This window comes from Paramormyrops kingsleyae, chromosome 17, assembly GCF_048594095.1.
Source record: "Paramormyrops kingsleyae isolate MSU_618 chromosome 17, PKINGS_0.4, whole genome shotgun sequence".
NCBI classification, from domain to species: domain Eukaryota; kingdom Metazoa; phylum Chordata; class Actinopteri; order Osteoglossiformes; family Mormyridae; genus Paramormyrops; species Paramormyrops kingsleyae.
In genome coordinates this window covers 22,009,984-22,154,162 of record NC_132813.1, presented here as the reverse complement: position 1 = coordinate 22,154,162, position 144,179 = coordinate 22,009,984, and the positions used below count along the sequence as shown (strand labels likewise).

At 42.7% G+C, this 144,179-nt stretch overlaps 4 protein-coding genes, 6 long non-coding RNA genes and 1 pseudogene across 18 annotated transcripts; 6 read left to right on the top strand and 5 right to left on the bottom strand.

Annotated features, from left to right (window-relative positions):
* Positions 1–1,901: 1,901 nt before the first annotated feature.
* LOC140579078 (uncharacterized) lies at positions 1,902–3,328 on the bottom strand. The gene is made up of 2 exons (XR_011983298.1): positions 2,865–3,328; positions 1,902–2,283 (listed from the first exon to the last, which is right to left on the bottom strand). It is a non-coding gene; the product is annotated as an uncharacterized lncRNA (long non-coding RNA).
* A 2,726-nt stretch (positions 3,329–6,054) lies between these two features.
* Positions 6,055–9,033, top strand: LOC140579092 (uncharacterized). The gene is made up of 2 exons (XR_011983303.1): positions 6,055–6,854; positions 8,535–9,033. It is a non-coding gene; the product is annotated as an uncharacterized lncRNA (long non-coding RNA).
* Positions 9,034–16,758: 7,725 nt separating this feature from the next.
* Positions 16,759–19,116, top strand: LOC140579156 (uncharacterized). Its single transcript, XR_011983327.1, has 2 exons — positions 16,759–16,936; positions 18,618–19,116. It is a non-coding gene; the product is annotated as an uncharacterized lncRNA (long non-coding RNA).
* A 2,940-nt stretch (positions 19,117–22,056) lies between these two features.
* Positions 22,057–23,845, bottom strand: LOC140579130 (uncharacterized). Its single transcript, XR_011983323.1, has 2 exons — positions 23,026–23,845; positions 22,057–22,443 (listed from the first exon to the last, which is right to left on the bottom strand). It is a non-coding gene; the product is annotated as an uncharacterized lncRNA (long non-coding RNA).
* A 3,504-nt stretch (positions 23,846–27,349) lies between these two features.
* Positions 27,350–29,034, top strand: LOC140579249 (uncharacterized). The gene is made up of 2 exons (XR_011983353.1): positions 27,350–27,895; positions 28,541–29,034. It is a non-coding gene; the product is annotated as an uncharacterized lncRNA (long non-coding RNA).
* Positions 29,035–31,816: 2,782 nt separating this feature from the next.
* Positions 31,817–35,238, bottom strand: LOC111851321 (transforming growth factor beta regulator 1-like). Its single transcript, XM_072701634.1, has 7 exons — positions 35,232–35,238; positions 35,001–35,140; positions 34,604–34,750; positions 34,302–34,399; positions 34,032–34,142; positions 33,796–33,944; positions 31,817–32,492 (listed from the first exon to the last, which is right to left on the bottom strand). Exons 1-7 carry the CDS (start codon positions 35,236–35,238, stop codon positions 32,401–32,403), a joined length of 744 nt encoding a protein of 247 aa, XP_072557735.1. The 3' UTR covers positions 31,817–32,400.
* Positions 35,239–61,332: 26,094 nt separating this feature from the next.
* LOC140579230 (uncharacterized) lies at positions 61,333–64,636 on the top strand (annotated as a pseudogene).
* A 2,894-nt stretch (positions 64,637–67,530) lies between these two features.
* Positions 67,531–68,755, top strand: LOC111851259 (olfactory receptor 2AT4-like). Its single transcript, XM_072701633.1, is given in 2 exon segments — positions 67,531–67,555; positions 67,947–68,755. A coding segment is annotated over 1 exon segment (789 nt). The 5' UTR covers positions 67,531–67,555; positions 67,947–67,966.
* Positions 68,756–71,852: 3,097 nt separating this feature from the next.
* LOC111851277 (ubiquitin-like protein 3) lies at positions 71,853–111,634 on the bottom strand. Of its 3 annotated transcripts, XM_023826032.2 has the most exons (6): positions 111,535–111,634; positions 111,055–111,259; positions 84,504–84,612; positions 79,699–79,785; positions 73,679–73,756; positions 71,853–73,339 (listed from the first exon to the last, which is right to left on the bottom strand). In XM_023826032.2, exons 2-6 carry the CDS (start codon positions 111,202–111,204, stop codon positions 73,287–73,289), a joined length of 477 nt encoding a protein of 158 aa, XP_023681800.1. In that variant the 5' UTR covers positions 111,205–111,259; positions 111,535–111,634; the 3' UTR covers positions 71,853–73,286. The 3 variants fall into 3 exon arrangements, with proteins under 3 accessions (XP_023681800.1, XP_023681799.1, XP_023681802.1); XM_023826031.2 differs by having other exon boundaries at positions 111,055–111,632; XM_023826034.2 differs by lacking the exon at positions 111,055–111,259 and having other exon boundaries at positions 111,535–111,632.
* LOC140579268 (uncharacterized) lies at positions 103,409–108,929 on the top strand. Its single transcript, XR_011983361.1, has 2 exons — positions 103,409–103,510; positions 108,440–108,929. It is a non-coding gene; the product is annotated as an uncharacterized lncRNA (long non-coding RNA).
* A 6,930-nt stretch (positions 111,635–118,564) lies between the features above and the next one.
* Positions 118,565–141,612, bottom strand: LOC111851363 (protocadherin Fat 4). Of its 7 annotated transcripts, none has more exons than XM_023826214.2 (17): positions 140,703–140,933; positions 139,929–140,208; positions 139,420–139,663; positions 138,494–138,826; positions 136,734–137,644; positions 136,451–136,625; positions 130,489–130,669; positions 130,044–130,291; positions 125,396–129,739; positions 125,061–125,162; positions 124,459–124,778; positions 123,881–123,966; positions 122,755–122,934; positions 122,483–122,610; positions 122,057–122,283; positions 121,467–121,707; positions 118,565–120,290 (listed from the first exon to the last, which is right to left on the bottom strand). In XM_023826214.2, the coding sequence occupies exons 2-17, from the start codon at positions 139,938–139,940 to the stop codon at positions 118,846–118,848; spliced, it is 9,177 nt and encodes a 3,058-aa protein (XP_023681982.2). In that variant the 5' UTR covers positions 139,941–140,208; positions 140,703–140,933; the 3' UTR covers positions 118,565–118,845. The 7 variants fall into 7 exon arrangements, with proteins under 7 accessions (XP_023681982.2, XP_072557439.1, XP_023681985.2 ...); XM_072701338.1 differs by lacking the exon at positions 139,929–140,208 and having other exon boundaries at positions 125,396–127,888; positions 127,994–129,739; positions 140,854–140,928; XM_023826217.2 differs by lacking the exons at positions 139,929–140,208; positions 140,703–140,933 and adding an exon at positions 141,376–141,612.
* Positions 141,613–144,179: the final 2,567 nt, after the last annotated feature.

The following is a 144,179-nucleotide window of genomic DNA, read 5'->3' as shown; positions in this document are numbered from 1 at the left end:
ATACAAATACAACACACATAATGTTTACTTGAAATTACTGAAAAGTAAGTGATAGCAGAATCAGAGGGTCAATAACTTTTAATGTGGATTGTGCTCGGGATAGAAGCTGCACAAAGTGTAGATTTTCATTTTACAAAATATGCAAATTAATTGCAATAATATTAGATGACATTAATTGCAAGACAAATACTTTGAGAAGAAATGATTTGCCATTATTATTCTTCCATTATCATTGCTTCTTTCATTAAATTATTCTTGATGCCCCCAGTTGGTAGCCCGTGTATGTAAATATGTGGTTAGGATGACATGATCGCATTCATGCTGGGAACAGTCATCCCATCTTAGCAGAGTCGCTGCTGAAGCTGTGTGAGAGCTTATTCTCCAGGTCTGACTAGTTTTCGTGTGGCACCCCACACTTCTGTCACAGTAGATAGTCCTGCCTGCCCTGCAGCTTAATCAATGAAGCGGCTCTTTCCTTACATCTAATTAATGTAGCAGCTGTTTACTTGCATCTATCACTGAAGCAGCTGCTTCCTTCCATTTGATCTACTATAGTAATTTATATATAGTGTTTCCTTTGCTTTTGTCAGTCTCTGCCATAATTCCCAAGTTTATTTTGCAGTTTTTCCTGATATCTCTGCCACAGCTTCAGCTGCATTTTTTGCAGCCTCTCCTACACTGTCTGCTCTGGCTGCAACTTTGGCTCCTTCAACCCCCATCCTACAGCTCCTGCTGCAGCCAAACCCCCCGCAGCTACACCCACTATTCCTACTACTGCTCCTACACCTAATGCCCCAACGGCCCCAGCTTCTGCAGCTGCTGCTCCCGCTGCCCCTAATGCCCCAGCTCACTCTCTCTCTTGCTCGTCTCCTGATCTCTGACTCTTCTGCTTTCTCTCCTCTCTCTTCCATCTCTTCTTTTTCACCTCCATTTCTATAGCGTCTGCTATTACCTGGAGTGATTTATTTGTGCAATGACAGGGAATCCTTATTCCCTGGCCTGCTATGTAGCTCAGTGGGTTGCATGAGCAGCTTGAAAGTTGACACCCTTCCAGTCATGGAACAAGGCTGGCCTTTGGTCTGTCTCACCTGTTTGTTTTATGGTTTTATTTTATCCTTAGCTTTTGGTGTGTGACAAACTTGGTGTGGTTTAATGTACCAAAATAGCGACATTAAGCTTTTTCACATTAAGCGTTTTAGAATGTCCCCAAATAAGATGACGGAACAAAAAGTGGAAACGCTGCTGCTGCCTTGAAAAATTAAAAAATTACGGTACGTAAGATGTGCAGAAGGCACGTGCATGTGAACAGGAACCTTCATTCCCAATAACGTGTGAAACGGCACCCCTGAAGTCACGCATTACGACGGTCACAAAATATGGCGCGACACCAGCAAGGAGCTACCCAGCTCCGCCTGAACCCTTCGGGAAATGCCAGACGGCGTTTTGGCCAGAGCGCACCGCGTGCATTCTTTGTTGCTCTCGCGATTTTCGTTCTGCTTCATATAAGTATCTGCTGCTCAACGGTCGCTCATCTTCTCGGCACGAGCGGGGCGACGCTGCTATGTCCCCTGCTGGCCGAGACAAGCCAAGAAATATGAGCGCAGGACCAGTGTCACCGTCGGAGCGGTATCACCACGATCCCGCGTAAAATGTCAGCGCAGATAATGCGAGAATCCTCATCACTACAGCTTAATATACGTAAATATACGTGGGGTCCTTATTCAGACCGTGCATGGGATATACACGTATGCTATTGTAACCACCCTGCCGACCTGCTTATGATTTCAGAAAACCAAACGTAAGCTTAGATCAGTTAATTGGGTGGTGGACCAGTGTCTAGGTTCAAGGAGGTAAATGCTGGGCTGTGTAGTAGTCAGAAAGGGAAGACACAGAACCAGGGATGAGTGTAAACTGAACACCTTGTATTTAGAATAAAAAAAAACACAAAAAATCAGATTTACTACAATTTTAAACTTAGATTCACAATTCCAGCTCACATTCTGTAAAGTAAATTTGTCATTCCAAGTTCAGTCAGAGTCTTTTGTCCTTTCAGTTCAACGTCTTTTCAGTCGGTGGGTGCACCCAGGTAAATCAATACCGATGAAAATGGTTCAAATCCTACCACACCGGTGAACTTGAGCAAGGAAGAAGGAACGGAGGAGTTCCCTTTTTGAAGAATCCACAATCAGGTTTCCCAGTGGCGTGCCATCTCCCTTGTCAGGGAGAAAATCCAGTTCTTGTTTCCAGAGTCCAAAGAACTTCCGGGGATGTCAATAACCTAGCCTGCATAACAATATATAAAACCCTTACTGTATCAGGCTTAACATTTTAATCATTTATGGCCATATTTCACATTAAATCTAGTTTTCAAAACAAAAATTCCTATCTGATAGTCATTTGATAAAGGATCTTTTCCACACATCACTTCATGGAGTGTATTTTTCTTTAATCCATGGTCCATGAGTTACTTGTTTTTAGCTTTTCTCTTTTTTAACCATTAATTATGATTATAACTGATGAATTATCACATTCAAGGTCTATTATATTTCACGCATTTTAAACTTTTTTTTCCAATCTCGATGAACACCATTTTGTCCAAGTTAACAGGAATTTTAATGATGTTAAACGTACACAAAACTTTACCAATTAACCTCAAAATAAACAATACAGTCACATTACACATTCATTTCCTTCAGACTAACACTAAAGTATGTGCCGTTTTAATGAAAAAAAAAACTTTTACCTTACTACAATAGCCACCGCATCCTACACGCAGCATTAGCAGCACACAGGCGCACACACATGCTAAATGGCGGCGCGACAGAGGCAACTGCTGTTAGCGATATTAGCATAGCGTGACTCACCAAGACGGTCCACAGGGCTCTCAAGTGTCACGCATTGAGAGTGACAGTCACTCTTTTCAGTCTTTTGTCACGCACTCCCGCCACACATTGTATTTCTCACGCGGAAAAATAATTCGTAGGCTAATATGCCGCAGAGCCCAATTTTTCCCCAGACCGGGGCACAGTAACGCCTCACTATAAAACAAGCGTGTCTCCGCTGGAGTCTAATGGTGCGTTCGTTTTTCTCTCGGAACTCGGAAATTCTGAGTTGAGTGACATTATGCTGCGCTCGATTATTTCTCTCCAAGTCCGGAACTCGGATGAAAACGTCACGAAACGTCAAGAAAAACGTAGCTTCTCGTCGGAAACACGCCTCTTTTATGAAGTCGGACAAGATTTGCCCCAAGAGCCTGTCACTTATCAGCCATTCAAAAAAAAGAAACGGCCTACACAATAGCCAATCAATGAAAAGGCATCCTGTGGAATGTCACTCTTGCCTGTCTTCAAAACTTGACAGCCCTGCGGTCCATATCCACAAAACCTACATCCACAGGCTTTGGTCGTCTCGGGCACTCTTGTATGCCTTATAAACACTTTTTTCTTTTTTGTTTATGGTTAGCACCAACTTTTGTGCTATCATCCACAAAAGTTTGTCTCGATCTCTGTCAGTTAATTGGATTTTTCCGGTCGCTCCAGTGTGCGCGTATGGATACGGTACTCCAATTTGCTACCCGAATGAGGGCGGGACTTGCCCCTCCCCGCCTATAGTAGGGCACTACTGAGTAATTTGGCCAATTACCATAAAATGATTTGGCAGGCAACTAAATCAACCAAAAAAAAATAATTCAAATAACCATAGTTTGGTTCATTAGATATAACTTATAAATACATTTTGAATGAAAATAATAAATAAATAAATAAATAAATAATTATTATAATATAAAAATAACTATTTCTACTGGGTTACACTATACTTACATACTCGGTTTCCTGGCATATACTTAAATCACGTATTTAAAAATAAGTTGCTCACATTGTTATGGAAACTTTCCCTTTCACAAAACGAATATCAAATTCTCTATTCCAGTTTAAACGGGTGTCAGCTGAGGCCCCGCACTGTTTCAAAGTAAGACATTTTTGTTGATCGTTTAATGATTAACAGTATTATAGTGCTTTTGAATAACAGTGATTGTAAAGACATCTGCTGTCAGGAAGGGTCTCAAGGCACTGGGTCCAGTGTATAACCACCCTTTTTATTCCAAATGTAACTTTTTTCTGGAGGTGTGCTGTATTTGGTGCCAGTTAATCATTGTCAAGAAGATACACACACTGGCCACACAGTTGCAGCACATTTGTCTGCTGTACCCTCATGCAAATCCATCCATCCATCCAAATCTCCCATTCCATCACATTCCAAAGGTGCTCTATTGAAATCTAGTGACTGTGGAGGCCATTTGAGTACAGTGAACTTATTTTCATGTTCAAGAGACCAGTCTGAGATGATATAAGCTCTGTCCCATGGCATGTTACCCTGCTGCAGTAGCTATTAGAAGCTGGGTACACTGTGGTCATAAAGGGATGGACATGGTCAGCAACAATACTCAGGTAGGCTGTGGCATTTAAACATTGCTCAGTTGGCACTAAGGGCCCCAAAGTGTGCGAATAAAATACTCTCCACACCATTATACCACAACCAGTCTGAATTGTTGATACAAGGCAAGATGGATCAATGGTTTTATTTTGCTTACACCAAATTCTGACCCTACCATCTGGATGTTGCAGCAGTGAACTGAGACTCGTCTGACCAGGCAACCTCTTTCCAGTCTTCCATTGTGTAATTTCGGTGAGCCCGTGCCAGCTGTAGCCTCAGTTTCCTGTTTGTAGCTGACAGGAGTGGCACCTGGTGTGGTCTTCCGCTGCTGTAGCCCATCAGCTTCAGAGTTGGATGTGTTGTGCATTCACAGATGCTCTTCTGCATACCTTGGTGGTAACGAGTTGTTGAGTTACTCTTGCCTTTCTATCACCTAGAGTCAGTCTGTCCCTGACCTCTGTCATCAACAAGGCATTTTTTCCCAGAGAACCACAGCTCACTGGATGTTTTTTCTTTTTCGGCCCATTCTCTGTAAACCCTAAAGATGGTGAAAATACCAGTCGATCAGCATTTTCTGAAATACTCATACCAGTCCACCTAACACCAAGAACAATGTCACCTTCAAAGTCACTTAAATCCTCATTCTGGTGTTTGATACGAGCATGACTTTGATCTGCATGATTTTATACATTGTGCTGCTGACATACAGACAGGTGAACAGGTATACCTAATAGAGTGGCCAGTGAGTGTATTTCTAGTCTATCTGATCATGTACTATGTAGTTGGTGGTGCAATCTGCCTCACTGCTTAATGATCAGTCCAGTAACAGCACTTAGATCAACAGAGGAAGGTGCAATACCTAAGAGGGCTGGGCTGGGTTGTAACACACACAGTGTTACAACCATCCCCTTACATACAAATAAGGACACTTTCTTGATTTTAATAATTTTACAGAATGTCTAGACAGTGGAAAAGAAAGACTGAAAGGTGTGCCTGCCAGTGTTTTAAAAAAAGCATCTGATGTGGTCATAAGGAAGGGCAAGTCAGTCAGGTCAGTTGTGAAGACACATGAGATCTGCCATGTAACACTGAGCAGATACTGCAAATCACTGCAGAAGCTGAGAGACCAGGGGTCCAGTGATCTTCCCAGTGTAGGTTACCACAGCAGCGACAAAGTTTTCTCTGAGGTGCAGGAGAAGGTGCTGGCAGAATATTTGACTCAGGCGGCAGACCTGTATTATAGACTGACAGTATCTGGGCACACCAAGCCTGTACTCCAGGGTTACCAAGATTCATTTGTCAGCATTGTGACCGATTAAGAACACGCACACACACATTATTTTTATTTGACTTGGATGTTTTTCTGCTCAGATGCATTGTAGTACAGTATAGATTAAGCATACATACCATTAAGAAAGTTTGTTCTAGCACACTAGTGGATATATGAGTTATGGGCAGTCTTCAAAAACTTCTTTTTGAACCATATAGCACAGTGTGGCCAGTGTTTTTGCTTCTTTTGTCTAACTGTTAATATATATTACTTAATATAAAAAATGTAATTCTCTAGCTCAACAATTCAGTGAGTTATAGGTGGTAAAGCAAAAAGTGTTACAACCATACCCGGTCTCCCCTGCGCATTCCCCGTACACGCGCGGCAATTCCTTGTTATAGCAGAGCAAATGCCTATTTATTTTATGTGCGTCCACGCTGTTATGACGAAAAATTACCCTGCATTTTAACATTTATGTAGCTAATTTGTAGCTAAAATGCACAGTGATTTCTTGTCATAACAGCGCGAATGCACATAAAATAAGTACTACAAGACATTGCAGCGCGTATAGCTTTAGACAGCGAATGATCGAGTTGGCGTGAGATTTTGAATTCGAGACAAGTCTACACACGTATATTTACATGTATATAACAGTTTTATTACCTTGCAAACCCTGCAGACTATTTACAAACTGCCCCAACGCTTTTCATGTAGCCAATTTTAGGTTTAAAATGGATTAATAGATATTCGCCGTAAGATTTCTTGCTGTGAGCGTTTCAGTTTGAAAGCGTGAGTGTCACGCCAGATGCGTCAGAGTTGGCAACCCTGCTTACGGCCGAATCGGACCTACGACCGGTCAGTCGGAGCCGATCGCAGCCGAAAGTCGCCGACGACTTGCATAGGATCGTATTGTCAGTTATGGTACGAATGGGCATCCGTGACAACAGCTTGATTACTTTTGAATCACATGTGCTTCTTTTCTCAAACTTCTTTCCAGCGCTTTAACGAGTGGCTGTGTTTTGAAGTCTTCTAAAAAATGGAGAAAAACGAAATTAAAGTCAAGATTAAAATTAAAATTAATATCAAAATAAAAATAAGCAAGGAAACGGAAAGGATAGATAAGATGCGGAGGAAGTGTTACATGCCGAAGGTAAAGCCCTCGATTAAATGACTATTAGAACACTTGAATTAGAGTATAACATATGTTTTATGCGGAGAAAGGCATCCCTGCCGTAGAATACTGTACATGCCGGTGTTCTGACGAGTTGAGCTTTTAGGGGGTTAGGGTTTTAGGGGTTTTTGGGGGGTTAGTGTAAGGGTTAGGGCTATCGATTAGCAAAAAGTGTTACAACCATACCCGGTCTCCCCTGCGCATTCCCCGTACACGCGCGGCAATTCCTTGTTATAGCAGCGCAAATGCCTATTTATTTTATGTGCGTCCACGCTGTTATGACGAAAAATTACCCTGCATTTAAACATTTATGTGGCTAATTTGTAGCTAAAATGCACACTGATTTCTTGTCATAACAGCGCGAATGCACATAAAATAAGTACTACAAGACATTGCAGCGCGTATAGCTTTAGACAGCGAATGATCGAGTTGGCGTGAGATTTTGAATTCGAGACAAGTCTACACACGTATATTTACATGTATATAACAGTTTTATTACCTTGCAAACCCTGCAGACTATTTACAAACTGCCCAAACGCTTTTCATGTAGCCAATTTTAGGTTTAAAATGGATTAATAGATATTCGCCGTAAGATTTCTTGCTGTGAGCGTTTCAGTTTGAAAGCGTGAGTGTCACGCCAGATGCGTCAGAGTTGGCAACCCTGCTTACGGCCGAATCGGACCTACGACCGGTCAGTCGGAGCCGATCGCAGCCGAAAGTCGCCGACGACTTGCATAGGATCGTATTGTCAGTTATGGTACGAATGGGCATCCGTGACAACAGCTTGATTACTTTTGAATCACATGTGCTTCTTTTCTCAAACTTCTTTCCAGCGCTTTAACGAGTGACTGTGTTTTTAAGTCTTCTATAAAATGGAGAGAAACGAAATTAAAGTAATCAAGATCAAAATTTTAATTATTATCAAAATAAAAATAACAAGTAAGGAAACGGAAAGGATAGATAAGACGCGGAGGAAGTGTTATATGCCGAAGGTAAAGCCCTAGATTAAGAGACTATTAGAACACTTGAATTAGAGTATAACATGAATTATGCCGAAAAAGGCATCCCTGCCGCAGAATGCATGCCGGTGTTCTGACGAGTTGAGCTTTTAGGGGTTTTTTGGGGGTTAGGGTTAGGGTTTTAGGGTTTTTTTTTTGGGGTTAGGGTTTTAGGAGTGTTTTTGGGGTTAGGGTTTTACGGGTTTATTGGGGATTAGGGTAAGGAATAGGTGTATCGATTAGCACTACGGTAGCCTAACTCGACAAAGTAGCTCAACTCGTTTCAGATCAGTGACCAATCAGTCATTTAGAGACAGGCATGCATTCTTCGACAGGGATGCCTTTTTCGGCATAACACTCTCTCTGCCAGTTAGCTGACCAGACCCTATGTGTGGCTCTCGTGGAAGATGGGGAAGTGCCCTTTTTAATTTGCTTTGTGTATGTATGTGTGTGTTTGTTTTAGGATGGGTAGTTGGGCTCGTGCAATATGGCGAGCTAAGGGAGGGTGCTGGATGGAATCGTATATGCTGCCGCTTAGGAGGGGGGGTTTCGCATACACCACAGTGTGAATTAGGACTATTGCTGGCTTGCTTGTGGATATCCCTTTAATACCCACAGAGGTTCAATACAATATCAATAAACACTCCCTGTCTTTAAACAGAATACTGCTGGACTAATGGGCTATGGCCGGGGACGGCGAAGCATGGACTTCGATGGCTCCAGTGACCGGCGACCTGAGAGGGGCCAGGGGCAGCCTCAGCAATCCGCCAGGAGTAATGGATTAATAATGGGCTATGGACGGGGACGGCGTATTAATAATGATGTCGTTTAGGTGTTGGTAGGTAAGTTAGATAAGCTAAGGTAGGTAAGTTAGATAAGCTAAGGTTGGGAAGTTAGATAAGTTGACTCTCCCTGCCGGCCCCTGGAGGATGGGCTCCCCCTTTGAGTCTGGTCCCTCCCAAGGTTTCTTCCTAATAGGGAGTTTTTCCTTGCCACTGTCGCCTATGGCTTACTCACTGGGGGCTTTGGGTGGGGATGCTGTAAAACGTTTTGAGACGGTGTACTGTGATATCGTGCTATACCATAATAAATGTGTTTGTAGATATGCTACGATAAGATATGTTTGGATATGAGCTTTACAATAAAACATATATTCAGTATTTGTGTCTTTGTCGTCTATTTTGTGCTGTGTCTGTCTTGGTTTGAAAATCTTGCATCGTTAATTTATGTTTGGCACTCTCTCCTAAATGTCAATAAGCAGAGATAAAGGAATGGGAGGAAGGAACGGTTAAGTAAAAAAACAACCCAAAAAAAAGTATCAAAATAAGTGTTTATTTATTTTAATTTCAGCTTTACTACCACCTATGAGTTAATAGCTGCCAGTGTTTGTGTTAAAAGTGTGTAAATAAGTTTAACTCCGGTATATTACTGGAAAACGTGCCGGCTTCTGCCTGCTGTCATTCGGCTAACGTATAGGCGACTCTTCTGGTAAGTAACAGGTAAAGTTGTCATTTAAAGTAATGCTAACGTGTATTGCCAGTTAGTAATTGTTTTACTGTGTCACGTTACGTCCTTTATAGTTGTAGTACAGTGCATTCTGAATCCATGCTAACTAGCTAGCTAGCTAATGTGAACATGAAGCAGTACTGCCTTCCAGCTTGGGGATTCCCACCCCGGTCCGCGGCCAGTTTTCCGCTGGGGCTTTTGCGGAGGGGTTGGTTGCAAATGCAAACGATTCCTTCATGTTCGTGCGTTGTGTTCAGAAGTGAAAATAAAAGATAACTATCAAATTCAATGTTCATGTCCTATTATATAAGATAAGACTGTAAAATAATTTGCCATGCATATGGATGCCATGCAGTCAGAGCATGATCAAGACAGGGTGTGAGTGGAAAAAACACAAATGTAACAGTATTTGAGGGAAGAGTGGGAAAGAGGGATATGTATGGAGAAGGAGGTTCCTCGTAGCTCCGAGATGTGATAAATCTGGAATATAGCTATATAACATAGTTTTTGATAACCCCAGCATTTGTTTTTTAGGCAAGAATGGCAAGCAGATCAGAACTGGCCAGATTTGATGCTGCAGCTTTTATTGAAAGACAAAACAAAATTGAAAAGTGCCTAAGTTTGAATGACTGTGTTTATATCAGTTATTTCATACCGAGCTCAAAGATTGATTTCATCGTACAAATACAACACACATAATGTTTACTTGAAATTACTGAAAAGTAAGTGATAGCAGAATCAGAGGGTCAATAACTTTTAATATGGATTGTGCTCGGGATAGAAGCTGCACAAAGCGTAGATTTTCATTTTACAAAATATGCAAATTAATTGCAATAATATTAGATGACATTAATTGCAAGACAAATACTTTGAGAAGAAATGATTTGCCATTATTATTCTTCCATTATCATTGCTTCTTTCATTAAATTATTCTTGATGCCCCCAGTTGGTAGCCCGTGTATGTAAATATGTGGTTAGGATGACATGATCGCATTCATGCTGGGAACAGTCATCCCATCTTAGCAGAGTCGCTGCTGAAGCTGTGTGAGAGCTTATTCTCCAGGTCTGACTAGTTTTCGTGTGGCACCCCACACTTCTGTCACAGTAGATAGTCCTGCCTGCCCTGCAGCTTAATCAATGAAGCGGCTCTTTCCTTACATCTAATTAATGTAGCAGCTGTTTACTTGCATCTATCACTGAAGCAGCTGCTTCCTTCCATTTGATCTACTATAGTAATTTATATATAGTGTTTCCTTTGCTTTTGTCAGTCTCTGCCATAATTCCCAAGTTTATTTTGCAGTTTTTCCTGATATCTCTGCCACAGCTTCAGCTGCATTTTTTGCAGCCTCTCCTACACTGTCTGCTCTGGCTGCAACTTTGGCTCCTTCAACCCCCATCCTACAGCTCCTGCTGCAGCCAAACCCCCCGCAGCTACACCCACTATTCCTACTACTGCTCCTACACCTAATGCCCCAACGGCCCCAGCTTCTGCAGCTGCTGCTCCCGCTGCCCCTAATGCCCCAGCTCACTCTCTCTCTTGCTCGTCTCCTGATCTCTGACTCTTCTGCTTTCTCTCCTCTCTCTTCCATCTCTTCTTTTTCACCTCCATTTCTATAGCGTCTGCTATTACCTGGAGTGATTTATTTGTGCAATGACAGGGAATCCTTATTCCCTGGCCTGCTATGTAGCTCAGTGGGTTGCATGAGCAGCTTGAAAGTTGACACCCTTCCAGTCATGGAACAAGGCTGGCCTTTGGTCTGTCTCACCTGTTTGTTTTATGGTTTTATTTTATCCTTAGCTTTTGGTGTGTGACAAACTTGGTGTGGTTTAATGTACCAAAATAGCGACATTAAGCTTTTTCACATTAAGCGTTTTAGAATGTCCCCAAATAAGATGACGGAACAAAAAGTGGAAACGCTGCTGCTGCCTTGAAAAATTAAAAAATTACGGTACGTAAGATGTGCAGAAGGCACGTGCATGTGAACAGGAACCTTCATTCCCAATAACGTGTGAAACGGCACCCCTGAAGTCACGCATTACGACGGTCACAAAATATGGCGCGACACCAGCTCCGCCTGAACCCTTCGGGAAATGCCAGACGGCGTTTTGGCCAGAGCGCACCGCGTGCATTCTTTGTTGCTCTCGCGATTTTCATTCTGCTTCATATAAGTATCTGCTGCTCAACGGTCGCCCATCTTCTCGGCACGAGCGGGGCGACGCTGCTATGTCCCCTGCTGGCCGAGACAAGCCAAGAAATATGAGCGCAGGACCAGTGTCACCGTCGGAGCGGTATCACCACGATCCCGCGTAAAATGTCAGCGCAGATAACGTGAGAATCTGCATCACTACAGCTTAATATACACGTAAATATACGTGGGGTCCTTATTAAGACCGTGCATGGGATATACACGTATGCTATTGTAACCACCCTGCCGACCTGCTTATGATTTCAGAAAACCAAACGTAAGCTTAGATCAGTTAATTGGGTGGTGGACCAGTGTCTAGGTTCAAGGAGGTAAATGCTGGGCTGTGTAGTAGTCAGAAAGGGAAGACACAGAACCAGGGATGAGTGTAAACTGAACACCTTGTATTTAGATTAAAAAAAAACACAAAAAATCAGATTTACTACAATTTTAAACTTAGATTCACAATTCCAGCTCACATTCTGTAAAGTAAATTTGTCATTCCAAGTTCAGTCAGAGTCTTTTGTCCTTTCAGTTCAACGTCTTTTCAGTCGGTGGGTGCACCCAGGTAAATCAATACCGATGAAAATGGTTCAAATCCTACCACACCGGTGAACTTGAGCAAGGAAGAAGGAATGGGAGGAGTTCCCTTTTTGAAGAATCCACAATCAGGTTTCCCAGTGGCGTGCCATCTCCCTTGTCAGGGAGAAAATCCAGTTCTTGTTTCCAGAGTCCAAAGAACTTCCGGGGATATCAATAACCTAGCCTGCATAACAATATATAAAACCCTTACTGTATCAGGCTTAACATTTTAATCATTTATGGCCATATTTCACATTAAATCTAGTTTTCAAAACAAAAATTCCTATCTGATAGTCATTTGATAAAGGATCTTTTCCACACATCACTTCATGGAGTGTATTTTTCTTTAATCCATGGTCCATGAGTTACTTGTTTTTAGCTTTTCTCTTTTTTAACCATTAATTATGATTATAACTGATGAATTATCACATTCAAGGTCTATTATATTTCACGCATTTTAAACTTTTTTTTCCAATCTCGATGAACACCATTTTGTCCAAGTTAACAGGAATTTTAATGATGTTAAACGTACACAAAACTTTACCAATTAACCTCAAAATAAACAATACAGTCACATTACACATTAATTTCCTTCAGACTAACACTAAAGTATGTGCCGTTTTAATGAAAAAAAAAAACCCTTTTACCTTACTACAATAGCCACCGCATCCTACACGCAGCATTAGCAGCACACAGGCGCACACACATGCTAAATGGCGGCGCGACAGAGGCAACTGCTGTTAGCGATATTAGCATAGCGTGACTCACCAAGACGGTCCACAGGGCTCTCAAGTGTCACGCATTGAGAGTGACAGTCACTCTTTTCAGTCTTTTGTCACGCACTCCCGCCACACATTGTATTTCTCACGCGGAAAAATAATTCGTAGGCTAATATGCCGCAGAGCCCAATTTTTCCCCAGACCGCGGCACAGTAGCGCCTCACTATAAAACAAGCGTGTCTCCGCTGGAGTCTAATGGTGCGTTCGTTTTTCTCTCGGAACTCGGAAATTCTGAGTTGAGTGACATTATGCTGCGCTCGATTATTTCTCTCCAAGTCGGAACTCGGATGAAAACGTCGCTTCCCGTCGGAAACACGCCTCTTTTATGATGTCGGACAAGATTTGCCCCAAGAGCCTGTCACTTACCAGCCAATCAAAAAAAAAGAAAGGGCCTACACAATAGCCAATCAGAAAATAGTACTACTGTATCTGGGTAAAATACAACACAACAACCAATGAAAAGGCATCCTGTGGAATGTCACTCTTGCCTGTCTTCAAAACTTGACAGCCCTGCGGTCCATATCCACAAAACCTACATCCAGAGGCTTTGGTCGTCTCGGGCACTCTTGTATGCCTTATAAACACTTTTTTCTTTTTTGTTCATGGTTAGCACCAACTTTTGTGCTATCATCCACAAAAGTTTGTCTCGATCTCTGTCAGTTAATTGCATTTTTCCGGTCGCTCCAGTGTGCGCGTATGGATACGGTACTCCAATTTGCTACCCGAATGAGGGCGGGACTTGCCCCTCCCCGCCTATAGTAGGGCACTACTGAGTAATTTGGCCAATTACCATAAAATGATTTGGCAGGCAACTAAATCAACCAAAAAAAAATAATTCAAATAACCATAGTTTGGTTCATTAGATATAACTTATAAATACATTTTGAATGAAAATAATAAATAAATAAATAAATAAATAATTATAATAATATAAAAATAACTATTTCTACTGGGTTACACTATACTTACATACTCGGTTTCCTGGCATATACTTAAATCACGTATTTAAAAATAAGTTGCTCACATTGTTATGGAAACTTTCCCTTTCACAAAACGAATATCAAATTCTCTATTCCAGTTTAAACGGGTGTCAGCTGAGGCCCCGCACTGTTTCAAAGTAAGACATTTTTGTTGATCGTTTAATGATTAACAGTATTATAGTGCTTTTGAATAACAGTGATTGTAATGACATCTGCTGTCAGGAAGGGTCTCAAGGCACTGGGTCCAGTGTATAACCACCCTTTTTATTCCAAATGTAACTTTTTTCTGGAGGTGTGCTGTATTTGGTGCCAGTTAATCATTGTCAAGAAGATACACACACTGGCCACACAGTTGCAGCACATTTGTCTGCTGTACCCTCATGCAAATCCATCCATCCATCCAAATCTCCCATTCCATCACATTCCAAAAGTGCTCTATTGAAATCTAGTGACTGTGGAGGCCATTTGAGTACAGTGAACTTATTTTCATGTTCAAGAGACCAGTCTGAGATGATATAAGCTCTGTCCCATGGCATGTTACCCTGCTGCAGTAGCTATTAGAAGCTGGGTACACTGTGGTCATAAAGGGATGGACATGGTCAGCAACAATACTCAGGTAGGCTGTGGCATTTAAACATTGCTCAGTTGGCACTAAGGGCCCCAAAGTGTGCGAATAAAATACTCTCCACACCATTATACCACAACCAGTCTGAATTGTTGATACAAGGCAAGATGGATCAATGGTTTTATTTTGCTTACACCAAATTCTGACCCTACCATCTGGATGTTGCAGCAGTGAACTGAGACTCGTCTGACCAGGCAACCTCTTTCCAGTCTTCCATTGTGTAATTTCGGTGAGCCCGTGCCCGCTGTAGCCTCAGTTTCCTGTTTGTAGCTGACAGGAGTGGCACCTGGTGTGGTCTTCCGCTGCTGTAGCCCATCAGCTTCAGAGTTGGATGTGTTGTGCATTCACAGATGCTCTTCTGCATACCTTGGTGGTAACGAGTTGTTGAGTTACTCTTGCCTTTCTATCACCTAGAGTCAGTCTGTCCCTGACCTCTGCCATCAACAAGGCATTTTTTCCCAGAGAACCACAGCTCACTGGATGTTTTTTCTTTTTCGGCCCATTCTCTGTAAACAATAAAGATGGTGAAAATACCAGTCGATCAGCATTTTCTGAAATACTCATACCAGTCCACCTAACACCAAGAACAATGTCACCTTCAAAGTCACTTAAATCCTCATTCTGGTGTTTGATACGAGCATGACTTTGATCTGCATGATTTTATACATTGTGCTGCTGACATACAGACAGGTGAACAGGTATACCTAATAGAGTGGCCAGTGAGTGTATTTCTAGTCTATCTGTTCATTTACTCTGTAGTTGGTGGTGCAATCTGCCTCACTGCTTAATGATCAGTCCAGTAACAGCACTTAGATCAACAGAGGAAGGTGCAATACCTAAGAGGGCTGGGCTGGGTTGTAACACACACAGTGTTACAACCATCCCCTTACATACAAATAAGGACACTTTCTTGATTTTAATAATTTTACAGAATGTCTAGACAGTGGAAAAGAAAGACTGAAAGGTGTGCCTGCCAGTGTTTTAAAAAAAGCATCTGATGTGGTCATAAGGAAGGGCAAGTCAGTCAGGTCAGTTGTGAAGACACATGAGATCTGCCATGTAACACTGAGCAGATACTGCAAATCACTGCAGAAGCTGAGAGACCAGGGGTCCAGTGATCTTCCCAGTGTAGGTTACCACAGCAGCGACAAAGTTTTCTCTGAGGTGCAGGAGAAGGTGCTGGCAGAATATTTGACTCAGGCGGCAGACCTGTATTATAGACTGACAGTATCTGGGCACACCAAGCCTGTACTCCAGGGTTACCAAGATTCATTTGTCAGCATTGTGACAGATTAAGAACACGCACACACACATTATTTTTATTTGACTTGGATGTTTTTCTGCTCAGATGCATTGTAGTACAGTATAGATTAAGCATACATACCATTAAGAAAGTTTGTTCTAGCACACTAGTGGATATATGAGTTATGGGCAGTCTTCAAAAACTTCTTTTTGAACCATATAGCACAGTGTGGCCAGTGTTTTTGCTTCTTTTGTCTAACTGTTAATATATATTACTTAATATAAAAAATGTAATTCTCTAGCTCAACAATTCAGTGAGTTATAGGTGGTAAGGCAAAAAGTGTTACAACCATACCCGGTCTCCCCTACGCATTCCCCGTACACGCGCGGCAATTCCTTGTTATAGCAGAGCAAATGCCTATTTATTTTATGTGCGTCCACGCTGTTATGACGAAAAATTACCCTGCATTTTAACATTTATGTAGCTAATTTGTAGCTAAAATGCACAGTGATTTCTTGTCATAACAGCGCGAATGCACATAAAATAAGTACTACAAGACATTGCAGCGCGTATAGCTTTAGACAGCGAATGATCGAGTTGGCGTTGGCGTGAGATTTTGAATTCGAGACAAGTCTACACACGTATATTTACATGTATATAACAGTTTTATTACCTTGCAAACCCTGCAGACTATTTACAAACTGCCCCAACGCTTTTCATGTAGGCAATTTTAGGTTTAAAATGGATTAATAGATATTCGCCGTAAGATTTCTTGCTGTGAGCGTTTCAGCTTGAAAGCTTGAGTGTCACGCCAGATGCGTCAGAGATGGCAACCCTGCTTACGGCCGAATCGGACCTGCGACCGGTCAGTCGAGCCGATCGCAACCGAAAGTCACCGACGACCTGCATAGGATCGTATTGTCTGTTATGGTACGAATGGGCATCCGTGACAACAGCTTGATTACTTTTGAATCACATGTGCTTCTTTTCTCAAACTTCTTTCCAGCGCTTTAACGAGTGGCTGTGTTTTGAAGTCTTCTAAAAAATGGAGAAAAACGAAATTAAAGTCAAGATTAAAATTAAAATTAATATCAAAATAAAAATAAAAATAAGCAAGGAAACGGAAAGAATAGATAAGATGCGGAGGAAGTGTTACATGCCGAAGGTAAAGCCCTCGATTAAATGACTATTAGAACACTTGAATTAGAGTATAACATGTTTTATGCGGAGAAAGGCATCCCTGCCGTAGAATACATGCCGGTGTTCTGACGAGTTGAGCTTTTAGGGGGTTAGGGTTTTAGGCGTTTTTGGGGGGTTAGTGTAAGGGTTAGGGCTATCGATTAGCAAAAAGTGTTACAACCATACCCGGTCTCCCCTGCGCATTCCCCGTACACGCGCGGCAATTCCTTGTTATAGCAGCGCAAATGCCTATTTATTTTATGTGCGTCCACGCTGTTATGACGAAAAATTACCCTGCATTTAGACATTTATGTGGCTAATTTGTAGCTAAAATGCACACTGATTTCTTGTCATAACAGCGCGAATGCACATAAAATAAGTACTACAAGACATTGCAGCGCGTATAGCTTTAGACAGCGAATGATCGAGTTGGCGTGAGATTTTGAATTCGAGACATGTCTACACACGTATATTTACATGTATATAACAGTTTTATTACCTTGCAAACCCTGCAGACTATTTACAAACTGCCCCAACGCTTTTCATGTAGCCAATTTTAGGTTTAAAATGGATTAATAGATATTCGCCGTAAGATTTCTTGCTGTGAGCGTTTCAGTTTGAAAGCGTGAGTGTCACGCCAGATGCGTCAGAGTTGGCAACCCTGCTTACGGCCGAATCGGACCTACGACCGGTCAGTCGGAGCCGATCGCAGCCGAAAGTCGCCGACGACTTGCATAGGATCGTATTGTCAGTTATGGTGCGAATGGGCATCCGTGACAACAGCTTGATTACTTTTGAATCACATGTGCTTCTTTTCTCAAACTTCTTTCCAGCGCTTTAACGAGTGACTGTGTTTTTAAGTCTTCTATAAAATGGAGAGAAACGAAATTAAAGTAATCAAGATCAAAATTTTAATTATTATCAAAATAAAAATAACAAGTAAGGAAACGGAAAGGATAGATAAGACGCGGAGGAAGTGTTATATGCCGAAGGTAAAGCCCTAGATTAAGAGACTATTAGAACACTTGAATTAGAGTATAACATGAATTATGCCGAAAAAGGCATCCCTGCCGCAGAATGCATGCCGGTGTTCTGACGAGTTGAGCTTTTAGGGGTTTTTTGGGGGTTAGGGTTAGGGTTTTAGGGGGGGTTTTTTGGGGTTAGGGTTTTAGGAGTGTTTTTGGGGTTAGGGTTTTACGGGTTTAATGGGGATTAGGGTAAGGAATAGGCCTATCGATTAGCACTACGGTAGCCTAACTCGACAAAGTAGCTCAACTCGTTTCAGATCAGTGACCAATCAGTCATTTAGAGACAGGCATGCATTCTTCGACAGGGATGCCTTTTTCGGCATAACACTCTCTCTGCCAGTTAGCTGACCAGACCCTATGTGTGGCTCTCGTGGAAGATGGGGAAGTGCCCTTTTTAATTTGCTTTGTGTATGTATGTGTGTGTTTGTTTTAGGATGGGTAGTTGGGCTCGTGCAATATGGCGAGCTAAGGGAGGGTGCTGGATGGAATCGTATATGCTGCCGCTTAGGAGGGGGGGGGGGGTGGTTTCGCATACACCACAGTGTGAATTAGGACTATTGCTGGCTTGCTTGTGGATATCCCTTTAATACCCACAGAGGATCAATACAATATCAATAAACACTCCCTGCCTTTAAACAGAATACTGCTGGACTAATGGGCTATGGCCGGGGACGGCGAAGCATGGACTTCGATGGCTCCAGTGACCGGCGACCTGAGAGGGGCCAGGGGCAGCCTCAGCAATCCGCCAGGAGTAATGGATTAATAATGGGCTATGGACGGGGACGGCGTATTAATAATGATGTCGTTTAGGTGTTGGTAGGTAAGTTAGATAAGCTAAGGTAGGTAAGTTAGATAAGCTAAGGTTGGGAAGTTAGATAAGTTGACTCTCCCTGCCGGCCCCTGGAGGATGGGCTCCCCCTTTGAGTCTGGTTCCTCCCAAGGTTTCTTCCTAATAGGGAGTTTTTCCTTGCCACTGTCGCCTATGGCTTACTCACTGGGGGCTTTGGGTGGGGATGCTGTAAAACGTTTTGAGACGGTGTACTGTGATATCGTGCTATACCATAATAAATGTGTTTGTAGATATGCTACGATAAGATATGTTTGGATATGAGCTTTACAATAAAACATATATTCAATATTTGTGTCTTTGTCGTCTATTTTGTGCTGTGTCTGTCTTGGTTTGAAAATCTTGCATCGTTAATTTATGTTTGGCACTCTCTCCTAAATGTCAATAAGCAGAGATAAAGGAATGGGAGGAAGGAACGGTTAAGTAAAAAAACAACCCAAAAAAAAGTATCAAAATAAGTGTTTATTTATTTTAATTTCAGCTTTACTACCACCTATGAGTTAATAGCTGCCAGTGTTTGTGTTAAAAGTGTGTAAATAAGTTTAACTCCGGTATATTACTGGAAAACGTGCCGGCTTCTGCCTGCTGTCATTCGGCTAACGTATAGGCGACTCTTCTGGTAAGTAACAGGTAAAGTTGTCATTTAAAGTAATGCTAACGTGCATTGCCAGTTAGTAATTGTTTTACTGTGTCACGTTACGTCCTTTATAGTTGTAGTACAGTGCATTCTGAATCCATGCTAACTAGCTAGCTAGCTAATGTGAACATGAAGCAGTACTGCCTTCCAGCTTGGGGATTCCCACCCCGGTCCGCGGCCAGTTTTCCGCTGGGGCTTTTGCGGAGGGGTTGGTTGCAAATGCAAACGATTCCTTCATGTTCGTGCGTTGTGTTCAGAAGTGAAAATAAAAGATAACTATCAAATTCAATGTTCATGTCCTATTATATAAGATAAGACTGTAAAATAATTTGCCATGCATATGGATGCCATGCAGTCAGAGCATGATCAAGACAGGGTGTGAGTGGAAAAAACACAAATGTAACAGTATTTGAGGGAAGAGTGGGATATGTATGGAGAAGGAGGTTCCTCGGAGCTCCGAGATGTGATAAATCTGGAATATAGCTATATAACATAGTTTTTGATAACCCCAGCATTTGTTTTTTAGGCAAGAATGGCAAGCAGATCAGAACTGGCCAGATTTGATGCTGCAGCTTTTATTGAAAGACAAAACAAAATTGAAAAGTGCCTAAGTTTGAATGACTGTGTTTATATCAGTTATTTCATACCGAGCTCAAAGATTGATTTCATCGTACAAATACAACACACATAATGTTTACTTGAAATTACTGAAAAGTAAGTGATAGCAGAATCAGAGGGTCAATAACTTTTAATATGGATTGTGCTCGGGATAGAAGCTGCACAAAGCGTAGATTTTCATTTTACAAAATATGCAAATTAATTGCAATAATATTAGATGACATTAATTGCAAGACAAATACTTTGAGAAGAAATGATTTGCCATTATTATTCTTCCATTATCATTGCTTCTTTCATTAAATTATTCTTGATGCCCCCAGTTGGTAGCCCGTGTATGTAAATATGTGGGTAGGATGACGGTTAAAACCCCCCGATTCGTGTGCAGCATTTGATCACAGCTGATCGCATTCATGCTGGGAAGAGTCATCCCATCTTAGCAGAGTCGCTGCTGAAGCTGTGTGAGAGCTTATTCTCCAGGTCTGACTAGTTTTCGTGTGGCACCCACACTTCTGTCACAGTAGATAGTCCTGCCTGCCCTGCAGCTTAATCAATGAAGCGGCTCTTTCCTTACATCTAATTAATGTAGCAGCTGTTTACTTGCATCTATCACTGAAGCAGCTGCTTCCTTCCATTTGACCTACTATAGTAATTTATATATAGTGTTTCCTTTGCTTTTGTCAGTCTCTGCCATAATTCCCAAGTTTATTTTGCAGTTTTTCCTGATATCTCTGCCACAGCTTCAGCTGCATTTTTTGCAGCCTCTCCTACACTGTCTGCAACTTTGGCTCCTTCAACCCCCATCCTACAGCTCCTGCTGCAGCCAAACCCCCCGCAGCTACACCCACTATTCCTACTACTGCTCCTACACCTAATGCCCCAACGGCCCCAGCTTCTGCAGCTGCTGCTCCCGCTGCCCCTAATGCCCCAGCTCACTCTCTCTCTTGCTCGTCTCCTGATCTCTGACTCTTCTGCTTTCTCTCCTCTCTCTTCCATCTCTTCTTTTTCACCTCCATTTCTATAGCGTCTGCTATTACCTGGAGTGATTTATTTGTGCAATGACAGGGAATCCTTATTCCCTGGCCTGCTATGTAGCTCAGTGGGTTGCATGAGCAGCTTGAAAGTTGACACCCTTCCAGTCATGGAACAAGGCTGGCCTTTGGTCTGTCTCACCTGTTTGTTTTATGGTTTTATTTTATCCTTAGCTTTTGGTGTGTGACAAACTTGGTGTGGTTTAATGTACCAAAATAGCGACATTAAGCTTTTTCACATTAAGCGTTTTAGAATGTCCCCAAATAAGATGACGGAACAAAAAGTGGAAACGCGCTGCTGCCTTGAAAAATTAAAAAATTACGGTACGTAAGATGTGCAGAAGGCACGTGCATGTGAACAGGAACCTTCATTCCCAATAACGTGTGAAACGGCACCCCTGAAGTCACGCATTACGACGGTCACAAAATATGGCGCGACACCAGCAAGGAGTTACCCAGCTCCGCCTGAACCCTTCGGGAAATGCCAGACGGCATTTTGGCCAGAGCGCACCGCGTGCATTCTTTGTTGCTCTCGCGATTTTCGTTCTGCTTCATATAAGTATCTGCTGCTCAACGGTCGCCCATCTTCTCGGCACCAGCGGGGCGACGCTGCTATGTCCCCTGCTGGCCGAGACAAGCCAAGAAATATGAGCGCAGGACCAGTGTCACCGTCGGAGCGGTATCACCACGATCCCGCGTAAAATGTCAGCGCAGATAATGCGAGAATCCTCATCACTACAGCTTAATATACGTAAATATACGTGGGGTCCTTATTCAGACCGTGCATGGGATATACACGTATGCTATTGTAACCACCCTGCCGAACTGCTTATGATTTCAGAAAACCCAACGTAAGCTTAGATCAGTTAATTGGGTGGTGGACCAGTATCTAGGTTCAAGGAGGTAAATGCTGGGCTGTGTAGTAGTCAGAAAGGGAAGACACAGAACCAGGGATGAGTGTAAACTGAACACCTTGTATTTAGAATAAAAAAAACACAAAAAATCAGATTTACTACAATTTTAAACTTAGATTCACAATTCCAGCTCACATTCTGTAAAGTAAATTTGTCATTCCAAGTTCAGTCAGAGTCTTTTGTCCTTTCAGTTCAACGTCTTTTCAGTCGGTGGGTGCACCCAGGTAAATCAATACCGATGAAAATGGTTCAAATCCTACCACACCGGTGAACTTGAGCAAGGAAGAAGGAACGGAGGAGTTCCCTTTTTGAAGAATCCACAATCAGGTTTCCCAGTGGCGTGCCATCTCCCTTGTCAGGGAGAAAATCCAGTTCTTGTTTCCAGAGTCCAAAGAACTTCCGGGGATGTCAATAACCTAGCCTGCATAACAATATATAAAACCCTTACTGTATCAGGCTTAACATTTTAATCATTTATGGCCATATTTCACATTAAATCTAGTTTTCAAAACAAAAATTCCTATCTGATAGTCATTTGATAAAGGATCTTTTCCACACATCACTTCATGGAGTGTATTTTTCTTTAATCCATGGTCCATGAGTTACTTGTTTTTAGCTTTTCTCTTTTTTAACCATTAATTATGATTATAACTGATGAATTATCACATTCAAGGTCTATTATATTTCACGCATTTTAAACTTTTTTTCCAATCTCGATGAACACCATTTTGTCCAAGTTAACAGGAATTTTAATGATGTTAAACGTACACAAAACTTTACCAATTAACCTCAAAATAAACAATACAGTCACATTACACATTCATTTCCTTCAGACTAACACTAAAGTATGTGCCGTTTTAATGAAAAAAAAAAACCTTTTACCTTACTACAATAGCCACCGCATCCTACACGCAGCATTAGCAGCACACAGGCGCACACACATGCTAAATGGCGGCGCGACAGAGGCAACTGCAGTTAGCGATATTAGCATAGCGTGACTCACCAAGACGGTCCACAGGGCTCTCAAGTGTCACGCATTGAGAGTGACAGTCACTCTTTTCAGTCTTTTGTCACGCACTCCCGCCACACATTGTATTTCTCACGCGGAAAAATAATTCGTAGGCTAATATGCCGCAGAGCCCAATTTTTCCCCAGACCGCGGCACAGTAGCGCCTCACTATAAAACAAGCGTGTCTCCGCTGGAGTCTAATGGTGCGTTCGTTTTTCTCTCGGAACTCGGAAATTCTGAGTTGAGTGACATTATGGTGCGTTCGATTATTTCTCTCCAAGTCGGAACTCGGATGAAAACGTCACGAAACGTCAAGAAAAACGTCGCTTCCCATCGGAAACACGCCTCTTTTATGAAGTCGGACAAGATTTGCCCCAAGAGCCTGTCACTTACCAGCCAATCAAAAAAAAGAAAGGGCCTACACAATAGCCAATCAGAAAATAGTACTACTGTATCTGGGTAAAATACAACACAACAACCAATGAAAAGGCATCCTGTGGAATGTCACTCTTGCCTGTCTTCAAAACTTGACAGCCCTGCGGTCCATATCCACAAAACCTACATCCACAGGCTTTGGTCGTCTCGGGCACTCTTGTATGCCTTATAAACACTTTTTTCTTTTTTGTTTATGGTTAGCACCAACTTTTGTGCTATCATCCACAAAAGTTTGTCTCGATCTCTGTCAGTTAATTGGATTTTTCCGGTCGCTCCAGTGTGCGCGTATGGATACGGTACTCCAATTTGCTACCCGAATGAGGGCGGGACTTGCCCCTCCCCGCCTATAGTAGGGCACTACTGAGTAATTTGGCCAATTACCATAAAATGATTTGGCAGGCAACTAAATCAACCAAAAAAAAATAATTCAAATAACCATAGTTTGGTTCATTGTAAATAGTCTGTTCAGATATAACTTATAAATACATTTTGAATGAAAATAATAAATAAATAAATAAATAAATAAGTATAATAATATAAAAATAACTATTTCTACTGGGTTACACTATACTTACATACTCGGTTTCCTGGCATATACTTAAATCACGTATTTAAAAATAAGTTGCTCACATTGTTATGGAAACTTTCCCTTTCACAAAACGAATATCAAATTCTCTATTCCAGTTTAAACGGGTGTTAGCTGAGGCCCCGCACTGTTTCAAAGTAAGACATTTTTGTTGATCATTTAATGATTAACAGTATTATAGTGCTTTTGAATAACAGTGATTGTAATGACATCTGCTGTCAGGAAGGGTCTCAAGGCACTAAGTCCAGTGTATAACCACCCTTTTTATTCCAAATGTAACTTTTTTCTGGAGGTGTGCTGTATTTGGTGCCAGTTAATCATTGTCAAGAAGATACACACACCGGCCACACAGTTGCAGCACATTTGTCTGCTGTACCCTCATGCAAATCCATCCATCCATCCATCCATCCAAATCTCCCATTCCATCACATTCCATAGGTGCTCTATTGAAATCTAGTGACTGTGGAGGCCATTTGAGTACAGTGAACTTATTTTCATGTTCAAGAAACCAGTCTGAGATGATATAAGCTCTGTCCCATGGCATGTTACCCTGCTGCAGTAGCTATTAGAAGCTGGGTACACTGTGGTCATAAAGGGATGGACATGGTCAGCAACAATACTCAGGTAGGCTGTGGCATTTAAACATTGCTCAGTTGACACTAAGGGCCCCAAAGTGTGCGAATAAAATACTCTCCACACCATTATACCACAACCAGTCTGAATTGTTGATACAAGGCAAGATGGATCAATGGTTTTATTTTGCTTACACCAAATTCTGACCCTACCATCTGGATGTTGCAGCAGTGAACTGAGACTCATCTGACCAGGCAACCTCTTTCCAGTCTTCCATTGTGTAATTTCGGTGAGCCCGTGCCCGCTGTAGCCTCAGTTTCCTGTTTGTAGCTGACAGGAGTGGCACCTGGTGTGGTCTTCCGCTGCTGTAGCCCATCAGCTTCAGAGTTGGATGTGTTGTGCATTCACAGATGCTCTTCTGCATACCTTGGTGGTAACGAGTTGTTGAGTTACTCTTGCCTTTCTATCACCTAGAGTCAGTCTGTCCCTGACCTCTGCCATCAACAAGGCATTTTTTCCCAGAGAACCACAGCTCACTGGATGTTTTTTCTTTTTCGGCCCATTCTCTGTAAACCCTAAAGATGGTGAAAATACCAGTCGATCAGCATTTTCTGAAATACTCATACCAGTCCACCTAACACCAAGAACAATGTCACCTTCAAAGTCACTTAAATCCTCATTCTGGTGTTTGATATGAGCATGACTTTGATCTGCATGATTTTATACATTGTGCTGCTGACATACAGACAGGTGAACAGGTATACCTAATAGAGTGGCCAGTGAGTGTCTATCTGTTCATTTACTCTGTAGTTGGTGGTGCAATCTGCCTCACTGCTTAATGATCAGTCCAGTAACAGCACTTAGATCAACAGAGGAAGGTGCAATACCTAAGAGGGCTGGGCTGGGTTGTAACACACACAGTGTTACAACCATCCCCTTACATACAAATAAGGACACTTTCTTGATTTTAATAATTTTACAGAATGTCTAGACAGTGGAAAAGAAAGACTGAAAGAGGTGTGCCTGCCAGTGTTTTTAAAAAAGCATCTGATGTGGTCATAAGGAAGGGCAAGTCAGTCAGGTCAGTTGTGAAGACACATGAGATCTGCCATGTAACACTGAGCAGATACTGCAAATCACTGCAGAAGCTGAGAGACCAGGGGTCCAGTGATCTTCCCAGTGTAGGTTACCACAGCAGCGACAAAGTTTTCTCTGAGGTGCAGGAGAAGGTGCTGGCAGAATATTTGACTCAGGCGGCAGACCTGTATTATAGACTGACAGTATCTGGGCACACCAAGCCTGTACTCCAGGGTTACCAAGATTCATTTGTCAGCATTGTGACCGATTAAGAACACGCACACACACATTATTTTTATTTGACTTGGATGTTTTTCTGCTCAGATGCATTGTAGTACAGTATAGATTAAGCATACATACCATTAAGAAAGTTTGTTCTAGCACACTAGTGGATATATGAGTTATGGGCAGTCTTCAAAAACTTCTTTTTGAACCATATAGCACAGTGTGGCCAGTGTTTTTGCTTCTTTTGTCTAACTGTTAATATATATTACTTAATATAAAAAATTTAATTCTCTAGCTCAACAATTCAGTGAGTTATAGGCAGGGTTCGAAATTAAGACCCGCCAACCCGCCAAATGCGGGTTAAAAATCATTTTGGCGGGTATTGATAAAAACTTACCAGCCAGTTTGGCCGGTGATGCATGAAACAATCATGCAAATCATGTCAGAGACGCTCTGGGTCGTTTGTCCCCTCCGTCCTACATTTCACATGAACACTACACTACGGGTGACGTTTTAGATACCTTTGGCAGCAGCACGCAGATACTGTACGCTTCGGTTTGCGGGTCCAATCAACGACGAGAGCGCGAAAATACAAACAAGAAATAGGAAATATCGGATGAGCAAAGAGGACTGAGCTGGACAGCGAAATAAGCTAAAATCAAAATGCTGCGGTGGTTAGGACAGACGTCAGGATCAGGAAGAGGTGAGAAGAGGAAGGAGGCAGAAGATGAAAATGTTGACAGAGCGTGCGAAACAAAGAGAAGGAAGTTTAATTGTAAATGGCAGACAGGTCGTCATTGGCTAGTGTTTGATAGTAAAAATGCGGTCATGTTTTGTCAGATTTGCCGTGAGTACACGAAAGAAAAAAATAAAACTAACAGTTTCGTGGTGGGGATGTATAGTTAAGTTTATAACTGAATAGTTTGTTGTGTGTATTGCACTTTTTGTGCGTTTTTCATGCACTGTTAATAAAATGATCAAATTTTCATTCAGTGGCATTCATAATCTCTTATTTTCACCACGTAAAAATTTGTCTAATGGAAATTCTGATTGGCTGGTAACTTCAGAAAGTTACCAGCCACTTTAGCTGGTGATCAAAAAAGTTAATTTCGAACCCTGGTTATAGGTGGTAAAGCAAAAAGTGTTACAACCATACCCGGTCTCCCCTACGCATTCCCCGTACACGCGCGGCAATTCCTTGTTATAGCAGAGCAAATGCCTATTTATTTTATGTGCGTCCACGCTGTCATGACGAAAAATTACCCTGCATTTTAACATTTATGTAGCTAATTTGTAGCTAAAATGCACAGTGATTTCTTGTCATAACAGCGCGAATGCACATAAAATAAGTACTACAAGACATTGCAGCGCGTATAGCTTTAGACAGCGAATGATCGAGTTGGCGTTGGCGTGAGATTTTGAATTCGAGACAAGTCTACACACGTATATTTACATGTATATAACAGTTTTATTACCTTGCAAACCCTGCAGACTATTTACAAACTGCCCCAACGCTTTTCATGTAGGCAATTTTAGGTTTAAAATGGATTAATAGATATTCGCCGTAAGATTTCTTGCTGTGAGCGTTTCAGTTTGAAAGCGTGAGTGTCACGCCAGATGCGTCAGAGTTGGCAACCCTGCTTACGGCCGAATCGGACCTACGACCGGTCAGTCGGAGCCGATCGCAGCCGAAAGTCGCCGACGACTTGCATAGGATCGTATTGTCAGTTATGGTGCGAATGGGCATCCGTGACAACAGCTTGATTACTTTTGAATCACATGTGCTTCTTTTCTCAAACTTCTTTCCAGCGCTTTAACGAGTGACTGTGTTTTTAAGTCTTCTATAAAATGGAGAGAAACGAAATTAAAGTAATCAAGATCAAAATTTTAATTATTATCAAAATAAAAATAACAAGTAAGGAAACGGAAAGGATAGATAAGACGCGGAGGAAGTGTTATATGCCGAAGGTAAAGCCCTAGATTAAGAGACTATTAGAACACTTGAATTAGAGTATAACATGAATTATGCCGAAAAAGGCATCCCTGCCGCAGAATGCATGCCGGTGTTCTGACGAGTTGAGCTTTTAGGGGTTTTTTGGGGGTTAGGGTTAGGGTTTTAGGAGTGTTTTTGGGGTTAGGGTTTTACGGGTTTATTGGGGATTAGGGTAAGGAATAGGCCTATCGATTAGCACTACGGTAGCCTAACTCGACAAAGTAGCTCAACTTGTTTCAGATCAGTGACCAATCGGTCATTTAGAGACAGGCATGCATTCTTCGACAGGGATGCCTTTTTCGGCATAACACTCTCTCTGCCAGTTAGCTGACCAGACCCTATGGGTGGCTCTCGTGGAAGATGGGGAAGTGCCCTTTTTAATTTGCTTTGTGTATGTATGTGTGTGTTTGTTTTAGGATGGGTAGTTGGGCTCGTGCAATATGGCGAGCTAAGGGAGGGTGCTGGATGGAATCGTATATGCTGCCGCTTAGGAGGGGGGGGGGTGGTTTCGCATACACCACAGTGTGAATTAGGACTATTGCTGGCTTGCTTGTGGATATCCCTTTAATACCCACAGAGGATCAATACAATATCAATAAACACTCCCTGCCTTTAAACAGAATACTGCTGGACTAATGGGCTATGGCCGGGGACGGCGAAGCATGGACTTCGATGGCTCCAGTGACCGGCGACCTGAGAGGGGCCAGGGGCAGCCTCAGCAATCCGCCAGGAGTAGTGGATTAATAATGGGCTATGGACGGGGACGGCGTATTAATAATGATGTCGTTTAGGTGTTGGTAGGTAAGTTAGATAAGCTAAGGTAGGTAAGTTAGATAAGCTAAGGTAGGTAAGTTAGATAAGTTGACTCTCCCTTCCGGCCCTTGGAGGATGGGCTCCCCCTTTGAGTCTGGTCCCTCCCAAGGTTTCTTCCTAATAGGGAGTTTTTCCTTGCCGCTGTCGCCTATGGCTTACTCACTGGGGGCTTTGGGTGGGGATGCTGTAAAACGTTTTGAGACGGTGTACTGTGATATCGTGCTATACAATAATAAATGTGTTTGTAGATATGCTACGATAAGATATGCTTGGATATGAACAATAAAACATATGTTCAATATTTGTGTCTTTGTCGTCTCTTTTGTGCTGTGTCTGTCTTGGTTTGAAAATCTTGCATCGCTAATTTATGTTTGGCACTCTCTCCTAAATGTCAATAAGCAGAGACAAAGGAATTGGAGGAAGGAACGGTTAAGTAAAAAAACAACCCAAAAAAAAGTATCAAAATAAGTGTTTATTTATTTTAATTTCAGCTTTACTACCACCTATGAGTTAATAGCTGCCAGTGTTTGTGTTAAAAGTGTGTAAATAAGTTTAACTCCGGTATATTACTGAAAAACGCGCCGGTTTCTGCCTGCTGTCATTCGGCTAACGTATAGGCGACTCTTCTGGTAAGTAACAGGTAAAGTTGTCATTTAAAGTAATGCTAACGTGCATTGCCAGTTAGTAATTGTTTTACTGTGTCACGTTACGTACTTTATAGTTGTAGTACAGTGCATTCTGAATCCATGCTAGCTAGCTAATGTGAACATGAAGCAGTACTGCCTTCCAGCTTGGGGATTCCCACCCCGGTCCGCGGCCAGTTTTCCGCTGGGGCTTTTGCGGAAGGGTTGGTTGCAAATGCAAACGATTCCTTCATGTTCGTGCGTTGTGTTCAGAAGTGAAAATAAAAGATAACTATCAAATTCAATGTTTATGTCCTATTATTCAAGATAAGACTAAAATAATTTGTCATGAATATGTGTGTGTGTTATGTATTTTATGTATATGAAATGTAGCTAGGATATCTTTAATATTCATAAAACATTCTGTTTGAAGCTAATAAGAAGAAGGCAGACAAAACATTTTGAAATTCTGGGTAATGAGAATATTAGTATGATTTTTAAATTCTTTATAGAACTGTAATTTTATTGCGTAGCCTATACATTACTTGCAACAGCATAAAATGTGTCTTTAATTGCCTGCAATCGCCTACAGTATACAAAAAAGTCCCGCTTGCAAAATCTCATGGCAATGCACATTGTCTGTGTGGCTGTGAGAGCCCGTCTTCGCCTACTTGGACGTCTACTATACGGAGCTAATAAATTTAAGATGGAATATTCCATCTCGGCTGAAGTAGTATCTTTTGAAAAGAATATCATCCGGCAACAATAAAGGATCTTGCCGATCGCGCAAAACCCTCTCAATGTGAAATTCCCTTCTTATTATTTGTGCACCGACTGCAATTGGTCGCTCATTCATGAATGGCGAGGCCTTGACTGATTGGATTTCCATGCTTGGACACTGATTACGTGTGCGAGCTAATCCTTGTTTACAAAGAACAAAGCCTGAAATATTACAGGTGTGATCCCTGCAGGTCACTCACTAAGATTATCATGACTGAGGCATGTGGACATGGGGACTGACAGTCTGTGCAACAGCCTGAAATAGGTAAATGAATCAAGCTTGTCCTGACCCCACAAAACAGGCCACACTGGTACATCAAACAGCAAATTAAAGCTTAGTATTTGTATTTGTGCTTTACAATGAGAACAGACACATGGTTTTACCTTAGAAAGAAATGTCAACCTATTTAAGAAATCATTGCAGTTTCGCGATTTGGCGTAGCTGTAGGAAGCACGTGTTCGATACTGCATTTACATGTGATTTAAATGAGAGGCTTTGTATCTAAGATGACACCTAGGTTATGGACTGAGCTGCTGAGGGAAAAGTTAATTGGAGCTGGATTCCTGGTTCAGTCCCATGGAGGGGTGACATCGCAAATGGGACCTATGAACTATCATCTAGGTGAAGCCTTCATGGCCGCCCAACACAGCCCAGCGTGGATAACGGACTCATTGATGGACTTTGTCTTCATTCTTAATCACAGCTTGTACTTACCTTTTCAGTAATGTTAGGATGCCCAGGGGGGTTGGGCAGCCAGTTGACCTTGGATCTCCTTACTTGGGAGTTTTTGGTTCCTCTCCTCCATTGTCATCTGGCTTTCTTTATTTAATTTCTTTCCTTCCTTTTTCCCATTCTGTATTTCTCTCTCTAATGATGTTGTAATGTATCACAAGACATCCATGTAAAGTGCTATATAAAGATACATTGAATTGAGAGCATTTTTAAAGTTCAAGAAAGACTGTCAGTCTGGAAAGCCTCGCCGTTCCGGTGGTGTCTGGTGAACTTTTGCTGGCCCTTGAAAATCCAGGGCAGTGGGTGTAAATCTCATGCCAGGCCAGACCCATATCTGCAGCAGATCTCCAAAGTGACAGCCTAAAAACCTTAAAGTTTTGGAGGTCTGCAAAGAGGAGTGGATGAAAATTCCTGCTGACCTGCATGCAAACCTGGTGACCAACTACAACGTCTGACAGCTGTGCTTACAAACACTGGTTATTTCACCAACTACTAAAGCATGTGTTCCAAGAGATCAAATACTTTTTCCCCTAGATAAATGACAGATTGATTTGTACTAGTTACATAATGATGTTTTTCTTGTTTTGTTGAAAATCTGTCTTCTGATGTTAAATCTACCATTGAATTATAGACTTCTCATTTCTTTATAAATAGGTCAACTTAATTAGTTGACCCCCTGTTGAATTCTTATATTTCCCTCACTGTACATGCTAAAGGGCTCTTCTCAGGGCCTTGCTGTCTGGGTGGTTTTCATTCCAATTCCATTCTCCTTCTGTGAGTGGAAAAAAAATACAGTTCATATGAAAAGGAGAGTGCTGGAATTTCATCTTGTATAAGTTATGATTCGCCATAATGTTTGGTAAACTGTGTGTCAGCAACAAATAAGGACACCGCCCTAATTTCTGCTAAACAGCACTTTATTTTATACATGGAAAAGCATAGGGATTAAGTGGTTTCAGAAAATGGATGGATGGAAAAGCAGAAAGTACAGGTTTTGGAGCAATATACATCATTGAGAATAGCACTGCTACTTTGTCTGATAGGATGGGGGGAATAGTGACAGCTGCCTCTCACTGGTAGGTAGCGAATACCACAGTGGTTTCAGAATTATTTGGGTATTACTTTTATTATAAATGAAAATATTGAAACATAATTCAATAATATCCCTGTTCCTTCCACCGTTTTATATTTCTGTCCATGATACAATCTATAAACAAAACCACTTCATTAACACTATGGTCCTACCTAACAGAAGAGCAGTGTCATCTTATTGCTTTACATTATTTACATAAGCAAAGCAGTAAGCTGTTCTGGATACAGAGGGAAACCACTGCTCACTGTCCACACGAAGCGCTAATAAGTGCGATGATTCTTGGTTCATGAATATTTGGTCCATCCAGGATAAAGGTACATAGAGATGCCAAGTTTCACATCACATCCTCAGGAAGCAATAGGTGGGTTGAATTGCAGTCTCTGTAAAGCTTCTTCTGTAGACGACCAAGAAAGAGTTAACTGGTGCCCGCTGCAGGACTCAGAGACTGCTGAAGTGGGATGCTGAGGTCTGTAGGGTGGCAGAGCCAAGGAGACGGGCGTGTGATGGGAGTGTAGCCTGTATCGGTCGGCCTAGAACAACGAACAGAACGCACCACAATCACGGCCTATGAACGTTAGCAGGGTCCGGATGCAGAGGCTCACTGTACAGCAAAGGCACAGTCAGTGACTGGATTCTGGAGACACTGAAGCCATCCCCATCGCTCCTCTTCCCTGCCAGTGTGAGGCTGCCTGTGGATTGGTCATATACTCCAACCACAGTCTCGCCGTCACCCAAAATTATGCATCCCCATTCCACAAATAACAGGCTCTCGGGTAGGAGTACACTGAACAAAAAAAAATAAACAAACATCCAGGATCTTTTTGTAACTCAAATTTGGCATTGATTCTGCTGCTCAAGTCATTTTGATATTTCACACAAGTGCATTGTATGAAATATCAAAATGACTTGAGCAGCAGAATCACTAGACAGATGTTCCTTATTATGGTACCAATGAAATGTCAGTCTGATATGTGCACCATCACAATGCCAGGTGCAGGGAGGCGCTATAGAGCTGTCGCCAGAATCATGGACGTCCATTTTGGTACCCTAAGCTACATTCAATGCGGTTTGAGTCCAACCAGCACTGTAATCACAGACCACATGGCCTGCATACTCTGGATCGACACATATGACCATCTTTTGCAGCTCTCACTAATATCAGGTAACTTCATACAGCAGTTGAAAAGTGCAGCAACAATCAACAGCCCCATCAACTCAGGTGCTGTGTCACAGACACGCCTCATATGATTGTGGGAATTCTTTCCCACGACTCACCTTCTTTTTTAGGACATGTGACCAAGAGCCTAATCAATCCATTTCAGCCATCAGATTTTCTTAATGTCTTTTTAAAATCTGCATTTATATTTTTGTTTAGTATGCATAAGCTAAGTGGCCAGTGAGGTGTGGCTGTGGTTAGACTGCATCACTTGGGGACAAATTATGCATGAATTAGCATTTTAGACAAGCACTTGTGCAATGAAAAAGAATTCTGATTCTAACCACAGGTTGCTGATGAAACACCTGCTTTAAAGGGCTTCACTTCATTAGGCTCTGTCATCGATACCTCACTTTCAATAACATCTTCCTTTGAGAATCTCTTTATGCTTATTTTTACAAATCCAAGCTGAGAAATTCCCAAATTATCCAGAAAAAGATGTCTATTGAAAGGCCTTCAAGTGATACCAAATGATGTGGTCACCAGGAAGAAAAAAAAAAGTTTATGTATTGAATGAATGCATGACTGTATTCATTCATTTAGTTATTTATTCTGGTTCTTTTACAGTAACATCAAAATCAAAATGTAGCTTGTCCCTGAAGGCTGATGCTACATACCTCCCACACTGTGCTCTGTTGCCGTGCTGTTTTCATGACCTAGCTGCCTCTGGAAGGCCTCAAAGTTGATGGATGCATCATCCTCAGATGGGCTGTGCGACAGCTGTCCACTGCCATGTCGGCAGACTTCAAAACGTACCCACTGGTAGCTAAAGAGAGGGGAGGGCACACCACAGGGGTGGGTCGCAGGCACACAGAGCTACGGCAAAAGGCTGGCAAACAGGCACCGCACTTACTGCCCGCATTTGCGTGCTCCTGGGCAGCTCTGGATCAGGTTCTGGATGGTGGGGTGGGAATATCCAAAGAATTCAGCCCCCGACGGCTGGATGGGGGACAGAGGTTTGCCACTGAGGGAGAGATGGGGGTGCAAACAACATTTAAAGAACCCTCAGTTAGATATGAGTTGAGAAAAATCAAGGAACTTCATTGTCACAGGACTAAAGTTACTATTTCTCACTCATTCCTAAAACAATACGGTCTGGCCTACACACATCCAGCAACGGTACCTTATGGCTGTGTTTGCCTTCAGAAGGTTGGCGTGGCAAGTTTGGGCAGAGGAGGCGACGATGGAATTCTGGGGGTCCTCCTCAAGAACGATCTCAAACTGGAACGGAGAGTTTTAGTCACATCTCCATGCATGTACGGATATATTAAAGGTTTTCCAGTCATTCCAAAAAACAAATCAAAACTGCAGACCAGCTTCTGAAAGTTCTAGGGACTTCAAGTGAGGAGATTTTCTGCTTTCAAATTAGTCTGCAGCAATTACATGATCTGAGCTCAGCATGTGAATGTGAGAGCCTGGGGTTACCTGGGGTCCTGCCCCCCCGTCCTTGATCTGACAAGTGTACAGGCACTGCTGCTCTGGGCTCTTCATGCTGGCAAACACACGTGTGCTGCAGAAGCCCACTGGGTAGATGGCGCTCTCGTCATGGAAGTGAGGCCTGTCGGTGATGATCTGGAACATGGACCCAGACCCAACAGCAACATCATGCTTTTGTCTCCCAGTTACAATCGAAATCAAAGACTTAAACACAGTACAGTTATGCTTTACAATGGAATATCCATAACCCAAATTTCCTTCTCAAAGTCTTTTAATAATGTGAAAATTACAGCACCTTCAAAAACCCTCAGAAGCACAATAAGCCTGGTTTCTGTAGCCGAATGCTAAGAGCAGCAGATGCGGGTCGAGCCCCTGCGACACTGACCTCCCACAGACTGTAAACTGTCAGCCCTCCCAGCACAATGGGGAAGACTGGGCGCCCACAGGAGTCCAGGGGGATGGGTTGGACCAGCCAACGGACCCCTCCTTCCAGAACTTTCTTTTTCTTCGACACCTTTTTCAGGACTGAGGAAGCACACACAGTCTCACTATTTGAAGGCTGTATGGAGCAGTAATTCAGCTGCCATGCTTCATGTCCACATCTGTGCACAGATACTATTCATTTTCATATGCAGATATTTCTCAGATACTTTCGTATGATTTTCACTGGTCTTAATCAGGCATAATCACAAAGAGACCACACAGTTAATAAAGACGGCATGCTGGACATAGCGGTAATACTGTTCAAGTTCAGCAACACTGAGTAACCTGAGCAACGAATATAGAATGGAATAGAAGAGGACAGGCATACTTCATTAATCCCCATGTGGAAACACTCTTTTCGCCTACCCCATCTTGCTCTCCATGAGACTCAGTCAGGTGAGAGCAAGCTTGGGGGGCAGGGCCCCAGGAGCCGGGGGTTAAGGGCCTTGCTCTAGGGCCTACAGACATGCGACTATTCTGCCGGGGCTGGGGATTCAACAAGAGACATTCCCATTATTCCCAAAACAGCCCCTTAACCAAGAGAGTGGGCATGAGAAACAAAAAAATCTGATTACTTGGTGGACACTTGAATATTCGTAGTTTGAGACCAAAACGGGAAGAGTTGGAAGATCTGCTGTATAATTCCAATATTGACTTCCTAGGACTGACAGAGACATGGTTAACGCATTCTTCCCCGGAAGTGATAGTTAACATGCCTGGTTATAATGTTTTTAGGAAGGATAGAGAGAGTGGGAGGGGTGGGGGTGTACTAATCTATGTAAAAAATTCTCTTAGGTGTACAATGTTAAAATGTCCAAGTGAAATAGCCATGGAGTGTATAGTAGGGGTGGCACGGTTCACAAAACCCACGGTTCGGTTTGTATCACGGTTTTAGGGTCACGGTTTTCGGGTTCTGTACGGTTCTTGTTATTTTTTCTTTTAATCTTTAACACTCCAGAAATGTAGGCTACTTCAGCATATGATATACACTCACCTAAAGGATTATTAGGAACACCATACTAATACTACCATTTGAATGTCTCAACAGAAATCGAGACTCATCAGACCAGGCAACATTTTTTCAATCTTCAACTGTCCAATTTTGGTGAGCTCGTGCAAATTGTAGCCTCTTTTTCCTATTTGTAGTGGAGATGAGTGGTACCCGGTGGGGTCTTCTGCTGTTGTAGCCCATCCGCCTCAAGGTTGTGCGTGTTGTGGCTTCACAAATGCTTTGCTGCATACCTCGGTTGTAACGAGTGGTTATTTCAGTCAAAGTTGCTCTTCTATCAGCTTGAATCAGTCAGCCCATTCTCCTCTGACCTCTAGCATCAACAAGGCATTTTCGCCCACAGGACTGCCGCATACTGGATGTTTTTCCCTTTGCACACCATTCTTTGTAAACCCTAGAAATGGTTGTGCGTGACAATCCCAGTAACTGAGCAGATTGTGAAATACTCAGACCGGCCCGTCTGGCACCAATAACCATGCCACGCTCAAAATTGCTTAAATCACCTTTCTTTCCCATTCTGACATTCAGTTTGGAGTTCAGGAGATTGTCTTGACCAGGACCACACCCCTAAATGCATTGAAGCAACTGCCATGTGATTGGTTGATTACATAATTGCATTAATGAGAAATTGAACAGGTGTTCCTAATAATCCTTTAGGTGAGTGTATATATATATATATATATATATATATATATATATATATATATATATACGTGAAAAAAATTGGTATTAATTATATTGAATGTTCTTGAGTAATCGATAAAATCAGTTTCTGTGTATGTACAAGACATCAATCTGTAATAGTGCAAAATATGTCTAGTATGATCATCTGGCAATAGCCTGTAGGTCTGTGTGGTCAGACACTGTGCAATAAACAATTTTTAGGAACATGGCAAATGTTCACATTGCAGCATGCAAGCAGGCTCACTGTTACAACGCTGACCGGGGAAGCAGAGGCGAGGAGACCTAGGATCGGGGGAATGCGGGGTTTAATGAGCAAAAGGAACACAGACGAGCGGTAAAGCAGAATTACAATATAATGACCGGACTGAAGAAAGAAACGGAAACGCGGACTAAATACAATGGAGTAATGACAAATTTGACAACAATCAGGAACAGCTGGTAAACACGGGGAATCCACACAGGGTTAATGAGGGGGCGTGGCACACGGAAAGAGCGGACGATCGAGGCATGACACTCACTGGAGTGCTTTGTCACAGATAACTTAATTTTCTTTAACAAAGTGCCTAACCGCACATTAAATAAAGTCACACAACAAAGGCGCACAACAGTGTTCAGATGTTGTGCTATCGGTTGGCTGAAATTTAAACGTTTTCTTCAGAGACAGGGTGGTAACGCCGAAAACACGAGCTAAACGCAGCAAACGAAAGACTACCGGAAATTACTTAGCTGGCTGAACTTTTACCGGAACTACGTCACACCGCTCTGTGCATATAGCCTATTCTTTCACGCGAAAGGAAAACACACTGACGTCACATACGGGGCACGAGGCTACATTGCGCATGTCATGAACCGTCAAACCATGCGATGCATGCATGCTCCGAACCGAGACAAGCGAACCGAACGGTTCGTTTTTTTTTTCATGAACCGTGCCATCCCTAAAATTGAGTTGTTTGGAAAAAACACACAACACTATGTGTGGAGAAAAAAGGCACAGCACACCAACATCAAAACCTCATCCCCACTGTAAAACATGGCAGAGGGAGCATCATGGTTTGGGGCTGCTTTGCTGCCTCAGGACCTGGACGGATTGTTGTCATTGATGGAAAAATGAATTCCAGAGTTTATCAAGACATTTTGCAGGAAAACGTAAGACCATCAGTCCGCCAACTGAAGCTCCGCAGAGGATGGGTGATGCAACAGGACAATGACCCAAAGCATACAAGTAATTCAACAAAAGAATGGCTTCAACAGAACAAAATGCACCTTCTGGAGTGGCCCAGTCAGAGTCCTGACCTCAACCCGATTGAAATGCTGTGGCATGACCTTAAGAGAGCGATTCACACCAGACATCCCAAGAATATTGCTACACTGAAACAGTTTTGTGAAGAGGAGTGGTCCAAAATTACTCCAGATCGTTGTGCAGGTCTGATCTGCAACTACAGGAAACGTTTGCTTGAGGTTATTGCTGCCAAAGGACGGTCAACAAGTTATTAAGTCCAAAGGTTCACATACTTTTTCCACCCTGCACTGTGATTGTTTATATGTTATGTTCAATAAAAACATGACAACATATAATGTTTGTGTAGTATTATTTTAAGCAGACTGTGTTTTTCTATTGTTGTGACTTAGATGAAGATCAGAGCACATTTTATGACCAATTCATGCAAAACTCCACGTAATCCCAAAGGGTTCACATACTTTTTCTTGCAACTGTAATGCTATATGTCAAAGGCAAGACACCTACAGTATGCCAACAAATATTCCTGGAAATTTCTTATTGCAGTACTCAGCCCCATGCACTGCCTCAGCCAGGTCAGCACCATAAAGTGCCACCATAAAGACACATTTCACCAGTCCCATTGCTTCACTGGCCATATCACCAAGCAAGTTTGCTCTGTGGCACCATCACAATTGGAAATGCATGAACGGTATCCTTAAACTGTAACTCCAGCTGACACACACCAAGACTGTCAATTCTTTGCCCATTGTATGTTGCTAGATTTATTTTCAGATTTTTCTATAATTAGGGCATCCATTTCAGCTTCTTAAAATCATCCATTGTAATTCAATTAGCTTTAGCACCAGTGTCTAATTTCAACTGCAACTCAGTATTGTCACGTCCCTCCGTCCAGCCCTCTCATGTGCCACGGCCACCTCGTTACCTGCACGTGTATTCCCAACGTACCAGCTGTTCTGCGTGCATTCTGATATCATGTCCTGTCCGAAGATTGCTATTCACATTCTAAATAGCCGAATTTCTGCAAATTCAAATCGCATTCGCATGGTAATTTGATGAATTACCATGACATGGCGACCATCCGGCCATGTGCTGACTGAAGCTGTGCTGCAGTCACAAAAAGAAATTGTGAATGCTGTAAGATGTTGCCAATGAATTAAAACATCTAAATGATACGCTGTGTGATACGGAAGTTGTAACGCTGTTCCATTTGGTGGAAAATTTGGTGGCTCAGGGTCAGGTTCATCGTGCCTAAGCTCTTCAGATACCGGCAAGCCACGATTTTGTGCCAGATTATGCAACACGCTACATGCATGTACAATGCGACACACTTTTTGCGGACTGCATGTATAGCAGCACCCCAGCAGTCTTGTCCAGGCAGCACCAACAGCCTTAAAGCTGCCTTACAGTGCGCTGTACCACCGCCCGAGCCAGAGAATGGGAGGCAGAATATAACGCCGCTCCTGTTCATTCTTTGGGTTTGCGAGCGGTGTGAGAAGCCACGACTTCAGTGGGTACCCACTGTCCCCTAAGTTGTCAAATGGTTAAATCAAACAAAGCTTACGGTATTGGGCCAAATTATAAAATGGGAAAAATCTTCTTACCGAGCAGCCAGCCATCACGTACCACCCCATTTTCAAGTTTGTTTCCAACACTACTGTTTCTGAAAATGGCCATCTAGTCACAACATTAATGCAGGGGCGTCATAAGCACTTTGAATGGGGGGGACACACTGGCATAAAACTAACGAATAATCATGAAATGTGAGGGGGACACGTCCCTCTCAGATTTAATGCCGGCGACGCCCATGCAGTAATGAGATGTTGAAATCGCACATATTTTGTACATTAATAGAGTGAAAGTGCTTTCTATTTACATAAGCATAAGCAAATTCATTCTCTGAAGGTGCCTTTATAGCAATGTGCGCGCAGTCGATGGCTCCGATTACATTGGGAAAACCGGACATCGCTGCAAATTGCGCTTTAATCTTTGCCTGTTCAACCACAGTGTAAGGAAATTTTATATATCTGGGTGACAAGCGGATTATGCCGTCCCATACAGCCGGCATGGCGCGACTCAGTGTTGACTGAGAAATACCCGATCGGTCCGCAAGTTCTCGCTGAAAAGCACCTGTGTCTAAGAACCCGCGAGTGAACAGAACTTGTAAAGGAACAGGTAGCCTATAGCGCAATTCCTCATCATCTGCCTTTGTAATGCTGGCCCCAGTTCAGCACACAGCTCCTATAGGATTTCTCTTGGAGATCTGAATCAACTTAGAAGCCAGTCATCATCATAGGCTAAGAAATCACTATGATCAATGAATACACGCTCTCTTCTAATTCTTCCATAAGCTATGTCTTCCAATAACGCAAGAGCTGCCATGGTAGTTGTAATAGTTCGGTCATTTTCTGCACTGTTTTATTGTTACAAATTGATTAAAAATCAGGTGCCGTACATTTGTAAACAATATACAATTAATGTCGGTGTATTGGATAAAGTCAGCATCATGATTGTGAGTTTAAAAAAGGAAACCATATGCAGTAGCAATGTCTTGCCACTAAGTGCCGTCCGTTTACAAAACTGAGCAGAAACGTGCGTACGCCATGTCTGGAGCTGCCGTGAGAATGTGCGTAGCGGTACGCCAAGTTTCGTTTTTATACATCTCGATGTCACGCCTACAGGGGCGGGACCGCACACGAACCCTCCCTCGACAAGCAATCAACCACCTTTTTAAACGGCACACTCCGCTGCTTCATTGCGAAGTATTGAGCTGATGACGAGACGCCTTGCTAAGCAACTTACCTGTCTTCCGTCTGCCCCAGATCTCCGACCTTACCTGTCTCCTCCGTGTGCGATTCTCTCCTTTTTTCCTTCATTCCCCAGACCCGCTCCCGACCGTGAATCTCCTGCCCCGCTGAGCCCGGCGTCTCCTGTTCCCCTGCCTTGGTGTGTCTTGTTCCCGTGTCTCCGTGTCGGAAGGATTCCCCCGGCTACGACCTACTCTTCCGGACTACGACCACGACTTCAGCCCGTCCCTCTTGTGCCGTCGCTCCGGCTCCTATCCAGAAGCCCTCGATCCACGCCCGAGCCCACCACCACCTACAGTGGCGTGATCGCGGAGCATTCGCTCCGTAGCGAGCCCCGGCTCATTCTGTCCTGTCTGGTCCGGGTGGACCTCTCAGTAAAACCTATTGATCCCCGCAATACTGGGTCTCTGTCCTCCTTGCCTCCCTCTAGTGACAGAATACTTCGCCTCGCGATGGATCCAGCGGGGACCATGGAGGGTCGCCTGTCCGCCCTAGAACAACTCGTTGCCTCCAGTGCTGCACGAGTGCCCCTGCCCGACTCTCCCCCACGTCATACCGTACCGGTACCGGTAGCCCTGCCAGAACGGTATGATGGAAACCCGGATAGATGCAGGGGGTTTTTGATGCAGTGTGGGATATACGTGGAGGAACACCCAGACATGTTCCGCTCCCCTGGGGCAGAGGTGCGCTTTATGATTTCCCTCCTGACTGGGCGCGCACAGGAGTGGGCTACTGCCCTATGGGCTGATAACAGCTCTCTCCTAGACTCGGGGCGAGAGTTTCACCGAGCACTTATGGAGATTTTCGACCACCCTGCGGTGGGACGAAGACCTGGCTTCAGGCTCTTAGAGTGTCGCCAGGGTAATCGTACGGCAGCCGACTTCTCTTTGGAGTTTCGGACCATCGCCGCGAATCTCCGGTGGCCCGATGACTGCCTACAGGCAATCTTTTTACGGGCTCTCAACCAGGACCTGCAGGACGAGCTCTCGCACAGGGGGGAGGCACCGTCTTTCGATGATCTAGTCCGGCAGGCTGTTCGGCTCGACAGCACCATGAGAGATAGGCGTCGTCGACGAACGCCTACGGCTCATCCTGTTGAGACCCCGCGCGGAACCCCTCACCTGGCGATCGAAGCCCCGGAACCGATGCAGGTCGGCCGGTCCCCTTTGACGCCCATGGAACGACGCAGACGCCTCCAAGGAGGACTCTGCCTCTACTGTGGAGAGACCGGTCACTCCATCGCTGCCTGTCCTATCCGGCCCCTCCGAGAGGACACCTCCGTCCCGGTAGGTGTATCTTCCCTGTCACCTGCGTTACTATCTCAATTCACGGTGCCGGTGGTTTTGGAACTGGGAACCCGACGTCTCCATGTGAGAGCTTTGATCGATAGCGGGGCGGCTGGTAACTTCATCGACGCGGGGTTAGCGAACCGGCTGGGTGTAAAACTTCAGGAACTCGCTTCTCCCATTTCCGTGCACGGCATCACCGGCGAGCGGATGAGGGAGGGAACGATCCATCACCGGACTCGCCCATTCGAGTTGCAGATCGGAGTCCTTCATAAGGAGGACCTCGAAGTTTATGTCTTGCCTAGAACTAGGGATTCGCTCATACTCGGGTTGCCCTGGCTCCGAAAACATAACCCGCATCTGAACTGGCGTACCGGGGAAATTATCGCGTGGTCTGCACGGTGTCTACACGAGTGTCTATCTCTCCCCTGTAAAGCAACGGGGATCGAAAGTCCAGAACCGGAGAACCTGGAGTCTATTCCGGAGGTATATCAAGGGTTCCGCGACGTATTTAGCAAGGAGAAAGCCTTCGGTCTTCCCCCGCACCGTGACTGTGATTGCTCTATTAACCTGTTGGACGGAGCAACCCTTCCCCATGGCAGGTTGTATCCAGTGTCCCTACAAGAGGAGGACGCACTGGAGACCTACATCCAGGATGGATTAGCACAAGGAATCATCCAGCCCTCCACCTCACCGATGACCGCGGGTTTCTTCTTTATAAAGAAGAAGGATGGGGGTTTACGACCAGTGGTGGATTACCGCGCCCTGAACGCTGTCACCATCAAACGGAGAGAACCTCTCCCTCTGATCCCATCCGCCTTGGAACATCTTCGAGAGGCGGTGATCTTTACGAAGTTAGATCTGCGCAGCGCTTATAATCTGGTTAGGATAAAAGCAGGGGACGAATGGAAAACGTCCTTCATCACCAGTAGGGGACAGTTCGAGTACCGCGTGATGCCTTACGGTTTGGCCAATAGCCCGTCCATATTCCAGTCTTTCATGAACCAGGTTTTTCGGGATATGTTGTATCGGTTCGTGATAGTCTATATCGATGACATCCTAATTTACTCCCCGTCCAAACAAGGCCATGTACAACACGTTCGACAGGTATTGCAGCGACTACGAGAGCATCAACTATATGTTAAAGGCGAGAAATGCGAATTCCATCAGTCCTCTGTGAGGTTCCTCGGGTATGTCATTAAACCCGGGGAGGTGTCGATGGAGACGCAGAAGATCGCGGCTATTACGGAATGGCCGAAACCTAAGTCCCTTAAAGACCTACAACGGTTCCTGGGGTTTGCGAATTTCTATCGGCGATTTATCCGTAATTTCAGTAAGGTGGCGGCTCCTCTCACCTCTCTTACTCGGGGAAAACCTGTCAAGCTCCTCTGGAATTCCGACGCCGAAGCCGCCTTCTCTCGGTTAAAACAGGCATTCTGCACGGCGCCGGTGTTGAGACACCCACGACCGGAACTCCCGTTTGAGGTGGAAGTGGACGCTTCAGAGGCGGGAGTGGGGGCCGTGTTGATACAAAGGGATTCGGACACAGGCAGACGACATCCTTGCGCGTATTTTTCGCGTAAGTTGACACCTGCCGAACGCAACTACGATGTGGGCGACCGGGAACTCCTCGCCATCAAATTGGCCCTAGAAGAGTGGCGCCACTGGCTTGAGGGAGCCCGGCACCCCTTCCTAGTACTAACCGATCACCGAAATTTGGAGTATCTCCAATCAGCCAAGCGACTTACCTCCCGTCAAGCTCGTTGGGCGCAGTGGTTCGCTCGGTTCGATTTTCGGGTGAGTTATCTCCCTGGGGAAAGGAATGTGAAAGCTGACGTCTTGTCACGGCAATATGACCCTCCGGAACGAGAGAGGACGGACCACCCGGTGCTGAATCCATCTTGCTTCGTCTCGGCGATTACCTGGGGGTTAGAAGAAACTATTAAACGGACCAATGAGAGTCGGGCCCCTCCGGTAAGCTGCCCTCCTACCCGGTGGTACGTATCACCAGCCCATCGTAAGGAGCTCCTTCAATGGATACATTCTCAACCAGGGACAGGACACCCCGGGGTGGCCACCACCCAACGCCTGGTGGCCCGTCGGTATTGGTGGCCCGGTTGGCGACAGCAGGTGCAATCCTTCGTTGACAGTTGTCCTGATTGCGCCAGATACAAACCCTCTTCCTTGAAACCGGCAGGACTCCTCCAGCCGTTACCAGTCCCCGCCAGACCTTGGTCCCATATCGCAATGGACTTCATTACGGACCTGCCTCGATCCTCCGGTAAGACCGTAATTCTCACCATCGTCGACCGATTTTCGAAGATGTGCCGATTGGTCGCCCTTTCTAAGCTCCCCTCTGCCGTCGATCTCGCTGAGACGTTAATACATGAGCTCTTTCGTTTCACAGGCATCCCAGAAGACCTTGTGTCCGACCGGGGACCTCAATTCGCGTCGAGGGTTTTCCGAGAATTCTGTAGGAAATTGAAGATCTCGCTAAGCCTGACCTCAGCGTATCATCCTCAGGCGAACGGACTCGCGGAGCGCATTAACCAAGAAGTATCCAAGGCCCTCCGTCTGGTGTGCACCACTGACCCGGCTGGCTGGTCCTCTCACTTGGTGTGGGTGGAATATTCTATCAACTCCAGGGTGAGTCCGGTAACTAGACTGACACCTTTTCAGTGCGTGTTGGGCTTCCAGCCCCCCTTGTTCCCTTGGGATTCCACTTCGGGAGCTGTGCCTCAAGTGGACACCTGGTACCGCAACTGCCGACGAGCCTGGCGTCAGATCCAGACCGCCCTTCGGACCCAATCCGATAGGCACCGAGTGCAGGCCGATCGTCACCGCCGACCCGGCTTTCCTTACCGGGTTGGACAGCAAGTCTGGCTATCCACCAAGAATCTTAGAATCCCAGGGTGTCGGAAGCTCACCGCTAGATACATCGGACCATTCCGGATCCTGAAACGCGTTGGTCCTGTAACTGTGCAGCTACAACTGCCTCGCGTATACCGTATCTGCCCCACCTTTCATGTGTCTCTCCTTAAACCCGTTAAGTTTAGCGCCTTGCGCCCAGCCTCCGAAGTAGCCGGAGAAGCGCTGCCGGAGATGGTAGACGGGGACCCATCAGCCAGGGTTCTGACCCTCTTGGATTCACGGCGGCGGCAAGGGACGTTGCAATACCTCGTCGACTGGGAAGGGGAAGGTCCGGAGGAGCGGAGCTGGGTTCCCGCGTCCGCTGTGCCCGACCAGGCTGCGAAGGCGGCTTTCCACCTGGCTAACCCTAGTAAACCGGCTCCCCGACCCAGGGGGCGCCCTCGCAAACACCGTCGGCCTCCCGGAGGTGGCCGTCCGGGGGGGGGTACTGTCACGCCTACAGGGGCGGGACCGCACACGAACCCTCCCTCGACAAGCAATCAACCACCTTTTTAAACGGCACACTCCGCTGCTTCATTGCGAAGTATTGAGCTGATGACGAGACGCCTTGCTAAGCAACTTACCTGTCTTCCGTCTGCCCCAGATCTCCGACCTTACCTGTCTCCTCCGTGTGCGATTCTCTCCTTTTTTCCTTCATTCCCCAGACCCGCTCCCGACCGTGAATCTCCTGCCTCGCTGAGCCCGGCGTCTCCTGTTCCCCTGCCTTGGTGTGTCTTGTTCCCGTGTCTCCGTGTCGGAAGGATTCCCCCGGCTACGACCTACTCTTCCGGACTACGACCACGACTTCAGCCCGTCCCTCTTGTGCCGTCGCTCCGGCTCCTATCCAGAAGCCCTCGAACCACGCCCGAGCCCACCACCACCTACAGTGGCGTGATCGCGGAGCATTCGCTCCGTAGCGAGCCCCGGCTCATTCTGTCCTGTCTGGTCCGGGTGGACCTCTCAGTAAAACCTATTGATCCCCGCAATACTGGGTCTCTGTCCTCCTTGCCTCCCTCTAGTGACACTCGACATGACGTGGAAACAGACGTACGCAACATTTTCGTGCGTATGCACCATTTATACATGAGGCCCCTAGTGATTACAGGCACACAGTCTTAGCCCACTGAGCCATATGCTGCCCCCAAAACATAAATGATAAATTAGTTTGTAATGGTCACATAATCATTTTTTCTTGCTTTTTTGTTGATAATCTATGTTTTGCTGTAAAAAAAAAACCTACAAGTGAAATTATAGACTTCTCCTTTCTTTATTAATAGGTCAATCTAAGAATTCAGCAGGGGGGTCAAATAATTATTTCCCACACTGTAGTTATAAGTTTTATTACAGTACAGTACAGTTAAGTTATATTAATTCAACTTTAAAAGGGAGGCACGGAAGTCCAGGATACAGGGAAAACTAAGGGTTTAATGAGGGTAGGACACAGTCAGGAGCACAAATAGACAATCAGCGACCTAAAAACGTCAATGACAGGACTGGGGAAACATACTCGAACACGGACTGAAATACACAGGACTGATTGGAAATAATAGGAAACAGCTGGTGACATCGGGATTTCACACGAGGTTAACTAGAGGGCATGGTACACAGGAGGATCGGACGAGCAGGGCGTGACAGAACCCCCAATCCCCCCCCCCCAAAAGACGCGCACTCCGGGCGCGCCTAAGGGGAGCGAAGGGACCAAACCGGGGACACAAGACCTGGAAAAACATTAACGGGGCACAGGGAACAGGACCGACACAGAACAAGCACAAGGACAACAAGCTGGACAACCACTGACAAAACAAAGGGAATGCAGACAGGCACAGGAGCACCAAGAAAGGGGAGACAGGAGGAACACCAACGGGAGGAACGAAGGGACCCAGAGTAAACAAAGGAAAAACAGAGGGAAGAGGAGCAGACACTGGGGGCACAAAACCAGGCAGCAGGAAGGCAAAGGGCGGGGGGATACGGGGAGTCAGAGGGAACTTCAGCAGGCGAGAGGCGGAAGCCGCAGAGGCAGTAGGCATCCGTGAGGCCGGAGCAGGAGGGACCCTCGGCAAGAGCGAGGAGGTAGCAGGACGGAATGTCGGAGGGGGTGAGGAGGAAGATGGAGGGGAGTAGGGAGCAGAAGCCGCCGCAGGCAAAGGCACCGCCACAGCTGGTGAAGGTGTAGGCGACCGATGAGTCAGAGCGGGGAGACCCGCAACCGACCAACGAGGCGGAGGAGGCAGGACCATAGTCGGCCCACGAGGCGCTGCAGGAAGGACCGAAGGCGACTGCCGAGCCGAAGCCAGAGGGGCCGCAGGCGACTGCTGAGCCGAAGTCAGAGGACCCGCAGGCAATTGCTGAGCTGGAGCCAGGGAGCCGAAGGCGTGCCAGGGCAGGTGGGACACGACCCCGGCGTAGGTGTCCTCTCCCTTTCCAGGAGACAGAAAGGCAGGGACCCAGCTGGGATCTGCCATGTTGTGGTGTTGGCTGGGGTGACCCGCTGGAGGAGCATACTGGGGTGACCCACCAGAGGAGCACACTGGGGCCATCAGGTTAATCCCCGAGGGATCCCACTCTAGCTCCTCCTCCACCAAAGGGAGAGGAGCTGTGGTCTGACAGTCGGGGATTCCTCAGGGACAGGGACTGGGGCCATGTGAGTCGGGAACACAGGAACAGGGTCCGGTGGATCGGGGACAGGGTTCAAGGGAGCTGAGGTTACAGGAGTCACAGGGGCCGGAGCAGGAATCTTGGGCGCAGCAGGAACCTCGGGCGCAGCAGAAACCTCAGGGGGCAGAGCTGGGGTTTGTGCCTTGGCAGCGGGCGTGGCCCATTTGGGGATCTTGGGGACCCGCGGGATAGCATCCCCTACAGACCTGGCCCCTTTAAGAGCCAGACGCATACCCAAAAAGGGGTGAGCTGCCGGTGCTGGCAGTGTAACGGCGGCGTCAGACGCATGCTCGTGCGTCAACCTATCAGTGGTGGCTGCAAGCAGATGAGCGTCGGGTGGCTGCAGGGAAGCGGCGGCAGTGTCAGGCGTGAACACCGCCAGGCTCAGAATCGGGAGGGGCTCCTCCCACCCCGCAGCAGGGCAGGCAGCGGAGATGGAGACGGCCCCTAAGAAGACCTCCGGCATCTCCTTACGTCTCCGGCTTTTCTGCTTTTTCCTCTTCCCTTCAGCTTCTTGCGACGGAGACGGGGGCACCTCAGGAGGCTCCAACAGTGGACCAGAGGGTATCTCGCTGTCCAGGGCTACCCGCCGCATCATCACCTCCGCTACCCCATTCCTGAGCTGTTGTAAGTTTAGCCGAACCTCTTCAGCGAGAAACGGGTCCTTCAATGGGGAACTCCTCCCCAGGATATCCCCTGTGTGAGCAGCCAAGGCGCGAGCTGCGGGGTCCTCCCGGACCACGGGCTGTTGCAGCCAATAAATCGCCTTGTGTACGAGACCATGGTATTCAGCCTTGGTCAGCGGTGGCATCTTCTTGCAGAGTCCTGTGATTCTGTTGTGACCGCTGGGAGTACGGCAGGAAGGGAGGCACAGGAGTCCAGGATACAGGGAAAACTCTGGGTTTTAATGAGGGTAGAACACAAGTAGACATTACAGATCTAATGACATCAATGACAAGACTGGGGAAACATACTCGAACGCGGAATGAAATACACAGGAATGATCAGAAATAACAGGAAACAGCTGGTGACATCGGGATTTCATACGAGGTTAACTAGGGGGCGTGGCAAACAGGAGGATTGGACGAGCAGGGCGTGACAGGACGGCTATCCATGTGAGTTTTATAAAAAATTCTGGCATAACCTAGGCCCATTGATATTGGATATGGTATTGGATATTGGAAGGTTCTGGTCACCTTCCCCAAATTCTCATGCAAGCTTCTATCTCCCTTCTCTTGAAAAAAGTTAAGATTCCTCTGCCTGCATTTCCTATCACCCCATAAGTTTGTTGAACAATTTCAAATTATCAAAACTGTTGCTACTATGACTAGAATCCATTCTCCCATCATTTATCTCCATGGACCAAACTGGGTTTATTCGAAACAAGCACTCTTTCTCTAATCTCAAATAATGTTCGCGCTTCCAACACTAATAAGGGGGTTTAATATCTTTAGATGCTGAAAAAGCCCTTTGATAGAGTAGAATGGAGTTACCTTTTCTATACCTGGTTGGGTGCTCCCTGTGGAAGTCTGCCACCAACTCAGGGTCCAGGACATCTGGCACCAGAATCCAGGCACGTATCCCTCCCAGTCCACCAGGTACTGGAGCCAGCTCTGTTGGCATTGTGAGTCCAGGAGAGTTTGCACAGCATAGGTGTCCCCACCATCTATGGGCAGGGGGCCCGCAGGTGGCACATGATCCCTGGCGGATGGGCGAGATTGTAACTGGCCAGCTTGAGGAAAGAAACGTGGAACACAGGGGACATGCGGTAGATACAGGGGAGCTGTAGACAGTAGGTAACCGGGCCCACCGGGACCAAGGATGCGGAAGGGTCTGATGTACTGGAGAGCTAACTTATGAGACCCCGGGAGTGGTTCTTGGTGGCAAGCCAGACTTGCTTGCCCGGTCACAATGTCAATCTTGGACACTTACCTCGGTCAGCCTGTGGTTTCTGACACTGTGCCCTTTCCGCTAGGAAGCAATGAGTCCGACACCAGGTTCTTCAAAAACCTTGGAACCAATCATCTATCGCGGGGACCCCACTGGGTGAGGGGTCCCACAGGAACACAGGGGGCTGATACCCCAGGATGCACTGGAAGGGAGAGAGCCCCGTGTCCTGGCTGTGGGTGAGAATTGCGGGCATACTCTAACCAGGGAAGGTACTGGGCCCACTGTGTTGGGTGATCAGCGCACAGCCGCCGGAGGGTCTTGAACACTTCCTGATTTGTGCATTCGTTACTCCATTGGTCTGGGGGTGGTAACTGGAAGAAAGCCTGAGGGAGATGTTTAGCAAAGAACAGAAGGCCCGAAAGACCCAGGCCGTGAATTGAGGCCCCTGGTCGGACACTATGTCCTCCAGGATCCCGTAGTACCTGAAAACCGAGGTCAAAAAGGTCTTGGCAAGTTCCGTGGCTGAGGGCAATTTTGGTAGGGAAATTAGTTGGCACATTTGGGAAAAATTATCAACAGCAGTGAGGATTACCATCTGCCCCTGGGATTGATCAAATTGAGGGCGATGTAGGGGTAGGGGTCAGAGGAGTCCAGCAGGTAGACGACTGTCAGCTTTGTGCTGCACACAGATTGGACAGGAGAGGATGAACTCCTTCACCTCTTCTCTCCAGTTTGGCCACCAGTAACAGTGAGCAACAAGGCGAGCGGTGGTGGCCACCCCAGGGTGGCCTGAGCTGAGGGAGGTGTGTACCCACTGCATCATAGCTTGTCTGTCAGGCTTTGAAGTCTAAACGAGTGAAGAAGAGGGCTCACCTGGCTTTTCTGGGGTTGAGGCGCTTGTCAGTCTTTAGGTATTCCAGGTTACGGTGGTCAGTTAAGACTTGGAAGGGATGGATGGCCCCTTCCAGCTAATGATGCCACTCCTCTAGTACTTCTTCGATGGCTAATAAATTGCGGTTCTCAGATGTCATAATTGCGCTCTGCTGGAAACAGCTTACAGGGAAAAAAGGCACAGGGGTGTAATATTTCGTCGTCAGCTCGTTGAGACAGCACTGCCCCTACCTAGAACATCAACCTCCACCACAAAGAGCTTTGCACGGTCCGGCTGTTGGAGGATCAAAGAGAAGCTCAACAGGGTTTTGAGGGTCTCCAGCGTGGTTTCGACTTTGGGGTTCCATTGGAGGTGAGTTCCCTTTTCTGAAGAAAAGTGAGGGGTGCAGCTACAATACTAAACCCAGCAATGAACCTCTGGTAGAAATTGGAGAACCCTAGGAAGCATTGTAGATTTCTTACCATTTGGGGCTGGGGCCATTCTCGCACAGTACGGCTCTCACCTTCTCCTTGTCCATTCTAACACCACCTGGTAGGATTCATTATCCGAGGAATTTGACCGCCGGGTGATGGAACTCACATTTTTCTACTTTCACATAAAGGTGGTTATCCCAAAGGCATTGTAACACTCGTCGGACGTGTCCTATGTGGACCTCATAAGATGGGGAATAGACTAGAATATCATCTACAGTATGTATAGAATGACGAATCGATGAAGCATGTCTGAGAACACCTGACACATGAAGTTTTGGAAGATAGAGGGACTGTTGGTCAAACCATAAGGCATTACCAGGTACTCCTATTGTCCTGTGGTGGTGATGAAGGAGATCTTCCACTTGTCACCCTCTCGGATGCACACCAGGTTGTAGGCAGTTCATAAGTCCAGCTTGGTGAAAATCTTAGCCTCATGCAGCTGCTCAGGAGCAGAGGGAATCAGGGGCAAGGGTTCCTGATGGTTGCGGGTGATGGCGTTCAGGCCCCAGTAATCCACGCAGGGTCTTAGACCTCCATCCTTCTTTTTCAAAAAGAAGAAGCCTGAGGTGATAGGGGAGGTCGATGGGTGGATAATACCTTGGGCCAGGGCCTCCTTACTGTACGTCCTCATTGTCTCATCCTCCGGATGAGATAGGGCATAAAGACACCCCTTTGGCTAGGGTGCCCTCTCCTCCAACTTGATGGCACAATCTGAGGGACGATGTGGTGGTAATCCAAAGGCCTGGGCTGAAGACATTGGTGAAGTCTGCATATTCTTGCAGAACCAGGGCATGTCCTACCGGCTGAGGGCTCTCTAGAGATGACATTTGGCATGCCAGTGATATACAGCTTTTTAATTGAGATTATGCTGAGCGCTCAATAATCCACACAAAGGCGTAATCCTCTGTCCTTCTTCTTTACAAAGAAGAAACCAGAGGTCACTGAAGATGTGGATGGGCAGATAATTCCTTGCTTTAAGGCTTCTTTGATATAGGCGTTTACAGCTTCTTCCTCTGGTCGGGACAAGGAGACCAAACGACCTTTAGGAAGGGGAGCCCCTTCCCAGACATCAATGGTGAAATCGCTATTCCAGGGAGGAGGGAGCTGAAAGAACTGGCTCTTACTGAAGATGTCCAAGAAGTCATGAAACTGATGGAATCACTGTCAGCATCAAAATGGATTGCTAAAGGGGTCACCATTTTCTCCAGAGGGAGATTCAGACAGTTGGCTAGGGTGTGATTTATAAAATTTCCAGCAGCTCTGGAATCCAATAAAGCTTTAACAAAAACTTTTTCCCCCACAGAACAACATAACCAGAACTGTGACTTTGGTTTGAGTAATTCCCAGAAGAATGACACTCAGTCCTACCTTGATGGAGTCTTCTTTATGGCAGGGGCACACCAGGCAATCCTGAAGGGAATGCCGAGATTCCCTGCAATAGCGGCAGTCATTTCCTTTCCGCTGCAGTCAGTGGAGCATGACCAAACTGCATAGGTTGGGGCTTCTCCATGGAAGGGGTGGAGCTGGATATCTGTGCTTTAGCTTGATTGCAGTGATGACAGCAATCGTGGATGTTGTTATCCGTGGTAATGGAGAGCCAAGCATATTCATCAATGAAAAAGGCTTCTCCTTACTTCGGAATCAATGTCGTTAAAGGATTATTAGGAAGACCAGAGCAATTTTCCAGTATTCACCATTTTCTAATAAAAAAATATGTACTGTAGTTATGTATACTCTATGTACTGAACTTTATCTAGGACAAATACTTCTTTATTTTTATTTCTGTTCACAAATGTACAATTTCATAATTGTAATGGCAAAGGTGTGTGTCATGTCCAGCCCACCATGTCCACTTGACCCTCCTGTCTCCAGCCTGGTGTGTGTCAGGGTCAGCTTCTGTTGTTCCCAGACTTTCGTGTCCCTTCCCCGTTTGGCCAGCAGGCATTGCTAGCCGTCCTGTACTTCCTGTCAGTCTTTCTGTGTTCCCTTGCTCCCAGTCAGCCGCATGACTCAACATGTTCATATTCCCCCATGTTACATTCTGTTTCCTTGTTTCTTTCAGTGTCTTAATTTTCCCATTTCAGTCCCTTGATTTAATTATTAGTTTCATCTGTGACCTGTTTTCCCAGCCCTTGTTAATTAGTCTCACCTGCCCTGTGTTAGTCATGTTACCCCTTAGTATTTAAGTCCCTTTTCTATATTTTTTTTCCTCTACTTGATCGGAAGAAAGATGTGCCATTAATTGCAACAATGTTATTTTGGAGGTATGTTTTACAAAGCCAGAATGTTCAGCTATTAGGTAAAATGGTTTTGTCATAGCTGTGATTTATTTTTTGGACTACATAGGAAAACAACTGACTGAACATCCTCCAAGAGTAGTGATTCCATATTTTATGCCAGGGGTTGTATATGCACTTCCCAGTCTGGTGTTCCCCAATCCAGTCAATAACTCTTCCTGTCAGCCCATGTCCTTCCTCATTGTAGTCCTCTTGTTTGGACCAGTCCAGTTTATTTCCACTCTCTGTTTAGTTTTAATTAAATGAAATCCCTTTTGTTGCATTGAAATACCTGCTCTTGAGTCCTTCTTCCCTTGTAACATGATAGAATGACTGGATTTTGCAAAGGGCCTAGTGGCTATCCCCAGGAGCCTCTTGTTCCACACATTTTTTAGCTTGCAGTCTTGTGTCTCCTCTCCGTGTTGGTCAATTGACAACCCGCTCTTTGGGTAACTTGGAGGAGCCCGAGAAGAAGAAGGACACCACATTTTTGGTTTGCTACTTCATTGCAACAGGAAGCTGTTCCTCACTGTGTGAAGCCACTCAGCCACTCCCCGCCGATTGTTGCAGATTAGATTTATGCAGATTCACCCACCTGTTCCCCACAGTGCGTAGATTCGCCTGCCAGCTCCCCGCAGATCTGCCCACTGGCTCAATGCAACTCGCCGCAGCCCCGGCAGCCATTACCAATCATGTAAGAACATGGTGCTCCCCTGAGCTGTCAGTCAGACTTTACGTAGTTTTATATCTGTTTCTGTCTTTTCTTTAATTTCACGTTTGGTATGCAAGGGCTCATAAATAATAATAATAATACATTTTATTTAAAAAGGCGCCTTTCTGACACTCAAGGTCACCGTACAGGCATACATAAAAATTTATACACACTACAAAAGGTAATCTGCAATATTAAGTACAATGGGGAAACTTTAAAACAGGCAGGTAAATTGACTCAAGGAGGACAAATTAATCTCAGTGTGCTTGATTCCTTCCCGGAGCTACATCAACATGCCGGAATGACACCGAGACAGGCCGCAGCAGGGGGTTTTCCCGAAAGCCGAAAAGGAAGCGCAACAGGTGGGGAGGCACAGAGTGGAGACATCTGGTTAGCAAGGGATGGCTAGCCCTCCTGGCTATACTCTTTGCTGACGTTCAATCGCTAGAAAATAAAATGGACGATCTCCTCAGCCAAATGGCTACACAGAGGTATATTCAGGACTGTTCTGTGAAATGTGGCTCAGACAGAGGACTCCCAATAAAGCAGTAACACCCAAAGGATACACAGTCTTCAGAGTCGACCGCAATGCTACAGAGTGCGGAAAAACTGGTGGGGGAGGAAGAGCAATTTTCGTAAAACAGTCCTGGTGTACGGACACTATGGTAATATCCCAATCTTCTTCTAACGACGTGGAATATATTACTTTGTAATAAGTGTCGACCATTTTATTTACCGAGAGAACTGCAGTGCATTATACTGAGTGCTGTTTACATCCCTCCATCTACAAATGAAGACATCGCACTCAAAGAACTTCACATCATGATCAGTGGACATGAAAACACATACCCAGACGCTGCTTTCATTGTTTTAGGTGATTTTAATCACTGTAATCGCCACAAGACTTTACCCAAACTCTACCAGTTTATTAACTTCCCTACCAGGGGAAACAATACCCTGGACCACTGCTACAGTACCATAAAAAATGCTTATGCTGCTGTCCCCAAACCACACTTTGGTAAGGGTGTCCACCTGGCAATCATGTTACAGCCGACCTACACCACAAGGCTGAAAACAAACCTAGTCACAGTCAGAACCGTTAAAATGCACTGGCAAACTTGCAGGGCTGCCTGCAGGCAACAGACATGAATGTCTTCAAAGAAGCCAACAGTAACATCCATGACTACACAGAGACTGTTAGTAGCTATATTAATTGGTGCACTTCTATCTGCATTTCCTCTCAAACCATCCGTATATTCCCCAATCAAAAACCGTGGTTTAATGCAGAAATTCGGATGAAAATCAGAAGATGGTGTGCGGTTTTCAAATCAAAAGACACCCCGGAATACAAGCGGGCCCAATACGACCTACAAAACACCATCAAGGTTGCAAAAAAGGCATACTCCCAAAAACTTGAGAGCTGCTATCTGAAAAACAACATGTGCAGTATGTGGCAGGGAATCCAATCTGTCACCAACTACAAAAATAAAACCAACAAAGATGAAACCCAACACACCACTCTTCCAGACAACCTAAATGGATTCTATACCAGATTGGACAGAATGAACAGAGACACCCCCTGATTCCCCAGTAATCAGTACAAGACTGCACTCCAAGTGACACACGCACAGGTTCTTAGAGCTCTGAAGAAGGTAAACCCCCACAAAGCAACGGGACCATGAAGTGCCTGGAAAAACTGTTATCCCAGACACAGTTGACCCTCTGCAGTTTGCCTACCACCAAAACAGATCAGTGGATGATGTGGTGGTCTGCCACTTCATTACACACTGCAACACTTGGACACAAACGGAACATATGCACACATGCTCTTACAGTTCTGCTTTTTAATACAATCAGGCCCATACCTGTCAAGTTTTGGATTTGAAAATAAGGGAAATTTTCCGGCACCCACCGCGAGCCATCCCACCACCCCAACCAAGCTCCAGTATCCCTTACATTTTAAGACAGGTGTACAAGAAATCTAAAATAACCACTTGTCATTTACATTTTATTTTCATTACAAATTTTCTTTTAATTCCTCATGTTCACTCGTGGCTCTCTAGCATTCACTAATGACTTATTATACATATTTGTTGCAGACTTTGTATCCTTGTTGAAGTCGTCACAGAAGGTGAAAGTAACGTTGTTTTTGGCACACAGCATTGCCATTTTAACCTCCGCATTTATGACCTGGTTAATGTTGTAAATGACCTGCACACTACTGCAGGTGGCAGTTCTCATGAGGCTACTGACAGTTCAGTTTGGCGAGGCAGAGGATTTTTTTTTTTTAAATGATATTATAATACGGGAGATTTACGGGAAAATACTAATACGGGAGGAGGGCGGGAAAGAGAGGTAAAATATAGTAGTTTCCCGGCCAAAACGGGAGACTTGACAGCTATGATCAGGCCAATGAAGCTGATTGCTAAGCTGGCAGACCTGGGAGTACCAACACCCACCTGTAACTGGACATTGGACTTCCTTATAGACCAGGGGTGACACTCACACAGGCCTGTGGAGGACTCGTTGAAAGTATCCTTACCAGCAGCATCACTGTGTAGTTTGGAAATACCACTCAGGCTGAGAGGAAATCTCTTCAACGAGTTGTAAAAACTGCATAGAGGATCATAGGTTCCGACCTCCCCTCTTTGGACACATTATATACACAGCGCTGTAGGAGGAAAGCTCAGGGCATACTCAGTGATCAACATCGCCAAGCATTCTGCCTGTTCAGGAGGAAGAGCTTAGGATACAACCTAAGACACCACAGGTCAGAGAGCATCACCACCTACAAAGCACGATTCTACAACAGCTTTTTCCCAGCCACAGTTAGACTGATGGTTAAGGACATTAAGGTGGGTAAGAAATACAGCACCCCCCCCCCCCCACTTCCCCCATGGACATTACCTGGACAGTTAGCACTCCAAAGAGGCAATCGGACACATCAGAGTACTACAACTTCACTTTCATTCTGTGTCTTCCTCTTAGTTAGTCAAATAACTCTTTCAGTGCAATAGCCTAACAAACATGTACAATATTTCACTTTTGTGTACAATATACTGTCTTAATATTATTTCTGTGAAATAATTCACTCATCCACCCAGGCCATGCACTCTGTATCTTGTATCTGCATCTGTACACAATGTGTATCTACTTACTCCGTCCTGCAATTAGTGTGTTTGCTTCTTTTATGTATTTTTCTGTTTTTTTTTATATTGTGTCTTGTCCTCTGTGTCTGTATTTTATAAAAATGACTATGGGAAATACGCACAAGAATTCCAATGTACTTGTACTGACCTGTACCTACCTACCTACCTAATCAAGAGGAAGAGGTGGACAAAGCTTGCTGTGCCCATGGCTGCCACCCTGCCTGACCCAGTGCCTCCAGAGTTCACTCCAGGGGGGGCCATCCCTGCTCGTCCTTGCCTCCAGAGCCCGTCATCACTGCTGCTGCATCCCAGTCTCCTGGCCCAGAGAAGGTCACTCAGCCTGCACCCCAGGCTCCAGGGCCGGTATGCATAAAACTTCTCAGAGTACAGTTTCACTCTTAAATGCGTCACAATTCTAAGAGTGACGTGATTTTGCTCTTACTCTCAGACTTAACAGTAAGTGGCATATATAAAAGTTCATTAGTGTTAAGAGTTGGTCTCAGCTCCTAAATTATTTAAGAGAGCTGGAGAGGACTGCTAAACCAGTTAGGAGTTGAATGATGGCAGCAGCACGGAGACCGTGCATTTTTTGTCAAAGAAAGGACGTCCTGCAGATGTATGACAATAATGAATTGATAAAAAAGTACAGGCTTGATTGTGAGGACATTCTTTTTGTTACCGACCTAATTAGGAACTGGATATAATCTCCCACGTCACGTAACAATGCATTTACTGCTGAACTAAAGGTGATAATGACGCTACGTTTTTTGGCAAATGGAAAAATGCAGCAGTGCTCCAGTGATGATTTTGGTCCCTCACAGTCTACAGTAAGCAGAGCCATAAATACTACTCTGATGGCCTTGATGGCACCAAATATAGTGAGACAGTTCATTGACTTTCCAACAGACGTCCAAACCATACAACAGAAGCAAGCCACTTTTATGGGGATTGCGGGCTTCTCAGGCATGGTTGGAGCGATCGACTGCACTCATTTATGCATAATTGCCCCAAATGCTCATGAGGAAATCTATGTAAGTAGAAAAAGATATCACAGTATCAATGTTCAAGTTGTGTTTGATAGTGACTAAACAATTTTGGACCTTGTGCCAAAGTGGCGAGGGTCCACTCATGATGCACGCGTTCTGTCAGAAAGTGGACTTGCTGCCTTATTTGAGCAGAATATTGTGCCTCCCGGGGGTCATCTCCTTGGTGAATCAGGATACCCATTAAAGTTCTGGCTTCTTAACCCTTACAGAATACCACAAGGGGAACAACAACAAAATTATAACCGGTAAGTGTAGAATCACATGTCCAACAATAACATTAAATGCACTAAATGTATAACAAATAAAATACATTTTATTTCTTGTATCACAATTGTGAAATATAGAGCACACAGGGCTACAAGAGCTGTGGTCGAGAGAGGAATCAGACAGCTGAAAAGGCGAGTGGTATACTGCACAATTTTTGCAAAACTCACAATCTTTCACTGCCAGTTGATGGTGACAGTGATGATGACGATAACAATGACTCTGACAGTATTAGCGATACCACAAATGACATGTAGGTAAAGGTAGCCATTGTTCATTTATATTATGAGTCATGCCATCACATTTGCTGCATAACTTCTTTGAAAAACTTTCAGTTTTAGCATTGCAGGATCTTGCAATGCCGCAAATGGACTCATTTGATGCCCCCAATATCTCCCCTACTATCTCTGCCGTTTCAGAGCGAGGTTTACATGGAGGACCAGCGCTTGTGTGTTAACATGAGAAATGGGAAAATATATAATAATAATAATAATAATAATAATAATAATCATCTATTATAGCGAAGGTCATGTGAGCAATATAAGTAATGACACAAACCTGTAGCTTGCATGCTTGCTTTGTAAGCTGTGATTACCTTTTCATGAGGTAGACAAAACATTATACCAATTATACTATTGCAAGCTCCATAAATGCTGCATCACCTCGGATTGGTGGTATAATGTTTTGTCTACCTCATGAAAGGAAATCACAGTTTATAAAGCAAGCATGCAAGGTACAGGTTTGTGTCATTACTTATATTGCTCTTATGACCCTCGCTATAATAGATGATGATGATGATTATTATTATTATTATTATTATTATTATTATTATTATATTTTTCAAGTTGCCAAAAACGTAGCATCATTATCACCTTCAGTTCAACTATAAGTGCATTGTTAGGTGATGTCGGAGATTGTATCCGGTTCCTAATTAGGTTGGTAACAAAAAGAATGCCCTCATGATCCAGCCTGTACCTTTTTATCAATTCATTATTGTCGTACGTCTGCAGGACGTCCTTTCTTTGACGGAAAGTGCACGGTCTGGGTGCGCGTAGTGCAGCTGCCATCATTCAACTCCTAACTGGCTTAGGAGTCCTCTCCAGCTCTCTTAAATAATTTAGGAGCTGAGACCAAGTCTTAACACTTAAGAAAGTTTATGCATGCCACTTATTCTTAAGTCTGGGAGTAGGAGCAAAATCACGTCAATCTTAGAATTGTGAGGCATTTAAGAGTGAAATTTTACTCTGAGAAGGTTTATGCATACCGGCCCAGGGCTCATATTCACAAAGCATCTTAAGGCTAAAAGTAGCTCCTAACTTCCTGATTTAGGAGAAACTCCTAAAAATTATGGGTGTGTGAGTCCTAAATGTATGACTCCTAACTTTTTGGACTAAGAGCAATTCAACTAACTTAGTTAAAAACTTGTGAGGGGGTCAGTGTGATTTAGGAGTACTTTTTGTGGTAAGATAAAATGCTTTGTGAATACGGGGCCAGGGAGCAGAAGAGGCTGCCAATTTTACTTTACAATGTCCAATTTTACTTCCACAACATAGGTCAGGCTGTTGGGCCTTTTAGGAAGGCCCTTCACCCTTACTGTTTCAGGGGTCTGGGATGCTGTGTTATCCCGCTCTCCACCTCCAATAAAACAAACGTTCCTGTTAATCAATGTAAATACAAAATCAAAAAGAAGCCAACAATTTAAAGAAACCCTCAATTGTAAGCTTTCTCTGAAGCATTCTTTATTAAAAGGTTTTTGAGGCACTTTTCCTGTCTTGATTTGTGCGTTTATAATCTGCTGTGAAGCCATACATTTGATCAAATGGTATCAATTTACTTGACAAATAATGTAGAATCATGCTAATAGTTGTATATTAACCACAAATGAAGTGTGGTTTGCTCATTATTAATAAATCGTGACGCATCGTTTATCTCAAGCGCTTACTATATTTCATATTATATTTGTCAATTCTGTGAACTACTGAAGGAACAAATAATACCGATTTATCATTAATGGATCGTGACGCATCTTTTATCACAAGTTGCTACTATATTTAGTCATGATTTGTACTTCAGTAGTAATTGAGTTATTATTAAGCATATGTGCTCAAGTGAAGTGATACCGATCAGACTGACAAGAAATATGAAGCAGGTTTGCCAACTTTGGTCAGCGGGCTGGCATGAGATTTTTATTTCGAGACAAGTCTGCACATACATTTACATGCATGTAGCAATTTTACCAAATAGTCTGTAGGGTATGCAAACTGCCCCAGCGCTTTTGATCTGGCCAATTTTAGGCTTATAAAGGAATAATGTAGATTTGCCGTAAGATTTCTTCTGTGAGCTTGACAGTCAGAAAGCGTGAGTGTCATGCCAGATGCGAGAGAGTTGGCAGTCCTGTTATGAAGGAAGCAGCGTCCTCTTGTGGGGGTAGGTAGAAATAAGTGGTGTTGTGTCTCACTTCTCCACTGACAGTCTTATGTTTACATGATGCTGCATAAACAGCCTCTTAATATTTTATGTATGTCTATCCAAACAATTCAATACATTTCAGCAGATTGCAAGTTCTATAATACAGATTATTGTTAAAATAATTGGAATATATGTAATAAATGTATTTTATTGTTGTTAGCAATATCCAAAACATTGCATATGAAAGAGAAAAAATTGACTGAGCTCTCCAGGATCTCTTTTATGGGAATCAGTCTATAATTTAATTCTCATATGTATTAATTTCTCCGAAGGCATACAAATATACAGTAGAACAGTAATACTTTATTGCAAGGCCAGTGACGTCCAGGAACAGTCTGGTTGACAACCAGGAAGAGGCTGGTGACTACTGGAGAGACAGTTGGCAGCTTGGGAAGACAGCACTGGGGGTGGGAAGGGTTGGCAGCCCAAACCATTCTCCGAGAGGAGAACCCTTTTTGAAGCTACAGATCGACTCATGGAAGTATACCCCCAGGGGAGCCCGAGAGGGGGGGAGAATGAGAACCCCAATCTGATAGACCCAAGGTTACCGACCAATGGCAATGGAGGAACGATTACGACCGCAGTATGCAGGTGCGGGAAAACCTGCAAAAATAGCCGTGGCCTGAAGATCCATCAAGCCAGGATGAAGTGTTTGGAGAACGGTCATGTGTCACAGCGCACAGATGTTACATCTGGTGAGACGCAGGAGGAGCCGAGCCAGGAAGCACCCCATAGTGCTCAGAGCCTCCGTGTGCCACAAACCATTCCTCCAGGTCTTCTGCCCCAGGCAAAGGTGCAAATCAAGTGGCCACAGGCTTGTAAGACGGCAGTATGGAGGCAGTTCGACGAGGATGTCGACAAGGTGCTTGAAGCAATAGTGAAGGGAGATGTGGATCGAAGGTTGCAGGCAATGACGACCATTATTTTTAGCCTAGCTCAGGAGAGGTTTGGTGTTGAGAAGAAGCGATCAACTCCAACTACCTACTCCATGAACCATAGAGCAGTGAAGATCCGTAAAATCCGGCGGGAGTTGAAGTCACTCAAGAAGCAGTACAAGGAGGCCAGTGAGGAGCAACGCCCCCCCCTGGAGGAGTTGAGAGCTGTCTTGAGGAAAAGGCTGATGACCTTGCGCAGAGCTGAGTGGCACCGAAGGCGTCGAAAGGAGAGATCTAGGAAGAGAGCTTCGTTCATTGCCAACCCCTTTGGGTTCACTAAACAGCTGCTGGGAGAGAAGCGTGACGGAAAGTTGCTCTGTTCAAAAGAGGAGATCGACCAGCATCTGCACAGCACTTACAGTGACCCTCTTCGGGAGGAAGAGTTGGGCCAGTGTAACATCCTTGTGGATATACCTCCTCCCTCCAAGGAGTTTGACAGCAGGGAGCCACTGTTGAAAGAAGTCCAGGAGGTTGTGTGTAAAGCACGATCCAGCTCTGCCCCTGGACCAAGTGGAATCCCATACAAGGTCTACAAGAGCTGTCCCTTGCTGCTCAGGCGACTCTGGAAGATCATTCGAGTCATTTGGAGAAGAAGGAAGGTGGCACAGCAGTGGAGATTTGCTGAGGGAGTCTGGATCCCGAAGGAGAAAGATTCCAAGAAGATCAATCAGTTTAGAATAATCTCATTGCTGAGTGTGGAAGGCAAGATCTTCTTCAGCATAGTAGCAAGGCGTCTAACCAACTTCCTCTTAAATAACAACTACATAGATACATCTGTGCAGAAGGGAGGAATTGCTGGAGTCCCAGGTTGTTTAGAACACACGGGAAGCTCGTGAATACAAGGGAGACCTCACGGTGCTGTGGTTAGATCTGGCCAATACATATGGTTCTATCCCCCACAAGTTGGTCCAGACCACCTTGACCAAGCATTATGTGCCACATCACATTGCAGATCTGATCTTGGATTATTACAACCATTTCAGGATGCGAGTCTCTGCAGGAGGTGTGACATCAGAGTGGCACAAACTGGAGGTGGGGATAATTACGGGTTGTACCATCTCTGTGATCCTGTTTGCAGTGGCTATGAATATGATTGTCAAATCAGCAGAGCCTGAGTGCCGGGGGCCCCAGAGTAGAGGAGGGGTCCGACAACCGCCGATTAGAGCATTTATGGATGATCTGACGGTCACCACACAATCGGTGCCAGGAGGTAGGTGGATACTCCAAGGGCTGGAAAAGCTCATTCGGTGGGCTCGGATAGAGTTTAAACCAGCCAAGTCCCGTTCGCTAGTGCTCAAGAAGGGCAAGGTTATGGACAGGTTTCATTTCAGTATAGGAGGGGCAAAGATACCATCATTGTCAGAACAGCCGGTGAAAAGCCTGGGCAAGGTTTTTGACAGCAGCCTCAGAGTCTTCGCATCAGTCCAGGCAACCTGCCAGGAGCTGGATAGCTGGTTAAGAGCAACAGACCGTTCTGGCCTCCCCGGCAAGTTTAAAGCGTGGATATACCAACATGGTATACTGCCAAGAATACTCTGGCCGTTACTTGTGTATGAGGTTCCAATTTCTACGGTAGAGACCTTGGAGAGAAAGGTCAGCAGTTGCCTCAGGAGATGGTTAGGGTTGCCTAGGAGTCTCAGTAATATAGCCCTCTATGGAAATACCACAATGCTCCGGTTGCCCCTGAAATCCTTGGAAGAGGAGTTTAAAGTGACTCGGGCATGGGAGGTGCTGATGTATAGAGACTCCGACGACCCAAAGGTGGCTCAGGCAGGAGTGTTGGTGAGGACAGGGAGGAAATGGAGCGCTCAAGCCGCTGTGCTGGATGCACAGGCTCGTTTGAGGCATAAAGAGCTTGTGGGAGTGGTGGCCCGAGGTAGAGCAGGCTTGGGGATGTGTCCAACACCGCCTCGGCGTAGAAAGCGGAAGGGGAAGGAGGAACGTAGCTATATATGTGAAGAGGTTAGAACTGCTGTGGATGAAGGAAGGACTAGCAGAGCAGCCGGAATGGGACAGCAGGGAGCCTGGACCAGGTGGGAGCAGGCCATGGACCGCAAGGTTACCTGGACGGAGCTCTGGCAAAGTGAGCCGCACCGTATAGCATTCCTGATTCGAGCAGTATATGACGTCCTGCCTAGTCCAGCAAACCTCTGTATGTGGGGAAAAGCAGACATACCAACTTGCCATTTGTGCCCAGCTTGTGGGACGCTGGAGCACATTCTGAGCTCCTGCCCAACAGCGCTCGGCCAGGGTCGTTACACTTGGCGTCATAACCAGGTGCTGAAAGTTATTGCAGACACCATCAGCAAAGAGATCAGTAAAAGCGGCCGAGGGAGCAATACCACTCGCTCAATTGCATTTGTTAGGGCAGGAGAACAGCCACAAACAGGGAGGAAGGCACCAGCAGGGATCCTGGCATCGGCCAATGACTGGAAACTCGCTGTGGATTTGGAAAAGCAGCTAAAATTCCCCCAGCACATCGTCAGAACAACTATGAGGCCAGATATTACTCTAGTCTCAGAGAGCAGCAAGAATATAATCATCATGGAGCTGACCGTGCCATGGGAGGACCGCTTGGGAGAAGCCCATGAAAGAAAGATGACCAAATATGAACAGCTGGTCACAGACTGCCGAGCACAGGGCTGGAAGGCGAGATGCATGCCCATCGAGGTAGGCTGCAGAGGTTTTGTGGGGCGTTCTCTCCACAAAGCCTTTACCACGTTGGGCATCGCAGGAATAGCAAGGAGCAGGGCCATCAAGAACACCACCGACGCAGCCGAGAAAGCTTCAAGATGGCTCTGGATCCGTAGAGGAGCACAATGGGGGCAAGCGAGTGCTACCTGAACACAAGTCGCGGTCTGATCAGCCGTGGCTGGGTCGCCTGGGCGAGGGTGTCTGATGTTGAAAGACCCGAAACGCCCGAAGACCCCAGGTTACATCACTGATGATGTGTTCAGGTGCATCGGAAGATGTTTTAAGAACTATTAATCCACATGGGGAAATTCTCTATTCACCTACCCCATCTTTCTCTCCATGTGACACACAGGCACATTTGCAGGTGAGAGCAAGCTTGGGGGGTCACAGTGCAGGGTAACCAGTGTGTAGCATCCCTGGAGCTGAGGGTTAAGGGCTTTGCTCAAGGGCCCACATTCATGTGACTGTGGACCTCAAACCAGCAGCCTTCTGGTCACAGGCACAAAAACCAGGCCCATACCACCTGCCAAATATATAGTCAAAGACATTTAATTTGTTAAATATATCACAAGTGATTTCTATTCTGTATATCCAAATGAAGGATACCTGTTTACATTTTTGTAACAAAATTGCTTCCAAATCAGTTAATATATAACATGTTAAAGGGAGTTCTAAAAAGGGAATAAAAAGTTAAGTTATATTAATAAATAAGGTGAACAGAGCTGCAGTGGCTCAGTCCTGTGACTATGCTCATACAGCTTCAGGGGTGTGATTCCTGCCCTGTGACGGTGGAGTTTGCATGCTCTCTCTGTGTTTGTGTGGCTGTCTTCCAGGTAGTGTTGTAGTCAAGACCGCCTAAACCGAGACCAAGACATTGCCGAGACTGGAGGGTATCAAGACCAAGTCCAAGACCAAGACCAAGACACATAAGGCGAGACCAAGACCAAGACTGTTCGAGACCAAGACCGAAAACAGACTAGGGCTAGAATCAACATCATATTACTCAGATCAACTGTAGAGAAAAAAGGCATTGCTGTCATTACTCGTTAAACCAAATTCATGTTATCTTTTCAATTATATTGTCCATATGTCCATATGTCTCTCATTTAAAATCTCCCAGATTTGACATAGTTATGAGGCCTGATTGAAAATAATATTCTCAGCAATCCTCTGCTATAACCATTTTATCAGACGTCGTCAAGGGAAAGAGATGGGATGTACCAGAAAGATGTTCATATTAAGTCTCTTATACCAGAGACAGAGGCCTCGGGTAAGCTATGAATACGGCTATGTAAGGATCCTTTGCTTTGAATTGAAGAGAATGAGCCTCCAAATTAACTTGCACCTCCAAGACCATGCTTTCTAATCAATGTAAAATACCTAATTTATTTGAATTATAACTATGCTATAGACTTCGCGGACATTTTCGGACATTTCTTTGCCGACTTCACTATGATGCGATGTGTATGATGTGTGTGGACTGTGAAGCACTGGCAGTGTCCGTTGAGAAAATGTATACAATGTAACGTTTTTAAAATAGATGCATCTGCCTGGTTGCATTTGAATTGAGGCACGTAATAAATAATGATACTGTTTTTGTGAGGATGTGCTGTTTTCTCTTTTTTTCCTCGTCCCATCGAGACCGCTATGTCCGAGACCAAGACAAGACCAAGACCAAATAGAGTTGACACCAAGACAAGACCGAGACCAAATAGAGTCGAGACCAAGACAAGACCGAGACCACAAAAAATTGGTCTCGAGAACTACAGCACTACTTCCGGGTGCTCTGGTTTCTGGCTTTGGGACATTCAGATACATAAAGTACTATCTCTAAATTGCCCTTACTCAGTATTGATGGAGTGGCTTCCTGTCCAGGGTTTTCCTTCGTCCCTTGGAAAGGCCCATGGGTCACTGTAATCTGGTACTGGTTCAGTGTTAAGGAAGATGGATGGTTACATACACACCATATTTATGAGGAAATATTTTAATGCAAAATACCAGGAGTAATATCTTAAAACCTGTGCTGGAGAACACAGCAAAGGGATTTTCCTAGTTTTTCTGCAAAAATATATATTGTAACACTCCCTATTGCACTCCCTAATACCTTAAAATGCTTCATATTATTTACTGAGACACACTCGTTTCAGACTGAAGAATGTGGTAATATGTCCGGTGGGTGGCAATTACGTTACGACCTTTAAAATATACTTTTAAGTTTTCCCAATAACAGCTCTAACACCTTTGGGTGTTTTTGCCATTAAAGCATCTCACAAACACATTTAATCTTAATTACCTCCCTTGTCACTGGTGGTCTTTGTAATGATCTATTTTTACATGTCACTCTCAGTTGTCAGGTTACAGGAATGTACAGCCTAGCAGTGTTTACAGTATATAAATTGCTCTTCAGCCAAGATCTGCCAGAAATCTGTAATGTGCCATAGAATTGCACTGGATGTCTAGCTGATGGCTTAGAATGTTTAGCCTTCACAGCCAATGTTCCAACATTTATTTTTTTATAATAATAAAAAAAAAAATCTAAAACATCGATACAGCCAACAATAGAAGCGATAAAAGAACATTATGAAGACCATACAAAGAACCCAAATCTGAGAGCTTTGAGGTTGTGTCACAGAATTACTTTTTATACCGTATTTATGGTATATTGATTTCAGGTAAAAAAAAAAAAATCCATAATTACTATGTTTTTATCTGAAAGAACATACAGTATGCTCCAGAGCTGAGTAGTGTAACCTGCTGAAAGATACTATCTGAGTACTGGTGGATCATCACCTATGAACTCTGGTAAGTTCATTTCCTTCAATAAACCGTCTTACCTCTGATCATGCAATTTCTGTATCCATTACACAAGTGACAGAATATATTTGTTCATTCATTCATCTTCTATACTGCTTGCCCTGTACAGGGTTGCAGGGGTCCAGAGCCTATCCCAAAAACAACAGGCACAAGGCAGGGAGCAACCAAGGACGGGGAGCCAACCCACCGCAGGGCAGACAGAATATATACTTTCTAAAGCATTAGCAAAATCCTGACTATGAAAAGAAATTCTATGTGAGTTTTATTATACTGGGTAAATGTAAAGCCATGTTGTAGCAGGTTCAAGCATTAGTCTCTCTGTGTATTAGAATTTCCAATAAGACTATGTGACAAATATAAATTTAATAATCGAATGCTAAGGTGTCAGTAGCCTATTAAACTAAGACTTGTTAATTTAACCTGCTTAATTGAGAAAGATTGAAGGTTTCATACATATTCCTGTCACTTTCCACTGGATTTTAGTTCATTATGTTGGCAGGGAACCAGAGCTCAATAACAGACTTTTTCATTATGGGATTTCCAGGACTTCTTCCCCATTATTATGGTCTTATTGCCACTGTTTTTTGCTTGATATATGTCTTCATCATACTTGGAAATGCAATATTTCTTGCAATATTTATAACAGACCAGAAGCTTCACAAGCCCATGTACTTCATCATATTGAACCTGGTTGTGTCTGATGTGTTGTTCAGCACCACCACCTTACCGAAGATCATTGCCAGGTACTGGTTCCAGGCAGGGACTATTTCATTCACTGCTTGCTTTGTACAGATGTATTTTGTGCATTATTTTGGATCTGTGAACTGCTTTGTATTACTAATAATGGCTATAGACAGATATGTGGCAATTTGTCACCCTCTTAGATATTCTACGATAATTACAAACTCAATTATTTTTATACTCAGCATCATTTCTTGGGTGATTGCCATTGGCGGCCCACTGATGAATGCAATTAGGGCATTTCCTCTGCCTTACTGCTCATCTAATGTTATTGTTCAGTGTTACTGCGACCATATTTCTATCACAATGCTGGCGTGTACTGACAGGGTTCCTTACGCTTATCCATCTCTTGCTCTTGCTATGGTCGTATTTTTGGTGCCTTTAGCATTTATCATATTTTCTTATTGCTCTATACTTTTTGCAGTCTTTAAAATCGCCACCACCCAAGGTCGCCTCAAAACCCTCTCCACCTGCAGTGCCCAGCTCATCATCATTTCCCTTTACTATCTCCCCCGGTGTTTCGTGTACATGGCGAGCAACGTGGGCATTATATTCAGCCCAGACTTGCGCATCGCAGTCATCGTGGTTTACAGTTTATTCCCTCCCATGGTCAATCCACTTATATAATGTCCACGAACTAAAGAGGTGAAGGAAAGTCTATTCAAAAGGCTGAATAAACAAGTAGACATACGGAAAGCAAACGTGCTGACATGACTCGGATACCGTTTGGTGTAAATAGTACGATAGATGACCACGAGTAGATTCATTTACAGTATGCATTCTGGCTTTATGTCATGCAATTTGTTGAATTCATTACGCTACCCGGTTGATAAAATTCAGATTTTGCTTTCCTACAAAGTTGTCAAAATCACTGTTGGTTCACGTCGTTGGCACAACGGTTTTTAACAATACGTGTAAGTAATATATATTTGTGTGTGTGTGTCTGTGTCCCTTTGTTTCGATTGATTTTGCTATAAATGCTCACGTCTTCCTTTAACGGGAGATAAATGATCTAGTGCTATTATTATGACAGTATATTATTCTAATATATATCTATTGATCATTTTTGTTTGACATTTTTCACAGATTTATAACGGGTGCTCTGGGGGGTTGCAAATAAAAGTGGAAAAACTCGTAGGTCTGTTTATACACTCACCTAAAGGATTATTAGGAACACCATACTAATACGGTGTTTGACCCCCTTTCGCCTTCAGAACTGCCTTAATTCTACGTGGCATTGATTCAACAAGGTGCTGAAAGCATTCTTTAGAAATGTTGGCCCATATTGATAGGATAGCATCTTGCAGTTGATGGAGATTTGTGGGATGCACATCCAGGGCACGAAGCTCCCGTTCCACCATATCCCAAAGATGCTCTATTGGGTTGAGATCTGGTGACTGTGGGGGCCATTTTAGTACAGTGAACTCATTGTCATGTTCAAGAAACCAATTTGAAATGATTCGAGCTTTGTGACATGGTGCATTATCCTGCTGGAAGTAGCCATCAGAGGATGGGTACATGGTGGTCATAAAGGGATGGACATGGTCAGAAACAATGCTCAGGTAGGCCGTGGCATTTAAACGATGCCCAATTGGCACTAAGGGGCCTAAAGTGTACCAAGAAAACATCCCCCACACCATTACACCACCACCACCAGCCTGCACAGTGGTAACAAGGCATGATGGATCCATGTTCTCATTCTGTTTACGCCAAATTCTGACTCTACCATTTGAATGTCTCAACAGAAATCGAGACTCATCAGACCAGACAACATTTTTCCAGTCTTCAACTGTCCAATTTTGGTGAGCTCGTGCAAATTGTAGCCTCTTTTTCCTATTTGTAGTGGAGATGAGTGTTACCCGGTGGGGTCTTCTGCTGTTGTAGCCCATCCGCCTCAAGGTTGTGCGTGTTGTGGCTTCACAAATGCTTTGCTGCATACCTCGGTTGTAACGAGTGGTTATTTCAGTCAAAGTTGCTCTTCTATCAGCTTGAATCAGTCGGCCCATTCTCCTCTGACCTCTAGCATCAACAAGGCATTTTCGCCCCCAGGACTGCCGCATACTGGATGTTTTTCCCTTTACACACCATTCTTTGTAAACCCTAGAAATAGTTGTGCGTGAAAATCCCAGTAACTGAGCAGATTGTGAAATACTCAGACCGGCCCGTCTGGCACCAACAACCATGCCACGCTCAAAATGGCTTAAATCACCTTTCTTTCCCATTCTGACATTCAGTTTGGAGTTCAGGAGATTGTCTTGACCAGGACCACACCGCTAAATGCATTGAAGCAACTGCCATGTGATTGGTTGATTAGATAATTGCATTAATGAGAAATTGAACAGGTGTTCCTAATAATCCTTTAGGTGAGTGTATAACTTGCGGATCACATCTGATTTTTAGTAATAGAAACTTTTATAAAAAAAATATGCACGACATCTATAACGTAAAATATTACTGAATATTTATTTTTTAATTTACGCATACGTAGTGAATACCTCTGACCACAAGATGGAGTCAAAAGATCTGAAAATTTCTCAAATTGAAACCGCATTAATGTGTGTCTCATATGTAAATGTCTTCGAATACACAGAATTTTTAATTGGAGGAGTATGTTTATAGATTTTCAAACTGTAAAAAAAGGTCACGAAATTTTCCCCGTGATGGTTGGCGTACGCTACCATATAATAGTCACAAAGTCATACTATAGGTGGTGCCAGGCGTTTGCCGAGCTGATTAATTTTCCGCCCATTCAGTCTCTTTTACAAAATGATTTTGTCGTTGTATTTTAATAACCCGGTGATCTTAAAATCCTTTTGAAATGGCCTTAACCTACTGATATGGTTAGGGGTGCTGTTTGGTGTGTGAATCGATGCCTCATCAATGACTGACTGATACATTAGTATCGAAAGTCTAACCCATTAGTAGCATCCACACAAGTATGGGAAATAGTTTTTAATTATTCATTTTTCATTTAACTGTGTCCAACACAGGGCCTGAGCAGGAATATTAACAGTTTTAAACGGGCATTTCAACATGTCGTCTTATCTTGACCTCTAAATATATCTTTGAAACATACGTTGTGTAGATTTACTTCCCTGTGTATTTGAAGATAATTAAATTTTTAACAATGTCCAGGTAACCTAAATAAATCTGGCTCATAAACATTAACTGTAGTACTAATAGTTTTTATTGAGTAGTTCCAACAAGGATGCTTGGTCTTGACATTCAGAGCAATGTATCAATAACTGATATTCTTGTTTGCTTGAAACTGATTCTAGAGCTGCATCAAGTAATTGCCTCTGTTGGGACTTGGAATGTTGTAAAGGCTGCCTTATCAGTAGCATACAAAATATAATCTTAAATCTTGTTTTAATTAAACAAGAAAAATACACCTCCCTTTGTGCTAAATATTTAAACATGCTGTTTTGCCTGGCATTAGGTGGACCCCCAGTGCAGTATTACCACTGTGCTTCCCTGCAATTAGTTCAGACCTTGGATTTCAGGAGGTTCATTCTCCAACTGCACTATCAGCCTTTTCATTTTGCATTGTTTATCTTAGAATTTCAATTGGTCCCTTAAGTGCCTTTTACCAAAGCAGTACAGGTTAAGTATCCTGCTCAGGAACAGAGGGGATTTCCACAGCAAACCTCTCCTAGGGCTGTTGGCTTAAGATTTTCCCCACTGTGTGCCATTTATTCATGCTGCACTTGAAAGCTACAAGACAGTGTTATACTCTGTGAAGCAGGAAAAGCAAATCAGACAGAAAAAAGTTTTAGTTTCATATTGCAACACAGAAGATGCCCACAAACAATTATTCATTGTTATTTATTTAGTTTAAAGATTTATTCTACTCATTTTGAAGTAAAATGCAATGCTATATACAATCAAAAAACTCTTCTGAATACTGATCAATATGAACAATATTCTTAACGAGCTAATACTGCATTATATTGCATTTTATTAAAGCGATAACCACAGAAATGTGATATTAATAATATTAAATGTTTTCTGACCAGTTTAAGGTAAAGAAAAATACAGATAAAATACTTCATATAAATTGAATTAGGATTTAGTTTTAAGGTACATAGCATTGTCATCAAGAGGTGGGATCAGCTGCTACTGCTACTAGTAATTATATAAACTATATTACACTGAACATCACTATATCCAAGTAATATCCATGTATGAGCATATTTTTTGTATAAGATTAACATTAAAGATATTGTACACATATATCCCTAGTTTCCAAATTAACTCCTACAGGAAAACGTTAAAAACAAAATCCTTTTTTCAGCTTTATATGAAATAATTCATGCTTCAACACAGCTGTGCAAATTGACACATAGAAGTGAAAGGTTAAGACAAATACTAAGACAATTCAAAATAAAAAAAGAACCACAGAATAACATGTTGATGGTCTTTGTCGGTTAATAAAAGAACCCAGTGATTTAATAAAATCTAAGGCTAGGAAATTAACTCCATAGTTTGTCAATTTTCCTATGATCTACACATAAATATAGGAAACTCATCTTCCCGAGAAAAACAGCATACATATTTGTCAGTTGCCTTGCAGATTGAATTCAGATTAGAGGCACAATAAAAGTTTAGTCACATACTGTTTGAAACAGTCCTGAATAACAAGTTTAGTGTTTTTTAGTGGTTAAATTGTGCACACATATGATGTTCTGGATGTATAACACCCACCTGCATCCCTTCATATTGCATCCCTATGGGTGCATGCTAACCCTTAAGGCTGATTTATACTTTTGTGCAAAATCTATGCTGTTAGTATGGCATAGGTATGGTGTCGGTACAGGGCTGCCAATGAAGTATATTCTATGCTGTATAAATCAAGTATAAATCAGCCTTTACAACTTTATAGTCTGTACCACTGCTTCCAGTTTTCAGAACTGTCTCTAGGTGGAGCTAGGGGCAGCCAGATACTGTAAATTTTACAGAACAGAGGAAGTGAATCTCTGCCATGGGCAGCCAAACTGGACCACCAGAGTCAGTCTGAATGCTTGAGTGCATCTGTTTGTGCTTCCAGAATAAATGGATGAGGAGGGAGACTAAAGTCTGAAACACACATTTGAAATTAACCACATCACATTCACCTCCCTGATTTCTCCCGTGGCCCCCAGCAAAATAATTTTTGTGCACTCTCTAGGGCCTCCCAGGCATCTACTTCAGTAGCATGAAAGACAGACTGTGTTCCACCCCAGGTGGCAGACGAGGCTGGGAATGTTCACAGGATTACACAGCAGTTGCTTTCTCTAGTCTTCTCACGATTCCTTTGACCTGCAGATTAAAAAAGGAATAAATCACAGACATAGCAACCATCTTGAAAACCAACACAGAAACAAAACTGGTTTAATGAGCAACTTACATTCAACTGATCTTTTGTAGGCATTTCACATAAACACGCAATTCACAAGTAATGTTTGAGTGTTTACAGACTTTAATTGCATCAAGCCCATCTTAATTGTTAATTGTACTGAAACAAGCATAAAAACATAAAAGTAGCCTGTCGTAGGCAACAAAATAGCTGTTTCCCCAATTCTGCATGTGCACTACACTATTACACAGTTTACAAACAACCATGTAAAGAAAAAAAAAATGTAATCTTCCTGCAGTTACCTTGGGAGTTTGGCTCTGGCAGCGTCTCTCTGGCCACTAGATGCATCACTGTTATCTTGCCATGGGGTAGTTTTAATGCTAGATAGAGTGACAAATTCTCCTTTAGAATTAATGGCAACAAACAGTCTGCATTTTGGTTACTGCGATGACTGTAAACCACACCATAAACTATTTATAAGAGTGAAAATAAGTTTTTGAAGAGAAATTGCTGGTAACACTTTACCTTTGAGGGTGCAAGTAAATAAGAAACCCAATTTCTACTAAAGTACAAATCATGAACAAATTTTATGATTGGTTAATGATGAACAAACATGGGATCATTATGTAACTAACACTTAGTTTCTGGCTAATTAACACATTAAGTAAAAGTGTACGACTACATTTACGTGCCCCTCAAGTAAGGTGTTACCATATTACCTTTACAATACACAAAACACAATATCTTAAACAAAACTGGGAACAGCATGCACCCTATTCAGTACTATTCATTTTGTGACACCTCACTTCTCACTTCATAATTTTCTGATTGCCTGTTAGAGGAACACTCATTATTAAAAATACAGTGGTACCTCGGTTCTCGAACTTAATCCGTTCCGGACTTTGGATTGAATCCTAAAAAGTTCGAGTTCTGATCGAATTTTTCCCATAAGAAATAATGAAAAACCCGGCCCCCCCAAAATTACATCTAAATATGTTTTTTTTTTTTTTTTTAGCATTTAAACACAAAACGAACAGGATAAAACAAGAAGAGCATTTTTTTCGTAATGGCTTCCAAAGCGATAAAGATCTTATCCCAACATTACTCCTGTCCTGCCCCGATCGTCCGCTCCTTCTGTGTGCCACGCCCCCCTCGTTAACCTCGTGTGGGATCCCCATGTGATCAGCTGTTTCTGGTTGTTGTCATTAGTCCTCTGTATTAAGTCCGCGTTTCAGTTTGTTTCCCCAGTCCGGTCAGTGGGTGCATTCGACTTGCTTACAGCGCTGGCTTAAAGCAACGCATTCTGATCCTGACGCAATGCATTACGGTTAGATGCACTGCAACCTCTCACCCGGCTGCACAAACTGGAACCGCCTCCGTGACGACACACCTTTGCCCTTATTGGCTGAAGAGTTTAGTTACACGCATGACGTTTGTATCCCAGGCAGTTCCGATGCGTAATCTGCTATTTCTCCCGAATATCACATAAAGCAGTGAGAACTGGTTTTCAGTTAATTTACCTGGCAAAATAAAGTTTTAATAAATTACATAAATGCTCTAATAGTACATGTAAGTTAGTGGTTTATTCATTGTTAGTTACTGTAATGTTGCACTGCTTTATTTGGTTAATTGTCAAGTCTGTGAAGAAGGCATTCAAGTAAGAATTGCATTATAGTAGGGCTGTATACCTTGGAGAACCTGGCAATACGATACATACCTCGATACACAGGTCACGATTCGATACGTACCTCGATACAGAGCTGTCTCGATATGATTTGATACAATGTGACACGATTCGATACGATTCAATAAAAATACATGGGCCAGAGCCAATTAGTTAATGCTGAACACATTTACTCAACAAACAGAACTCAATTTATTGAAGAAAAAAGTGCATTATAACAAAGTGCATTTTGCTTAAATATTTGCAACTTTAAGTGCTCTGATTAATTGTACACAAATTGTATTAATCTGTAAATTACCACAAGTCAACATTTAACTTTCCAAGGGTACAGTCTGAGCTCACACAAGCACAAAATCTTCTTCTTCTTATTCTTAACTTCTTATTAAATCTTCTTATAATTCTTTTTTGTGACACCATGTACTGCCATAACATATTTCACTATGAAATCACTTAAATGCTATATCTTGCTTTAACATTTGGCACAACAACAAATCTACCTCATAACAGGATGGATTTTTAAAATCTTAAGGCTAAACCAGGTTTGTCCTCAAAAAGGCAGGTTGAACAAAAATCACTGCAGCAACAAAACAATAACCTGAGGATACTCTTGGTAATGCTAGCTTTATCCTATGACTTAAGATTTTTGTTCAAAAACAGAAGTTGGTCAACATGCTTTGAGCTTAGTACACTTCTCTGTGCTGTTACGATATCGCCTGCCGTAGAGAAAACGCGCTCCGAGGAGACACTAGTCCCTGGAATGCACAGGTACACATTGGCAAGGCGTGACATTAGTGGATATTCATTCTGGTGCTCTTTCCACCAACTGAGTGGACTTCCCTCAGCAAGAGACAGGGGTGGTGCCTCCTTGTACCTTGACATCTCCTCTTCTGCCTGGGCCTGTGTGGTTCTGTGTCTCACTGCAGGACCTGCACTGTAAGTTGAACCAAGCAGATCAGCCAAACAGCACAAGTCCTTTTTCTTCTTGGGTGGTGGGCTGGCAGGAATGTCATCCTTGTCTTCCACATGATTGTCCTCCTCTCCTGGTCTTCAGCCTCTTCCTATTATGCAAAATAAAGATTTTTTATCAATAAACCCATAGTTAATTCTATAAAGAGCATATTCAAAGACATATAATAGTTAGTTTGCCTTTTATTTAATGCGATGAACTGACAAACCTTTACAATATATTGTTTTGCTAGTATAGTGCTTTACATGAAGTATATGTTTGAAACCATATAGTTTTTTAAGCTCTAACATACTATTATGAATTTGAAATTATGAACTGAATATTTCGTTTTATTACACTTAGTGTACAGTATATATGTGTGTGTGTGTGTGTGTGTGTCGTTTTTTAACCATGTAATGCTAATGTTAATGACACAGTGAAAGGGCTTACCTGAAATAGTTCTTGAATTCTTCGAGCTTCTGCAGTGATTCTCAAGTATATTTCCTCTCGTTCATCATCAGGAAGGAAGGGCAAAGCTTTGAATCTTGGATCGAGTGCTGAACATACATACATGGTCTCTTTCTGCTGATCCATGTACCTCTTGCTCAAATCTTGGCAAATAGCCGCTTTGATTTCTTTCACTATCTCACTATCTGCTCTGCTCTCTTGGAAATCCTGGATGAGCTGAGCATGAAGAGGGGCCACAACTGACAGTGTTGGAGAGCTTTCTTTTGACATTACAAGAGTAGCAATCTTCATGGGCTTCATTGCATCCACTATCTCCTCCGCAGATGTAATCTCCGACTCACATAGGGTGCAAACTTCTTTCTCGGTTTTCCTAAGCTCGTTGGACAGAAGAGCAGCGGAGACAGCGGGTTGCTGCTCAAGAAAGCGCTCGAGCATATCATGCGCGCTATTCCAGCGCGTCACAACATCAGTGATCAGTTTATGTTCAGGCAACTCGAGCAACTTCTGCTTCTGTCGAAGTACGTGGCTGGCTGTGGTACTGCGCTTAAAAAAGGTGGATATCCGTCTAACACGTCCCAATAAACGAGCGACAGCAGGAAGCTTCAGTGCACGCTGCGAGGCCAGGTTTAAAGTGTGAGCGAAGCACCTGAAATGCAACATACCGGCAAGCTCCGCTGCGACGCTCATATTTGCGGCATTGTCAGTCACAATAGCTGGGTCTTTGGATATGAGGTCCCAGTCCTCCAGCGCCGCTTTCAGTAACTCTGCAATGTTTGACCCCGTATGGCTCTCGTGCATGGCTTGCGTTTGTAAAACGTGCGACATCAGTTCCCACTCCTCGTCAACGTAATGGCAAGTGATTGTAACAAAAGCTTCAGTGGCTCGCGATGTCCACCCGTCACAAGTCAGTGGCACTCATGGGGCAGAACTCAGGACTGACTTAACATTGTCTTTGACTTTGTCGTATATTCTCGGTACTGCTTTGTCGGTCATGTAGCTGCGGGTAGGGATCACGTAACGGGGATCTAACGTGTTGATCATAAAGCGAAAGCCTGTGTTCTCGACATCACTGTAGGGACGTAAACCTTTGCAAATATAATGCACCACAGACTCCGTAATCTTCTGTGCACGGACTGAGTTAAATGGAAGCTTGGATGTTGCGTTGTCCAAAGTAGTTTGCGTGGGGTCCCGTGTTTTTTTGGGCTGCAGCGAAGCTAGCTTGTCTGCATGGTGTCTTTGCAGGTGGGCGCGCAGGTTAGTTGTATTACCGGTGTAGCGTATAGAAGCCTGGCAATGCTTGCAGATTGCATTTGTTTTATCGATCCCTTGGTTTCCTTCCTTTGCTTTAAAATCAAAATGTGTCCAAACATCTGCCTTTAGGGACAACGGCGCTTCTAAAATCTTCGACATTTTCCATGAGTTTTTTGAAACTCGCGGGCGCCGCTGCGCCCCCTAATGGCTGGGCGGAGTATCAATACTAAGGGCTAGAATGTCGATACTGTATCTTTTTTTATTATATCGGTATGTATCTAAGAATCGATATTTTGAGCACACCCCTACATTATAGTATGACTCATTTCCTGGCGCGTACAATTTATATTAGGTCAGCGTTCACCGTTCGACTTCTGATATTCAGATCGAGTTCTAGGTCAAACTGGTTTGCTCGACTTTCAAGAAATTCGAGTTCTAGTGAATTCGAGAACCGAGGTACCACTGTAATAACAAATTTGTGTTTTTTGCTAAAGGCATATCTGGAATGTTAATTCAGATCTTGGTGAACCATCACGGCACACTGACTGATAATGATGTGGTTTGAGTTAATGAAGTGTAGTTTGAGTTACAGAAGATTCTACTTCTAGTTTAATGTTATTTCCCCCTCCTTCAATTTTGGAAGGATACTTCCTTTTGGTCCAATTTTTGAGGGGCTTCTCCAGAATTTTAACACATCAAGTTTTCAGTGCTGGCCCAATCGGGTTTGCTAGGCAGCCCTAATATTACATTTTCTTTCTTGACTGCTCTCTCCTCCCTTCCAATCATAGCTATTATTTTGAACAGCTTTGACAACACAATCAAATTCTGCTCGCGTATCACACCTGTAACACTTTTGGATTATTATTCTCTGTAAAATATTTTGGTCTGTGCAGAATTTCCCAGCAACAGGATTTGGGGGCAGGTATCATTAAAGACAGAAGAGAATGTTCTATCCTTCCTACAGTAATTCAGTACTCTTATTTTGGAGGCTTTATAGAGAGGTTGCCACGTATGCCTATAATGTAAGTATTATCCACTTTATAAAGTAATTTCCTGTGTGGTGCAAAGCTGCTGGGAGTCAGGGGGCAGCAAAGAATCTGATTTGTACAAGTAAACAGAAAATACTTCTGAGGGGCAGCATTTAGGAATTTGTTCTTTGTAACATTGGCCCAGTTCACACCTGGTATCAATGTCCTGGTGATCCGATCATGAGTGGACAGTGCTAAATACAGGTGTGAATTATTTAAAAATAAAAGGACACATTAATTATTGACATATTTATTCGTTTATAGGTTTTTTTTTAAATTTCATTTGGAGTATTATGGCATTCCATACAAACATTTTAGGTTGTTTTGGTTACCCTGAAATGCTTTTAATGTTTGGCAGTGTTGTATAGTTAGCAGACTACACCTTTCTTGCCTGTTCCAAATACAGTGGACATTTTCGTGGATTTTGCTGCATCCTCCTCCAGCACATTGTTATTGTTCTGTAACTCTTAGGGTTGGGACAGCACTGAATAGTGGTATTGACACTGGTATCAGCAATACCAATCTTGGATCGAATCGAAATCAGATCAAAAGCAAAACCAGTGGTATCATCCATCCCAACAGTTTAGTTTCACACAAAGCTGGTTTGTACCATTTTATTTTAGGATGTTCTAGCACTGTTTCTCTACAATGGATACATGCATCTGAAGCAGGTCGTACCACGTGGGTACGGGCTGTCTTTTCATTTATTTACTTCATGCAAGTGCATTTCTTTATGAAAATGTGTGTACAGCAGCTTGAACGGCCTGGAAATGTCAGTGCACCCAGGAATCTCCCAGTGCTCCCGATGGCCACTCCGCCCCTACACTGCATCCATTATTCTTGCTGCTTTAATCTTTCCAGTGAAGAAGCTACAATTTTGCTGAGTGTTAATTTTCGGGTTGAGCACAGAAATAAAGTGCTTCGTTTCTGCACACCAAAACGCACCTCCCAGTGTTACATTTCCATGCAGAAACCTCCCCTGGTAGATGAGCCTCAGTATGTTTGGACTGCTGACTTGTTCCTCTTCCCAGTCTGAAATGGAGAAAATTATGTTTGCTTTTTGGCAGATTATCACCCAAGGTGAATTACACTACTCTCCAATTTTCCTAAAGCAGTCCAATAACATGCTCAATGGTACAACAGCACATCCCAAACACAGCACCTATGGAAAGTACAACTGAATTCTCTGGTGAAAAATGAGACACGGGATTAGCTAACATGCTGTGCCACTGATGCTAGCTATGGCTCTGAACTGTTCACATCAGATGGGGGCAAGCACTTGCATGCAGAGGTGGATAGTTCAGGTCCAGAAAGTAAAAATTGAGACAATAATTTTGCTACAACCAACCAGTTTAGTACTCTGTGACTGACTCTTTATACTATTGATTGTTTGAAACAAAATCTTTGTTAGATTTTTACTTTCTGTACCTGAACTATCCACCTCTGCTTGCTTGCCTCACATTCAGCCATATTAAAAAGCACAGCAATCCACCTCTGGCATATTCAGTCTTGCGTGTCAGATTTTCAGCCATTTATTCGGGAGTGTTTTTTTTTAGTGTAGACTCGAATTCACCATGTAGCTGATTCTAGGTTGCTTACTCCATTGTTTAAGACTTGGGAGCTTCATTAACTATACACACTTGACCTCGATCAACACACTCTATTGTTAGAGATTATTCGATTATATTCCCATCTTATTATTTCCTTATTTCTTATTATTTCAATGTTCATTAATGTGCATTGCAGTAGTCCAGCCCGGAAGAGACAAAGGCGTGGACCAATATTTCAGCATCTGCCAGGGTCAATGAGGGACGAAGTTTGGCAATGTTTTTGAGATGAAAGAATGAGGTCTTACAGAGCTGTTGGATGTGGGCTTCATAAGTGAGGTGGGGGTCCATTTCTACACCAAAACTGAGGATAACCGAGGATAGTGGAATATCTTGATTAGAGAAAGTGATACTAATGATGGTGGAAGTGCGAACCTGGTGCGGACTGCCAACTATAATGGCCTCCGTCTTGGTGGTGTTAAGCTGAAGAAAGTTAAGCTTCATCCACACCTTTATCTCCTCCAGGCATGTGGTGAGAGCTGTAGGTTGCAAAAATGTCTTCAAATGAAGCTGCGTGTCATCAGCATAACAGTGGAAAGATAACCCATGTCTGGTGATAATGTGACCGAGGGGAAGCAGGTATAAGGTGAAGAGAGTTGGTCCTAGCACCGAGCCTTGGGGGACACCGAAAGTAACAGTATGGGAAAATGTAGCTTTTCCCAGGGCGACATATTCGGTTCTACCTGAGAGACAGGAGAAGAACCAATTATAAGCGAAGTCAGAGAGGCCAATGGTAGTATGTAACCGGTGCAAACCCAACCAGAAGACACCTGTGACCCCTTTACAGCCTATTTCTGCTGTGAGTACACCGTTTGAACACTTGCTGGTGTATTGTGTAGGGCCACTCCCTCGTTCCCAAGCTGGGCTTTGCTATCTTTTGATTATCATGTGTCAGTCCACTCGTTACCCTTCTGCTTATCCGCTTCGGTCCATTACTTCTCGGTCAATCCTGAGGGCTATGACCAGTTTTATGTCCACTTTTGGGATCCCACGGGTTATACAATCTGACCAAGGGACAAATTTTATGTCTAAACAGTTTGCGAGGGCATTGCGTCAGCTTAAAGCTAAACATAATATTTCAAGTGCTTACAATCCACAGAGTCAGGGGCCTCTGGAAAGATTTCATCAAACCTTGAAATCAATGTTGAGGTCTTTTTGTGTTGAACTTGGTAGTGACTGGGAGGAGGGTCTCCCATGGCTTTTATTGGCTATTCGCGAGGTTTCTCAGGAGAGTATTGGGTTTAGTCCCAACGAGTTGGTGTTTGGCTATGATGTGCAGGGACCTACAGCCCTTTTGGCTTATGGGTGGAGTACTAAATCACCTCCTGCTGTAATAATTTAAGAAAAACTTCATTTATTAGTTCAAACACAAGGGTAAAACCCGTCTAGATGTAAAAAATTATCTATGCAAAACGCAGGGGCAGAAATTCAGGGATGAGTGAGTAATCGGAGAGAGGAGCGTCCAAAATATCTGCAGGTGCTTTTATTCCCAAAGCGGCGCCAGGTGTGGGCAATTAACGTCCCCTCCTACAACATGCAGTTACTGCATGGCCACTACACTGACTGCAGAAAGAGCAGGGTGGGGGGTTGTAACATGGTCGATGGTGTCAAAAGCAGCAGACAAATCCAGAAGAATAAGAAGGGAAGGAGAGCCAGCATCAGCTGTCATCAGCAAGTCATCTGTCACCCTTACCAGTGTTGTCTCTGTGCTGTGGCCTTGACGAAAACCAGACTGAAATGTTTCATTTAAACCGTTCAAGCTGAGATGATTATGAAGACGAGCTGCCACTACTGTTTCCAGCACTTTTAAAAGAAATGGGAGGTTTGAGATGGGTCTATAATTGGCTAGATTATCTGAATCTAGTGTGTATTTTTTAAGAAGTGGCTTAATGATAGCAGTTTTTAATGCAGGGGAAACAAAACCAGCCTGAAGAGAAAGGTTTATTACCTGGGTAAAAATAGGGCTGATGGCAGCAAGATTAGACTTAACCAGTGCTGTGGGAAATGGGTCCAATGCAGAAGTAGATGGTTTCATCTTTGTGATGATGGCCTCAACCTCCTGCTGTGTGGCAGTGGAGAGGTAGCTGAGAGGACTGATAGGCCCTTGCAGTGAGTCGGCATGGTAAAGGTACCTCCTGCTGTGTGGCAGTGGAGAGGTAGCTGAGAGGACTGATAGGCCCTTGCAGTGAGTCAGCTGGCATGGTAAAGGTGGTTGATGAACTAAAGCGACAGGAGAGAAGGGACCGGATGGGTGCTATTTTATTTCTGAAGAAATTCATGAAATTATTGCACTTTTCCACAGTAGCATCCGAGTAAGAGGTGGTTTGTGGCTTATAAAGATGGCTGATCATTGGAATTGCCAGGATTGCTGTTCATGGTATTGGAATAGAGCTGGGACTGTGCGTCTTTAAGCGATTTAGCATAGGCCTTCTGATGTTCCCTAAAAGCCTGCTTGTGTACAGTCAACAATGAGGCCTTGCAACGTCTTTCGAGGACACGTCTGACTGATTTCATCCTCCGAAGCTCAGTAGTGTACCAGGGTGCTGAGCGTGAGAAGGCGACTGTACGGGTCCTGGTGGGAGTGTGGCAGTCAAGAAGGCTTGAGAGAGACTGATTGTAGAAGTCCACTGTTTCCGTCACTGGTAAAAGAGCAGCAGAGCCAGACAATACGCGTTGTAGGTCCAGAGCCAGGGCATCAGGATCGATGTTCTTTATAGATCTAAAGTGGATTTGCCTCTTTGGTTTGCAGTAGGGTGAGCAGGAAAGAGGCAACTCCATGAAAATGGCTTTGTAGTCTGACAGCCAAAGGTCACATACTTGCAGGTTTGTGATCGGAACAGAGTTGGTTATCACCAGATCAAGAGTGTGCCCCCTAGAATGAGTGGGAGCAACAACATGTTGCTGCAGATTTAGACTATCGAGTAGATGGAGAAACTCGGCAGCATATAGAGGAGGCTTACATTTGAACGCAAGGCATTCAAATGATGACAACACAGGTAATGGAAAGGAGAAGAACTCCAGGTCCTGACGCTGTATGACAGTAAGACCACCTCCACGACCAGTGCTACGTGCCTTCTCGATGTAAAAGTAACCAGGGGGGCAGGCTTCATTTAGAGATAAGAATACTCCAGGCTCATGCCATGTTTCAGTAAGGCACAGGAGATCTAGTTCTTTTTCAATAACGCAATCCCATATGAAGGATGCTTTGTTTGACAAGGACTGTGTATGAAAAAGTTCAACTTTGACCAAAGAAGGAGCAGCAAATTGTTGTAGCGTCCGTAGCACAGTCAGATCCACTCCGCGGATCCGATGTGCTCCAGGTTTTTGGCCAAGCCCAGAGGGTAGCCGTCTCACAGCAGTATCCATGTTACATAGATCACATGCAACAGTGTTCTGATGATGTGTGCAGCACGCGCCGGTTGTCGACCAGAGAGCCGGGATTCCTGAGGCAACGTGCTTGGAGTGATGGTAGTAGAAAATCTTTCTCCGGGAGCTTCTATGGATGTAATGAGGTCAGCATAGAAGTCCAAGCTCCCTGATAATAGACATACACGCTGGTAGGCTGTATGTATTCAGACTCAGGAGATGTGCAGCAGAGTAGTTAATCGACATGCCCAGAGTTCCGGAAAGGTGAGTACTTATGTCAATGACAGGCAAGACGAACAGTGCAGCAGGTTACGGATTACAGATTATAGGCTATAAGACAATCCAGAATGATTCAGTATTTAGGCAAAACTGCCTCTTGGAAGTAGTGAGCTAGCACACATGACCAGCTGGACAACGGGAAAAAAATTCAGATTCAACTTTTTATAGCATCTACACAATATTTCCCATTTTCACTTCAAGCGCAGGCAAGAGCTGCTCATTCTGCTCCACAATCCCATCGTATTGACACTATTTACACTGGCTGCTCGCCACACTCCTCTAAATGCAGCACCTAAAGGCACACAGATGGCTACGGAACCTCATCCATGATGTCTCTTCCATAAGGTGTAAAGTAATAAGATAATAATCAAATTGTATATAATTTATTATCTTAATGTGATATACAGTTATAGTCTGTGAATTTAATCCATGTCATTTATAATATTATATAAAATATTTTTTTAAATGAAAATCGCATATAATGCTGAAGAATATTACCCATTGGCCAGTGGTTGTACACATGCTTGGCAATGTCCGCTGCAGAGTTGCTGGGTGAGAAGGGGAACTCTTTTGTCTTACCACTCACTAAGATGAGCTTCAAGGTTATCTGCAAAAGTTTGAGATGACAGAGACAATCAGTCCTATGGTATTAAAGCAGAAATGGTAATACATACCAAAAGCAGCAGGGAATAATGTTGCCATTAAGGGATCTGCAACAATGTTTAAGTAAGAGGTACAAGTTAAAGTAACATCCACAAGAATGCCAGGAACTAAGGTTTTCTAGCAGAACATTGCTCAGAGCATCACACTGCCTTCGACAGCTTGCCTTTTTCCCATAGTACATCTTGGTGTCATCTCTGCCCCAGGTAAACGACACACACACACCCAGCTGTCCACACGATGTAACAGAAGACGTGACTCATCAGACCAGGCTACCTTCTTCCATTGTTCCATGGTCCAGTTCTGATGCTCTTATACCCATTGTAGGCACGTTCTGTAGTGGACAGTGATCAGCATGGGCACCCTGACTGGTCTGTGGCTACGCCACCCCATACACACCAAACTGCGATGCACGGTGTTATGATACCTTTCTATCATATCCAGCGAAAACTTTTTCAGCAATTCATACTACAGTAGAGCTCCTGTGAGACCGAATGGACTAGCCTTCGAATGGACTAGCCTTCACTGCCCACGCACATCAGTGAGTTTTGGGCACCCATGACCCTGTAGCTGGTTCAGCAGTTGGCCTTCCTTGGACCACTTTTGGTAGGTACTGATCGCTGCATACCAGTGTGAATGTAGCTCAGACCCTTGCACTAGCCCATTTTTCCTGCTTCCAAAACATTAACTTCTAGAACTGTTCAGTTGTATAATACATAATGGCACCCTTGACAGGTGAAATTTTAATGAGATAATCAATGTTATTCGCTTTCAGTGGTTATAATGTTATTCACTTTGTCAGTGGTTATAATGTTATGGCTGTATGTGTCACAGTTCTGTTTGGGGTTACAGGAGATTATAAACTGTCATGACATGGCATATGTGTTGTTAGATCTAAAACCTTCATGAACCTGGATTTTAGCATTCACAATCATATCTGAATTCTGAACAGCCTGCTTTTCAAATTTTTAGTGGATTGAATCCAGTTAACACACACCCACTCAGAATCCTACAAATAACACGTTTAAGTGCAATGGATGAGAACATAAAGGAAGGCATACAGAGGTTTTGAATCTAGGACAAAATACTCATCTTTGTCTGCATTCAGTATCCTCACCATTTGTGCACGCTCTCTATGCTGTAATAAAACGAGCATTGTAGGCAAGATACGTTAAGGCAGCTTTTTTTGCAGCAATTTTTAAACAGTGACAACAAAATAACAAAGGAAAACAATAAGACAGTAAAACAGTAAAGCGGTTAATTCCAAAATGAAGTGCAGACAGACTAGCCAGTCTGACAGGACAGAGCAATAACATAACCAGTGGTGTAATGGACCATAGCTGATCCATGAGCCGTACGGATGCCCCTCCCACAGTCCAGAAAGCATGTGAACCACAGAATAATTGCAAAGTTTAAGCGCTACTGTGTTAAACATAGTTTTACTGTTTTACTTTTTAAAATAATAATTCCCTAAATCTTGATACCACAGAAGGTCCATATAGGACATACATTTAGGGCTTTAAGTTCTTTTCTCAGAGCAGAAGATAATTCCCCCTTATGCCCCAAAATTCTCCCAGCACAATGGGGAGAATTTTAGGTTTTCAGTGGGAATGGAATTAAAAAAAAAAAAACGATTCAATAGCATTGGCCATGCCATTTTTAGTGGAATCCAGTTCCCTTTTAATCATGACAAATGTTGATTTGTAATTACATTTATCTTCCTGAAATCAAATGTTTTTATTTTGTGATTTCAAGAAAATAACTTGTGATCTTGAGAAAACAGCTTTGGCTATGTTGAGAAAAAGCTCAACATAGCTTTGGCTATATTGAGGGGGGCGTAGCCTATGTACCGCGTACGTCCCCCTCGTTAACCTTGTGTGGATTCCCCATGTTTACCAGCTGTTTCGAGTTGTTTTCATTAGTTCGGTGCATTTAAGTCCATGTCAGAGTATGTGTCCCTAGTCCTGTCATTGTATTGTTGTAACGGTCTTCCCTCGTATGCCTCTCCGTGTGCCTGTTAAAACCCATATTCCCTGATCCTTCGTCTCCCTCTCCTGCTTCCCTGCTCTGTGCTCCCCAACTTATGACAACAAGACAGAAAAAGGTAATAATGGATGTCCTGTTAAGACTTCCATACAATGCAGAGTTGCAGTGGAAAGATACAAAGCAGTGTGTTCACATGGACAGGGCACATTAAAAAAAAAAAGTTTTTTACTGATCTGAAAAATTATCTGATCCGTGACTAAAAAACTGAACTGAGAGTTATGTGTCCCCCTTATTTTTAAAAAAGTAAAAACAATAATTATTTTTTTAAATACATATGTAGACTTTAAACTGGCAGTCTGCATGGGTGCCTGTATCTGTGGTAAGTGGCGAGGTAGCGAGTAGCAAAAATGGGGGTCTAGCTTTATAAGTAACAGTCCTTGGGGGAGGGAAAGGTTGTTTGCTTTGGGAAGGGGTGGTGAAAGCCAGAGCTCTGGGGAAGAAGCTCTTTCCCAGTCTGTTAGTCCAGGATCTGATTGCCCTAAACCGTTTTCAGGATAGCAGCGGGTCAAACTTCCTTCTTCAGTCGGCTACCGTAAACTATGTCCAGGTTTTGGAGGTCAGCACCATAATTTGCTGGGCAGCCTTCACCACATGATGTAGGTCCTTATGATCTGCAGCTGAGCATCTGCCATATCACACAGTCAGGTCTTAGGAAAGTAGGGATGAGCGAGTACAGCATTATCTGTATCTGTATCCGTATCTGTTAACCATATGAATTATCTGTATCTGTATCTGTACTCGGAATGGGCGGGGCCTAACCCGGACGTGGGCGGGGTTTGACCTGGAAGTGGGTCGGGTTGTCTTTAAATGGGTGGGGCTTTAACCGGTATGTTATTTTAAGCATGCAGTTGATATGGGTTGATCAGAAATTGTTATATTTATTGCTGATTAGAAAACTATTTACATGACAGCATCAGCATTGAGCTTCAGATCAGTGGTTTTGATCACGATAACAAACGAACTATATATATACAGAACAAGTTTTGCAACAATGAATACAACACATGCGGTTGCAATTATGAAGTAAAATGTAATGAACAAGAGTTTTCATCTCAACATAACTTTCTTTTTTTAACTTTTAATTTTTTTATGATCAGTGTGATTTCTTTTTTTTTTGGTTCTTTTTTATTTTTTTTATTTCCACACCAGGTATGTGTGAGTGTGTGTGTGTGAGTGAGTGAGTGAGTGAGTAAGAGAGAGACAGAGAGAGAGAGAAAGAGAGAGGGGGGGGAGTGTGTGTGTGTGTGTGTGTGTTTGTGTGTGTAGCTTAATTTGTAATATTAATTATACCACAACTACCTTTATTTTTTTTTATAAAATACAGCAAGAAAGTGTCAGACACTCAGTGCGTGAAGTAAAAAAAAACTGGCTAGAGCCAGCTGACGGTTTAAAAAAGAAAAAAAAAACTCCGACAGGCAGAGACGCGAGTCGCATTCTACAAACAAACCTGAAACTGAAGAAACCCTAAACGTTAACGGAAAAAAACCCGCGATCCTGAGTGACTGAGGGAGCGACAGAGAGAGAGAGAGCGCTGTTCTCTTCTCTTCTCAGTGTTCTGTGTGTGAGTGAGCAGAGCGGGACACAGCAACACAATAAATCTGTATGTGTGTAGGGGAGGGGCGCTGTGACTAGTCTATCACAGAACGCAGACACAGTCAGCTACCCAATGAGAATTTTTATTCAATCCGAGCACAGATATTGACTTGTATTACTCGTATGATACTCTTACTCGTCAAAAGTGCTTTATCCGTACCGGATACTCGTTTCAGCCGAGTATCCGGCTCAACTCTATAGGAAAGGATACTTTAGTGCTGTGGTAGAAGTTGATCAGGAGCTGCTGAGGTATATGGGTCTTTCTTAGTCTCCTGAGAAAGTACAGCCATTATTGGGCTTTTCCCATCAGGTGAGTGGTGTTAATGTAGCCATATACTTCAGATGAAATAGATGTTGTTTTGGCAATACAGCATTGTATAAGCCGTAATCACCGCGGTGATCATTGTTCAGGTGCACCCCTAGGCGAACTTTTTCATTTCTTCTGATCCCATCCCCCGTCCATGATTGGCTGGCATAAAGGTGATGCCACAGGGTTGGTCAGCAGGACTAATGGTGCAATTACCAGGATGCTTTGCACTGCACTTTGTTGTAAATGCATTTCTGTTCCTAGTAATTGTTCTAACAGTCTAATCTTTTCCAAGGAATGTGTGTGTTTCGTTAGCGTATGACTGTAAGTGATGTAAGTGTGCATCAGCAAATTTAACAATAGTATTTGATGGGAGCATGGGGGTACAGTCATGGCTGAGATGAGTGAAGGTCATTGGGTTCAGCACACAGCCCTGTAGGGAAACTGTGTTCAGGATTAGAGCAGGTGAAGTGTGCATTCCAATCCTGACATTCCATGGTCTATTTGTGAGAAAATCCAACACCCAGGAGCAGATGGAAGTGTCCAAGCTGCTCAGTTTGTTGACCAATCTGTGAGGGATAATGATATTAAATGCAGAACTAAATTCTACAAATGACATCCTCATACAGTGGTACCTCAGAACTCTAACTTAATCTGTTCAGAACTCAGATTCGAATCCTAAAAAGTTCGAGTTATGATCGAATTTTCCCCATAAGAAATAATGGAAAACCAATTAATTGGTTCCCGGCCCCAAAGAAATTACACCTAAATATGTTTTTTTAGCATTTAAACACAAAATGAACAGGATAAAACAAGAGCATATACTGTACTAAACACATCTAAGCACATTTATCAAAACAGTAATTTGTAAAGTAAGAAAATAAATGCATCCAAACAATGTGTCCTGCCCCGATCGTCCGCTCCTTCCGTCTGCCACGTCCCCTCATTAACCCCGTATGGAATCCCCGTGTGATCAGCTGTTTCTGGTTGTTGTCATTAGTCTTCTGTATTTCGTCCGCGTTTCAGTTTGTTTCCCCAGTCCCGTCATTGTATTGTCCGCCTGCGTTTTGCCTGCAATTAAACCCCGTATTCCCCGATACCCTGACGCCTGCGCCTTTGTCTCCTTTCAGTCCCTGCTCGGCACGACAATATTATTATAATTAAATGTATTAATGGTTTATTATTAATGATATCAAAATAATTAAGAAATCTTTATTTTTAAATGTATTTTATTATATAACTACTATAATTACTGTTACTGTCTATCATTGTCTAAATGTATTTTTACTGTCTAAATATATGTATTCAGCTAGTGTAAACATGCACGATGCTATCACAGCAAATGCGAGGCTGAGACTGAAGTGTTATCCTTTGTTTTCGCTGAGAGATGTGCGGCGTGACTCATTTCCCCGCCTGTGCAAGTTATCTTAGGTCGGTGTTCACGGTTCGACTTCTGAAATTCAGATTGAGTTATAGGTCTTTTTTTTTTTCCAAACTGGTTGGTTCAACTTTTAAGAAATTCGAGTTCTAATGAGTTCGAGAACTCAGTTTGCCTTGTACAGTTGCAAGAAAAAGTATGTGAACCCTTTGGGATTACGTGGAGTTTTGCATGAATTGGTCATAAAATGTGCTCTGATCTTCATCTAAGTCACAACAATAGAAAAACACAGTCTGCTTAAAATAATACTACACAAACATTATATGTTGTCATGTTTTTATTGAACACAACATGTAAACAATCACAGTGCAGGGTGGAAAAAGTATGTGAACCCCTAGCCTAATGACTTCTCCATGAGCTAATTGGAGCCAGGAGTGAGCCAACCTTGAGTCCAATCAGTGTGATGAGATTGGACGTGTTGCTGAAAGCTGTCCTGCCCTTTTAAAACACACACCAGTTTTGGGTTTACTGGTTTCAAGAAGCACTGCCTGATGTGAACCATGCCTCGCAGAAAAGAGCTCTCAGAAGACCTACGATCAAGAATTGTTGACTTGCATGAAGCTGGAAAGGGTTACAAAAGTATCTCCAAAAGCCTTGATGTTCATGTGTCCACGGTAAGACAGACTGTCTACAAATGGAGGAAGTTCAGCACTGTTGCTACTCTCCCTAGGCATGGTCGTCCTGTAAAGATGACTGCAAGAACACAGCGCAGAATCCTTAATGAGGTGAAGAAGAATCCAAGAGTGTCAGCTAAAGACTTACAGAAATCTCTGGCACATGCTAACATTTCTGTTGACACATCTACAATAAGGAAAACATTAAACAAGAATGGAGTACATGGGAGGACACCACGGAGGAAGCCATTGCTGTCCAAAAAAAATATTGCAGCACGTTTGAAGTTTGCAAAAGAGCACCTGGATGTTCCACAGCACTACTGGCAAAATATTCTGTGGACAGATGAAACCAAAATTGAGTTGTTTGGAAAAAGCACACAACACTATGTGTGGAGAAAAAAAGGCACAGCAATGTTTAGACTAACAAAATATAAAACCTTCGGTGAAGTGAAATATTCAAAGTGATCTTTGTATAATGGATAAGAAATTAGTAGCATTTTAGTATTACTAAAATTAACTGATGTAAAATTTATATTTATGTAAACCAAGCTGCTGGCTCCCTGTCCTGGGTTATTCCCTGTCTTGTACCAGTAGCGTCTAGGATAGGCTCTGGACCCAGCATAGGACAAACCGGTATGCCAATGTATGGATGGATTTTAACCATGTCCATAAAAGGATACCTTACTTAACACTCATTCCTCAAAAGCCGTGTCATATTCTCCATTACAGGAAATAGTAAGTCATTTTCTAGAAAATTAACCAAAATCAATGTAGCATCTGCAGCAATGATGAAGGCAAGAATCAAGCCTAATAGAGCCTGATATAAGAGCATTCTAATGCAAGATTGATTTAGATTAACACACTTACAAATGTTTCCACAAAGAGAAATGCAGAGAAGCAAATATTAATGACCTAAGGGAAACCTTCAATTACATGGGACCCTCAAGGAGAAGGCTTACCTATTAATGATGTTGACATTAATGAGCTAACACATTAAAAATTCACAGCAAGTAAGATGTGCAAGCCATTAATGGTCAAATAATCGCAGAAAGTACAGGCAGCCAGCCAGTCTTATTTTCAGACTTTATACTATCTAATAAGAATGATCAAGCATGGCGAAATAGGTAAGACTGACATTTAAACATGTGAACCACAGTTCTGTAGTGAATGTTTTAGAATGTGCATAGCAAAATTACATGAACCACAGATTGATACATATCCAATATTAAAAAAACTATTTTTCACAATTATATTTTCCATATGGAGTTGATTTTAATAATTATCATGATATAATTCTGTTTCCTATTTCTTAAGCAATGAAGGACATAATTTCTTCAGACTGAAACCCAAATGACATTATCACTGTGAACACTTGCATTCTGTATGTTCTACTGGGTGGCAATACTTCAAGTGAGGAAATAAGATCACAGTATTGTTAGCAGAGTCTACAGCAGAGTTTACATCACACCGTACCAGCCTGTTGCATGTCAGACTTTAAACTGGAAACTCCACACGCAAGTGGGCCATGTGTGGTGACAGCATTGCCCACTTTGCCACCACGTTGTCCTCAATTCTGTGCCTACAGGACGTGTAATGTTAATATCAACATCGCATGTTATGCACATAATGCACATGCAATGGTCACATTGCAAGCACTGTGATAATCAGCTTGGTTGAAAGCATCAATACGTTATGCTGAAATATTTTTACTCTTTTATAGGAAACAAAATTTGGCAAGCTTTGCACTTTTACTGATGGTTTCTTTTCAGCCTAAAATTTTCCACCGCCGAATTTGTATGAGCTCTGCATGCACTCAGATGTTTGTCCTTGATGTTTGATTCACTCATAACTAGGGATGTAACAATACACTCAACTCACGATTCGATATGATTCACGATAAGATTTTCTCACAATTTTTTAGCAGAATGTACATCCCAGAATGTACTTACAAATTTATTAAAAAATATTCCTTTATTTATCTTTCTAAACTGTGCAAAATGTGTCCTCTTCTTAATAGTGCAACTGAAAGTGAATAAAATACTGTTTAAAAAAATCCCAAATCAAAACAGATAAAAAAAATATCTTCAAATAAATGGTAACACTTTACATTAACTGCACCTTCATAATGCTTTTATATTGCATATTCCCTTTCACCTAGCCAAGTGACTGACCTATTCTTGTGCATTTTGAGGTGCCTGATGAAGTTGGACGTAGTTGAGCCGGCATCATTTATCCTAACGTCACACACTTTGCAAGTGGCCTTTCGCTTGTTAGCTGTCTGTGTGAAGGCTTTATAACCAAATGCAATAACAAACTGCACAGCTGCTACACCCATATTCTGGTGGTGCTTTTCTACTAAATTTTGACTATACGAGTGAGGCATGCCAGCTGAGACCAAGCTTGGGAAACAAGTACCCACAATCTCACAGCGAGAGAGAGAGAATAACTATCGGCTCAGTTGTGATTACGTGACACTAGGCAGACAAAGCGTATACATAATACTCGTATTGCAGGACCTCGCTCGTTTATCAAGTTAAAATTTATTACAAATTTTTGCTCGTCTTGCAAAACACTCGCAAACCAAATTACTCGCAATCTGAGGTTTGACTGTAAATATATATGGCACGGTACATTAACAGGCAACTCCGGAAAGAAACTTAACTCGCATTAACATAACACGATTGCGCATTAATGATTAGATCTCCGGTTTACTCTAAATTAACAATGTTTAAGTTCTATTATAAAATACAAATCAGGATTTAACATATTACTTATTATTAGTTACTATACTCATTAAGTCAGTCACGCACAGCAACGAATAAACGGTGTAACAGACATTCACGCAATTACATGCTCTCCATTACTCCAGCAGGTACGTATGCATTACTGACACGTATTATGTACGCTGCCATGATCGTCCAGTCGGCTACCGATTGTGTCTTTAGGGCTTTTGTACAACATTGGAAAAACTGAAATGAATTAAAAAAATTATTCCATGAAATGAACATTGTTCACGAGTCACAACACCCAAGTCACAAGTCTTTGTTTGTGCGACTTAAGTGCGACTCGAGTCTCTGACTGGAATCCCCATCTCTGCTGCAGACCCCCTGCAAATAGGACAAGTGGATTCAGAAAATGGATAGAGTGAGGAGGAGGAAGGTGAATAATAATTAGTCATTAAAAGACATTTGTCTTCTACTGCATGGAAAAATTTTCAATACCATAGAGACAACATTGAGTAAAAGCAAGTGATTTGTTGATACTGTGTTGTGTCTATTGGCACAACTCACAGCAACACCACTAACCTTTCTGACAGACTGCATTGGCAGATAGATTCAATTGCCAGACTATCTCAATTTAATTCCCCATTTTGAGCAAACTCTGGATGCTATAAAGGATACAGACAAAGACATCAGTACAACTATCTGCTTGGGGGTGGGGGGGTCACAGTCCATTGCAGTTTTGTTACAGCAGGGAAACATTTTGTTTTGAAATTGTTTTTTTAGTAAAACTGCAAACATAATGTATTGTCTGAATAAGAAAACCTAAGAGATGCTCATTTGCACAGTAAAAAATATGTTAAAAATTCGAAAATAATATTGCATTGTAACAACTAGAGATGTGCCGATTCGATATTCTGTATCGGTATCGGTCCGATCCTAGCCTAAATTACTGGATCGGAAATCAGGAAGGGATAAAAAATTTAATTTGATTCATTAAAAATTACTGCAAAACTTTTAATTACTATAAAAAAAAGCCAAGACTGCTGAATGTGAGTTAGAGCTGGGTGATATGGCCTAATAATAAAATCTCTGATTTTTTTCACAATAAATCCGATTTTTGATTTTAATCGATTTTCCCCTCCCCTACTCAAAATCAAACTACAGATGACAAATAAATGGTTCAAAACAAGTTTTAGCTTTATTTTGTTTTTTTACTTTACAGTTACAGTGCAATCTGACAAGCCAAAAAAGATGCTTGTAAGTGAGATGGCAAACCACACCATTGTAAACACTTTTAGAAACTTGTAAAAACTTGTTAGCATGTTAATGATTCCCGGCTTTTCCACAGTATGTATGGGCACCATGTCTTTTGCAACATACATCGCGGCAGCGTTTGTTATCGCCTTCCATCGTGCCCCATTCTAATCATATGGCACACAGTTCGAAAACGTGTCGGGGACGGTTGCTTGCTTAACTTTGGATGTTGTGCTGGTGCTGCGGCTATTTTCATTTCGCTGGGAGCTGCACTTCTCCCACTCCGCTGTGTGCCGCTGCTTTAGGTGCTGGAATAAATTTGTCGTGCTGCTTCCTTTGGTTGCAACAGTTTTTAAACAGACTTTGCAACGAGGACTTGTTTGGTCTGTGTCCAACGGCGCAAAACCGAACCATTGCCATGTTGTTTGTGAATCCGCTACAGTGTTTGGGTGTGCCGCACTAATTTACCTGTGAAGAATGGTGTGTCGCATTAGTTCCGCTTTTGGCGCTCGCATGTAAAATAAGTAATAAAATTGATTTTCATAAAAACACATCGTCCTGAACTGTAAATTCGAATTAATCAATAAAATTGATTTATCGCCCACCTCTAATGTGGAGTTATGCAATACAAGTGTTTCACGGGGTGGTAGCAGAGTTGGAACCTTTAACACAACTAATTTGATTAAACACCTGCAGAAATATCATGGAAAAGAGTACACGGAATTTATTAATTCCATGAGCGCCAAGAAGAAAATGGTGTCTCATCAACAAACGCTGTATGAAACAATTCAGATAAATGACAAACTCCCTCCAGAAAGCAACAAAGCAAAGCTTGACATCAGATATTTGAAGCTCAGACCTGTGTCCATTGTCCTTGCTAGGTCTAACAGCACAGTGGATAGACTCAAGTTTTAAGTTGCAAAAAGCAGTTTTGCATGCTAAGCTTACAGTTTCGTAAGCAGCTTTTGCATAAAATTGCACTTTATTTCATTATGAATGTTTCTTTAGATACTAAGCTTTTATGTCATTTGCTTTATTTTTGTATACAGTTGCATTTGTCTTCAAGATTTTTTGGATGGTGCTGATTCGTCAAATGCTGCTAAAACTGAGGACGTTTAAATAAAAAAGCAGTGTTACTAAACTACGTTCTCTGTGCAAAGTTTCTTATATCACAGTTATGATTTTTGTATTTGTGTTAAGGTATACAAAATGGAAATTTTTTTAAAAGCATTTTTTTGGTTTTCTATTTAATAAAAGACTCAGATATGGTATCGGATTTGTATCGTATTGGCAGATATCCAGATTTACAATATTGGTATCGGACATAAAAAAGTGGTATCGTGCCATGTGTATTAACAACCATAATGAACTAAATCCAGTGTTCTATTCTACCAAGTATGGTTGGTACTAGAGGTGCACCGATCCCAGTTTTTCAGTGCTGATACAATCCCAATACCTGGATATAGGGTACTGGCCGATACGAGTACCAATTTGATACCAAAACTCTTTTTAAACTAGTAAAGACAAATGAAATCAAATGTATGCCAAATAAAGGCTTTGTTAATTAGACTACTAGAAACATACATGACATACTGTTCCACCTTGTTTGTTCATCTTGTTTTAAGCATTTTTGTATCATTTGCAGTTCAATTTCAATATCTGCCAAGCAAGTATACATAATTGGCAAATGCTAAAAATGCCCCACATTTTTCCCCCCACTGCCAATAGCGTCACTTACACTTTGTTGCAATAGCACTCTTTCGTGTATAACAAGCTGTAGTGAGTGCACAAAACAACCCAAGTTAGTGACTCCCAAATCATGCATTGCTTTTTTCATCCATTGCTCATGTTGTCTCGCACAATTCCATGCACTCTGTGTAGTGGGATTTTCCGCTAAACACTACTTCCACCTTTCAAAACTTTGTTTTTACAAAGATTGCAAATCGCTATGCTACTAGTTACTTCAAGCAAAAAATACTTCCATATTGCAGACATGTTTGTTAGTCGCACTTGCTATCATCTGATGTACTTACACTCCTCCTAATGCAAAAGGTATGCATATGAAGTCAGAGTAGGTGCAAATCACTGCGCTCACACCCACTGGGTGGCAAAAAAACTGAGTGGCAGGGTCAGCATTCAGCTTGAATGCTGCAAAAACACCTCTAAAATGGGAAAGAGCTTATGTGCAATTGGTTGTACAAATCGATTTCACAAGAAATAGGAGCTGTCATCTTACAGACTGCCGAAATGGATGGATTTTAAGCATTGCCTAATTAGCACCTTAAATGCCACCGACAGACTAAGTGCATTGCTCTGGCCGTAAACACACTCAGATGAGTGTCTTCTCGAATGAAGTAGCATGTTGGATGTGGTTCCATCAACATATAGGAAAAAAAGATGCAATTTATGTTTTGTTTCTTTTATCCCCACTGTACTAAAAATGTACCAAACTGTGATTTCAAAACCAAGGTACGTAACAAACTGTGCTTTTTGTGTACTATTAAACCCCTAGTATTCATTCATTTCATTGTGCATTCTGAACTGAAACCGGTGTAACTGGATGGCAGAAAATGCCCTTGTCTTTAGTTTGAATGTAGACCTGAACTGCTTCTAAGAAAACCCTATTAAAATCATAATACATATCAAATCAGCAGACAAATATTGATATAACAAAATTTTTTAAAGGGCACTGCAGTCAATGACGAAGGAAAGTGTTTGATATTGGTCCAACACAACTTATTAAGGTTATTTATTTTATTTTTTTTGGGAGGGATGAATGTAACCAGTTAAATATTGCAGGGTACATTTCTCCCCCATCCTCCCTGGTTTTAACACCTAAAATGAAACCTAGTAGTACTCTGTATCCTAGAAATGAAGCATTATAAAATGCACACTAAATACTTTGAAAATGTCAACCTTTGCAACAAGTGTGTACTTAGCATACAGCCGCTTTTTGGAACCTTAAACCAAATCAATATGAGACGTGCTTTGAAAACATTCACTGAAAACGGGAAAGTACAATTAAGACAAAATGCATTTCTGGCATGTTAAATATTAGCTAAGAAATACATCTTGAGGAATATCTGTGTAGCTGTGTGATACCAAACGTACCAACATCTGTGTAGTTGTGTGATACATAACTTGCAAATGTATTCTTTCCTTTCTGATCTGAGTCATCCCAGATAACAATGAACTGGCAGAGTAGAGCCTCAACCTATTTAAAGAGGCTGGTCTTTTACGTAGGCTGGCAGAGATGTGGGACAGGACAGAGACTAAAGCCCTTCTGGTCTGCCTGCACTGCTGACTCAGACTGCTGCAGGGAACTCAAACTAGTGTACTGTATTGCAAAGGAAACATTTTATTATAGTCATTTTATTGTAGAAAGAAGAAAAACATGACAACCATTCATTTTTAAGGCATTTTTATTTTCCTGCAAGATACCGATCACTGTCTATGAACTTGTTGGTAGTGGTAGTAATAAATAATAATAATAATAATAATAATAATAATAATGACACTTTTACCTGCCCCATCTTGCTCTCCACGGCACACAGACACATATGTAGGTGACAGCAAGCTTGGCAGTGAAGGGCAGCCGCCTGCAGCGGCACCCATTGAGCTGGGGGTTAAGGGCCTTGCTCAGAGGCACTGCCCCCATAGGTAGGACTTATTAAATGCCCACCATGATAAATATTAAATGAAGACACTCCTCTAACATAATGGTCTCCAATATAATTATTGGAAATCTCCCTATGGAGAGATACCGACATCTAATGGGAGGGATTTGTTTGCTCAAACAGTCTCACATCTTCACATTCCTGCCACGGGCGACAGCTGAGGCAATCCTGCCACACACTGAGCAATTCAAACTAATACAGCCCATTCAAGTGCATGCTGTGAGGAACCTACAAGAAACCGTAATAGTCTTACATTAAACTACCACACTGTGCAGAAGGAAAGACCACACAATTCACTTTATCTCCACAATTTGCACATCAGTTCTCAGGCCTTCTGGCAAATACTGGTCAAAGGGAGATCAGAGGGTTTGACACTGCAATTTTCATACACAGTAAATAGCAGCATTCACATTCAAGGTATTCTGAAAATTAAGTGTAACATAAGATCCATATCTGTCTTTCTTCTAACCAGTCACAATAAAAAAACAGCCAAATTAGCACGGGCATCTCATTGCAGGCCTTTGTATGCTCACCGTTATCATACTTGTGCTACAACAGAGGAGGAAGGCCCACCGGTGTTGCAGCTCAACAGAAAGGAGCCAAGCCTGTAATTAAGGTGTTAGTACTGGTGCTTGTATAGGACCATCTCTGGTGGGCTTTGTACGTAAGAGGTGTGGATAGGAAATATTCTACTGCCAATATAAAATGTTCATCCATCAAAAAAAAGCTACATCTTTACTGCCATACGTTTTATGAGTAAAGAAGTCCATCTCATTTTACAGTTACAACATGCAACAAAAAAAAAAAATAGGACAAACTGCACCATGTGCTTGATATTATCCAGCTGATCTGCTTCTCAAAGCCACAAATGTTGCCAGAATTCAAGAGTAAATGAACACATAAATAGATTTGAAAAACAAAGGTTTTCAGTAGAACAACAAAGGGTTTATTTTTCATAAAGTAAAGACGAAAGTGGTTTATAATATCAGTCCACTTATTGTCAGTACACAAGCATTCACCCTAAAAACTCTCCAAACTTCAAGGTCTGCTTAACTTCTACAAGAAAGCATTAATTTATCAATTCTTGGTTATTCGAGACACACTCAAGGTGATTATGTCTAACAATAAACAAATCATCAATGCCCAACCTGAGACTGTTCAGAGAAATAATGTTAGAAAAACTACTCTGACAAAAGTAAAATCATTTCACAGAGAATAATTAACCCTGATTAACAACTTGCTGTCTAACAGGAAATTGATATCAATGGGCCATTGTGAATGTCACAAGGCCAGTCTCCTCAGCTGTGATGTCATTATGAATTAAAACATTATGAATAAAAACAGCACAACTGTATTCTAGTTGTTTTACGCAACTGTTCAATACAGTACAGTACTGACTGATCAAACAAATGATATTAGAGGTGCACTGATCTGATATTCGGATCGGTATCAACACAACTATTTGATGGATCAGTTATCAGCCATATGTGACTGATCCACGTCCAATACTTACTTATTTCGTTTTCAGCAGTCTGTAAAAAGATACCTCCTATTTCTTGTTAAACTGATTCGTACAACCAACCGCATGACAGCTTTTTCCCATTTTAGATGTGTTTTTTGTGACATTCAAGCTGAACGGTAATGCTGCCACTCAGTGGGTGACATCACAGGCATACCATACCCTTTTCAGTAGGAGGAGAGTAAGAACATCAGACAAGAGGGTGACTATCTGGAAGAATTTTACGCTTTTAACAACAACTCGTAGCAGTGATTTGCAGTCTTTGGAAAAAAAAAAATTCAGGTGGAATTAGCGTTTACTGGAAAATCCCGCTAAACAAAGGGCACGCAATTGTGCGAGACAACACGAGTGATATGAAAAAAGCAATGAATGATTTGGGAATCGCTAGCTTGGGCAGTTTTGCATTCGGTACAGCTTGTGATACACAAGGCGCTGCTATTGCAACAAAGTGTAATTGACGCTGTTGCCAGAGGTAGAAAAACTGTGGTGCATTTTAAGCATTCGCATTTATTATTAATTATTAATTATATTCTTTTGGAAAATATTCAAACTGAACTGCAAATCCCTCAAAAACACTTAAAACAAGATGTACAAATGAGGTGAAACAGTATGTTATGTATGTTTCTAGTAGCCTAATTAAAGATTTTTTGCCATACATTTTTTAATTCGTATTTACTAGTATAAATAAAGTATAAATATTGATTTATTATATTGAAATATTAAAGTATAAAGAGCTATTGTATCGGAATCTGTATCAATATTGGCAGTTGTGTATTGGAATGAAAAATGTGGATCGGCCCATCCCTACATTATATGGAAGCAAATAAGGAAAAATGGAGTTAGTGACACTATTACTGACACACTCATGGTAAATAGCTTAACATCTGTTCTGCCTGTTAGAATTACTGATGATTTCCTACACAACATTCAGGCCTGAAAGGCCTACTGCAAACATTCCAAGTGGAGCAAATTCTGCATGTAGCAGCATAACAATTTTACTGTGATTTACTGAATTATTTCCCATTCCCAATAAAGCATGTGAAAAATGGCAAATGCTTTGTCATAAATCAGAACAAAAGATCTCACAATCGGAAACATCACCCAAAGTTGTACGAATCAAAAGAATTATTCATCCTTTCCAAATGCTTTAGCAATATTTCAGCCGTTTGAGAACAAGACCATCTTTAAGAACCATCATACATTTTTTAGCAGTAAGCTGCAACCCAATGCGTTTATTCAGCACACTCTATTCTAAACTTCATGTTTTATGATGGATGCTGTCTAAATATATAATTCTGTAAAGTGGAAAGGGAAAATTTTGACAATCACCACATCCTTCTTCCTAGTTAAATATCAAAGCTAGATAGAGGACAGATGAGGCAGTTTGTGTTTACATGGGTTATCATTACCATGTTAAATATATTCAGTTGGGAAAATCTTTTATTTCATTTACAAGGGCTGAAAATTATATACGCCTGTGACATTTTAAAATACAGTCCAAAGCTTTCAAATCTTCAGTTCTTTAAAAATCAAAATCTAAATGGTCCAATGAAAACTATTTATGACTGAATGACTCCCAAGTTGAATATTTCAGTAAATGGGCTTTCCTCTATAAAGGACTAAGTTGCAATGGCTAGTGGACTTTCACTGTTGACTTAGTGATCAATCTTCACATGTTCATCCAAGTGCCCCTTTCATATAAAAAACAAAGGACTGCTGTTAAAGGAATAAAGTTGGTTTTATCAGATAGTTACAGGTCACTGATCAAAGCAACAAGGCCATTTTATACAAGTGGGATATTTCAGACAAAAATGAGGTGGATGAAATATTAGCAGGATGAAAGATAAATTAAATCAAATCTTAAAATCACTGTTTAAACAAAGGGTTACTTAACTGAGGGAGGTAGGCACATAAAATAATAAACTTACATTAAGCACTGATAATACTGAAAATAATATGCATCATAATACATACTGGTTTCCAAAAAACTGCAATTATTTTGACGATAGCTCAAAATCCAAACGATTTAAAACAATAAGGGAATGTTGCCAAACATCAGAAAGCTCTCAATACTAGTGTCATATTCTACTGTACTGTCATTTGATTTAATCAAAAATGGTAGTTATGTCATGGCAAGTCCTATAAGGGATTTATAAGCACTGCATGTGGCCTGCAGAGATTTTGCCACTTTGCGTTATATGCTGCTTATACTTCATAGGACATAACATCTTTATACTGACATTGCCTGTTTTGATGTATTTATTACTATGTATTAATATTTTGAAGGCATGTTCATAATCACTATCAGTTAACTACAAACTTCTTTACTGCCCAGTAACAGATTTTCAGCACAAATCTGAAAAAACTAGTCTTACTAAAATTTATAATACTTCAATAAATGGTTAAATGCTGATTTAATAATTACGTTGTCTTACCGGACACCAATTTAAACAAAGCCATGTGAAGGTGCATTAAATTCCAAGACAAAACTAGTGAAAAAGTGATGACAAGTAGATGTCAAATCAAATAACAACTTCAACAATCAATTGTTTATGCAACCAAAATACAAATACAAAAATATGTTTTCAATATGATAATTTGATTGAAATATAATAGCCTGATTTCACAGGAAAAAAAAAATTGCCTCCTATTTAGTTACTTAGCAGTTGTATAAGAGGGGGAAAATGTTTTAGGTCAAGTCTGTATTACAAGACCTATTTTCACCCATAACAGTTTTGCCATCTTCAGTTCTTCTAAACCGTAACCTGCCAACAGGAAAACTTGCAATTTAATGTCTTTAGAGCTCTTTTCTCATAATTATGACATAAGTTTCATTTTTTTCTTTCATGAATGTAATGCACTTCAGTAGAAAACAAACAAAGAAAAAGTACTGGGAAAAGAACATTTAAAAAATTCTGCTCACCAGAGACCTGTGCTATGTTCAATAATGTCTATTTGGCATCATTTTATTGTTTCTGTGACAGTGACCCCTATGTTCATGGAGAGGAACTGCATCCCTGGGTCAGTATACGATAGTTGTAGGAGGAAAAGAGACTGCCACCTAGTGTTCATGGAAACTTCATGGATTTTAAACTTGCTGAAGCTCTGTTGAATAACTTGCCTTTACACAGTTCCACCAAAAGGTCACTAAGGTTATACAAGTGTTGTTGAGCTGCCTTCCGTACAGCGGAGCTCATTAACATCTAGCATGCTCCATGCTACTTGTAAATAGCCCTTGTCTGCATTATTGTAAGTAGCTGTGCTGTGTACCCAGTTGTTGCGTGCACCCTTATTTGTAGACAGCACACACTATCTGGGTAGACGAACATTGGTCTCATTTAATCTATTAATTATTTTCCCAACCCTCTGAATTATTTGATTATTTTGGTTATTATTTTATCCACCAAAGTAGGTTTGGCAAACGGAATTGAAAAGACATTGAATTTTTCCACTGAAAAGAAAAATGGAACAGCACCAGAAGAATTGACTGTCTGAATCTAAATCTGTTTGGATTTTGGAATATTTCATGTTATTCTAAGACTAGGTGACTGTTACGGGCTTGCCCGTTATTTTCTTTCCTTCTTTTCCTCGATACCTGTTCCTCTCCTGTCCTGTAGGGGGCGATATGACATCTGGAGGCGTGGTGGAAGGAAGTCCAGAGAGAGATGATAAAGGTTTTCTTTTAGGGACCCGGTGGTGTTGTTACGTGTTGTAGATAGCAGCGTAATAAGTGGGGGCTCGTCCGGGATCCTTTTGTGTTCGGCAGTGCCTTTTGGCTTTTGGCATCTGTGGATTTTTGACTAAGTGGGATTTTGCATCTGGTTGTCAGCCTTGTAGTATCGTGTGCGACCTCGTCTGACGATGGCATTCTCTTTGGAGGCATTTGTACTTCAGCCATCTCTGGAGGCTGTGCACTCATGTAAAAAGGCCGAGTTGGAAATGGTGGCTGAGTTTTATAATGTGGACTTCCTTCGTAGTGCACGGAAGGTTGATATTCGGAGCCTGATTGTGGAGAAATTAGTTGGGGAAGGTATATTGCCTGCTGTACCTGAGAGGAGTGAGCCAGGCATTGCATATGGGAGGGCGGAAGCTTCTCCGTTGGCGGAGTCCCTAGGGATTGCTCCTGGTCAAGGCATAGATCCTGTGTCTTCTCCCAAGGCTGAGCCTGTGCCACTCGATCACATAGCTGCAATAAAGCTCAAAGAGTTGGAGCTGGCGATTGAACGCCAGAAATATGATACGCAGCTATTGCGTTATCGCACTGTGGCGGCAGAGACTGCTGTCCGAGGGCAGACACCCCACACTGCTCCCAATCCAGTCTTCGACGTAAGTAAACATGTTTCATTAGTGCCACCATTCAGAGAATCAGAGGTTGACTCCTACTTTACTGCATTCGAACGTGTAGCTGCAACCCTACACTGGCCAAAGGACATGTGGTCCTTGCTTTTGCAAAGCAAGTTAGTTGGGAAGGCACAAGAGGTTTGTTCTTCTTTAAGTATACAACAGAGTTTGGATTATGAGGTGGTAAAAACAGCGGTGCTTCGTGCATATGAGCTTGTGCCTGAGGCATATCGGCAGAAGTTTCGTTCACACAGAAAATCTGCCCATCAGACATATGTAGAATTTGCCCGTGAAAAGGCAGTGTTATTTGATAAGTGGTGTAGTGCTTCTAAGGTGGCTACTATGGAGCAGCTAAAAGAGCTCATCTTGTTAGAGGATTTTAAGGACTGCCTACCAGAGCTAATTGTGGTGCATCTGAATGAGCAAAAAGCGGCCTCCTTATCTGATGCAGCGGTGCTGACTGATGAGTTCGTGCTGACGCATAAAACAGTTTTTAAGTCTGTGTCGAGTGGCCGGTCTGTTTTTGTTGCACATGGTCGTGACCAAACTCCCAGGGGACATATACCAGCTAAAGCATTTGTCCCGTCAGTTAAACGGGACCAGAGAGAAGTTGGTGCTTCTCAACCTGGCCTCCCTTTTGGTGTTCGGGGGAGGCGATTGTGTTTCTATTGTCAAAAGCCAGACCATCTAATTGCCGACTGTAAGGCTTGGAATAAGCTATCACTGCCTAAGCCTGTTGGTAGTGTGGATGTTGAAGGTTATAAGACTGATGTTGAGGAGACATTCAAGCCATTTATTGCAGATGGGTTTTTATCGGTTTCTGAAGCTGAGGTACCTGTTGCTGTTAGGATACTGCGGGACACTGGGGCAGCCCAGTCATTTGTGTTGGACAAAGTTCTTGACTTCACTGATAAGTCCTTTTGTGGTTCACATGTGGTTGTGCGAGGTATTGGTTTGAATCTATTAAGGGTGCCCTTGCATCAGGCCTTTCTTACTTCATCTTTGTTTTCTGGGTTCACTCGGTTGGGAGTTCTGAGTGAGTTCCCTGTCAAGGGTGTTGACATAATTTTGGGAAACGATGTGGCTGGTGGGAAAGTGTTTCCCCTGCCAGAGGTTATTACAATCCCGGTTAGGGCTAATGATGGTCTAACAAGGGAGTACCCCTCTGTTTTCCCCACTTGTGTGTTGACCCGTGCTCAAGCAAGGAAGTATGGTGATGATCTGGAGTTGTCCAGTGTATTCGATGCAACTGAAAAAAATGCTTTGGATCGTGGGAACAGGCCAGTTGTGGACTCACAAGGTTCTAAGGGACAGGTGAAGACTACTGTCCAGGAGCTGTTTACAGGATCTTTGGCATTGCCTGTTCGGAGAGAGGAATTCTGTAAGGCCCAAAGAGAGGACCAAACCATCTTGCGCCTCTTCTCATCAGTGGTGGAACAGGACAAATTAGATGAGTGTCCATGTGGATATTATGTGCTTGATGGTTTGCTGTGTAGGAAGTGGACCCCTCTCCGTGGTGTTGTTGGTGAAAGTGTTCACCAGATTGTTGTACCTGCTGTTTCTAGGCGCTATGTGTTGGAACTGGCGCATGATCATGTGATGTCAGGTCATTTAGGTATTAACAAGACCTACCAGCGCATCCTTCATCATTTCTTTTGGCCTGGGCTGAAGGCTGATGTGGTTAATTATTGTAAGACATGTCATGCATGTCAAGTGGTGGGAAAACCTAACCAGGTCATCCCTAAGGCTCCTCTCCATCCCATACCTGTTGTGGGAGAGCCATTAGATCGTTTGCTGATTGATTGTGTGGGACCTCTCCCGAAAACGAAATCTGGAAAGCAATACATACTTACAATAATGTGCATGATTACAAGATTTCCTGAGGCGGTTCCGTTGCGGACAATCACTGCCAAGTCTGTTTCCAGAGCTATACTGCAGTTTTGCTCTATGTTTGGGTTACCAAAGATCATTCAGTCCGACCAAGGTTCTAATTTTACATCAAAATTGTTCGCTCAGATACTACAAACCTTAAAGATTGAGCATGTGACATCTTCTGCGTTTCACCCACAGTCACAAGGGGCTCTGGAGAGATTCCATCAGACTCTAAAAACCCGGCTACGGATTTTTTGTCTGGAGTGTGGACGTGAGTGGGATGAGGGGTTGCCTCTGCTTATGTTTGCAATGCGCGAAATGGTGCAGGAATCAACTGGTTTTAGCCCAGCAGAGCTGGTATTTGGGCACTCTGTGCGGGGCCCATTAAAGCTTTTTAAAGACCAGTTGTTGGCGGAAAAGCCAGTTCAGATGGATGTTCTTTCTTATGTGGAGAAATTTCGGGACAGGTTACAGGCTGCATGTGAGGCTGCTAACCAGGCTCTTTTGTCCTCTCAAAAGAGGATGAAGAGACGGTATGATCAGCGTGCTGTTGTTCGTGAATTTCATCCAGGTGACCAAGTATTGGTGTTGTTACCCTCCTCTGGTTCCTCTCTTCACACAAGGTTCTCCGGTCCTTATTTGGTTAGAACTAGGATTAGCCCTACAAATTATGTGATCTCCACTCCTGATAGGAAACGAAAAACCAGAACATGCCATGTTAACATGTTGAAATTATATTCTACTCGTACTGCTGCTGTGATGTCAGAGACTGCCCAGCCTGTCCTTGCTATGTCAATGTTGCACAGTGATACTGAGGATCACAGAGATGTGCCTTGTGAGGTCTCTGTTTTAACTGCCAGAATGAAAAATACTGAGATGCTGGACAACCTAGACCAGTTGTTGGCTCATTTATCAGCAGAACAGTGTGAGGATGTGAGAAACTTAGTGAATAGTTTCCCTGATCTATTTACTGATGTGCCACGTCAGACCACAGTTCTTAAACATGATATTGTTGTGTCCATTACATCTCCAGTTAAACAGAATTTTTACCGTGTGAATCCACATAAGCGTCAGATCATGTCCATAGAAGTGGATTATCTGTTAGAAAATGGATTGGCTGTGCAGAGCCAGAGCCCTTGGAGCTCCCCTTGTTTACTGGTGCCTAAACCCGACGGCACTTTCCGTTTCTGTACTGATTACAGAAAGGTCAATTCTGTGACCGTTCCTGATTCTTATCCTTTACCTCGTATGGAGGATTGTGTAGATCGTGTGGGGTCAGCTAAGTTTGTGACCAAGCTGGATCTTTTGAAGGGATACTGGCAAGTTCCACTAACTGAAACTGCCTCTAATGTTTCTGCTTTTGTTACACCTGATGCTTTCCTCCAGTACACAGTTATGGCATTTGGGCTCAGGAATGCCCCGGCAACATTCCAGCGGCTCATGAATTTGGTGCTGGGCCCAGTGACAGACTGTTCTGCCTATCTTGATGATGTGGTAGTGTATTCCAGGTCTTGGTCAGACCATATAGCAACTCTCCAGCAGGTATTCCAACGGCTTGATGTGGCCTGTTTAACGCTCAACCTGGCAAAGTGTGAGTTTGCTAAAGCTACAGTAACCTACTTGGGGAAAGAGGTAGGTCAAGGAAAAGTTCGCACCTTAGCTGATAAAGTGTGTGCGATTACGAGTTATCCAAAACCTCGTACAAAACGCGAACTGAGAAGGTTTCTTGGGATGGTTGGATACTATCGGCCGTTTTGTAGGAATTTTGCCTCTGTTGTGTTGCCCTTGACTGACTTGCTGAAAAAGGACACTGTGTTTGCATGGTCGGGACTCTGCCAGGAGGCCTTTGACAACGTGAAGTCCTTGCTCTGCAGTGAACCTGTATTGGCAGCTCCTGATTTTACCTGCCCTTTTAAATTGGACATTGATGCCTCTCACACAGGCGCTGGTGCTGTGTTAATGCAGGAGGATGAGTCAAGTGTGGACCATCCTATTTGTTTTTACTCCAAGAAGTTCAATAAGCACCAATTGAACTATAGTACCATTGAAAAGGAGGCTCTAGCGTTGGTTCTAGCCCTTAAGCATTTTGATGTGTACTTAAGCTCTCATGTTGGACCCATATTAGTACATACTGACCATAACCCTTTAGTTTTATCCACAGAATGAGTAATAAAAACCAACGTTTGATGCGCTGGGCGCTGTTTCTGCAACCATTTAACTTGTCAATTGTGCACAAAAAGGGGACTGAGAATCTTGTTGCTGATGCCCTATCACGGGTATATGGACAGTAAACTGCGAGCAGTTCCGTTTTTGGTGGGGAGGTGTTACGGGCTTGCCCGTTATTTTCTTTCCTTCTTTTCCTCGATACCTGTTCCTCTCCTGTCCTGTAGGGGGCGATATGACATCTGGAGGCGTGGTGGAAGGAAGTCCAGAGAGAGATGATAAAGGTCAGAAGAAGAAGACCGAGGAGAGAGGATTGTGCTTGTTTTCTCTGTTGTGCTTTGGTACATTATGCCTATTGTGTTGTGAGGGTTTTCCCCAGCGTTGGCCTGTGACACTGTGCACATATTTGTGTTGTATTGTACTTTGTTAGTTTTTGCCCATCATTGTTGGAAGGGGGTAAGCGCCATCTCATTTGTACTTCTCCTTTGTTCTTGTTTTTGTGTAGTTAGGGAGATAGGGCAGATGCATGTCTTTTCTTTTCTTTTCTTTCTTTTGGTTAGTATAGAGTGTGTGTTGGGGTGGAGACATTTTGGGATTATGTTTGTTATTTTGGCCTGGCTTACCCCTGGAGTTATGGTTTGACTTTTATTTCCTATATGTGTAGGTTTATGTTAGCGGGAGAAACACAATAAATTGCACAGCACTGGTGGACATGGACTGTAGTGATTTGGTTTTCTTTTAGGGACCCGGTGGTGTTGTTACGTGTTGTAGATAGCAGCGTAATAGTGACCAAAAGTTACAAAAGGGGAAAAAGTAAATAACTGTTTGTATTCATTTTATAGTTAAATAAATGATGGCTGTATTATCTGAGTAATATAAAAAAGTGTTTTGGCTTTTTTATTCCTCTACTCCTCCTTGAAAAGAACTTAGGCTATGGGCTTGGCCGCATATTGTTCCGTAGTGTCCTACGAAAGCCCTACGTGCTGTGTATGTCTTCATATTGTAATTTCAGTGGAAGTTCGCAGGTTTATATCACCAAACTGTATTTCGTGTTATCTACATTGTCTTCACAAATCAGTAAACTAACTTTACCTGAAAATGCTGAATGCTAAGAAGGAAATTTTTAGACAGTACAATTTACTGTACCGACTAGATTAGCCACTGAAACTAGTTGTCTTTTACAAATTGGAGAGTAGCAGAGATTGACATTGGGGGGGGGAAATATGAAGCGCTTTGTTAGAAAAGAAAGTGAATGTTTCATTTTGTGCACATATTCCTGTAAAGAAATTTTAGTTGGGAAAAAAGTGAAGCACAAGGGCAACGCAAACCAACACTAATTATGTGACAGGTGGTCTGATATAATTATATGTAGGATCAGAGAAACTGGGACGATGTGACCGAATGAGCAGAATTGGTAAATTTGTTTTTAAAGTCATGCAAAGCATAAAAAACTAAACAATTCCTCTAATTAACAAAGGTGTCCCAATATTTTTGTCCAAATAGTGTATATTAATCTCAACAAATGAAAATATGAGTGTTCTGTATCCTGTATGAATGTTTAGAAATGTGTGTATTAATAAATGTGCTTTTATATTTTACTACTTTTGTTGGTGTTTCAGTTATATCAGGCTTTGAAGTCCATAACTGATTTTTCATAGTTTCAACATTAAATCACTTAGGAATCAATCGCAACTAAATATTGTTTCAGCACACAATACTGCAATATTAGATCAACGATTGATTCATTGGCACAAAATACAATTGAATCAATGCTGAATCCTGGTTGGACATGGTCAGGTTTTCAACCTTGAATAGATGGCCTTTACAACGAGCAAGGTCAATTTTGAACAATGTTGAAGATAAATGTTGTTTCAATGATTTTGTCTGATTGTTTATTCAGTGTTCTTTCAATGGTACTTTGCTATCTGGGGCATGATCCATCCCTGATCCTTGTGTGTCTCTTTGTAATTGGTAACTTCTCACTATGTGTGCAACCGGCTGTTTGTAAAAGGACCTCCCCTTGTTTCCCCGTAAAGTGTGTTTTTGCGGTGCTGGAGTGTTTTACAGCAAAAGTCTCATTTCTTGTCCTTGGCTTTGAAACTGGGCTCTGATGGGTTTTGCAATATTAGTCTCTATGCTGCACAGTTGGTTTGACATCATGAGGTCACATGGTTTGAGAGCATAATAGCGTTACCTACAAGTATATTTGCCATTTTTAATTCTAAAGAAATGTACAAGAGGATTTTTTTTTTTAAATCCTAGTGATACATGAACATAACTCTGTCACACAGCTGGTTTGACATCATCCACTGAACTGAAATGGTTGAAGCGCGTAATAGGTTTGTATTTTGAATGTCAAATGAATGTTGAATATTAAACTAACTTTATCCCGGTGAAACAACGGACTTGAGCAAGCAGAAGTGTTTCTGGTTATGCTGGACAAGTTCTGCACAGATTTCCGCAGAAAATAATACCCCTTTAACCAAATCGTGCCGTCTGGGAAACAGATATGCCAGTAACTCGCGATATATCACAGTTAAATATTAAAATAACGGAGCTGACTTTTGTTCATGCATGCATGGTTAGTAAAATGTAGCGCGTACGATAGTTAAGACAACAAATTACAGAGGCTTTTCCTCATAATTATAATCATCGTTAATCAAAATCAAGATTAGTGCAGTATCGTGGCAGTCTGCATTTTTACGATACATATATACTCTTAGACAAAATAGTGTGATCATTATACCAGTGCGCACACATACACATGCGAGTATATATATATACACACACACACATACACACACACATATATCCCTTGCACATTGCCCTCAAACATTCTTACCGTATCTGCCGGATTGGTAGTTGTCATATTTCTGTGTTGTTCTTTGGTGAGTGACCTTTTCCGTAGATAACTGCCAGAGTTAATTCCTTTTTGCCGTATGAGATCCCTGCTTACTGCGTGCCGCTGAATACCCAAATGATGCACTTTCATAAATTGTGTCTTTAAAAACTATATGGTTGCAGTTACAGCTTCAGTGGTCTGCTGACTAGGGAAGTCCGAAGAAAAAAAGACAAAAATTTCTGTTTCAAATTATTCAACTTTTTGCTCATAACCGGTAAAGTGCCGGTTGCACATTAATTGGAATTTTGCAAGATACTGGATTCTCTCCTCCCGCCCCCAACATGAAAAAAGGAAAAAAAAGAAAACCCTTAAATAATGCGCTTACGCCATATGGAAAAAGAAAAACAAGGATCAGAAAATGTGCATTGAAATTTCTACTTCCTGAAAGAAGTCTTTCACAACAAACATCCGTGCAATTACCTTTGGTGGTCCACACATCTATCTGTCAATCCCTTAAGCAATATTTCATAATCTATTTTAAGATTCCGCTTTCCACCTACTCTGTCACCCTCTCCTAAACAAAGATGGCGGTAGGTAACAGGGGGAAACCTTAAAGGGGAAATGTAGTTCAAAAATCTCATTTGTGCATGTAAATCCACACCCCTGTTTGGAACTGAAAAGTTGGGGTTAACCTGAAAGTCCACGGCTATACTACTTTTCTTATGCAAATAGCCTACCGTGCCTTAACAAAATTATAGCGAAGGGAATTAACTTTAATGCTCAAAATTAAACGTGGTTTTATATATAAAACCACAAAACAGTAATGTACCTTTTACCCTTAGAAGTACAAGGTGATTGACACCTTTGCTTGGCTTTGAGCATGCCCGTGTTTTTATTTTATTTTATAATTTATGTTGGGAAATTAAACCACTCTGGTTCATTTCACTGGCTGAAATAATCACCACTTTATTATCCACATACATGTGAATAAGTATTACTGTGGCGTGTCCGAGTGTAATTTTAATAAAGGAGACGACAGCTCTTTATAAAATCAAAGTTTCTCTCTTTATTGACAGCGGCTACTGGTCTAGTTCTGTTGATACTGTTGAGTTTTTGATTTGGCTAACATGTCCCCTTCATTGGGTATCAAGAATGGCTCTAGTAAGTTTCTCTGTTCTTCTCTTGTATTACTGTCTATTGAAAGACCATCAGGTGTGAATTAAGTATTACAATTAGGAGTCACAGCATTCCGGCAAAACACATTTATTGGCTTTCACCTTTCTAGTTGATTTATCATGTAGTTCTAGAACTTGTACAGGTTGGTGAGTGTGCAGGGATTATGGATTAGATGGGCAGAGCAGATGACGAGGCTGTCTGTGGAAAACAATATGGGAGGTGGTAGTCTTTGTGTACCTTTATCCTGACCTCCACCAGCTTGCACAGGGTTTGTTCATGGCACCGCCTACATTGACCTTGAGCCAACGCCCTTTTGAATCCTGATAAAATATGATGCAGTCTGCTTCTTTGGGCATCACAATAAGAGCCCTTCTCTTTAATGCCATACTACTGGGACAGGTTGTCAGGGCTTGGGAGGGTAAAATATGATCATATGTGGAAACTTAACTGTGGTGCCTCCACAGGTTGGCCCATACCATTACTCTATCAGATGTGCCTTCCCAGGTTGTGGTTCACATCTGCTTTCTCTAAGACCTAATGGAGCTGCTTAAACATCATTACTGTCATTGGTTAATTCCAAAATCTATTGCACTTTTTCTCCCCAGGTTTTGAATGGGTTGATTCTTTCTCCATCTACAAAAAAATAATGTCATGTTCCATCTTCCTGGGACTTTACTCTCCTCTAGCCTGCCTTCTGTTTTATGAGAGCTGTAATTCACTTCCTTATGTGCTCAGCCTAAGAGCTTAACTCTTGCTACTGGTATTGCTGGTCTTCCTGGTGACCATCCACAACGATGCATTCAGGACCACCATAGTACTCAACCAGGTTCTGTATCCTTCTTGTTGAACCTGCTGCTACATCATTTGGCTGCTCCTGCCACACTTCATCCTGCCTTGATCGATTAAAATAAAATGGGGTAACACTTTACAAGGGAACAAATCATATACTTAAGTAATGCGTAACTAATGATGATTAATGCATGAATAAATGAAAGGAATCGAAGTTCTGTTGCTAATCATGAACTAAGGATGAATAGAAGAATATTGGAATCCAGTCAATGTGGCAGCATATCAATTAATGCAGGTAGCAGCTGCTGTGAATTAACATTCCATAACTAATGAACGAGATATAAATCCACAGTGACTTCATCATTAGTTCATGGTGAGTGACAGGAATTCATGATATATCTTGTATTAATTCATGCATCAAATCCTCACTAGTTAAGCATGACTAAAGTATGGTGTCCCAGTGCTGCAGTGTGACCACTGTCTCTAAGTCGTCAATTGACCTGACAATTTCCTTGCATGTCCCTTAGTCTTTTAATTACAATACATTGGCTTTCATGGTTAAGGATATCTTTCACTCCGCTCAGTGACATTTTTCCACAAGGTATTGTGGTCTTTAAGTGGGGAGTGTAACAGTTGCCTTATTGAGTGAGAAGAGAGGAATCTGCTTCTCATTCCATTGTTACCATAAATACTGTTTAACATGACTATTGACCTTGAATGCACATAATAAAACAACAATTTCCTGCAGGCAGAAATCAAATCACACTGGGATAACTTACAAACTCTGAAACTACACTTATTCATTTATTGCACATTCCATTATATGATAATTTGCGCAATCTTTCCCAACCAATTAGGTGGCTGACTGAATTTCTTTATGTATGTCCTAAGATCCGTATCTTGAAATGTCATTTAGACCTACACTATATTTTTATATGTCTCTATGTTTATGTTGTATGTATTCCTCATTTGCTCTATGACAAACATTTTCCATAACATAACAGCAAGAACTGCAACAAATATACTAATACAGTGGTACCTCAGTTCTCTAACTCATTAGAACTCAAATTTCTTAAAAGTCGAACCAACCAGTTTGAAAAAAAAAAGACTTAGAACTCAATCTGAATCTCAGAGGTCGAACCGTGAACGCCGACCTAAGATAACTTGTAAATCTCAGCGGAAACAAAGGGTAACCACCCATATAATGCCTTTGAGAACTGCAAATATCCATCAATAAATTTTTGAGTTATTGTCTTAACAAGTAAAGCGTCTGAAACAAAGCCCCACAGATAACAAAGGAAGGAAGAACAAACTAACTTACTTGATCCCGAAGGAAATTACACCTAGCCCTACTGATTACTCCTGCTATCTCTTGATACAGGAAGGAGATTATCGTCTTCAGCAAGTTGTCCCTAGTCCAGTGGTCCCCAGGTGTTCTGCATTTGTCTCATTTCCTCCTCTAGTCCCATGTCAGGTGGATCTGTTTGCCGTCCCTACTAATAAAATCTCACAAAAAAACTCAACAGGGATTACTGCCCCTACTAAGTGCCCTATGTGTGCAACTGGGCACCATGCTGACATCTGCTGGTATGATTGTGAGTTTGGTATTTTTGAGTATTTTCCTACAAAACACCTTCACATGCAGCTTATTCAGATACGTGTTGTATTAAAAATGATGATCTCCATTAAAAATAGTCCATAATTAAGATCCCACATTCAAATTTTCTTCTATCCTTTGGGTGTGATAAGGGTTAGGGATAGGTATTTGGTGGTGCAGTGTAATTTGGGCAATTCAGAGATGATTTAACATGAAGTATATTAATTAAAAGCCTGCGTATGTTATGTCATCAGAATGATTCAAACAAGAAAAGAGAACATTTGAATGAAATGCATCAAAATGCCATAAATCAGAGAAAATCTTTATATTATTTATTCAGATATTTTAACTACTAATTCTGACTATGAAGAGCACGTTCTTTCTTACTTGTCACAAAAAAGGTCCACCATATCTGTCACGATCCGCTCCGTTCGATCCCGATGTGTGCCACGCCCACCTCGTTACCTCGTGTTCAGCCCTGATTGTGATCACCTGAGTCCTGTTATGTCTAGCTTGTCTTTTGTATTTAGTCCTCGTCTGAGTCAGTCTTCCCCAGATCCGTCATTGTATTGTCCGTAGATGTCCGTGCCTGTCTGTCCGTCAGCCAATAAACCCCCTTCTACCCGTAAGTTTGGCTCAGCTCGCCTGCTTCCTGGTTTGCCTACTTGCCTAAACGTGACAATATCACTGAATTGCCAGAAGATTAGTAAATAAATTAGCAAATTTATCATGCCTGATAGGGTGTACCATTAATTTCTGGACTCCTCTTTACATAAGTTTAAAGTAGGCTGGTTCACTTCACAAGTAAACCCTTTTTGGTCAATAGCATTGGAGAAAACTATGGCTACTGCTTTAGTAAAATCCTGAAGGCTCTCCTCATTCATTTGGCTTGAACAGTTAATTTAATATAATGAATTGCAGATTGCAATTATTTTTCTGCCTCATTTGGCAGCATATGTTGATATATGACTCCCTTGCCTAGATCATTCTATAATATTTTGGAAGATGCTCTAGCTGATCCTACAATCCAGCTAACATCAGTTCATATAACAGTTCATTTAAGCTTGTGGGAATTTTACTTATACAAAACAGACTGAAGGTAGAACAAAAAATGATTGGTTCAGAGAGATAAGCAATCATATTGTAGAGGAGCTGGGTCCAAACAACTAGAGGAGGTGGGATCAATACATCTCATTCATTGGTCCCGCCTCCTGTAGTTCTGTGGACCCTGATCCACAATCTCTCTGAACCAATCATTTTCCTTCTGTGCTAGTAGACATCTGATTTAAAACGATACTTGATAATCTTATTCCCATATCTCATATGAAGAGTTACGAAGCCATGACTGAACACAAATATCCTTTGTTCTCCAAAATATAAAAAAGTGGGGGAAAAAAATGTAATAGCCATAATCTACATAGGATGGTACTACACTGACCCAACCACTTTCTCGACGAAATGCTTTGCTTCTTTTTATATCTTCATGGAGACACTTGATAGCTGTACATCAGGATTGAGGGATGTACAGTAATACCTTTATGATGCTGAAGTCTACATAAAGAATTCTTCCAATTGTAGAATGTCTTTCTATATGAAGTTCTGTTTTTTGACACATTCCTTCATTTCTTTCATCTGCTTGGCATTATATAGCTTGTTATTTTGAATGACAGACTCCTAGGAGAAAATACTTTTCAAGAAGACAAGAGATGGCTACAGCTTGTACCACCCTGACTGAAAATGCAGGACCATTTTTGACAGTATCTGATCTATTTTTATTTCAGGCTCACTCATTAACTGCTACACAGATTCTCCCTTGAACTGCTTCATTACGGTCATTGGCCACATCATCTCCAGCATGTGGACCATTCTCTATAAGCTCACTACTAATACATGACCACCACTTTCAGTCAAGAATAATACACCTCACTGCACTTTTGTATTTCTTTAGAAACTAAAACCAATTTAAAAGTCCCCTGTCTCTGCCGTGGCTTGCTGAAGCTACACTCTGTTCCTCCTCTTCTTAATGTAAGCATCACAATAAATGCACCAAAGTATTGCTGCAAGCAGCAATTTTGTTTTGGCCCATGTGCAATATGAAGTACAAGGAAGCACGTCAAAGGTTGGAATTGCAAGTTCAGCAAACCAGCTGATAAGCTTGAATATATTTAAGCTTGAGAATTACATTTGCTGATGTGCATTAGAGAGGTTATAAACCCTGCTGGCATGACCTTGCAAAACATGTAATGTGTCATGAAATTCACTGGAAAACCGCTATCTAAGTATATGAAGAAAACAGCCCAAATAAATCACAAACACACACGTTCAACTTAGGGGATCTCCTACAAATCAACAAGCTTTAACTTTAAAGCATAACTTTAAATAGGCTCCATATATTAAACTGGGTGCATTTGCTCTGCAAACTATAGGAATTCAGATCGGTGCATCATTGACTCTTAAACTATGCAAGAGCTGAAGATCATGGGAAAAATAATGGCAAGTAAGTACTTGTTCATACGTCATGTAAATTAAGTACTCAGGTGTTTTGTGGATAATCAGAAGATGTTTGTACTCTTTCAGGGGGGTGAAATATTTTTAGGATCTGTGAATTTTCTCAGAAACTGTCAGACCTCAAAGAGGGGTAAAAAGTATTCCTTTGAAGTCCATAATTGTTATATATGCTATATATAATATATTATATATCAATTTGTTATACAGTGCCACCAGGTGACATTACAGTATATTGATTAGAAATACTTCAGTTGAGCCCTACTACCTTTTTTGTATGTTCCGATGGCTACATCAAAATGTCAAGTTAACAAAAGAGCTAATGGTGTCATGCCCCGATCGTCCGCTCCTCTCGTGTGCCACGCCCCCTCGTTAACCTCATGTGGATTCCCAGTGTTTTACGGCTGTTTCTGATTGTTGTCATTAGTTCATTGTATTTAGTCCGCGTTTCCGTTTGTTTCCCCAGTCCGGTCATTGATGTTGTATTGTCAATGTATCTTTGCCTGCCTTTCGTGCAATTAAACCCCATGTTCCCCTATTCCTGGAATTCCTTTGCTTGCTTCCCTCCTGTGATGTGACAAATGGTACCTGACACTGTGTGAGGCCACAATATTAGGCACCAAGCTTCAGGTAGTTCTTGCACGCTAGTCAGAATTAAGAAAAGCCTTAAATATACAGTACTGTGCAAAAGTCTTAGGCAGTCAAAAAATGTGTAAAGCTCAGAAAAGAAACAATGTAACAGTAGAATATATGCAATTTAGCATGTACATAATAAAACAAGAAATTCTTCAGTTCTCAAAAAAGTTACTGATATCATGTTGGATGAGTAGATCTGTTCTTTCCTCTCCTGTTATGTCCCCATTGGGCCATATGGCCATCCCATAATCACCTAATTATCCTCATCCTAATGTGTCAACCATCTGTACCTGTCTCTGGGTTGTTATTCGTGCTCCGTGTATATGTTAATCACTGTTTTCCAGATTGATTGTTGGTGGTGTTGTTGTTGCGGATGTGTAACATGCCTAATGTTCGTTTCAGTTTTGGTTCCTGCTGTGCTCCCTGTGTACCTGGTTACCCCGATCCTGCCTTGCTGTTGCTCCCTGAATTCTAGTTAGACTTCTCATGGTCTGTCGTTTTCTAGTTCCTTGTGTATCCAAATAAAGCCCCTTTCAATCCCTCAGATATGACAGGAAAACACAGTTAATTCTGTGTAGTGCTTATTGATGACTGCATTTCAGACGTAAGGGAATTAATAGTGGTGATAATTCAACAATATCTACACATCTACAAAGACATCTACCCTTTGTGTCCAGCTAAATCTATACCTGCATTGGCTGGAGAAGGAAAGAGTTGTACCAAACTAACACTAAGAGCAAATGTATTGTCCAATGCCACTTAACAGTGAATAGAAGGGGTTTATATAGACATCACAACACACACAAACACAGTCCACATGATAATTTTAATTACAAACATTGCTTTAGAAACCTTGTTAGAGAAGACAAGAATGACGTGAAAAAGGATGTGGCTGCATTTTATGAATCATTGGGGAACAAAAAATACTACTACAAAAGCATAGGCTGTGCCTGGGAAAAGAATTTAGACAAAAAATACATTGATCACACTTTGAGGCTTGCATAGATTATATTCTTTTGTCCAAATATATTTTACTAATGTCAGTTCCATGCAATGCTCGGGCGAACAGGGAATATCCTTAGTCTCCATTATATGATTTCTTCCCCATCACTTTGCACATCAGAGTCATTTTTATGGTCTATTGTCAGTGCTGCAATGTCCTCAAATACGTGGGAATAGGTGTCAAAGTGCAGACCAAGATTCAGCAGGCGTTCCCAGTGTTGTACAGTTTCATTAGAGTGATCATCCACATCCCCCTTGACCTCTGCAAGTGGAGCCCCACTCTTTAGAGGAGAGTAGGTGTTTTCACTGATATATTCCTGTTCCCCCAGGTTGATGAAGGGCAGCTCCCTCTCACTCTCATGCACTGAGCAAGTGAAGCCACTGTGGGAATCACTTTCAGAGGAGCTGTCCTCTGGTTTAGGCTGAGAACATTCTGGATGCCCTACACCAGCAGTTAGCTGCTTGTCCAGTTTTGCAGTCAGCCTTCTCAGCTCATCCACAGAGAGCCCCATGGGGAGTACCTCTACAGTAGGGGTCTGGATTTTCCTCATGGAATGTTGGGTGCACTTTTTACTTGATTTGAGTTTGTAATCTGATTGATGTAAGTGTCCTCTTCCAATGCAGTTGCAGATTACATCTCCCTGGTGGGGTCGCTCTCCTCCCCAGTCAGACTTTGAAGAATCTGGTCCAGCTGAATGCCTCTGAGTTAAGTTTTCTTGCCTCTGCCTGTCTACAAACTCTCGCTGCACAGTTGTTTGCAGGGGCCACTCTTTATTCTTGTGGACTGGTTCCACTATCTCAGTGTATGTTTCAGACTGAAAAATGCTACAAAAGCTATCTACTTCATAGTACTCAATTTCACTGTTTCTGGGGTCTGTCTGCAACGAGACAGGTCTGGTTTCCCTGCCACTCTGGGCAACATGGTCTAATGTCTGGTTATCCTGCAACTCATCCCTGATAATGTCAGGATGATTTCCTGCTTTGATGCATTTGGTCTGCTGGAGTACATTTCCACTCTCTCCATGAAAGGCCTTGTTGTCCATGCCCTGCTCACCCCATTCAGGGTACCTAGAAGTCTTGTCAGGTATCATACTTTGAGTATGAGACTTTGATCCAAGCTGTCTGAGGAGAACAAGCAGTGCCAAGCTGATAAGAACAAGGGATGTTGGAAGAATGGCCCCAATAATCCACAGTGGCGCCCCATGGTTGGCCTCAGAGCAAAGAGGGGGGTTGTGTTTTGAAGATGAGCACAATTCACAGTGTTTCCCTTCGAAGTTAGGCAGGCAGGTGCATGACGTGTTGCTCAGGTCAGTATTGTTGCAGGTGCCTCCATTTTGGCATGCTTTAGATGAGCAAGATGCAATGGAAGAATTCTCTTCCCAGCAATTTGGACTGCTACATGCATCCTGAAATAAGCATCCTGTGTGGGACAGCATTGGACTGGCCCGGAAATGCACCACCTCACTGAACCCGTCAAATGGCAGAACATGCCCGTTGAATTTGAAATACTCAACACATCCTGAGAATCCAGCTAGATGACAGAAAATTGAAATGATTAGTTAAATTCAGTTTCACTCTATAGTTTTTTTTTTCAAAATTGAATTTACAGATCAAGCTGCTTTTTAATGTAGAAAATTACGTAGTGGAATCATTAATTGATGTACCCTGTACTGGAATCCTGACTGTCCCCTGTCTGGTGCCCTGTGCTTCCTATGACAGACTCCACACACTGCTTATGGAAGTTGGATCCATGGCACCAATAATTCATGTATCTCATTCAAAGACTTTGAAAATTCATTTGTATATTGAGTTATAAAGAGAAAAAGGTATCTTCTGAAGTTGTACGGAAATTTTTGAATTGTGCTTCGACTTTCTGTAACCACTTATTCAGTCAGTTCCATAATAAAAATAGCTTTTCAATGATGAATCCACTGGATAATAGAGCCTCTTATTCTGCTCTGTTTGTCAGGGACAACACCCTTCTAGACAGAGGACTAAGGCTCCGGGTTTCACTCTATCTGAGCCTTGGTCATCATAATTGTACTAATTGCATTGTGCTAATGTTATATAATAGTACTGTCCAATGAAAAACAGGTGTATCCAAAAATGCAGTTTTTCAGGAGCAAGAAAAAAACATTTTCTCTGAAATTGCTGGGGATCAGCAGATATACTCTCATCTAACCACACAGGAGGGAAATCAAGCGGTCAAGAAAATGCCGCTCAGTAATTGGACAGCTGTAATTACTCCAGTGAATGTGAATGGATGAGGGGGCATGGTAGCAGAGGGATCTGTCCTCATAGCATGACAACACCAATAACAATAATAATGATGATGATAATAATAATAAAGAGCGAAACATATTGCTCAAGAATCTGAAAACTGCTAGGTTCTGAGTGAAAAAAGTTGCAATATTTTACTCAGAATTGTGCAGCCCTAATTCATACTCTTCCAAACAAGGGGTGGGAGATATTTGGTTTTGATGGACACTTCTGACATCTAATTGAGATACTACTCAAATAGATGACTTCATAAAACATCATTTCATTGGTTAATTAGATGTCAAATGCTATCAGTAGACAGAGGAGAACGGGCGTATCCCATGTATAGTAAAAATTCACAATTGTCAATTGTGGACATATGTGGCTTTCATTGGACAGCGATGATAAGCTTAAGTTTAGAAACACTGATCTGAACATATCTACTGACCTAGTTCATTTCCTGTGTGTGGCTGAATGCCTCTGCCTAGGATGATCCTGTCCACATCATGAATGGGGCCAGTGGTGTTCATGACAGGCACCCTGTCCACATAGAGTGCGGTGGTGGGCCCATCTTTGTCAAGGTGAAGAACATGCCAACGAGCCTGGTGCAGCTCAGTCTTCACAAAGGTCTCTGTCAGGTGGCTGGACACATTGCCACTCGAGCGGTAGACAAGCTTCCCTTCCTTTATCTGTCCAGTTCAAAAACACAGTTAGTTATGAAAGTATTATTGGTTAACTTTTCATATCCTAACGTCATATTGCAAGCAGATGGAAGAAGGATGAATGGAGAGATAGATATACAGTATTTGTATGGAAAAGATATTAAATTATTTTAAAAAAACTAAAGTTTCTGTTATATGGCACATATTCATTGTTAGTAAGGAATTGGCAAAATTCCAATAACTTTCAAATATCATATTATTATTATAATTTGAATCCTGTACTGTGTTAATGCAGAAATATTACAAATATGTAAGACAGGGCAATATTTGACTTGATTTGACCTCAAATGAGACTGTGCCCATCCCCTGCACTTACCCCAAGTATTGCACCACCTCGTCTTCCCCAGTAGGAGAATAAGACTCCTTCATGCTCAGTAGTTATGAATTTGACCTCCATCCGAGACATGTGGACTGCTACTGCAGCAATTGTATCTCCTCCCTTCTTCAGGTTTGTAAGATGCTGCTCTCTCTTGTAGCTCTCCTTAATAACATATTCAATGTAGGACTGCCCATTGAGTCTCACTGCATTGTTCTCTGTCAGTGCTAATCAGGAAAACAGTCAAACAGAGATACTTTTAATCAGGCTGAGTGAATATCCCTGATTAGCCCTTTTTAGCAGTCTTCAGCTACTGGATAAAAGTTGCTCATCTCCTATGGATTTGCTTGTCAAACACACATGTAAAGTTTTTCTACAAAAACGACCTCCTCTACTCAAAAATCTAAACGGAAATAAAGAAATGACCTGTGGCACAGTTGACCCCAGTGAAGAGTTCACGACACTGGCAGTAATGGTGGCTCCAGTGGTCCAGGCACACCCCCCCATTTAGGCAGACACCACCGTGACAGGGGGCAGTTGTAGCACGAGGGCAGCTGAAATATAGCATGAAACATGTATGTATTTAATCTTTGCTTGCAGAAATGCACAAAGACAAGTATACATTGTGTTGCATGAATGTATATGTAGATCATTAGCTCATATGATATAATTTTATAGATGCAAATACCGCTCCTTACCCCTCCAGCACATTGTAAGATGCCAAGGCTTCTGAGGAGTCCAACAGTTTGCCATTCACCTTGGCACTCCTCACACATCCAACAAAGTCATGAGTCCTGATTTGAGCAGGATGCAACAAAATGGCCTCGATGGACTTGATCCCACCAAATGTCATGTTAATTGAACCAACATCAAGGGTTCTGTATGTGCAGAGACTCTAGGTAACAGTACATACTTGAAAATGGTATGTAGAGCAGTTTGTGCTAGTTTAATTTCATTGGATTGTTTCAGCTCAATGAATCATCTGTTTCCTAAACCGTGGGTTCCCAAACTTTTCAGCCCTTGACCCCATTTTGCAGGCCGGGTTCCTCTAGGCACATTTCTCTGACCAGGAGAAGTAGATTTATCTCAGTCCACCAGTTGTGGTTACAATGTATTTTTTTCTACAGTTTTATTAACATACTCTGGAAATCATCCTCGCAACCTCCCGCCACTATCTCATGACCGCTCTAAACAGTCCTGACAACCTGTATTATGAATTGAGTCTATAATATTTCTGCCTTCAAAGAATACTTAATTCTGCAGTATTTGCACTATCAAATCATGAGACTCTGTTATGTTGTTAGAGTTGTTTGGCTTTTTTTTATTAACTTTTGGTAACGCTTTATATAAACTACACCTCAATAATGCATTCATTATGTGTGCATTGACCAATATGTGCATCTTCATGACATTCATAGAACATTAATAAGCAGCATGTAAGTATACATTAAGATCGTATCATATCTTAAGAGTTTAAAAATACATACATAATAACAAACATATGATCACGCGATTATAATGCTTGTTAATATCATATAATGTTTGATATTAATATATATTACGGCTATTATGGTATGTTAGGGTGTTATGGTATAGTTACATGCTGCTTATGAATGCTCTATGAATGCATTATGAAGGTGCCATGAATGTTCTACAAATGCATTATAAAGGCATAAGGTACAGTAAATTTAAACCATTACCTAACTTTCTAATGTAGAGCAAAGCATTCCTTATGCTTCATAAACCTTTTGACCTTTAAGATGACCTTTGTAAATGCTGTCTCACAACAAAATACTTAACAGATAACAGACAAAAAATATATACCTTTTACTGCCAACTCCCTCAGTTTGGGAAAAGCAGTATCCAATGGGCTTATCACCAGGGCAGCTGTCCACTTGGAGAGAGGCAGACTGTGAGAAAAATAAACAGGAGGTTTTTGCGTGGGATGGAGTGGTGGCTCTGAGGCTAGGGATCTGTGCCAGCAACTGGAAGGTTGCTGGTTTAAATCCCATGAATGCCCAGAGTAATTCTACTCCATTGGGCTCTTGAGCAAGGCTCTTAACCTGAAATTGCTTCATCCTGGGTATGATGTTAATCTACATCCAGCCCTATAAGCAGGTCCTCCAACTTACAGGGAAAAACTTGGGGGTTGGTGGCAGGATTGGCACTTCAGCCACTGGAAAAGACTCACACTGGTCCATTTGGACTGGTGTGGTGCTGAAGTATCCCCTGCCACATGGCTGCACTCAGGTTCTCACCCCTGAGGTGGTTTGTCATGTGATGGGTGCGGCTACACACTGTATCAGTGCGTGCTCCCTACCTCTGCTCTTTTGCGCGGAGTGTGCACAATCACTGGGCCAACCCACCAACACTCTCGCTGTTCTTAGATGGCAGTGACTCACCTTTCCTGTCCTCCTGACAGTGATGCTGTGAAACAGCCCATCTGTCAACTTCTTCTGTGTTTTCAACCTCACCACTCCATCACCGAGGTTATAGGAAAGCTGAACTTCCCCACCAATGAGCTCCAGAGCCAAAAATTCAGAACTATCCCATGAATGGTCCCATGAATTATCACCATGGTTGTGCAAAAGCAGAGAATTTTCCCGCACAGTAGCCAGCTCAAAGAAGATCACATTATTTCTGGGATCCAGAGGGGGGAATTCCATGTATGACAGCTCCTCAAAGCCATAGCTCTGTACCTCACAGTGTTCTCCACCTGTACCTGAAAAAACATGAATGGAATAATGCTAAATAACCAAATTTGCACAAGGAAATAAACATACCCTCACTGGTCGCTTCATTAGGAATACTTGTTTACCTTTTTGTTAAATAGCAGATCTCCTGGGATTTTTAGACACAGCATTCTTTAGGGTTGTTTTATAAGATGACTTATAAAAAGAGACCACATTTCATGACAAAGAAAGAAATTTAGAATAAGATATAGGATATACCTGCAAGTAGGTCCATACAAGGATATGTACTGGTAAACAGTGTACTTTCTTACCAAATGGACAGTCACAAGTGTATCCTATGGGAATATTAATGCAACTTCCCTGGAGGCAAGGGGATGACACGCAATGGTCGACAACATGCTCACAGAGGTCCCCTGAATAGGTAACACAAGAACATTCAATTTAACTTAAAAATGAAAGCTTAAAATTCATCTGGAGTTAGTTTGATTCAATGCAATACTCCATCCATCCATTTTCCACAACCTGCTGACCAGTGCAGGTCACTTTGATGGGAATATAGTCCTTTACAATGAATGCAATATCAATCAGTGACAGCAATGCTACTATATTGTCAACCAGGCACGACTTAAGTATGGGTAATAATCACCTTCAAATCCAAACTGGCAGGAGCAGTGAAATGTCCCTGCTATGTTTAAGCAGGTTCCCCCATTGCTGCAGGGGATGCTCTGGCATTCATCAATATCACTGGAACAGTGCTTGCCTGTAAAACCCCTCATGCACTGGCAGGAAAAACCACCAGGGTAATTGATGCAGGTGGCCCCATGTTTACATGGATCTTTGTTGCACTCATCAATGTCTTTTTCACACCTTGTGCCAGTAAAACCAGTCAAACAAGAGCAGTTAAATATGTCCACCTGCCTTGGGGAAACCAGTATGACTGCTGGGCTCTCCAAAACTGCAAAGTCTTGGCTGATGTAAATACTTCTGCTACAGGTGGCCCCATTTTGACAGGGACTAATGAGGCAAGGGTTGCTGGTAATGTGAGAGATTTTCACATGACTCCGAGCTTCCAGTACTTTCTTCTGAGCAGCAGAGAGGCTACTTGCCACTTTCCCACTGAGATACTGTCCATTGTAGCTTTTAAATGCAGCCAAAAGAACAACAGATTCTCCTAAATCCTTAACCCCAAACACGTGGCTTTTAGAAGCCTGGAGGTTAAAGACACCATCTAAAGCTTTTATAAATTTCAGATACTTAAAAGACAAGAAATCATTGAAAGATGGAGAAGAAACATAAAAAAACACACAGTTGTTCACTGAAGCATCAATGAACCCTTTATAATTCACATAGATGCTGCTATTAACTGTGGGGTGAATGTAGTCATTTGCTTCAACACTAATATTATAGGTGGCCTCTCCCTCATATGGAGATGACCACAAGTCACAGTTACCCAAAGGAAAGCTAAACATGTGTGTAGGTCCAGTTTTGATGCTGCAGTTGAACACATCCATCTCATCTGGATCATTTGGTTGGACATTACCAATGAGTCCTCCCGGGAAAGACTTGCCATAATACTTGACCTCAATGTATATGTTCCTTGGAGCAGAAGGGTTGTCATTCTCATCTAAAACCCTGATCTGAACTGTTGCTGTAGACGATAAGGGGGGATCACCAGCATCTTGGACCACCACAAGGAGTGAGTACTTTGGGTTAAGTTCACAATCCATTGGCTGCGTGGTGGACAATATTCCATCAAGTGTCAGTGAGAAACCACTTCCTACGACAGGTTTCAAAAGTTGGTATGTAAACGGCCCTTGGTTTGGGGAAATATCAGCATCAGAGGCATTTAAAATTGTAACAACAGTTCCATATGGCTGATTCTCTAGCACAGAAACTTCAGTGGAATACAACATTGGGGCATTGTCATTAACATCCTGCACCATCACAACAACATTTGTGCTTCCTGTGGCTGGTGGGGATGCACTGTCAATAGCCGTAACAGTCAGGTTGTAAACAGGCCACCTTTCCCTGTCCAAGAAGGCATTTGCAGTGATGTCTCCAGTGACAGGATGAATAGTGAAGGATCTGTTTGTGTTCCCACGCTCAATCCTGTAAAAAAAATGGCGCCACTCTATTTTAGAGTCTTGGTCTTCAGCTTGTACTTGGGTGACTAAGGCCCCTAGAGCACAGTCTTCACTAATTTCTGCAATGTACTGCTCAAAGTGAAATTTAGGAGGATCATTTGCATCCAAGACATTGACCCAAACAAGGGTTTCGTCAATGTCAGTCCCATTAATACTACCCCTGTTCTTTGCCAAAATTTGTAAAACCACTGGAGTATGACTGTGTTTCCTTAAATCACCTGTAATAAATATTTCTCCACTATGTTTGTCAATATTGAACATAGCCCTTTTGCTTGGGCCGATTAGCATATAAAAAACTTCTCCGTCAGGGCCCAGATCGTAGTCTGTGGCTGACACTTTGCCAAGTCGAGTACCTGCAGGCATACTTTCAGAAACAGTAAAGTTATACTGGCTTTTTCCAAATTTTGGAACAAATTCATTAAGCCCTGTGATTTGGATATAGACATGCACCACACTGAAATGGGCTAAAGTTCCAGTGTTGGAGGCCTTCACTGACAGCTCAAAAGCTTGATGCACTTCAAAATCAAACATATCACGAGTGGTAATGGTCCCATTTTTGGAATCCACAGAGAATAAGTCTTGATCTCCTGTCAACAGTGAGTAGGTTATTTCTGCATTTGCTCCAGAATCCCTATCGCTAGCTTTTACCTGTGTGACTGTTGTTCCTAGCGGTGCATTTTCTGACACCAGTGCTCTGTATTCCATAGTAGAGAAAACTGGAGGGTTGTCGTTCATGTCCTCGACAACGACTGTAACATTAAGTTCTCCTGTTTCTGATATCCAGCCTCCATCCTTGGCAATGACACAAAGGAGATGAACTACTTTTATTTCATAGTCCAACCCTTTAATAAGTGTAATCAGACCAGAAGTTTGTCCAATGGAAAACAACTCATTGTCATTCCCACTTTTAAAAGCATAAGACAGAAGCCCATTGATTCCATCATCTTTGTCTTCAGCATGAACCCTCCCAATAACGAAGCCTACAGGCACATCCTCTGGGGCCAAAAACAAGACCAAAGGTTCAGAAAAACGTGGAGAAAAGCGGTTCTTCTCAGTAATGACAAAATTAACATTCGTTTCAGATGAAAGAGGGGGCATACCTTTGTCTTTTGCCAAAACAATGAGGGTTAATATGGTATTCAGGCTTTGCCTCAGAAAATCCTTCAGGCGTACCTGTCCACTATAAATATCCACTTCAAAGAAAACAGATGCATTTCCACCAATAGCTGTATACTCTACAGCTGTGGCCCTGGACTGATAATCCTCATCCACAGCTGACAGTTGGATCACTGTAGTTCCCACATCCAAATTATAAGGGATATGTAGCACAGGGCTAAAAGGCAGAAAAATTGGTGCAAAGTAATTGTAAGGCACAATGGTCACAATGACAGTTGTGTTACTTCGATACGGATCTTCACCACAGTCTAGTGCCACTACTGTAAAGCTAAGGCTCTGAGATTCTAGTTTGTTGAGCAAGACTGGCTGCTTGGTTGCAATGTCTCCGGTGGATGCATTTACTCCAAAAAAGTAATCTGGAGGCTCAATATAGTACAGAATTTGCCCATTTTGTCCGATGTCAGCATCTGAGGCTTTGACCTGCATTACAAATATCCCTTGGTTTTTGGTTTCTGTAATAGTCACAGCATATTGGGACTGTGAAAATACAGGACTGTTGTCATTGATGTCTGAAATATCTACAGTGACATCTGTACCAATGCTCCAAGCTGAATCATTAGCAATAACTTTAATTATGTAGCGACTCTGAATCTCTCTGTCTAAAGTCTGTACGATTACTAAGCTCCCACTGGTTTTCTCAATAGCAAAAGGAAACCTCACACTTGATGACTGGTTGTTGACAATTGTATAGGAAATAACAGCATTTTCACCAATGTCCTCATCTGTGGAGGTTATCTGAATGACAGTGGATCCGATTGGTGCATCTTCAGAAACCTCAGTATGAAAGATCTGTAAAAACCGAGGAGCATGGTCATTTTTATCCAGAACAGTTACATACACTATTGCAGTGCCTGTGTTCAGAGTATTGTCCTTGTCTACTGCTTGAATGGTTAATTTATAACCCGAATTTTTTTCCCTGTCTAAGCTCCTTAATGTTTGTATAATGCCAGTGTTTGTGTTAATCGTGAAATCTCCATCCACGTTCCCGATAACAATGCTGTATTCCACCTCCCCGTAAACTCCTAAATCTGCATCGATAGCCAGGACTTCACAGACCACGCTTGCTGGTAGATTCTCAAACACTTCACACATGTACACACTCTTGGTAAAAACTGGAGAGTTGTCATTCACATCTCTAACATGTATGAAAACCTCAGCATAAGTGGAAAAAGGAGGAAAGCCTGCATCTCTAGCTTCAATACAAAGTTGGAATTCCTTATAAGATTCATAATCCAAAGGGGCTCCTATTGTCAGCTCCCCCGTTTCTTGGTCTAGTCGGAACATCATCTCAAAGTTTCCAGAGGCCAGATAGTATGAGATTGGGCCTTTTCTGGTTGTTTCCGCTGTAACTATAGTGATAAGCATGTCCAATGGATCATCTTCCGATACCCAGTATTCAAAGGCATCCACTGTCAAAAGTGGAAATTCCAACACATTCTGGAACCGGATCGTAACAGTTGTGCTGTCAGACTTTGGATCGTTGCCCCCATCTTCGACTCTTACACCAATTGTGATGTCATCTTCTACCTTAAGTTCATCAGAAGTAAAAACTGTCCCTGTAAATGGATCGATGGAGAACCAATCTGCATGTCGGCCAAATAAGGAAAAAGTGAGCTGTGCATTTACTCCAGTATCCTCATCCATTGCACTTACAGCACAAACAATTGAACCTGTTAAAATAAAAATAAACGTGTAAATATACACTGAAAAATAAAGTGGTATAAGACAGAATAGAACAGTGTTTCCTTGGAGACCCCCAGACAATACATATTTTGGTTCTCTGTCAGCTCCCAACACACCCATGCCAGGTATTCGTACTTCTTGACTGGCAGGAAACTGGGAGGGAGCAAAAATGTGGACTGTTTGGGGGGTCCTTGTGGACTGGGTTGGGAAACACTGGAGTAGGGAACAACTAATGCCTAACAAAAAAACATTTAAATCAGTGGTCTGCTTTAGTACATTTGTCAATCTTACCTCTGACCAGTGTGATGGGAATATTAGCCACATACGGACCATTTAGAAACCTGGGCCATTGATCATTGACATCGCTCACTTTCACAGACACCATGACTGAGCTGTTTAGGGGATGGGTAGGATGCATGTCCCTGCCTACCACAGTCAGCCTGTAGCTATTCACGGCCTCTCTGTCTAAGGCAGCTGTGGTGATCATATGTCCCAAGTCATCAATGCTGAAAGGAACATTCTCGTTTTCTATAAAGTACCTGAAACATAGTTTAAACATACGATTATTGGAAAAATAAATTCATGCATTTCATGTAGGTTGGAAATTATTCAATGATTAGTTTAGCAGGGTTATAAAAATCAATACACTCAAATATATATATATATAGCTATGTATAGATATAGCTACCTATGTATATGTGTGTGCGTAGCAATTTTTGTGTCCTTGTTTCACTACCTTATTTCACCATTGATACCATCATCAAGGTCAGAGGCATGTATCATTGAGAATGTACTTCCTGTAGGAATGTCTTCTCTCACAACAGCAGTAATTAAGTTTTCAACAATTATCGGTGGGTTATCATTGACGTCATCCACTATGATCTGTATGGTGCCAGTTCCTGTTAAAGGTGGCGTGCCTGAGGAATGAAATCACAGATTAATACATGCATTGTACTCATTTATCACATTGCAGTTAATAACATTTGTTTTCCAGGCTGCTGATGTGGTCAGTTTAATGCATGTTAAGTATGCGATTTGCATGAGAAAACGGGCAACCCACTGGTTTGAAATCTCCAACAACGGCAGTCAGTACAATGTTCAGTGATGCATTTCAGATGGTACAATGACAAACAATTCAGTGATGATCCAGAAAGTCAGGTTCAGTAATTACATGAATAGAAATACAGAGGAGACAATAAATGCTATTAATAAATAATAATAGTAACCTCATATCTATTTTGGAGAGGAAACCGAGGCAGCTTGGTGCTGTCAGGATAGCAGCTGAGTATACAAGCTACTGATTTTTTTAGTAAAATCTGATCTGAGTTCCCATGGGAAAGAGGCAGATGTATGAAATGGAGCTAAAAATCTATGATCAGTGGTATTACCGTGCACTGTCAGCCAGTCCAACTGAAACCAATAAAGTAACCAACAGGAACTGGTTTAAACAGGTTTGTGATTGACTTCGCACAATAATATATCCCATCACAGGCTTCAAAGCTTCATTTCTCACCTCACATAAAAAGGCTTCAAGAATCACCCATGATCTGCCTGCGGTAAAGCTGTCACACGGAGTGAGTCTGCTTATTGCTGAAGTTGCGTATAATCTTCTAGCACTAATGTACTCCCTCAAATACATGTTACCAAATCGCTGATTACATTTGAATCCCTTAATACACTCCACTAAATTTGGTAATATAATAAAATGAATGGAATTAAATACTGTACATGCTGTCATAGAGAGAAAATTGCCAAAAGTCTGAAATATAGGCATAAGGAAGCCCATTGCATCAATCTGGAACTACTTTGGCTTTGAGTATAAAGCTAACTACTGTTACCTCACAAATTATTTTGCTACTGACAACAAGGTTTATCTGTAAGAAGATCCTACTGATAATTAAGGTAATTATACCCAAACTCAAAGTTTTAATTTTTTTGTGCTGTTATTGGTCATTTCATGGTCTGGTTGGCCTGAACTCTCTGTCTTGACTCGGCGTCTGGATAAGTACACTCAACAGATATTTGAGGCAGACAACACTGATAGTCCTGTACAGTGTGGGGACAAATCATGGCCCTCATCAAGGTTCTCCATGTCAGCAAGTCCACTGGGCTATCTCTCAGTAACTTATAATTTCAGTTTGTCGAAACAGATATTTGAGGCAGACACCACTCGTGATGTATTATTCACGACAAACTGCCGGTTGTTTTCTGTTGTTCTCCTGACAGAGTTGTTTCTCTGGCCTGCAGTTGCAGTACATGCTGAGAATGTTTTATCGCACGTTTGGGATGCGACAGAAGTAATATTGGATATTTGTGGGTTGGGTGAAGAATTAAAGAGTGACGTTCTTTGGCGACACCGCATTTGTAACTTTCCACATTCCACATATTCTTATTTCAGTCGGTACGATATACTACAATGGAAGAGTTGAAAAATAGAATCACATAATTAACAATGTAAAAGACTTTGCTTCATTTCCACAACTATTTAACCCGTATGCTATGAAAAAACAAAAATTTGGCTAAATATTACCATGACCAAACTTGAGAGTTTTCTGTCTGCATGTAATAATGACAGATTGGGTGATTTCAGAATAAATACACATTTCCAGTCAGCCCTCCAGTTGAGCAGGAAAAACTGGCTACTGAATGCTAATATTCCAGACTGTCACGCTCGCCGGGGAGGCGAGCAGGGAAGCAGACGAAAGCAGCCGGACTGACGGGCAAACGGGGTTTATTTACGGCAGACTGACGGACGAAGCACAGCACGTGACAATACAATGCCGGATCTGGCAGACATGGGGAGACGCGGACTGATATACACAAGACTTGGTAAACGGAACAGGCAACAGGTGAGAACCATCAGGGCTGAACACGAGGTAATGAGGGGGGCGTGGCACACATCGGGATCGTACGGAGCGGGATATGACAGAACCCCCCCCCAAAGGCGCGCACACCGGGCGCGCCAGAGGAGAGGCGACGGACGAGACGAACCGGGAAAACAGGACCTGGAAAACAAAACAGAACGTCAACCAAAACCAGGGAACAGAACGGAGACACAGAACAAGAACAGGGACGAGACGAAAGACAAGAGACGACACAGAACAGGGAAGGCAGACAGGCAGACAAGGAAGGGAGACACAGAAGGGGAGACAGGCGGAACAAAAGGGCCAGGAGTGAACGGAGGAGGAACAAAGGGACGAGGAGCAGAGACAGGCGGGACCAAAGGAAAGGGAGGCGGAAACAGGGGAGCCCGAGGGAGCCCAGGCGGGCGACAGGCAGCGGCCGGAGGGGCCGCAGGGGAGAGGGAGAAGGGAGCAGGAGGGGACCACCCAGGAGCCAAGGGAACGGGACGAGGGAGTGACGGAGGGGACACGGAGGGAGCAGGAGGGAACCCCAGTGAAGGCAAGCAGGAGGGGGAAGCCGCGGCAGGCGGAGGCGCAGCCGGAGCCGGCGAAGGCGCCGTCCGACGCACAGCCGGAACAGGGGGGCCCGGAGGCGACCAACAAGGAGCCGGAGGCGCGACCGAGGACCGGCACCGCGGAACCAGGGGGGGACCCGGAGGCGACCGTCGACCCCGAGCCGGAGGAACCGCAGGCAGCCCCGGAGCCCCAGCCAAGGCGAGCGAGGGCGAGCCAGGGGGCAGGGCGGGTGGGAACCGGGCCCCACGCCTATGGCCCCGTCCCTTTCGGGACACTGACAGGCGGGGTCCTAAGGGGCGTGGGTCCCTGCAGGGAGAGGGATCTGGGGTCCATAGGACGGCCCCCGAGGGATCCCACTCAAGGTCCCCCTCGGGGACAAGAGTCTGAGTCTCGGGCGGGGCCACGGGCGTGGCCATTGTAGCCGGCGGAGCTGCCGGCTGGACAGGCAAGCAGGGCTGGACCGGCGAGCTGCCAACCGGGGACGCCGCGGGCAGAGCAGCGGCAGCAGCCGGCGATGCAGCCGCGGGCGTGGTCGTAGGCGGTGCAGCCAGAGGCCAGACGGGCGAGACGGGCAGGTCAGGCGAGCGGCCAGCAGGGGGCGCTGCAGGCAGAGTAGGGACCACTGCAGGCGCCTCGGGCATACGGTCAGCAGGGGGCGCCTCAGCGGGCGCCGCCAGCACGCGACCAGCAGGAAGTGCCTCAGCGGGCGTAAGGTCAGCAGGGGGCGCCTCAGCGGGCGCCGCCAGCACGCGACCAGCCGGGGGCGCTGCAGGCAGAGCAGGGGCCACTGCAGGCGCCTCGGCGGGCGCCACCAGCATGTGGCCAGCAGGGGGCGCCTCGGCGGGCGCCGCCATCACGTGGCCAGCAGGGGGCGCAACCGCGGCCACCTCAGGCAGTTTAGGCGCCGGCAGGACAGGCGAGCAGGAGCAGGGCTGGCCGGGCAGGACAGGCAAGACGGGCAGCTCAGGTGCCGGCAGGACAGGCAAGACGGGCAGCTCAGGTGCCGGCAGGACAGGCAAGACGGGCAGCTCAGGTGCCGGCAGGATGGGCGCCGCCATCACGCGGCCAGCAGGGGGCGCCGCAGCGGGCGCCGCCATCACGCGGCCAGCAGGGGGCGCCGCAGCGGCCAGTGCCGCAGGCAGAGCAGGCAGGACAGGCGGGTCAAGCAGGACAGGCGGGCAGGGCTGGCCGGACAGGACAGGCGAGACGGGCAGGTCAGGCGAATGGACAGCAGGAGCCGCCGCTGTCTGGGCAGGCGGGTCAGGCAGGACAGGCGGGTCAGGCAGGACAGGCGGTGCCGCGGGCAGAGCGGCGGCGACAGCAGCAGGCAGCGCAGCCGCGGGCAGATCGGCGGCGACAGCAGCAGGCAGCACAGCCGCGGGCAGATCGGCGGCGACAGCAGCAGGCAGCGCAGCCACGGGCAGACCGGCTCTAGAGACCCGGGGAATTGCGTCTCTCACCGGGCTGATCCCTTTTCCGTGCAGGCGTTCCGGCCGGTACGGATATGCCTCCCGCGGAGGCGGCATCTCACCGGGGACGTCGAGCAGGCGGGTAGCGGCGAAGCCATCCCAGGGGAGCCGTGAGCCCTCGTACTCCCTGGCTAACTCCCAGGCGGGGAGCAGAGTGCAAGCCCCCAGGAAGAGAGACGGAGCCTCTTCCTGCTGCACTCTTTGTTTGTTCCGCCTCTTCTTGCCGCTTGCAGCAGAAAGCGGAGCCACCGCGAACACTTCGTCCAGGCTCCGGGCGACGCGTTCGTCTCTCCGCCGCGTGAGCCGCTCACTCAGACGGCGCATGAGTTTGCGTGCCCGCTCGAGCGGGTACTGCTGTCCAGGCGGGCGCTCTTCTGTGAGGAGGTCCGCGCCCCGGGTGGCCAGCTCCAGGGCTACAGGATCCTCTAGTACTTGCGGTTGGGAGCGCCAATACACGAAGTCTTGCAGGAGACCGAGCCGGTGGTGCTCGGTCTCCCGCGTCGTGTTGCTAGGGAGATCCGGCATTCTGTCACGCTCGCCGGGGAGGCGAGCAGGGAAGCAGACGAAAGCAGCCGGACTGACGGGCAAACGGGGTTTATTTACGGCAGACTGACGGACGAAGCACAGCACATGACAATACAATGCCGGATCTGGCAGACATGGGGAGACGCGGACTGATATACACAAGACTTGGTAACCGGAACAGGCAACAGGTGAGAACCATCAGGGCTGAACACGAGGTAATGAGGGGGGCGTGGCACACATCGGGATCGTACGGAGCGGGATATGACACAGACCACATTAAGACACAAAATTGCAGCATATTAAACAAAAAGCTCCACTTAATAAAAATAATATATTGTATCAAAACATTTGAAGTTGCTTTTACCTAATATTTTAAAAATGTTCTTGAATTTGCTTAAGTACAATTCTACGAAAAGCATGGCTTTCCATGTTATTTTTCTTGCTTTACTGGGGGGCAAATTAGCTTAATTTAACATTTTTTATGTTGCTTATCTAGCTGCTCAGCTCAAAGTGGATGTATTCAGAAAAAGCATATACTTATTATATATGACAGAGCCATCACTTTTGCAATCCAACATAAAAAAAATATCCTACTGACAATGGTTACACAGAAAACCATGCTGGCGAGTACTTAAGTATAATATTTTTATTGGTAGATACTAAGAATTCTGAGTTTACGTTTTCTTGTAAGAGATCACATCATACAGATTTTAGCTTGGGGCACAAAAACAATTGTGCCTATTCAAAAAAACACTATTATGCGGTATTATGTATTATGTGTATTATGTTAACTTTTTAAATCCACTTTCAGATTTTATATTTTGATCTTCTATCATTGCTAATTAATTGTCGTCACACATACAACATTTTAATAGAAAGCGAAATAAATTATGAAGAGTAATAAATTTAGAGTGGCATGCAACTTCAAATAAAGTAGCAATACAGGAGCTGGATTGTAATAATTTGAAATATAGATGTCAAAAAAATTCAGAGAAATGGAAACACTGTTAAAGCCAACAAAAGCTTTTTTAAATTCTGTTTGAGGACCACATTTATTTGAAGGTATGCTTAGGAAATCAACTTCCATCAACAGTAGCTAACTTCATCTTTCAGTAAGGAATTGTTCAGTAAATAATGTTTCACAATAACTGTATAATGGAGACAGAAGGAAGTCAAAAGCAAGTCAAGTCAGAAACAAACAAATTAGCTGACTAGCTTTGTATAAGATTCATATAGCTTTGTATAGTGATTCATTTCTATTGCATATCGGACATGAAAACATTACCTGAGTCAACAGCGATTATATGTAATGTGTACTGGCTTCTCTGCTCTCTATCCAGACTTTGAAGCATTTGAAGTGTTCCATTGGGAGAGAGTGAGAAGAGGTCTTCCTCATTACCCATATCAATGAAAAACAACAGCAGGGTGTTCAGACCCAGATCTTCATCAACAGCTGATACCTTGACAATTCAATGCAAAAAAATAGCTTAGTTATTTGTCTATGCTAATTTCACACAAGGAAAATTGTATAAAGGAAGCTATTTTATTTCGATAAGGTTCCCTGTTACCTGATGAATAATTTGAGGGGAGTCCTCATTCTCTAATACATGGAGTGTCACTGATGGTGGAGATATGAGAGGAACACAGTCATTGATGTCAGTGACGGTAATCTGGACAATGGCTGTAGCAGACCTCTTAGCAACTCCCTGGTCTACAGCAAAAACAGTAAGTATGTGTGTAGGGAGCCTTTCACGGTCTAGCTTGTCCTTCAGAGACAAAACCCCACCCACTGCTTCCAACAGGAATGGTGAGTCCTGGGATAGATGATACTGTAGAAGTCCATTGGGCCCTGCATCAGCGTCATAAGCATGTACCTGGAGTAGACTGGTCCCTCTTGGGAGATCTTCACTTACTGTCACATTGTACAAGCTCCTGGAAAAACCTGGGTCATTGTCATTCACATCCTCAACAAAAACTGTTAGGTTCATTGAAGTGGACAACTGGGGAATTCCTTCATCTCGTGCCGTTAGACGAACCTTAAAAACATGAACTAATTCCCTATCCAGTGGTTCTTCCAGATAAACTGTGCCAGTTGTGGAGTTAATTCTGAATCTGCTTCCAGACCAATTTTGCAGCTCGTATAATACATGACTGTTTAATCCAGAGTCCAGATCCACTGCTTGAACGACCATGATTTCTGTGTGGAGTGGAGTGTCTTCTGGGATATGGATCATGCCAGTGGACTTGAAGGATGGCGCATTGTCATTCACATCCTTGACAAGTATAGTAACACGTGCTGTGCCGGTAAGACGTGAGCTCAAAGGCTGGCCGCAGTCACTCACCTGGATTGTCAGAATATATAAAGACATTGTCTCCCTGTCAAGCTCTTTCTGCAGACAAAGAGCACCACTGTGACTCACTGCAAATCTGCCATGTTCATTTCCTGCGGCTACTGTCCAGTTCAGTTCTGCATTCACGCCTGTTAAACAGAACATTACAAAGGCAAATCAACATATGCAGCAGGTTCTATCAAGAGAGCACAAAGAATTTAGTCTTAAATTTTTAAATGCTTTTTAATATGCATCATAAAATTAAGCTTTTACAATAAAATTGAAAAGTCATGAATTTCAATTTTTACTGCCTATTTATGCAAATATTGTGTAGTATTTTTGTAGACAGATAATGCCAATATTTAATAAAGATGAACATATTCAGAAATTTCTCCTGGAATATATGTGATTCTTTTCATTTAAAGGTCATTAATTACAAAGAACATGCATTTTGGAATACAGGGAGATTGGCTCTGGTTTAAGTATAAAGCAGCTGGCTTCAGTGAATTTTGTGACATAGATTTAAATCTAAATAAGGCACAATAACTTCAGCTTTAAAAGATGCTTTTTTTGGGGAGGGGGGGGGGTTGTGCTTGTAACTGGAAGGGAGTATTTGGCAACAATACTGGGCTGCCATGTAAGTAAACGTCAAGCGCTGAGAAAGAGATCCACTGAGCTGTAAAAATAACAAAGCCTGATCATAGCTTTGTGTCATCTGCTGCTCAAATCAACTGAATTTGTGTTTTCTCATACTGTATGTTAGTCGAAGATTGTCACAAGGAATTGGCTCATAGACAGACAAACACACTTAGCAACAGTAACGAGGAAGATACTGTTAATTGACACCACGCTGTTGTTCATCTCAGGCTTTTATCAAAGGCAAATAAATCTTTGCATAGTTATACAACAGATATTTCACTTGGCAATTAAGCACAACTATGCTTGCCATGTAACATTAACCTCTTTTTTACCTTCAAGTTACTACTGTTCATACTGACCGCTATCTGCATCTGTGGCATTAAGGATGAGGAAACAGGTGCCCAGAGAGGCATCCTCTGCCACGGCAGCTGAGTAGCTGTCCGAACTGAAAATGGGTGGGTTGTCATTGACATCGATAATGTTGAAATACACCCTGAGCCTGGCTGGCTGAGCAGCACGGCTGCGCGATCCCACTGTGAGGATGTAGTGCTGCTCGGACTCATAGTCCAAGGCACGGGTCAACGTAAACTCGCCGGAGACTGGATTCAGCAGAAACAGGCCACTCCCGTCATCATCCACCAGCACGGTGTATGCCAAAGGCTGACCCCTTTCAATCCTCCCCACCACTGCTCCTGTTAAAAGCAAGAATTACATTTTCAGAGGAGATCATTTATGTAATTTCTGTCCAGATCTACTTGTGATTGTGTTAATATCAATGTATATGTGCAAATAATATGTGTAATACATACACACAAAAAAATGTACTGTCCAAAGGACTGCATTTTAATTTGAGATATCAAAACATACCTGCAGATAAAAAAATTCAGTGCTTTTTCTAAGTGGCAAACCCTATTTGTGGTACAGATATAAAAGTCATGCACTGGAGATGAGACAGTTGTGTAATCCTACTGTCAAAGGTGAATTAGACCAGCACAACAGCCCTCACATTTACACAAAATTTTATAATAGCAGGCAGTCATAGAGTAAAGAACACAGGCTTATCACTGTAGGATTCCAGGTCAGTTCTCGGGAGGTGTTTTGCTGATGTGCCCCTACAGGTACTTACCTGGAATTACTCCAGTAAAAATATCCAGCTAAGAGAATGAATAGCTGTAAATCGCTTTGGACCAAAGTGTCAGCTATGAAACTAAAATAATGTTTAAAAATTGAGGACATACTATAAGATGGAGTGAAATAAGAGCTTTCTTGTGACTACTGTACTCACCTGGGGCTGTATCCTCTCTTACTTCAAAAGAGTACACAGATTTAGAGAAAGCCAGCCAGGCTGAGCGCTTAATCCTGCGGTATACACCAAAGCCACTTGCACCCAACTTGCCTGCAGAGGCATTTTGGTGCAGAGGATCCATTGCAAGTGAGTTTTTCTCACCAAAACTATAACTCCAATCCTTAAAATAATGGCCATCAATCATATCCAGAACAGCAACACAGGCAACAAGGATGTTCAAAACCTGTGGAGATGAGCAAAGGGGCAGCAATTTCAGTGCAAAAAAACCTTCAAGTTGTTTATCCTAGACTGCAGTCCACCGACAGAACTACAGATAAATATGTAATACATCAAAATACACACAGAGACTGTTATAACAACAGTTCAAGTAATGTGCGTGAAAGCTTATTCTTGCACCCCTGTCCCAGAGCAAAATAAACATAGAATTAAAAACATTTTCCCCTCTAAACCTATGATAAACAAATATTTAACATGACAAGAATACAAACCTTTGTAAACATATACCAGTCATTCAGTCTACCACAACCAAGATGACTCGTTTTAAGCACCTATACTCGTCACCAAGCAGAAAAAGGCCGGTATGTCTGACCCTATTCTTAATACAGCAACACTATACTGTCAGTTGAGACACTTATCTTTCTAACTGAGCTAGCTTCCCCAAGATCTCTTTCACTGCCTCTCCATTAAACGTCACTATGTTGCATTATTCTCCTCCCTGGGGACTCCCTGTTGTTGGGCATTACAATGACAACTTGTCCTTTGATCACACTGAAAAAAAAGAAGTTCCCAGAAAGATAGTCTTCATCCTTCACCAAGACAGCTCAGCTATTTAAAGTTAATATATTTAGTTATTTCTTTTTGTTTATGAAATCAGGGGACCTCATGAATACCTCTTTGCGAATGGAAAGTTACCGCGACAAACAGGCAGTTTTTCTGTAGCTAAATCTGTGTTCAAATAGATTTAAACTCGGCTTTTCCAGTTTCATTTAAAGAGAATTAGTCTGTTCCTACTATAGCAGCAGATGTGTACTATAACAGCGAGCCTCTGGGCACATAATAACAATTCAATGAAACCGCAGAATTAACGTTAAACGTATAGTTACTGCAGCTTTAAAACAACGTGATCAAATTTTTCATCATAATAATAAAACAAGAACCTGATAAACACCGGTCATTAGTCATTCTGGAAATAAAAGTGTGAATTGGAATTTGATAAAAATTCCAGTAACTTATTTGCGCAGATTTAAACAGTTAGTACTTACCACCATGACGAACAGTATACTTAATCCTTAAAGTACGTATATTGCGTACATTCTTTCAGACCTCCTAGACGTTTGGTCCACAATTATTGAAATTTATAAAAAGCGCTACCGAAAGTTTCTTTTTTGGGTATTATATATACCTGACACTTACAGAGATTGCTCTTAGTGAACCTGCCTTGCAAAACATCCCCATTCACCGATGCTAACTCAGTTAGCGGGGGCTGGGGGTGGGTTTAATTTCAGTTGGTTTGGTTTAGGGCGGGGGCAGCCTAACCTGACAGTGAGAATTTATTATAGTAGTAGTAGTACTAGTAATAGTAGTAGTAGTAGTAATAATAATAATAAATAGTTTACAAAAATAATTCACAACAAAAGAACAACAATCGTATATTAACTGAATTTTAATTTCTTGCGATAATCCCCGGTAAATCAACTGATGAACTACTATATGTGTAGCTTTTAAAAGCCTGCCAACAAACTGATTAGCCCACTGTAACAGGCAGTATACATCGCCATGTTTTTATACTGTACTCTTGCTGGATTTATAGTTACTGCTGCTTTTAATTGCGTGATAGAAATATTAACTGTCATATTTGTTTGTCCAGAAAAATGCTTATAGCATTTTTATATCACGTGGATTTTTCTCTGAAACGTTTAGTAGCCTAAGATTTACCTCATTTTATGAGCAAGACGTGCTTTCTTAGTCATCTTTAATAAAGGGGGAAAAAATCCTTCTGCGCCCAATCTTGAATGTGGAGCAATCCTCTTTTAAGGGCAAGGCCGTGATCCTTGAGGTGATCCTTGTCTGTGAGTTGTCTACTTACATGTAAATATTTTTCTGCAAAGCATTTTTTAAATTCTCATTCACTGCACTACACATTACATTCACTCAGAGGTGCTGAGGAGAATGACAGTGAGAAATTACCAACTAAAGAACCTTCAAAGCCTTTCAAAAGGAAGGAATTCAGACAAAGAAAAAGCACAAAGTATCAGCCTGACTTGAATCAACAGTTTCCAAGAATCCCAAACGGTCTCTGCAGTGAATTTCTCTGAAAAAGAGTGTCCCTTCTTTAGCCTAATAAACATGCAGTTTCATTCGTGAGCCAAACAAACCCTATTTAAGCAGCATGACGTCTCTTTATAAAAAGAAGCTTTGTTCCTTGGTTTCTGAGAGAACATATTAACCTGTATTCACAACAGAAAAACCACAATATTTAGTTTTCTGTGGAATCAGAGATCCCAAGGTTTGGATAACAGTTCAACTGTAGTTTCTGGTTTGAATACTTGGAAGACAGCTGTAAAATGCTGTTGGAATACTTGAGACTAAAAGTACCATTCTTATTTGTGTTTCATTATGTTGTGTGGAAATCAGGGTTTATTTGAGAAGAGGTCAATTTTACATGCTGTTATATCAGGATGATTTAGCACATCCTCTAATTCTGAGTTTACTAATCCTAATCCTACCTCTCCTTGACATGTGATGAATACTGCTTTTAAATTCTCCCCATGCACATAACTTTAATGTGCCTCTAGGCTGCTCTCTATTCATTAGCTTGCATTATTCTGCTTTGAAAAGCAGAAATGTAATTTTTTAACTCATTTGATACATTTATGTGAAAAGACACCTAAACGGCTTCATGTTCATAAGATGAATACTTGAATTCTTCAGCAGGAGAAATATTCATAGTGGGAGGAACTGCATCATACTCTAAGCGATTCACAAACATATTCATCTTTAAAATTTTACTTTACATTACTTTAGCTTTGAATGCAGTTATTTTTACCTACAAATGTCTCCTAGCCACACCCTTATTTTTCTTTGATAGTTGTCTTATGTTTGATGTAATCTGTTCATACTGTGGTCACTTCAGAGTTGTAAAACTGTTCTTTATGCATTCATGCATACATACATACATACATGCACACATACATACATATACACACTATATGTAAAAAATATATGGACACCTGGAACAGGAACTTATTATGACATGGAGTTGCCCCCCCATTCCTTTGCGGCCATAACAGCTGCCACTCTTCTGGGAAGTGTATCTGTGAGAATTTTTGCCCATTCATCCAGAAGAGCTTTTGTGAGGTCAGACACTGATGTTGGATGTGAAGTTCTGGCTCACAATCTCCATTCTAGTTCATCCCAAAAGTGTTTGATGGGGTTGAGGTCAGGGCTCAGTGCGGGCCAATCAAGTTCTTCCACACCAAACTCACCCAGCCATATCTTTATGGACCTTTCTTTGTGCACTGGGGCACAGTCATGCTGGAACAGAAAAGGACCTTCCCCAAACTGTTCCCGCAAAGATGGAAGCATAGAATAGTCCAAAATGTCTTGGTATGCTGAAGCATTAAGACTTCCCTTCACTGGAACTAAGGGGCCTAGCCTAACCCATGAAAAATAGACCCATACCATTATCCCTTCTCCACAAAATTTTAGAGCTAGCACAATGCAGTCAGGCAGGTAATGTTCTCCTAGCAACTGCCAAACCCAAACTCATCCATTCGACTGCCAGACAGAGAAGTGTGATTTGTCACTCCACAGAACACATTTCCACTACTCCGGAGTCCAGTGGCAGCATGCTTTACATCACTCCATCTGACATTTGGCATTGTGCTTGGTGATGTGAGGCTTACATGCAGCTGCTCGGCCATGGAAGCCCATTCCATGAAGCTCCTGATGCACAGTTTCTGTGCTGGGATTAATGCCAGAGGAAGTTTGGATCTCTGCAGTTATGGAGTCAAAGTGCTGGCGACTTTTACGCACTATGCATTGTAGCACTTGGCGACCCCACTCTGCTACTTTAGTGTCTGTTGTTCCTAAACATTTTTACTTTGCAATAATGCCACTTACAGTTGACCATGGAATATGTAGCAGGGAAGAAATTTCACGATCTGACTTATTGCAAAGGTAGCATCCTCCCACCGAGCACCAGAATTATCACAACGAGTGTTGTGTTGTATACACTTCACCCAAAACCTGTATGTTATTGAATATAACCAATTTTATATTAATGAGCAGTTACAGTGCAAGGTACAGTGTACAACTTCACTCCAAGAGCTAGTGGCCATCTGCATATTTTATGGTCTTATCTTAGGGAATAGTTATTATTATTTTTTTTGTAATTCCTCATTTTGGCTTATCAACTCTTACACATTCAACATGTCTGTGCCACATGTATCAAGTATAAACCAGGTTCATTAGAATGTGTTTCTGCAGCTTCATGTCACTCATTGTGCTTGCTCACTCACACACAGGTTGACAAGCATGACTGTTATTGGTCATTCAAGAATTCAAAGTCAGAACAGTTACAAGTGGACAGGAGTAGTGGGAAAAGGCAGGCAAGTCTCTCTGACCTTAGTGATGAGGACAGATATTCCAAGAGTGACCTATTGAATGAGGTAAGTAATTATTACATGTAAGTAGATGGTGTTTTGTTTGTGGCCCTGTTTTTAAAATGTACATATGTG

Excerpts from the sequence above, each read along its gene's own strand:
- LOC111851363 (XM_023826212.2), bottom strand. The coding sequence starts at position 140,895 with ATGGGGATGTTTTGCAAGGCAGGTTCACTAAGAGCAATCTCT. Across the intron at positions 139,664-140,853 it reads GTTCACTAAGAGCAATCTCT|GTTTTGAACATCCTTGTTGC; the intron begins GTAAGTGTCAGG and ends TCATCTCCACAG. Across the intron at positions 121,708-122,056 it reads GAGGTGGTGCAATACTTGGG|ATAAAGGAAGGGAAGCTTGT; the intron begins GTAAGTGCAGGG and ends TGAACTGGACAG.
- LOC111851321 (XM_072701634.1), bottom strand. Across the intron at positions 34,751-35,000 it reads CAGTTTACAGTCTGTGGGAG|ATCATCACCGACAGGCCTCA; the intron begins GTCAGTGTCGCA and ends TCCATGTTCCAG. Across the intron at positions 33,945-34,031 it reads GGAGCACGCAAATGCGGGCA|CTACCAGTGGGTACGTTTTG; the intron begins GTAAGTGCGGTG and ends CCCTCTCTTTAG.
- LOC111851277 (XM_023826032.2), bottom strand. The coding sequence starts at position 111,204 with ATGAAAGTGCATCATTTGGGTATTCAGCGGCACGCAGTAAGCAGGGAT. Across the intron at positions 84,613-111,054 it reads CTACCAATCCGGCAGATACG|ATAACCTTGAAGCTCATCTT; the intron begins GTAAGAATGTTT and ends AAACTTTTGCAG. Across the intron at positions 79,786-84,503 it reads GTACAACCACTGGCCAATGG|ACTGGGAAGAGGAACAAGTC; the intron begins GTAATATTCTTC and ends TCTCCATTTCAG.